The sequence below is a fragment of the Epargyreus clarus genome, unplaced genomic scaffold (assembly GCF_041222505.1).
Source record: "Epargyreus clarus isolate Ecla_fem2 unplaced genomic scaffold, WU_Ecla_fem_2.2 ptg000007l, whole genome shotgun sequence".
NCBI lineage: Eukaryota > Metazoa > Arthropoda > Insecta > Lepidoptera > Hesperiidae > Epargyreus > Epargyreus clarus.
The window spans coordinates 9,283,829-9,428,007 of record NW_027332215.1 but is presented as its reverse complement, the minus strand read 5'-3'; the positions used below and the strand labels follow the sequence as shown (position 1 = coordinate 9,428,007).

The 144,179-nt window shown below is 35.2% G+C and overlaps 2 protein-coding genes across 3 annotated transcripts; one reads left to right on the top strand and one right to left on the bottom strand.

The window, feature by feature from the left end:
• The first annotated feature begins 26,304 nt into the window (after positions 1 to 26,304).
• Positions 26,305 to 46,364, top strand: LOC140743350 (UDP-N-acetylglucosamine--peptide N-acetylglucosaminyltransferase 110 kDa subunit). 2 transcript variants are annotated; one of them, XM_073074524.1, is made up of 8 exons: positions 26,306 to 27,000; positions 37,820 to 38,214; positions 38,943 to 40,177; positions 40,263 to 40,554; positions 41,477 to 41,657; positions 43,859 to 43,963; positions 45,434 to 45,616; positions 46,155 to 46,364. In XM_073074524.1, the coding sequence occupies exons 1-7, from the start codon at positions 26,882 to 26,884 to the stop codon at positions 45,588 to 45,590; spliced, it is 2,484 nt and encodes an 827-aa protein (XP_072930625.1). In that variant the 5' UTR covers positions 26,306 to 26,881; the 3' UTR covers positions 45,591 to 45,616; positions 46,155 to 46,364. The 2 variants fall into 2 exon arrangements, with proteins under 2 accessions (XP_072930626.1, XP_072930625.1); XM_073074525.1 differs by lacking the exon at positions 43,859 to 43,963 and having other exon boundaries at positions 26,305 to 27,000.
• Positions 46,365 to 55,187: 8,823 nt separating this feature from the next.
• rdl1 (GABA-gated chlorine channel alpha subunit) lies at positions 55,188 to 143,978 on the bottom strand. The gene is made up of 11 exons (XM_073074522.1): positions 143,821 to 143,978; positions 83,028 to 83,131; positions 61,997 to 62,064; positions 59,826 to 60,052; positions 59,135 to 59,217; positions 57,804 to 57,941; positions 57,411 to 57,548; positions 56,800 to 57,084; positions 56,410 to 56,585; positions 56,193 to 56,324; positions 55,188 to 55,817 (listed from the first exon to the last, which is right to left on the bottom strand). Exons 1-11 carry the CDS (start codon positions 143,895 to 143,897, stop codon positions 55,653 to 55,655), a joined length of 1,593 nt encoding a protein of 530 aa, XP_072930623.1. The 5' UTR covers positions 143,898 to 143,978; the 3' UTR covers positions 55,188 to 55,652.
• Positions 143,979 to 144,179: the final 201 nt, after the last annotated feature.

Genomic DNA, 144,179 nt, shown 5'->3' with positions numbered 1-144,179 from the left:
TGTTTTTGTCGTAAAGTTATTGTTACCTTAGTACTTTACAACCTGGCTTTTGTTTTGGGTATCCCGTCATTATTTCTGAATTTAATTAATTATTTATAATAATTATAACAAAACCACCATTTAAATAGTATCTGGTTTTATAGATGTAAGTGACATGTCAAATTAAAAAAGAAGAAGTTGTCAATTTGATATGTGTAAAAGTGGATATATACGTATTATAATAATATAATAGTGGACTCCAATCTAAACGTTGAATAAATATATACTGATGAGAAGATTCCATTTTAATCCTGAATATGTTTCTGCGCTGTGCTGCTTACGATTTTGGATTGATTCTACCTTACTTGTTTACCCAGCTTATGTTTTATGGACTCTTGTGATTTTCGTGCGATCGCTGTGGATTGTGTTGACAAGGATTCAATATCATCAGGTTAAATATACATCAGTTAGTTGTATTAATCGTGAAATAATCGTTAATAATTTTAAACTAGAGAAGCTAATCTTTTTACATTTCTCTTCTTTTAGATAATTACAATAGCAAGACAAGGACATTCTTGGGATGACAAAATAATCAGTTATTATTGCAACTGTATCGCTGGGCAACGAACCGTACTCGTAGGTAGTTGCGCTCACATTATGACCATTGTTTGATGTTTGGGCTGAGCTCGTCACAGGATATTACAGAACCTGCTACATGATTGGATGAAAATATTGATAAGGGAAGATTTTGAAAATGAATAAATAATGTATCTAAGTGAAGAATAAGTAAAATATTATCAAATGTGTACTTGAAAGTTGTTTTATTTACACACTTAAATGTTTTAACTAAAATAAATTGGTATAGAAGTACATATTTTGGTATGTTTGTTTTAAGTCAAGATTTATGAAAGTAAATATAATTAATGTTTATCAAATATAGGCATTGTTTCTCAATACATACAATACAATATTTATATATCTACGCCCATTCGCGTAAAAAATATATTAAAAAGTATATAGTAAGTTTATTAGAATGACAGTTGACATTATTACGGTAATCATTACCGCCATGATGTTTTTCCACTGTTATGTTGCAAGTTTAAGTGTAAATTATTGTTTTTTAACAATTAAACGAACATGATTTAAAGAAAATGAACCCCTACGAATTGTTCTTTACAAGTTTTCTTAGTTTTTAGTATAGTGTACTAAAGGTGGCCGGGAGCCCATACATTTTGAAACATCTCCTTTAGTGCAACATTGATGGCTGTATGACTTGGATTATTTTTGTTTAAATAATAGCAGAATAAAAAAACGTCATGATGAATGCAGACATTTATGACATAATTATGTCAATCAAAAATATGAAAATGCTAAGGTGGCAGCGTTTCACCGAGGTTTCACCGGTGTATTTTAAAAGCGTTTTGTTTCAAGTTTTTCTTTGTTTTATAATATAGGAGTAGCCGACGAGCATACAGTCCACATGATGGTAAGTGGCTACTGCCGCCCATGGACATCTGTAATTAACAGAGGTCGGCCACAGAAGCGCCGCTCCCCTGAGGACTAAACTGGAACGTCTCAGATAAGTTTTTTTTAATAATATATGAGTAGCAGACGAGCATGCAGTCCACCTGTAGTAAGTGGCTACAGCCGTCCATGGACATCTGCAATCAAACCCAGATAGGATTACATATTCCTGAGGTCGGCCACAGATGCGCCGTTACCCCTGGACTAAACTGGACTAAGCTGGATCGCCTCGAAAAACCATGTTTCCCTTACCACACTTTTTGAACCAGAACACAGCGCTGCTGTTATGAGACAGAACTAGGTGTGGCGGTGGTGCCGCCGGAGTCGAACCACATAGGGTTCTACCACCTTAATTTAAACTATCCGTCCGATTTATTTAGTGTCAAAGAAAAAGTTAATCTATTTACAATATGCGCACCGAAAATGTATCTAATTAATTACTATTAATCCATTCATATAAAATTTACGTATCATCGTATGGTAGGTACATCAATATAGCTCTGACAACTAAGTATAGTATAGCCATATCTTTATGAATTGTATTCTCCAGGTTATACTGGTGTACTTATAGACTGTAATACTGTAAAGTTTCATTCAAATCCGATTAATATAAGGTACAAACATCCATCCATACTCACAAACTTTCGCCTTTATAATATTCGTTGGATATTATAAATGTTTTGACGCAGTGCAGTTTCAAAAACTTCACATATCCGATTAATCTAAGTTTTTGCTTACAGTGGGAAATTATAAAACGATCAAATAAAAAAAAAACTTAGCGACTGATAATGACATACTGTTTTAATAACTTGTGCGACTACATTACTAAGTGAGCGACTACATTACTAAGTGAGCGACTGGAAATATAAAGAGGCAACTTTAGTATTAAGATAGATTAGGTTTTTGTAATTGAATTGGTTAGGTTAGGTTGGAACATATAAGACAATATAAAACGAAGCGAGCAGGGCGCGACAGCGCCCAGCGAGCGGGTGGGCCCAATCTGTATGAATTCAGACCTTACCTTTATTCATGATCAATGACATGAGCACACAATATTCTACTTATTATAGTATTTTTCAAAGTGATTTTTGTATTCGAAACACTTCATTTAAAATAAAATGCTGCTCAGTATTAAAAAAAAAACATTTGCTAAATATTGAATAAAACGCAGGACGTAATGTTTACACTTAGAAAAATATTAGGTCGCTCAAATTAATGTTTGTAAGTTGCTGTTCTGTTGATTTCTCGTCACTCGCAGCCAGTTGCTCCCTTAGTAATACTATAACCAAAATTCATTATTTTTGTCATTCAAAACTTTTATTTGCAGTCACTCGTTTAAATACTACCCGTTTAGAATCCATCCGCAAATTTCATTTCCATCGTCAAAAAATACTTTGTTTGTGACAAAAAGCCCAGTGACAAATTTACAATTTAGCGACTATCACATTGTGTTTTACGGAAATTCGTTCCTGTATTGTATAGAATTGGTTATGTTAGGTAGAAACATAAAAGAAAATACAAAACTAATTGAGCAGGCCACACACATAATTCATTAATTGAATTCATAAATTTAATAGTTAATTTAACAATTGATAAAAATGTTATTTAATAGAATTAATTAGTAGCTCATTGGCAGCTTTACGGAATGTATCCCTCGGAGCTTTAGTAAATTAAAGAAGTCGTGGTGAATTCAACATTCACTGATAAATGACCCAAATCGACATGAAGATAATAATAAAGGTCATTCACCATCTTGTTGATTGGTAACAGACCCCAGATTAGCTTATAATGTACTGCGTTTCAGACATCTACAATAGCTTATACCTATATATACTTAAAATTTTTTTTTTGCAAATCAGACGCAATAATTTTATAAGTATGGCGGAGTTTAAATTCAAGAGTAAAAAGATACCAAGGATAAATTGCAAAAAAATTACAATCCCAAAAAATGGATCTAATATAAGTTATCCACCACAAGCATTTAAAGTGGTTCTGGTTCTGGATCAAAGGTAGCTTTGCTCTTCATAGGTCTTCTGACGAAAGGTAGATTTAATAATTTATTGTTAATTAATAAGTGACCACATCATCCTTGATATAGGATCTTAAACTGAATATACCATTCACGATACGCGAGCCCTTATAAAGCTGCGCTTTTTGCTAGTATGTTATATGAAGTCTAATATGCGCATACTTCAAGACCAATTTAAAAGTATTTTGATGTTTCTAACGTAATGATTTTGGTGAGTGTTGTACCGATGGAATACCTCACGTTGGCACAGAGGCGCTGCTTTGGTGGCTCTTGACCCAGTTCAGTAACCCACTTTAGGTGTAGTTTGAATCATTAAAAAATCATTAAACCAACCAGTTCATACGAGTCACGGTAAATCCCATGAGTCAGAGAGCACTGAATTATTTACTGTACACTGAAAAGTTGGTTGGTGTTAATATTGTTCATTCATGAACTATTATTCCTATATTATTATTATTCCTATATTATTCCTAGCTTTGTTAATATTGTTCATGAATGAACAAGGAATAATATTTACCGTAATTTTGTGTTATTGGTCACAAACTTAATATGGGATCTATAATAGAAATAATATAATGAATGATGTTTCTGTCCTCTTTTTCAATTCTACGAAACCCTGATAGATATATAGAGGAATTTTAAACGCGGCTATGTTCTGATTTGAAGGATTTTCTAAGAGAGATACTTCCGAGACTTTCGAACTAAATCTTAAAGTATGGTACGGAACTCCCTGATGGTTACAAATATCATGTTTGTTTGCTCACTTTCCACATGATAAATTTTAAGAAAATGTATACACTCAACTTAAACTTAAAGGACTATAACCACAGATTAATAAATAGTTAGGCTACAACTGCGGATACTGAAAGTTGCTTAATCTCCGGCCTTTAATTGGCTGTACCCTGCCACTCTACGTTATGTGCACGCTTTTATTATTACGCTAATTGTTTTTCTATTGTCACCTTTAAAATCTTTATACTTAATTATATCACTTATTATATGTATCAGACATATAAGTAATCAAACATTTTTCATTATTTTAACTATCACGTACAAAAAGAAATTATAATTGTGTAGCTGTTATTCTCGTCATTGTTCTATTGTGATATATTTACTAAATATTTTGTGTAAAAAGTTAGCTATTTCAAACGTGATATAAATATTGTTCCAGAATATCATGGAAAATTTCAGGAAGGTAACACTCGTCACCGCGGACGGACAAGACGAGAGGCGACGTTAATAGGCGACGTTCGCCGACATTAACTGTCGCTTGTATATTGCACATTTAACTCACCATTTCCTTACTTAAAAATTGGTTTTGCGAGTCGAACTTACACGGTGGATTCGATACCACCAAATGTTCATTATTTTTTTATTTTTAGTATTTGTAGTTATAGCGGCCACTAGTTTCTATCTATTACGGTTCAAAAGATAAAGTGACAGACGGACAGACGGACAGACAGCAGAGGATTAGTAACAGGGTTCCGTTATTTCCCTTTAGGTACAGAACCCTGGTTAAAATGGAATTATAACAGTTGAATAGTAACTGACAGACATAATGAAAGATAGTTATAATTATTTCGCAAAACACATTCGGTTACAAGATTGGGAACAATTTTCTCATCGCCGATATAATATGGATACGGTGCTCGAACAATCACGTACAGAGTTCTACAACGGAATGTATAATAGTACTACATAATAATAATAATAATATGCTTTATTGTACCCATAAAAGAACACACAAGGAAAATTATAATTTTAAAAATACAATAGGCGACCTTATCGCTAATCAGCGATCTCTTCCACGCAACCTACAGGGTGCGGAGTTAAAGTAACAAGAAATAGAATAAGAGGTAGGGTGCAAATAACAGTTGTAAGGAATAAAATACAAATTCTACATAGTTCTACTTTAACGCTGGTTTTATTACTTTCTCCTCTGGTGTGGTGAATGTCGGTGACAATTACTAGTACATCAAGTGGTAAATTTTATAAAAACATGCCCGAAAATATAGCTTCTATATAACCAGTCGTTTTTAACAACGATAAAACATAATTACGAAACATATCCATGAAGCATCTTTCCTCGACATTTCTACACAACCCACAAACAATAACTAGGTCAGCCATAATTATGATTCGGACGAGACGGATAATATTATGAAGCAAAACACGTATCAATTGCGCGATACCACGTTTATTTCCACCGGTAGTTTCCAATACTGTTGAAATTATATCTGAAATCCACATTACATTATACTACACATTTTCTACCCGGTGACAAGTAAATATTTCATTTTGAGCATGGATGCTGGCTCTTATTTTGGCGTCTTTGTGTGTTTGGTCGCGATATCCGATTAAATGCGCCTTTTGTACCAATTTTTATGGGATAATAAAGTTTTAAATAAATAAATAAATATCCAAAACGCGCCTTGTATTTATTACCACACAACACTTAAAATGCCTATATAGCGTTTAATTGCAGCAATTGGTTTCCGAAAAGCAGCTGAAACGTCATTCGCCGACTCTAGATGTAGCATATTGGCTGGAGCTCTTACAAATTTTACTACTTGAATACAGATTCTATTAATAGTATCAGGTATTTAGGTGGTATTAATTTCTCAATACTCACAGACATCTGACAAAAGGAGTACGGATGTATGTAACTCCAGTGAACCATATATGCAATGCTGATACCAATAAATAGCAAACGAGCTTGATAGTAAGTGATCAACGCTGCCCAAAGACATTTGTAATCAACTCCCATAGATTCAACCTCCTATCTAAAGGCACAATGCAATACCAAGTCTAAGAATAATCTAATATACCTAAGTAAATCTGACTTACCACACTCTTCAAACTGGAATTCAGCAACGCTTAATTGGTTTTTATCAGATGGTAGAACCCTTTGTAGTACGATTCCGGCGGCACCACCGCTACACCTATTTCTGCCTTATAGCGTATTTTTGGCTGACCTCGAATAGAAAAATCTAATCTTATATCTGGGATTGATTACAGATGTCCATGGGCGGCAGTAGTCACTTATCTTCAGATGAAATGCATGCTCGTTTGCTTCTCCTATATTGTAAAAAAACTGCTCAAGTGGAATTAGAAAAGGCGCTAATACCACCACGAAGAATTCTAGCACCTTTAGCAAGTAGATCCAGTAATAAATCGTTTGCATAATACTCGTGTGATCTGCATGAGATCTAGATACCGTAACGTCTAATCTGTAATAAACAATATCCGCCACATCCTGTAGAGCATATTTACGTGACGTTTTTATTTAATATTACGCATAAACCGCAAACAAAATAACTGGGTCAACCATATGATTCGCACGAGATGCACGAATTTATAAAGCTAAATACGTATCTAACGTGCAATATCACGTACATTTCGATTCTAAATAGAAAATGTGGTACGTTTCCTTAATCTCTATACAAAGACAAGTGTTTGTACAATATGCGGTCCTAGTTCAGCACTTTTAATCGAGGTAATTAATGTTGCTGAAAAGAACATGGAAAATTTTAAATTATCCAACAAATTTTCATGGTTCCTCAATACCTTTTCAGTTTATACTCAGATACGGTAGACCAACTATTTGATAATATTTTACAAAAAAGACAATGTATCAGCTTATTTGTACATACAGTTAACGAAAGGAGATGAAAAGGGGTGAATTTCTTAAAATGTATTCACCCCTTTTCAACTCCACGTCTGATATAACTTTGTAGTTACACAAGCTACCGGGCTATGAGAACTTCACGGCTGGTTATTACAATGTTAAGTGGCAATTCCAGCCCAATATTGGATTTACCAGATGGTTGGTCCTGTACGTGGCTCCTCGCCAACAATAAGTTTTAACACCTCTTTTAGTAAATCTGTGTTACCATATCATTCAAAGTACAACTCCCACATTTAGTAATACGTCACACGACGTGAGTATCAACATAAAGTTGTTTATTTATTTTGTTTATCCAACATACGAATGGAAAATGGAACTCGGACAGACTTGATGACACGGGCATGATCCAATTATGCATATTTAATTCGAAATTATAATTATTCAGCGGAATAAGCAGTTAATCACTACACCCAAGTCTAGGCCTTGGCAATGCTTCTTGAATTTAATTATAACTACTTACGTATCTGTCAAAATCGCATGAATGTTGGCAACTGAGTGAGACTGTACTACTGGTTTTAAAATAGACTGTAACATTGAGAATTTGTTTTGTCACGCTTGTTTGGTTTGGTCATTGTTGTGATTGAATTAAACTCGATTTCCTATACATTTCCTAGCGCTGTGACGTATACATGCTCTGTTTATATTATGAGGGTAATTCAATAACGAGTCCCTTTTATGGAGGTGTCACACTGCGGGTATTATTGACCATGTAAACCACAGTGGCAGTGACCAGGGTTTGATTCTCAACTAATCAGATATTCACAATACTTAAACTACAATACAATACAGCCCTAATAATCGTTTATATTCGAGGTATATCCTACTAGTATATTTATGTACAATGTGTTTACTACAATAGTACCTAAATAATTTTAATCATATTAGCGTCATCCCACTTTGTTTGTAAGTATATACTTAGGTATAAACCTGTCCTAATCATGGGACGATCCTAATCTATTCAATGAATTCATGTTCCATTCACCAGAATTCCGGAGGTGCCTATCTGCCATCGATTTGTCAACGTGAATGCGATGAGACAGTTAAATCGGAAACTGCTAACTGATTCTAATTGTACGCCTGATCGAACTAAACTCCGTAAATGGATGGCGTGTTAGACAAATCGTACAGCTTTGTACATTAGCGTGAGTAGTTTGTGACACTATTTTCTTTGGAAATACTTATTAACAAATAAATTATAGTTAAAAAACTAAAAGCTAAAAAGGTTTTATAGTTTTAATCTAATTAACAGTTTTAGTTTTGTTTTTTCTTTTAAGTTTTTTATTAATCGAGCTAAAAAGTAGATACTTTGTAATATAAAAATAAAATGATTGGCGAGAATTAATGTTACTGTCCTAAAAGCGTAGGGTGCTTTGTACGTTTTTTTAGTATTTCGGAATAAATCATGAAAATTGATATCTAGCATCCCACGTTTTATATATGCACAGCAGCGGTTAACTGTGCTGTCATTAAAAGTTACGTGTTGCCGCCAAAATCGAACCATGACGTAACTTTCTACGGCCTTAAGAATTTTAAAAAGCACGAAAATGTATATACCAACTGCCTCCTTAACCCTCCTCATTCTGAGAGATCTGTCCCCAAGAGCGAAACAGAAATGGGTTAATGACGACGCTGGAAATTATGAAAATGGCTACAATTATTTTTCATGATGTCTGAGAGAAATACTGGCTACAGGTAACTAGCATCTGTGTGAGTGAAATATGTCGGGCATTTATCAATGTACGAGTACGTTGTACAATTCTCTTGGAAATAAAGAATTGCACACTGTAAATATTTTATTAAGTTTATTTAGTTTACGTTTGTACAACAAACATTTATTTTAAATTACCTTTATTAATCTCAGTTGTCACGTGAAAAGTAATTGGTTTTAGTACAAGTGGGTTGTTTTACAATAAATTAGGTGTATTTTAAAAATTATTTAGTTTCACAAAAGTTGGTCAAGTAAGAGTCGGACTCGTGTAGAATATTAATATTACATGACTTTCATAAAGAACTTCGATGACGGTAAAACTAGAATTCGTGTAAGTAAGCTAGTAAAATAACAATTAGAAACCTTTACATTTAGATGAACGCGTGGGAAGGTGGCAGCGGTGGTCTTCTAATGTCTGTATCTAACAGCAAAGGTTCAAGCGAAACTATCAGATCAAAACACGTGACCTTTAAAGGTTATGGGTTAACCGAATTAACTATTGCACTTAAATGGGCTGCAGACGTATCTATATGTACGGAACCAATATCCAGAAAATTGTGCAGTTCGAATACGAGATACGTAATGCCGATTGCGAACTTACTGGTGAGCATGATTGGATTTTATCGTCCGGAACTCAATCAACAGGGACATATTAGTTTGAACACGAGATACGGAACAGGGAATGGGAAGTTACTGGTAAACGTTGTTTGATTTGATCGTAAGTACAGAAGTCAATCAATAGGACTATGTCTTTTTTTTGTTCATGAGGGGGAAACCTTCCAAAGGTACCCGGTGCCGTGGGAGCGACGCAGGGTTATGTGGGATTCTTACCGCACTAAAACCCACCGGTGGTCGTCCTCGGCGCTGCGTAGACGGCTTCGGGATCTCCAAAGGAACCCAATCGGAGTCCTCTTCCGGTCCTCGTCCGGGTCCGCTGGCCGGGCGGTTCGAGCTCCCACTCTTGCCACCTGTGACCCCAGAAGCCCCCTTTGAGTCCTATTCTGGTCCCGGAACTACAGGGACAAATAGGACTATGTCTAGTTCGAATAATAGACGCGAGATACGGATTGTGAACTATAATTAGAAAGCGTGATTGCATTTTATTATCCTCAATCTAATAAACACGAGACGATCCAGTTCAAATACCAGGTACGAGATATCGATAGCGAACTTATTGGTAAGCATGGTTGGATTTTATCGTATAAAAGCTAATAATCAAGATAATAACCAATTTAATATAATATTTGACTTTGAGCGCTGTAAGTATGGTTGAAGTTTATCTTGTTATTAACTGAAAGGTATATCTTTGAAGTTATAGAAATATATTTCTAAGCCCTTAAGCTCAACGAAAGACAAATTCCCTTTGATAAAAGATTCAACGAAAAAAGTATTTCACTCAACATATTAACTGCTTTCGGCCTAGTTCAATAACGTTGTCCCTAAAGTGTATAAAATACGTATAAACATTCAGCCTTTTACTTTAAGGGCCGGCTATAAAACTCGCAACGCTACCCAATATGTTTTGTCACATTATTTAATTTACGTACGTAGTAAATAAGTAATGAAAAGAATCGCGCATAAAGTGAATACAAGGACACGGTAGGGTACCGTGGGGAAATAAAATGAGTTTTTAAAGTTCACTTCTCTAGGCACGATGCAGGAAAATAAATTTGTTGAAGTTATGATTGATTATTTTTGCGCTTTGAAACGTACCGGTCAATATTGCCTATAAAAGGGTATCATCGTCGTTATCAACCTTTTACTGAACCGCTGGGAACTAGTCTATTCTTCTCATTATTCTTCTCTCAAAATGAGAACAATGACTACATAGTCCTTTGTGCTAGCCAAGTTGACTACGCATATATTTCAGATTTTTTAAAACATTAGATACATAATTAGATTTCATTGTGACGCTTTCCTTCCTCAACCAAGTGATAATTAATTTCTAATACATAAATTTGAAAAATAAAGGTACGTATTCGGGATTTGAGTCAATTGGGTTTCAACCAGTATAATCATCGATCTAACCATTACATAACATTCGGATAGATCGAGTATTAATAATGGGCGTTAATCAATGTTAAATCCGAGAACACTGAATCTCACTCATTATACACAGCGTACGGTAATAATTACTGTCTTAATTATTTCCGTGCGGATGCAAACGGATGTTTGTACACGTTTGTACACGAACCTCATTACTAGAGTAGAGAGTGATTAAACTCATCATTAAGTAATACATAGTAAAAGCATCTTGTTATGATCACGTTTAATACCATAAATGATTCATGCTATAATTGTATACCATGTATACTCTGCTAGTGCCCTGCAATATACGAGTACATTCATTTTTCTCGCTTCTCTCGGAATGTTATCGAAGAGATAATTGGATCAGATTGCGCCGTAATATTCTCTACCTGACAAGTTATTTTTTACAATGAGCGAAAGAGAAACCTCCTTTAGTTTGTATACGAAAGCGTGTAGCTTGTAAGTTCTAACATGATATATCCTTCAATTGATTATATCCTTCAATATTGTTTAGTGTATTTTGAGAAGGTGGTAGAACCCTTAGTGGTTCGACTTCGGTGGCACTACAGCCATACTTATTTAGGTTTGAAGGGTGTGGTAAGAGAGACATAACTTTCCGAGGCGTTTCAGCTTAGTCCTCAGGGGTAACGGCGCAGCTGTAGCGGAACTCAGGTAGGAATATCTAATCCTATCTGAGGTTGATCACATATGTTCATGGGCGGCAGTAGCCACTTACTATCAGGTGGACTGCATGCTCGTCTGCTACTACTATATTATAAAAATAAATTTTGAGTAATTTTGAAGTTCATTATCTTTTTAAGTTTCTGAAACTTAGTCTTGTGGAGTTTAAAATATAATGAAACTGTAAATGCAAATGCAAATAAATAAATCATTTGAATTTGAGTTGCAAATGCATTCTGTTTTACATTTTTGGGTATTCATAAAAAAAAAACCTTCCTCTGTTTCATACAAAGCGTCAGTAATCTGTCTGGTACAAGGTATGATAGTCAGCTGTCATTTGTTTTATCACAGATAAGATCACAGAGCTTATGAAGCTGGATGGCAGCCAATCATCGTCCAGTGATATGACATTGTGGCTTAAAATATCTAACATTTTATAAGAGAATGGCACAAGAATGTTGCGAAAAAATAACAAAGAAGTGTCTGGCGCTTAGGGCTCTTTCAATTTAAACGTTTCGTGTCGGACCGCTGCAGTGCCGAAGCGGTGCGTTTGTCGTACGTTTGTTTTCATACAAATTGCACGGTGCGGCAACAGTGCGGCGTCGGTACCGCGAACGCCCGACGACAGGACGGCAACGTCGCAAACTCCTAGTGTTCATTTCGCTATTGAGTAGTGCGGTGACTAGACTAGTAAGAGATAATTTCTTCGAATTTTCATGTTTATCATTTCCTTAAAATGGATGATATAAACGTAGAAGAGTTTATAAATGCGTCAATACGAAATCACCAAAATTACATGTTAACGAAAACATCGGTGATGCTCTTTTACTGGGGCGTCGTTTTTGTTTCCGTTTGATATTTTTCAACAAGAGCACTAACAGTTATGTTTCTTCGTCAGAGTCCATGGCTTACCTGCGGTTGAATAAATTTATAATATCACTAGCATACAAACGCACGGCAGTAAAATACGCTTTCAATTTTGGCGTTTGGTGTCGGACGGCTAACGTACTGCAGCGGCACGGAGCAGGTTGTAACCAGCGGCACGTTAAACGTGCGGCAGCGGTCCGACACGAAACGTCTAAATTGAAAGAGCCCTTATGGTTACATTTATTTAAATAATAAATGCACTTTACTTGTGTTTGTATAATTATGCAACTGTACTATTTTAAATTTAATTATCACTTGCTATAACGATGTAGAAAACCTACATACCTGATAGTTGTCTATAAAAAGGAAGTTATCAAAAGTCAGAGGCGACACGTGTCCAGCAGTGGAGAAAAAATGGGTAGACGACACCTACTTTTTGATTGATCGCACTATTACCTCTGCCTGTTATCTGGCAATGCCTGTAGCATACTCCACTACACTACTACTGCTGCAATGTATATTCTGAAAGTATTACTTTCAAAGTGTAAGTCTTTATCCTTCACGTTGTGTAATTCTCTCTCAGATATTAAGTTACGGCGTCGATCACCAAGTTTAGTGTCACCTCTCTGAACGTGAGGCGTATCTATAAATGGTTACAGTACAAAAATTCCATTTGTATCCTTACTTTATTATTTAGGAATTGTTTTAGTTTTGAAAGAAACGGCTAAGGCGGTCGAACCAGGGGGCTAGCCATGTTACAAACTTTGCATTCTATTCGTTAGCAAATGTCATTCTACATATACGATAAGTCTATGGTTAGCGATCAAATTTAATATCAATGAGCCGTCAAATACAATATCGTCTGGTTTCTACACCAGCCAAAATACCTACATGGTAATGATTGATTATTTAATAGTAATATTACAATATAACATCATAATATACATAAAAATATACCATATTTTATAGTACATGTATTTTATTAATTAAAACTATTTGCAAAAACTAAACTTAATAATGTGTCTATGACCGGTAACTATGGTGATTGGTCATTGTTTACAATGTTTATAGCGTTTATATTACTAATGACAGTAACAGCGATTGCATGTAATTTGTATAAAATTACCTACTTCAACTTAGGATACGTATGACCAAAAGAAAATATTTGGACGTCCAACTTCGTAAAATTTACTGGCTCATGGCACGAATGTCTCTCAGCAACAAACTTGACTACTACAAAGTCATACTAAAACCAAAATGGTCATATGGATCTAAGCTTTGGGGAACCGCATCCAACTCAAACTTGGACATCACACAACGCTTCCAATCGAAAATGCTTCGCATGATAGCTGATGCCGCAGAGACGAAATGGAAAGAGAAAGTGACAAATAAACTAAAATCATATACTCGTCATATAAAGACACCCCAATGAGCTTGCTAGTGAGTGTATGAAATCCACCTGCACTTTTAAGCTCATCAAAAGGAGAGCTACTCAGGATCTTCTTCCATCGTAGGAGCGGCTTCCAAGGAGGCAATAATTATATATGGGTATGCCACTGGGTGTATACTATACATGCCATGCCAACAAATTAAACCTCATAACCACCAGCTTTATGCCCAGACAGGGAGATTGCAGGGAAACAGGAGATAATAATGAAGAAAAGGATACGGATATTAATATTATATTTTTCTTTTAAGGTTTAAATAAATTGTTTAGTTAAGTTCTATCTTATCTATTATATTATATGTTCATATTAATTTAAAATAGAAAAACGGCTGTGCAATTCATTTCTATATTATTTTAGGATACACTAGTTATAGAGATTTTAAAGTATACATTTTCAAATAATCAAAAGATATTAAAGTCTTTAATGCAGTGATAGCGCGTAGTGAAGTGACAAACAGCTGATATCCTCCATTTTATTAGCGTTTACGTTTTCTACAGGGTCGGCGCGATCGCTCACTATGACATTTATCTTAGAATACGCTTCGCTAACAAATTTGACAAAAAATTCAAAAGATTGTCAAAGGTTGTCATTTGTATGGAAAAAAGCAATGACATGGGCACTATAGAATTGCTAGCGTTCTATTATATCGTGTAACTTGGCTACGACTTTTCTACTTCGCTATTTTGATCACGTGATCATTGATCAGATACAAAATAAAATATACTTTGTACTTAGTTTGAGTTATTACGCTTTAACAAAAATAACTGTTTTTGTTTTTGTTTTTGTTTATGTATTTCACATACATTTCCAATCAGTTCTGAGACAGTCCGCTAGGGGCGCTTTTTGGATATGTATGGGCAAATACGTAAACAAATACAAATACAGTCATTTTTGTAAAAACTCATACTGAGGGTACTTTTTGGTTGCCACGTCCGCATTTGATAAATCTTCTTGAAACATCTATTTAGATGTAAAAAGCCATAGATAATACAAAACTAAAAATATAACGTTACCAGTACAAAATAGTAATTATTTAATCTGATTTATGAAAACAAAAAAAAGCTTTTGATTAAATTTGGCCACATATTACCTATTTGGAATTTACCCAATGCTGATATAATCGTTATGCGGTTGGCATGCCGTTCAATTAGTTCCGACCATATTCGAATTTTCAGTTATTAGTAAACCGCACGTTGATCCACATATGAATAAAACAGATATAGTACTACAATTATATATTCCAATCCCCAAATTTTAGGATGGTCGGAAGTTCTGCAATACGCAAATTAATAGCCAACGGTGATCATTTATCAGACGAGGCTTATTCACTGTCTGTCGCTATTTAATAAATAAAATTGGTCGTAAAGTTCAAAATGAACTCATAGTGAAGAAATTTAAGAAATATAGGTATCTGTTTGTCAAACTTAACATAATCTATGTAAAAAAACATTATCAAAACTGCTCTATTAATCTAACTTTAACACTTCTTTGTTCCATTGATCGTCCTTGACCATTCATCCAATGTCACGTACAGAGAAAAATAACTTCTTAGATAGAAGTTATTTTTACCTCAGTATTATCAATATGAACCTACGCCTGCCATTCTATTCCTGACTGTCTACCTTAGTACTTTTAGCTGTTGTAATATATGAAAAGCTCACTCTTCCTAGCCAACAAAGCGGTCGGGAGCGTGGGAGAAGGGAGGAGCTATTGTGACGTTACAGTAAGCTTCAAAAAACACCTTCGTCAGACTAGACACGCGTAGACGTGTATTTGTGCTACGAGTATTTATAACATACATCTGTTTTAATCTTGATTAAGTGATTTTAGTTTCAGATTAGTCTTGGAAGATTATCTGCAAGGTAAAATCTGAAAAAGATATTAGATTTAGATGACTGTTCTGTATCTTGTTAATAATAACCAATCATAACCAGTTTTGTGTACTAACTTTCGATATATTGAATATCAAATTTACTTACGGCATTCGAGGATAAGCACACTTAAAATGAGATGAGATAGCTTAATAGGACGATTTCCATCAAACTACCATTGTCGTCATACTTCGAATTTGGATAACGCACTAAACCGGACTGTTTCAGAACATGCAAATTCCAACTTAGTCCAAAGACCCACATCTGTGGCCGGCATAATAAAGGTATGAAAAATAGATAGGTAGTAGTCGATTCTCAGACCTACTGAATATGCATATAAAATTTAGTGAAAATCGGCAAAGCCGTTTCGGAGGAGTACCGTAACTGTGACACGAGAATTTTATATATAAGACAACGAATATACTTTCAATAATACAGAAACGCCTTCGTAAAGTTGAATACGAGGATAGTTTATACTAAGTGCATATAAACCGACATGTAACCCATTTATCGAAAACACGTGCAGGCCTATACTGTCAAAACCATACATCGGCTCACACGTTATTGTACACTGGGCGGTTTAAGAAATACAAAGCATATACTGGATATATCTCTGGAGATATCGACCGACAACTATCACTCGATATTTTAACTATACTCTAGTTCTAGGAGCAATACGTAATGTATATTGTTATGGACGAAACAACATTGTTAGCATAAATCTCTTCTTGGAATTGGGTCCCAAGCCATATATTGTGTCCGAAACGTCTATTATAATTTAGTGGATATGTCTACAACGAAAACATTCAGTTATGTCTTATAATAATATTTAAACTCATTGACATTTATATCTTAAGAAGTTTTATTTATTATTTAGTTTATCAGTATTCTGCAGTCCGTCAGTCCGTACCTTTCGCGATAGTTTGAACTATGAAGTTGTGTACTCCAACTAAAGTCTTCAATCTTAAGTTATGACGTAATACTTTTCGCATCAATTTCAGTGCAAGCTAAAAGCTTTGATCCTAATTCAAAAGAATTTTCTCTAATTTGAAATGAAAGCCATTATGATCAAAGTCGCGTTTGTGAAACTTTAATGTTTAACAAAGCTGGGAACTTTTTTTCCTTTTGTCAGGAGCACGCGAGATTCCCCGTTTCAAATGCGGTGGTGGTGGGTGGTGGCATGCTCGTCTGCTACTCCTATATTATAAAAAAAATACTGATACGTGCATGAGGACACACGTAGACATAGGAAATGCCTTAGAAAACGTGTGTTGTTTTTCTTTCTTCAGGAGCACTCGAGATTTCCCGTTTCAAATGCTCGCGCAAACGAGACTCTACGAGTACATACCTACATGATTTTATTAAGAGAGCATAATTAAAGGGCTACTATCTTCATACTGAAACGGCACATGTAAACATAGAAAATGACCTATAAAACGTGTGTTCAGCGGAATCGGAATTAAAATGTTACAATTCGTTTAATTACACTGGTCAACACTGTTTTTGTCACATGAAGTTAGCGATGATTTTTTTTTATGTTGGCAACCCTTCATTAAAAAACAAATTTATTTCCTTCCAATCACATCCAGTTTTTTTGTGACACCTATAGATACATTTCTAGCCTATAGGCTATATATCCCTATAGGGATGGCGACTCTTTCTGAAAAATATCGATTCGAATCGAAGTGTACGAGTAATAAATCGATTCCAAAAAAATCGAGGCCCAAAAAATCGATTATAAGAAATCGATCTTTGATCTTTTCGGCGATCTTTTAAAAAGGGCGAAGATAGCGAAAACGTCATCACGACCAAGCAATCACTGTAATACGTATGCATCTGCAAAACATGTCTATAACACATTAAACCAACATCGAAAAGATCGATTTTCGATTTTATAGGATGGAAGATCGATTAAATGAATCGATCGATTACTGGAGATCGATTAAAATAATAGATTATTTTGGGCCAAAAGATCGATTCTTCGATTAATCGAGCTCAGATCGCTCTACTAACCTCAAAACGCGTTTTTTATAAGATAAACTTTATTTCGGCAACTGTATAACTACTGTACTTCACTAATTTACATTTTACATTGTTTTGGGGTGTAACATATCTTTAAAAATACACATGCTGCACTCTTATTTGGATTTCTTTCCCACAAACTGGGGTGCTATGAATGATGAACAAGCCAACAGGTTTCATCAGGACATTTCTTCGATAGAGAAGCGCTACCAAGGGAAATGGAGTCCACGAATGCAAAAAGATTATTGTTGGAATCTTAAAAGAGACCAACCAGATGCTAAATATTCTCGAAAATAACATTTATAAATTGTACATTTAACAATTACTTCTTTAAGTGTAGCAATTTTTTCTATACATATATGTACATACAAAGATATCAAATGTTCCTATATCACAATGATACCTGACGTGTCAATTTTTTTTCCTTGATGTATTATTGTTTGTAGGCCCTAGTATATTCAAAATTTGTCATAACTTTTCGTGCGACAAAAAATTTTTTTTTTTGTTTTGTTAGAAAAAAATTACACCCTCTATATTATTCCACTATCTAATAGTGTTGCTTATAAGGATCAAAATCTGGGAAGTAATCTTATGTGACAAAATAAAGGAAAAGGGAAATTTTAAAGAAAATACATATTTTTTCATACCTTGGCATACTAATCCTTAAGGATTATACATAACATATGACTTATGTATAATTCTTTAGGACTATACATAAGTGATAACATTGAAGAATTTGTTGGTTAATCAACTAATTCTTCGATGTTATGGCCATGACAAACGGCTTATGAGAAAGTAATAGGTAAGTAGTAAACGGCGGGAAATCATGTTCCCGCCGTTTTTAGGATTTACTTTTTAATAAAAATAGATAAGTGATTAATTAGTAAATTCTTAATTTTGTTGATGTTTACAACTTCGTTTCAAGGTTGAATACGATTTTCAATATCTGTTTGTTAAGTAATCACTCGGATTTGACTCGAAAAAGTCATTCTCGCAAATTGTCAACTTTATACCTGTATTAAACGAAACTCTATTATAATGTTACAATGGTACAATTTGAAAATCTATTACAATGGTCCTGAAAAAAACCTTAACTAAGTCGAACATAAAAATATAAATTCTTGGAGAACAAAACGTCCACTTTCGAATGATTTGAAATATTAGGCCAAAAAATTGTTAATACGCGAAATGTTTAAATTAATGAATGGCGGAAACTTAACTGCCAAAATTATATGAAAAAAATTGAATTTTCTTAAAAATGAGGCTTTTCCTGTACTTTGTCATTTATCATTACTTCCCAGAATTTGATCCTTATAAGCAACACTATGAGATGGTGGAATAATATAGAGGGTGTATTTTTTTTCAAAATAAACTCGTTCGATTCCCGGCTAGGGAAAAAGATATTTTAAAAAACTAATGATGCAGTTTTAGTTTTTATCAAAATCGGCATCGTAACTCCTTTCAGCATTTTTCGCTAATCCTCATAGTTTCGGATTTGGCCCTGAAGGCCCGTTTTAAAAATTCACCCTGTATATGAACATGCGTCATGAGTACGTTTTCGATTTTACATTTAGGGCAACATGTAAGTAAAAATTAATAATCGTTATTTATAATCAATTTACTCAATATTATGTTTCTTATTCTGATCATAAGATCGACTTTTGAGAATTTTTCAACGCTAGAAATTATCGATATTAGATCATTGGTAAAATTCGTAAAATAATTTAAACCTTTACAAGACCGTATTCATTTTTTTGATATTTATGGTTACTTTTCACATTATTTAATTTTAAAAAGGATTTCAATTTATAACATTTTTTTCCTTATAAATCTTAAAAATCTCATTAAAATTATATTATAAGACTTTTACAATAAGTACTCGTATAAAGTCAAACTTTCCTAATATGTATTTTAGTAACCCAATTCTAAAATCAATTACCAAGGATTAATTCTCCTACTTCCTTCGTCCGAATCTTCGAAAAAGTTTTCCGTAGATTCACAAAAGATAGGAAATATGTAGAAATTGGCCAAGTGCGAGTCGAACTCAGACAGGGTTCCGTGCGACGGGGTGATACTCCAGCGACTAAGGGTAAAAACTGGTAGTAGATCTACCGTACATGTCCTGGCTCCACCATCAGATGAGTTCCAAGTTATGACATTGTCTTTCAGATTACATATACATATGAAGTTTCACTTCAACACGACAGTTAAATGTAGGTAAAAATTTACTTGCAAAATTGTATTACTTTGTTTGCTAGTTAGTTACTTAGTTCGTTTTTTACAACTGAAGAAGGATATTTTTAAGTGTCTAACTAGTCAATGATGTAATTTATCGCGTAATCTATCGCGAATAATTAAAGTTGAGGAAAAAATAGAAAAAAGTACAATCTTAAGTACAATACTACTACAATAGGTCTATTTTTTCATGGTTCCTTTACATATTTTAACCAATGTACATTTCAGTATGGTAGACCAACTATCTGATAGTAACAGAAAAAATAAACACTGCATCATCAAATTTGTACACGCAGTTAACGAAAGGAAATGAAGAGGGTTGAATTTAAAAAAAATATATAAAACAATCGATAGTGCAAGAGCCGTGGCACTTTATTAAGGATTTTTTTTCTCTGAGCGGTCAGATCCCAAACTATGTTCTCCCTAAGTTTGTCGTGGTACTTAAAAACACTCTATATATAGCGACACCCATTTATTTTCAAACGTTTTTATTTTGTAAAAACTTCAAGTGCCAATATATTACGGTTCGAGAAATAGAGCCTCGTCAAAGACGCATAAACGGTGTAGGATACTGTTTTACCCTTTGGGTAGAGAACACTAAAATCTATATTAGATATTATTCTCGCTGACTTTCCTTTATATTACATAATTTGTAAAATTATGGACCTTAATCAGAGCTTCTAGTTCCTTACTCGGATATTGTAGTAATAAAGCTTCATTTAATATCAGTAATTAATATTAAATTGCTTGTAGCGAATGTTGAGTTTTAAGAATTATAATAAAATCCAGTCTGTCCAATAACATCGTTGAAATCAAATTAAGCATACGTACATACGTACAAATATATTTATTAACTGAAAGGTGGTAGAATAAGTAAAGTTTAAAGGTGGTAGCAATTTTATGATTTCACCGGAGTGACACCACTGCCTCACATATTTAGGAACCTGTGTTCTTATAGAGTTTGATATAGATGTTTATGGGCGGCAGTGACCACCTACCATCAGATGGACGGCATACGTGTTTGCCACTTTAATTTTATGTAATATCGAGCTGGTTAATTAATTGAATATTAATTGAAATATTTTTGTTTCAATTGGACGTCCACACACCTACACGGTATTAACGAAATGTTATTGTAACTTTTTTGATATTAGGAAAATAGTATAATCGGTTGGAAATAGGTCAGTGGAACGATCCGGGTCGAGTACCTTTATCATCTGTCAGAAGTAATAAAGGACTCTGTGTACATTTAGGAAATACGTTAGAAATACGGATTAATCTTCTTAATATCATTGTACGGAGTTTGGGTTAATCGGAAAAGGAGTCCATTAATTCTCTAGGGATATCGGTGCTTCTGTGCAGATAAATAAGTAGAATCAGAATTGTATGTCGTTGTGGTTGTGTGTATAATTTTAAATAACACATAAGTCTTGTATGATACCTACATACGAGTGACAATACTGATGACCGTCAGCGACTACCGCCAGGAGTCGCTAACGACAGGGCTGCGACGGTCGTCAGCCACCGCGGGAGTCTATCGCTGACTGTTCGGAAACAGTCGGCGTCTGTCCTTAGCGATTATCGCCGACCATCGGCGACTGTCGTCAACCGGGGTTGTCCCTCGTATATTAATGCAAGGGCTTTACTATTGGGTAAGGACTCACATAAATAGCAGTACCATTACTTAATTTAAAATAGGGCTGCCTCGCATCTGGCTGTCAAAACTTCCACCGCAGTAAACTCTGAGATCTCTTAAACAATTTGAATGCGGCTTCCGCTAAATGATGGAGAATGAGATCTAGCAAGGTTTGTGTCTATAATTTATATGACTTATTGTTTTGCTTTTTAAGTAAACACCTCATTTTTATTTCTTGGCCGTTGTAATTAGGTACTTATTTGCACTTAACTATAGGATTATGTATGTTTGTTGCTCTGGAGTTTCATTGACTTGACTAAACCAGGTAATGCATAGAAATTGCGCGGACATAGTTGTGGTTAACGGCTAGCGGAAAATGTGTTATTTGTACAGATTAATCTCGTTAATATGTAACTTATGTGCGAAGTTGTCGGTAATCCGAAATGGTGCCCTTAAATATTCGCTAGGGATAAAGGGTATAAATATATAGAAAATCCTTTGTCAAAATATTTGTGAGGTGAAATGGGTTTTTAAGTGTATTACGTAGTTATAATAATGTGTAAAATAAATAAATTCACGTGTAACTCGGAGGATCTATCAGTAAATAGAATTGTGGTAAATCACATGTGGCGCCGCCGCTACAGCATTTAACTTTAACAGGATTTACTATGTTTGTCGACGGTAAATGTGTTTTGGTTTGATAAGCCGGTGTTTGGATTCCAACCATTTCCTGTAATGTATTATTCGAGGTGGTGTTGTTTGTCGCACATAAATACGGCTAACGGTTGCATCGGGCGGCTCGTTATCTGATTGGTAAAATATTCGAGTAGTATCAAGATAAATTACATCTAATTTTTGTATTTGTTAGGTGCAAGTAGCGTGAAATCATTGTTAAGGTAAATAATTTTCTAAAGGCAGGTGATTTTCTACACTTGCGGTCTAAGTTAGTACGCCTCTCAAAAGTATCTCTTTCATCACAGCCGCAAATCGGTGTGGCGGTGTTGCCTCCGAAGTCGAACCACAAAGGTTTCTACCACCTTAAAAAATTGGCAAGACAATCCCTGAGTTAAAGTTTAAGGGATACTTATATAAATTACTCAGGATAAATTCTTCTAAGTACTCGAGGGTCCGTCTTCAATCTATTTCCAGACGAGTCCTACAGCTCTACTTGAGACTGTTTATTGAGTTTCGATGTTATTCCCATAAGACAAATATTTTGAAAACATGCCGCGTCTCAATATAGTTCGCGAAAACATAGAAAGTTTTGTCAAGAAAATAAGTTCTGCAAGAAATTGAGGATTTTAGATATAGTGAACCGAAAACTATATAGGTTGAATATTGTATCAGGGACCGATGTATCTATACTAAGGTTATAAAAATAGCAAAGAAATAACATTATTCATCATTATTATTATATCTGTTTACGTTATGGAATAAGAACAACCACGGTCGTCCAACTTTGATATTAAAAGTTTTTCGAATTTTAGCAACGCAAAGAACAAGCTAATACAAAGTTTTTGTTCTTGCCTTTACGAAGTTGTACATCGTGTTATTCTGTTTAAATTTATTTTTAATTACAAAGTGAACTGTTAAACATCTTTTATTTCATTATCTTCTCATAAAATGAATCAAAGGAGCTTTTCGGTCTTTAATTTTAGTCACAAAATGACTTTCGCATTAAATTGTTTCTTGAGGCTAATTCTTCGGCTAATTACACAAGTCTCTAGACATATATAAGGTAAGATTTTGTTCGTTCACTTAAATGAGTGCTTTGAGCTCCAGTACAAGGATTCAGATATGTCTTCGAATATGCCCAATTTCGTACATTTTATTGCTTTTTGAAATATCTAGTGCAGTAATTTATCGTAGGTTGGAATACCTACAGTTATTCTTGCAAATTTTTGTCTTTTGTAGTTTTGGGGACCGGAATAGGGCTACGGTATCCCCTGTCTGTCGTAAGAGGCGACTAAATGGGGACTTCCGGCGTTGCGGGTGACAAGAGTGGGAGCTCGAACCGCCAAGCCAGCAGCCCCGGGAGGTACGGCGGTATGTCGCATACCGCACCAGACGGTGTGGGGAACGCCAAGCCCACCTGGGCGGAGCCCGACGAAGCAACGCGCTAGGAGGACTCTGGTTGCGTTCCTTTGGAGATCCCGGAGCCCTCTATGCAGCGCCGAGGACGGCCACCGAGGGAATTTTAATACGGTAAGATTCCCACATAACCCTGCGTCGCTCCCACGGCAACGGGTACCTTTTGAAGCTTTTCCTCCTCGTAAACAAAAAAGGTATCCTAGCAAAAACCTGCATTCCTCAACCGCATTGGCGTGACGGAATATTTTATAGGATTCAGTTTAAGGAGGAGACCTGGGTGAAGAATTTGCACAGACAGGGTTGCATCTAATATTGCATGGAGATCGTCGTCCACAGTCAGATACACATCTGTTTCTGCTTATGACAGCAATGTCAAGCATTGACGTACTCCGGTTTGATAGATGTGCTAAGGTAGACATAACTATCCGAGTCATTCCAACTTACTATTGATACCATCCAGGTGGAAATCTCATCTTACCTGACGTTGATTATAGATGTCCATTAGCAGCAGTAGCCATTTATCACCTAGTAGATTGCATCTTCGTTTGCTATCTACATTATAAATACACATTTTAATATAAATATCCCCTCACCATAACTCCGCTGTTAAAAGGTAATTAGTTTCCTCGTCAGGTGTCCTGACCACCTGAGGAAGACAAGTATACTCGGAATGTATTGGGCACCTTGAATGGATGACATTTGTTTCAAGGTCTCATTAAATCGTTTACGTAAGAGGAAGCGGACCAGGTTACACAACGTTTAGGCCCACTAATCGTTTATTTAATTTTATTTTTAAAGAGATCTGCTTTCCTATCAAGTTACATGAGTTGAAGGTGGTAGAACCCTTTGTGCTTCGACTCCGGCAGAACCATTGCCACTCCTATTTCTGCTGCATAACACCAGTGTTAAGCGCTGCTGCGTTCTGGTTTGAAGGGTATGATAAAGGAGAGATACTTTTCCGAGGCGTTCCAGCTTAGTCCTCAGGGTTAAAGGCGTATCTGTGGCCGACCTCAGGTAGGAATATCTATTCGTATCTGGGGTTGAGTCCATATGTCATGGGCGGCAGTAGCCACTTACCTACAGGTGTAATGCATGCTCGTCTGCTACTTCTATATTATATTAAAAAAACATAATCACATACTTATGACTGTCTACGACTTTTTTATAGGAACATCTGTTAGAATATTCAATATTCCTGTCAGGGTCCTACGTATATTTTCCTTTTAAGTAGTTAAACAATAAGCAAATTCTTAACCCAAGCTCGCATGTTCGCAATATTTTCAAGAAATATAACATATTGCCTTAATATTGCATCTTGCTAAAATAGCTTATTTTTACAAGCGTTATTAAAACTTGCTATGTTCGCGTGTCTCACAGATCAAATCTTATAATGGATTCTTCAACTAATTTCACTTAAACGATTCTGCTAAAAGTTGTGTAACTTCGATGACAATGCAATTAGCGGTATTACATAGCGAATACCCGTAAAAGTTCGTATGGACTTTGTGAAATGAGAATTTTGTGAAATGTATAATCCAATTTACGAACTGTTTGTGGACCGAATTTCCTGAAAATCCATTCAACTTTTTTTCGTGAATAAGCAACATCCAAAGAGAATAAATTTATAATATTATTAATAGAATTATTACGTTGACCCGAATCCAAGCTACAGAAACTCCTTAAACACACGTCGTCGTGTTAGTCTTGAGGGATTTGTCTCGATAAGTATTATTTCTATAGTACGTAATAAAAGCGATTATATATTTTTTTAATTCTCCATTAAGTAAGTATTTATTAGATAGCGAAAGTTTACGATACGTAGAGACGACATACGTTGGCAACGTCACGCATTACTAGTGGGCACTTATTAACGTCTTAATGTGATTACACCTCATTATCGACTTTAGCATTCCTCCTTACCAATTAGGATATTACCGCTCATTGGGAAAGGTCGTAACTACGTACATATACATATACGTATGCATATTATAAGCAAATTTGACACGAATTAATTACTGCAGTTTAAACAGATTTAACAAAAACAAAGTAAGTTAAATAAATGCTTGTAACAAAATTCAGAAAAGATATTAATCACAGATATAATACCAATCCAATCAAATGGAACCACATTATACTTATATACGTCCGCTTAATCTTATTTCTCGATCAAAATATATAATGAATAGCTGCGACAGTTGCTGGCGCTGTAAGACATAACAAGTTTTGTTGCCTTTAAAAATCGTTATTTCTCAGTTTTTACAAACAAACAGTAAAATAACTCAATAAAAACGGTAAGTGGATATAAAAGTCAGGAAAACGTGTCGCAGGAAAAGTAGGAAAAAAGTTGTGCTCGCGAAGAGTTCCAGAGAGTCCCTATTTTCATAGTCTGGTAGTGCGGCACACGCACTGTGACTCTCGTGCAAGCAACCGTATTATATTAAAGTTTCGGGGAAGCGAACTCGAGTGGTACAGGACGGGCTTGTCAGCTTCCAGCGGGCTTACCCGGCCGCCGCAGTCGCGCCGAGCGCCCGTCGCGTCACCACGTCGCGCTTCGCTACAGCCCATTCAATCGATATTATCGTACCGTCGAACATACGCGTTTTTATCGCCCCGCGTAAACATTTTACGACAGTTTAAAAGTTTTATTACGACATATCACAATACGTCGGTGTACTACTCAACGTCCCCGTAGCCGTCCGGCGCGCCGGTGGGTGCGAAACCCGAAGTAAACAATGTCAAAAATCCCGCGCTAACTTGAACAGCTGTTTCCGGAGCGGCCGTTGCATTCATGACGCGCCCTAATATTTTTTGTTGACTGTTTATTTTAAGCGCAATATTTCGGTAAAAATAAATGTGTCTGCCGGACTGGACGATGTCGCGGTCGGTTAAGTAGATGGCGTGTGCGCATGGTGTCGGCGTCATTAATAGATCGCGTGAAATATGTCGGTAGTGCGGAGACGCATGCGAAGGTCGGGGCTTGCGTAGAGTCGCTCCGGGGAAGTTGGCAGCCGCGCGCGTGACGCGGCCGTGTCGCGCCGTCAGTCACAACCCGGGCCAGGGGACATGAGCGCGACATGGACTACCAATGCGTCGTCGTGTACACGGTCATCAACATCGCGCCCCCGCGGCTCTCGGCGCAGGCGGCGGACCTCAGCGACGGATGCATCGCCTGGTTCAAAAATAAAATCAAGAGGTCAGTATTTGTAATATTCTCAAAAAAATACATTAAAAATTACACATGTATACCTACACAGCTGTATTATTTTTATTTTATGGCCTTAAAATATTTAAATATAAATATACCAAATATTATAACAATTATCAGAAAATCGCACAATTAAACCACATTTTCATGATGAACATTCAATTTGGTGAGATCTAATCAAATACTTCAAAAATGGTTTTGTTTAAATTTAGTTCTAGGTATTAATTTTTAGTCTTTATTTTTTTACCTTTTTAATATTAAGAGAATCTTCTAGAATTTTGCTATCTTCAGCTGCAAAAAATAACACCAAGCGTGTCTTCGTGCTCATTTTAAATTGGCGATCATGTAATTGGTCAAATACAATAAAATACGTTTCAGAAATTAAAATTTATGTTTTTTTTTTAAAGAGTAAAATTGTTATTACTCATAGAAATGATAATGAATTGATTATTTGTAAAGATGAAAACAAAGTCCTCATACAATATATCTAAAAGTATTTATTAAACTTGGAAAGTATAAAAAACTCCTAAGAAGTAGGTGCAAGTAGTAAAAAATGAGGTTGAAATAAACTACAGTCTGACATCGTATGGCGAAAAAATCTCATAAAATACATGCACGAAAACACACATTTCAAGTCAATTCGTGGATCTAATTTAGATTTATGTAAAGAAACATTAAAAACTAGAGTCTCGATTGTTTATGCGTATTCATTGTCTTGCAGCTGGAAGATTTCCTTCCGAGAATATTCGAATAAAACAGCGTTCAATTCTTCCTGATACGAGCTGCAAATCAAAAATAACTGAGCTGATATTTTAAGAAAATGTTTTTGAGTTCGCTCAACGTTATGGAAATTATTTACGTTGATAGAATTATAATTTTGTTCATAAATCTGTTGAAATCAACGAATACATTGTAGTCGGTTTTTCGGTGTAAATGTAATGCTACAGCGATTTATATTCAAAATCACAGACAGGTCCGTGTTCAAATGATAGTATTTGTTTTAATTGTATTTAAGTTAATCCAAATGCTGAATTCAACTTATGTTTGCATAATTTAATTTTGTACTTGTCAGCATATAAAGCGAATTAATATGTAGTCGGTGAGCTCTGAATATTAACGGGCTGAGTCTACGAGATGTACGACTAATGGCTTTGAGATTAACGCAAACCTGAGGTTTATTTATTTTACGCAAGGAATAATATTTTAGGAAATTTCATTGGAGCGGAATTTGAAGGATAGTCGACAAACGAAAATAACTCCAGCCCTCTAGGCTTGAATTATAGGTTCGAATTCAACACCCATGATTCATCATGCGGTTTAAATATCAGGGACCTCTAATTTTTCAGTAATGTACGTATTTTAAAGGTAGTAGAAACCTTTGTAGTTAAACTCCGGCGGCACAACCGTCACACCTATTTCTGCCTCATAACAGCTTTGTTAAACGCCGCTGTGTTCTGGTTTGAAGGGTGGTTATAAGGGACACATACTTTTCCGAGGCGTTCCAGCTTAGTCCTCAGGGCTACCGGCGCATCGTTGGTAGGAATATCTTATCCTATCTTCGGTTGATTAGAGATGTCCATGGGCGGTAGCCACTTACTATCAGGTGGACTGCATGCTCGTCTGCTACTCCTATATTATTAAAAAAAATATATTAAATGAATTACTATAATGATGACGGGAAATATACTGAAATCTACACGCAGAATTCACGCATTCGCAATGCATTCTTTAAAGAATCCCTCCCATTCCGAGAAAAGCCCATTCCAGCAATACTTAGAACAATAATAGGTTCACGTCGATTTCTGTATTTCAAAGTTATATAACTTATCGGATTAGAAGAATAAGAACAGCGTAGACATCACGTAAATGTGTAAATAATGTACTTACCATATAACTGTGTACCATATAATTGTGTAAAGCTTTTATGTAAGAGTCAAACGAAAAAAATACTCCGTACGGTGCTGAAACCACAGTAATATTTAAACTCCACAATTTAAATAGCTAGCATATCTATTTCTTATTCTATGCTGAAGATACCTAAGTACATAAGGTATAATAAGGACACCCAGGATATAACTCTGAGACCATTGAATAGTAGAATTCCGAATCTGTTCGGAATCCATTACATAGTTAGACACTATCCACTTAGAATGAAATATAAGTATAACATAAACTGCAGTTTAAACGAACTTAGTAGTAGGTACTTCAGTCTGATTACAAAAATATTGTTGTATAAAAGTAAATCGGACATATTTAGGTATCACCAAATGTGAGGACTTTAAATACCAAACAATACCTGATGTGGGTTACAAATGTTACACCATTTCTAAAGACTTATTTGAAATGCCAAGTGTGTTCTCGTAACTATTTACTGTATCCCCCGAAGTAGGACACAGTATTCCTAACATGAATGTAAGAAAGACATCAGTGTCGCACACAGTTGTATCTCACAAATATACTGTACAATACTGTGCATGTAAATTGTGTTGTTTCCTTTATTTAAATTAATGGTAGATTTTGCCTCTGTTTGTTATAAGACAAGAAATAAATGAGCATTCAGTTCACCTGATGGTAAGTCCCTGCCGCCTATGATACCTAAAACCAATTTCATATGATCGCCCCATAATTATCAGTCAGTCGAGTTTCACTGTTCGGTCTAGAATGTTATTTAATTGTTTAAATAATTAACTACGTATTCACCCTTTACCATATAAAGTTCTTCACCTTTGGAGGTCCAAGTTCGTTCTCAGGATGCGCACATTTGATTTCAGTGTATCGACGATATATAAGTTTATTCTTCTTACTACCCTCTTCACATAATTTCTTGGATTTCTCCCGTCGGTATTTTCTTTAAATAATTATTCAATTCAAGTATTAATAGAACAAAGTTAGTAAACTTCAGGAAAGTCGAACGTGATCCTGAGGGATTGAGAAGTATATGAAAGGTTCTTTTAAAATTAATCAAAATTTAATTTGATTTCTTGTACGCTTTTCTTGCCAACCAATCTTAAATCAAAAACTTTTCCAATGCCATCCCACAGGACCCAATGTTCTGGATAAATTATATTGTAGACGTTATTTGCACTTCCACTGAATGTAATGAAGTTATGCGTCATATGGGAGTGAAGTAAACGTGTTCCGGGTGCTCTACCCGCGAATAAGCAGGATAAAATGTAGTCTTTGTTACTATTAAGGCTATTAAAAGGTGGCAGAACCATTAGTAATTTAACTCTGGAGTCATTGCCGCCATACCTTTAACTCACACAATTAATTATTCAGCGCTGCTGTTCTGGTTTGAAAGGTTGGGTAAGGGGGACATAATTATCCGAAGCGCTTCAACTTAGTCCTCAGGAGTAGCAAAGCACCTGTGACCAATCTCACGTTAAACTTTTATCCTATCTATCGTTAATGATAGATGTCTGTGGATGACAGGAGCTACTTACTTGTCAGGTAGACTGCAGGTTCATTTGCTACTTCTATATTATAAGAATACTAGCTGACCCGGCAAACGTTGTGTTGCCATATAAATAAAAAATGTTAAGGGTGAACAACCCTTATCACTTGTGTATGAAGGGGTATGAAAAGTAAATGGTAGCCGATTCTTAGACCTACTGAATATGCATATTAGAAAGTTGATATAGCATAGAGCCTCTGGAATTAAATGTAAGGTGCGGCCTCGCTACGACAGTTTCATTTTCCTTTTAGTTAAGCGTTCCGTTACAGGCAACCAACTAAAGAATATTTGTATAATTTTATTTAAATAATATTTTTACTACAACTTATATACTGACTTTAATGATTAACTTTTAATTAGTCATTAAATTTTTATGATAATAAGAAATATTCACGAAGTTTTTTAAATAAATACTCCATCATTGTTAGTTCAGCAATTTCCAAATTTACTTCACACAATAACCAAAATTGATAATGGGCAGCCGATAGATGGTCTATAAGTACCGACTTACTCAATTAAATTTCTCTCTGTCTATCCATCTGTATAATATCCATTATTGAATACTAACTTAGTACTTAGAAACTATTTAATATCTATCTGATAACTGTTAGCACTTTAGTTAGTAATCCAGCGATTTATGGTATAAAGTAAATGAAAGTTCGAGTGTGAAGTTTGATACATCCTCGCAAAAGTTAGGCAAAACATTTGCTTATTAGCATTCTGTGGATTTGTTCCACCCATAAGGTAGTTTAACCTTTAGCAGGAAATTGGTACAATTTATTTATTCAAAAAGGCTTAGCTTTACCTAATAATTCATCACAGTTCTCAGAAGTCAGTGTTAGACATATAAATGTTCTGGAAAGGACCATTTCTGTAGTAGCCTGTAGCTGTAGATAGGGAAATGTTAACCGCAGTAGATTATTAATTTGCTAAGGCGCTGTAGCCCCGTCTCCTTTATTGAATCGTCGTCTTAGTCGTCTCCTGCGAAATTCTCAGAAAAAAGACAGTGCGATAGGGTATTGCTTTGAGATATACGAATAGTGTCCATAGATAAAATCTTAGCATAACTTAAGTAAAAAACAAATACCAGTATCGAAATATTAAGTCTAAAATATTCATAGTTTGTCTACTATGTATGTTAAATATTTGTAAAACAAAGTAATCTTAGATTGATAATAATTAATATATTATTTTTTGGTCAGTGTCTCAGTGTGTGGTTAGAAACTGGTGCGATGAGTAGATACCTTAATTTAGCTTAGTTAGCTTTAAAGTGGAAAGCAAGTGGTGGAATGAATGGGTCTGGGCTGCTCGTCGCCAAATAAACTACACTACACCCATAAGCACACAACTTCTTTCAACACAATACAGTCAACAAATTCAGTTACAATAGTAAGAAAGAAACCAGTACAACCACAAAACCAACCACACCACAAACGCAGGGACTACGAAAGCGAAAGATAATCGCCTTACTTGTAGACGTCAAGAACCAACGCTTTATAGTAAATTAAATTCACACATTTTATAGTGACTTTCCAAATTAATCGGTTGAATTAGTACTTACATAGTATTTCTAACCCAAACGTACACACATTTCTCTAGCTTTAACTGGATTTTACTTTACTGTTTAGTACTTTATAGAAGCCCAAATATAGCAGTGCCTTTGTTGTAAACTAGAAATAAAATTTGCTCTATTTATCGAACTCTAGAAGTACTTCTTGTCGAGTACAAAAGAAGAAATTGTATCGTTTTATCAAGCAGCCTTTGTTTGAAGCCATGTGGGCAATATCACCAAACTCGTACCTACTTACGTTTGTACTCATATTTTTTACTACGCTTTTATTAACATGGCCTGTGTGCTTGTGTATTTTGAGTTTTCGACGTTTAGATTAATTTTAAATTTGGAACAATTAGGTGTCAAGATAGGACGATAATACACGATCTTAATAATTGTGTCTCATTACCACGCTATTATTAGGTTGACCTATATGTATATATGTCCGATTAATTTAAAATTTTGAATACTAATCAAGAACCGATGACAATACATGATTTTAAAGATTTTGCCCAATTCTTATTTTGTCTCATCAGGATTATCAAGATTAACGTTTTTCCTTGTACGATTTTAGCGTGGTTCTTAGTTTTTAAACTATAATTATTTTCCTTGACAGGATCGTCAGGATTAACGATTTTTTCTGTGCGATTTTATTTTTTTACTATAATTTATATTATTATTGCACTGCAATACATGATCTTAATTGCAGTTCAACTTAGTCATATAATCACTTTCGCCCATGAACAGATGTAATCAATTCTATACAGAACAGTGATTTTACCTCAAATCAATCACAGATACATTGCTTTCCCTGAGGAGTAAGACGGTTGCTGTTCCATACCATACGTTACCTACCAACGAAATGAAAGGACTGCTTCAAGCTAGAATTATTAATCTGTGATATCAAAACTTAGGCGTTCTTCCACCGTTCACGTACATCGCTACTTATCATCATTAAGCGAAGACACGATCCAATAACGAAATAGAACTATACGTAAATCCAAGAGCACATATCCCGTTGAGTAGATTGTAACAGATTTACAAAGTTAAGCGTAGTCGAGAACGGCTTGAAGTTTGATGAGTGACCGCTAATAGCTCAATTTAATGCATGCTTCCATGCTACATAATGTACTCTGTACGAGTACATTATGTAGCTTTTAAGATATGAAATCCATTGTTAGAAGCTTTACGAGCAGTATGGAAACATCTGAGTTTGGCCAGTAACATGACGTGTACCTTTATTTGCATTGGGGCAATATTGTTCAGTATATTTGAGGCCTTCCAAGCAATAGTTGTGGGAAGGATGCCCAGTAGTGGGATATTGAACCGAATAAGGATAGGTTTTCCTTTCAGAAGTATTAAATAATCGAATGCACTAATTGACAAAAATATCCCACATAACAGTACAACATTTCCATAATTTAATTATAATAAGTATTTAAAACGATATATAAAATCATTACTTTATTAATATTCCCGGTTCATTTTACGAGTTTTTCCTTTCCGATGTTTTAATACGATTCAACGGGCCGATCAACCGTTTTACATAATCAGAAATGCGATTGTTGTTGTCAGAATCATTAATTTGATTATATAGCTGCCATATGACGTTGTTTTCATACTCAATACGACATTTAACGATGAATTTATATTTTTTACTACAAACTTCGAACCAGAAACCTATGGACTGAATACCTACATTAAACCTACCTACACATTTTTTAAATAATAACTATGGGCCTAATTTTACTTCACGTTGGTCTTTCTGAACATACTACTCTGAAAATTACTTATATTCTCAATGTCTATAATTTTTTAATTCTATTCACAATTAAATTTACTCGACCCCAGCGGCACTACCGCACCACCGCCAAACTTATTTCTGCCCCATAACAGCAGTGTTAAACTCTGCTGTGTTCTTTTTGAAAGGTTGGGCACGGGAGACATACTTCTCCGAGGTATTCTAGCTTAGTCCTCAGGGGTGCGTATCCGTGGCCGACTTCAGGTCGGAATCTAATCTTAAATAGGGTAAAGGTATCCATGGGCATTAGTAGCCATTTACTAACGGGTGGACTGCGCGCTCGTTTGCTCCTGCTGTATTATATAACAAACTATTATAGCATAAAATTCCAATAATTAGTCTTTACAATGAAAAGCTTTATTCCAGGAACATACATATAACATATAATAGACATATATATGACAATTATTATAGAATGTATGACTAAAATTGATTCCAGGAACACTATGAAATTAATGTTTGATTATCAATTTATTAACCTCCATCCAGAGTGACCACATGCTATTAAATATTCAGAAGCCATTTTATCTTCAATAGCGATCAAATCCATTGCGATTTCGATTATTTATTTCATTGCACTGCAGACAGCTGAACGATAATGTAGCATTTGGATATAAATAAATCTTATATATTTTGAAATTACTGTTTATAAATTGCTATTACGCTAAATTTTGTACTCAATGTGAAGTGGTATGTATTACGATACCAGATTCTGAAGATCCTTTGTATATAAGAACGTTTGTAGGGTTCCGAACTCAAAGGGTATAAATACCTACTAAAAAAACATTACAAAATATAAAGTGTCAAATTTTGGTAGGTGGTAGATCCATTTGTGGTTTGACTCTGGCTACGCCACCATACCATGCTGTTTAAGTGGTACGTGTTAAGCAGCTGCAGTATTTTGGTTTAAAGGACGTGATAAAGGAGACATGCCTTTCCGTCTCAATGTAACTTAGTCATCAGGAATAGCGGCGTACCTGTGGCCAAGTAGAAATCCACTTACCACCAAGTGGACTGCATGCTCGTCTGCTACCACTATGTTATAAAATAAATAGAGTGTATGTACTTCCGAAAAGCGCATAACGCCGATCGACCTAAAATTTGGTAGTCTAACGTATTTTGACCTCCTGATCACGAATATCACAACGAAAATTGGCGCAAAAGCCATTTTGAATAAGGAAAAGGTAGGAGAACCTCTTTTCGTTCAGTGTGCATGATCGCGCATTCCTAGCCCATTTAGACAATTTTTTTAGCTTTCCCCAGAAAGGGTATTCATGATCAGAAGGTCAAAATAAGTTAGTTTATCAAATTTCAGATTGATCGGCGGTATGCGCTTTTCGGAAGTTTATCCCTTACTTTAATCATAACAACACACACACACTTAATTTGCGCACACTTAACACTATAGCAGACCATATCGACTTGTTCTGTTGCACACTTGGAGAGTTCACGAGGGTAGCCTTCCATGTAATTGAAAATTATTAATTAGTTTACTTGTATATATTATGTATATTGTATATTTTATATAATTTGGACGTCAATTATTGTTATTTTTAAGCTACACTAACGCATTAGGATTTTTTTCCTGTAATGTTAGATGTAAGTTGTGAATAAATAAATAAATAAATAAATAATAAATTCATTGTGATAACACATCACAGTTCTCCTCAGTGGTAAGCGTTGCATAAAGTTGGCATATTCTATTGTGCGCTTGGCCAGTATGGTGGAATATATCCTTTATTATCTTATTTTTATATTAAGATGAATTACGTAGCCTAGAACAGGAATATTTGAAAATATGTATTGTGATCATTCTAAAAGTATAATCATGCCTTTTAAAATTTAATACTTTTTTCTGTTTGCCAAATAAAGCGCATTTATGTTGGTTAAGCAAGCAAAGATACGGTTATATTTAATTCGCATATTTTCAAAAGACTGACCGAAAAAACAGAAACGTTGATTACAACGCCACCAGCGAATGGAAATTAACAAATTTCGGATTTTACCCGAGTCCAGTCAAAATCGTGTTATAATATTCGTAGCAATCCTATCTTCATAAGGGTTGTATGGTGAAATGTGCTTCTGTTTTTGTTGTAGACCCATCCAGTTTTCATGGTCCCTACTCAAAAAACATTGGTCATAGCTCTTGTATAATAATTTATAACAAATGAGATTTTTTCTAGAGTACTTCACTTTCAAAGATGACAGTTTTTAAATTAATTCCGTTTACGGTGTCAACTTTTCACAAGAAAATGAAGTAGGAGAAGCTGTTGATGTGAGCCTTAAGTATATTAAACAATTTAACTTTACCCCACGCGGATGTTTCGCGACACGTGTGGAGGAAGTATGCGGGGAAATATTAATTCTAAACTGTTCAGGGATGGAACCAATTTCAGAGTTGAAGATGTGTAGAGCGTTTTGTGAATCGTTTCAAAAAAATTAAACACACCATACCACGTAGTTACCGTGCTTAGGGACACCGTAAGTTATACGTGGCAGAATTTGATATTTTGAGGATCACTAGGCACTACAACTATAACAATTCATTAATTATTAATTATATAATTAGTGCATTTCTCATGTTTCAGTAAATATACAAAAATAATACCAAAGTAAACTTTTGAAGTTAACTATAAAACATTTTTGATAATTTTATTATTTAAGAAATGTATAAAATTCGCCACTTGGGATTCTTTCAAGCCATACTTATTTTAACGATTGCAAACTTGTTCGTGGCTTGAGCCCACTCGTTAATTTAATTCAATTGATGTAAGTTGCCGAAACGCTAAATAAACACAATTAAGCAAGAATGTAAGAGAAAAATAAATGTAAATTATGAAGTGAAACGCTTTGAGTCGCAGTTACTAAAATACCAAATTGTTTGTTTTGGCTGAACGAACTTCAGCGTATTATTTGTATGTATAACATTAAGTAAATGTTCGTTTTAATAATATATAATCCTAAAAATCTTTGAACTTTAGTTGGAGAAAATGTGTAACGGTTCTTTAACCACTCAATAACCCAAATCCCTTTTAAAATAAACTACGGTAGGTAATTTCTACAGATTAAATTTCCACTAAGTCCCGGAAAGCAATTCAGTCGGAGCTTTCAACGTTAAGTCGTAGCAATAAAAGGCTAGTGCCCTTAAAGATTTAAAATCGCTATAGGTTGCTATAGGCCCGCGTTACCCAACCTATGGTCCGCGGACCCCTGGGGGTCCGCGAGTATATGTAAGGGGGTCCGCGGTGTCATCTCCGGACCATACATAATTTGCTCATTAAATGCAAAACAGTCGCTAAACGAAAAATCAGCAAATCAGTTTTATTACAAAAACGTGTTGTAAGCACACGGTATTTTAAAAAATTAAAAAAAATGCATCCAATGATGCATAACCCTAATAATTAATCTAAAAAAAAAAAAAATACATAAATCGGTCTTTCAAATTATGTTTTGGCGGGGATTGTTTTTTTTTTCTGCACTTCATTTTATTGAGGGGTCGGTGAAAAAAAGGTTTGGAAACGCTGCTATAAGCAGTTGATACTTATTCTTTTTACTTTTTATGTACCTAGTCTAGGGGTTGTTAAATAATGTTGAGTTGAGTTCAAATGATTAAAATGTCTCTGTCTAGAGTCTAAAAGCGATATTTTTTTTTATGTTTGACTCTGGCGAGAAAGAACTAAAACACAGAGCTAGGAATTGGTGATAAGGACAGAAACCTTTCAGTCTTTATCATCAATGTATCAGACAGCTCAGCTTTATATTCGTCGCGTTCAGGCTCCCAGACTGCGAAACATCAATTGCAGAATTCTGCTCCAGTCATTTACGACTAATCTGTCAAGTTAAACAAGCAACAATAAATAATAGTCATAAACAAATCACCTAGCATACATCAAATAGTGTGACTGACATGAGTGAAGCCATTATCAAATCCACACGTTGAGCGATTTCAAAACAATGTTAAGCTAAACATCGATGCGAATAACGTTGTTTGTTGTTTCAGAGCGGTAGCAGTATATCTTCAATCACTGAAGCTAACGCCAAACAGTGGTGTCATACACGGTAATCTGGCATGTTTATACTACAAGCAGGGCTTCATTGACCTTGCAATAGACACATATAGACGAGCAATAGAATTGCAACCCAATTTTCCCGATGCATATTGTAACCTTGCGAATGCGCTCAAAGAAAAGGGATTGGTGGCTGAAGCCGAGGAATGCTACAACAAGGCTCTATGCCTATGTCCATCCCACGTTGACACACTCAATAACCTCGGCAATGTTAAAAGGGAACAAGGCAAAATTGATGAGGCCACCCGACTCTACGCAAGGGCCTTAGAAGTGTTCCCGAATTTCGCCGCAACTCACAGCAATTTGGCATCACTGTTGCAACAACAAGGTTAGTATTAATAGTCGTCGTGTTGAAGTAATAATATTTGTTTGCACTTGCATTATTTTTGAATGCACTTTGTAGATCAATAATAAACTATGTGGTCAAATTGCCAGTTACAATACGCGTTTGTTATAATTAGGAAAGTTTCACAGTTTGTTCGGGAATCACGTGTAAAAACATTGATATTTTGGTTGGTTTATGTGTTTGTGTAACTGAGTGCCTGTACTCGTCACACATTTCCACAGTGAGTTGTAAATTGTTAAATTGTAATATCGCGTCTATATGAAAAATCCTATTCTTTAGATTTGTAGTGTTGTCAAAATTGTTATAGTTTCTTTTACTTGCAATAATTATACGGTACAAGTAATATATTCAGTGGGGCAAATAAAATAAGTGAGACGATCATATTAATTATTTTCTATCGATTATTTTCAATGTCATTATAGTGTAATTATTAATAGCTGCATAAAACATACAAGTTTAGAAATGTACTTTACTGTTTTTGTTATAAATATAGATGATGTATAAAAAGGAATGCGATAACAATATTTAACGTTAATAATTATGTTAACTACTGGTACACGAAGTATGCGTGTACGTAAAAGTGAAAAATTACAATCAATTATTTCATACCTAAACATTCTCAATGTCAATGGGTAATAAGTGTGAATTATGATTCATAAAATAGCGTCCGTTTACGTCTGCTTAGTATTCTAGAGAAATTATGATTTCAGGTAAACTTCATGAAGCTTTGACGCACTACAGACAAGCTATAAATATACAGCCAAAATTTGCAGATGCTTATAGTAATATGGGGAATACTCTCAGAGAGTTACAAGACGTTACAGGTGCCCTTATATGCTTCAAGAAAGCAATAGAGGTGAATCCGACGTTTGCTGACGCGCATTGCAACCTGGCTAGTATTTACAAGGATATGGGCAACATTACAGAAGCAATAGAATCCTACAAGAACGCCTTGAATATCAAGCCTGATTTCCCAGATGCCTACTGTAATTTAGCACACTGTTTGCAAATTGTTTGTAACTGGGAAGATTATGAAGAGCGCATGGAAAAAATCGTTTCAATAATAGAAGATCAATTAAAAGTTGACAAGTTTTCATCAGTACACCCTCATCATTCCATTTTATATCCATTGTCAAATAGAGTCAGGAGAGAAATAGCAGCGAGACATGCGAACTTGTATATAGAAAAAATAAATATGTTAGGCACCGTTCAATTCCAAAAAGTGAGAGAATGTTATGGGCGACTCCGTATTGGTTATGTTAGTAGCGACTTTGGGAATCATCCGACATCACATCTGATGCAATCGATACCAGGATTGCATGATCGAACGAAAGTAGAGATTTTTTGTTATGCTCTTAACCCAGATGATGGAACAACATTCCGTAGTAAAATATACAATGAATCCGAACATTTTGTTGATTTATCAGCAATAACGAGCCATATTGAAGCAGCTCAAAGAATAAATGATGATGGCATTCATATATTAGTTAACATGAACGGTTATACTAAAGGCTCCAGAAATGAAATTTTTGCCCTAAAACCGTCGCCCATACAAGTAATGTGGTTGGGCTACCCTGGGACAAGTGGTGCAGACTACATAGATTATTTGATAACCGATGAAACATCAAGCCCACATTCAACATCGGCAGATTTTAGCGAAAAGTTTGCATACATGCCTTATACATATTTTATAGGGGATCATAAACAAATGTTTCCGCACTTAAAAATGCGGTACAGAGTTAGGACCAATATTAATGAGACTCTAGATGAATGCGTAGCATTGGTAAATGCTGCGGAGGATTGTGATATTGAAGGGGTATTTTGTGTGAGTAAAAAGAAAGAAGTGATTTCGTTTTGTAACTTAGAACCAATAGACGTAATTATAAGTGAAATATACATTCCTTACTATATAATTGAAAGGACAATAAATCCTAGGGAAATACAGGTAATTTATTATATTTTTCAATTTTCCAACTTTGATACTTCAATTTACTTCCAACTCAATAATAAACCTTGTTATTAATTTACAGGTATCTCTTAATGACGTAGCTATACACAATGGTTTATCAATTAATAGTAGTGATTCAAAAGTTGCTTCAGGGGAGGAAGTTTTCGACAATATAGTATTTACTTCAAGGAAACAATACGGTATACCTGACGATGCCGTAGTTTACTGTAACTTTAATCAGCTATACAAAGCTGACCCTAGAATAATGGAATCATGGGTAAACATATTGAAGATGGTACCAAACAGCGTTTTATGGCTTTTGAGTTTTCCTGTTGCCGGAGAGCCAAATATTCACAACTACGTCCAAAGTTTAGGTAAAATTCACCTAACTATAGTAGTTATTGTTTGAAATGCTGTCACACTTTGTCGTGCATACTAATAATTTATATTTTATTACGTTTATATTTGGTAAGTAATCTAGAAGACCTTCAGCAAAATAAGTTCTAGTAATCAATACATATGCAAGTCTACTTTTTGCATCCTTCAAAAATGGATAAAATAAAGTAAGAATAAAGTAAACAAAAAAAAACAAATGTAAAAGTAATGAAAATCATCACTAGAAATATATTCAAATCATTAAGCTATATCTAAACTCCCGTCTTATTAATAATTATAAACACATATACGAGCCATCACCTTTCCAGCCGATTGAACTGTCTTTGCCTCCTTCAGAGAACGTTCGCTGTGTGAAGTCCATGGTTTCGACTGTTCCTTGGTCTCTGGTGTGTACCAGTGAATCCAAGTTTAATCGACGCTCACGAAATGACGCAGAAACTCTTTCGAGTTGCGCCTAAACAGAGTCAAACACTGCTCTGAAGTGGTTTCACGGTTGCGTTTGTTGTCCGGAGTGAGCAAACGCGGCACTCATCTCGCCGTTAGCTTTCTCATGCCCAAAATTTCATGCAGGATATGACCCACGCGGTCTTTTGAGATGCCTACTATTTTTCCATTTTTCTAAAATCCGCAGACACGTCCGTTTTCACACGCGGTCCAAAACAAAAATACGAGTCCGAATCGTCTGAAATTTTGACACTAGCCGTCTACGATAATATTCTAGACGATAGTAAATAACTCTTTTTATACGGACGCCATCAGACGGTAAGGCTAAGTACTTATCGGACTGCCCAGGTATACCTACAATGTTCTACCTACCAAAGATCTATTTGCTAAAGTCTGCCTACAATAAATTGTTATTGTGTAGATTGTTTATTAATAACCGGCTTTAATATATTTTAGGACTGTCACCCGAGCGAGTGATATTTTCGAAGATAGCGTGTAAAGAGGAGCACGTGCGACGAGGTCAATTAGCGGATATTTGTTTGGACACGCCTCTGTGTAATGGCCACACCACTGCCATGGACGTACTGTGGGCAGGCACGCCTGTTGTCACGCTTCCTGGAGAAACTCTAGCTTCGAGGTAAAATCAACACTAATATATTTCACTACATTCATAAATACAGTTTGTACCTACAACAAAAAGGCCCATATTTCACTAATGAGACAAGAAGCATGTCAGTAAATCTACGAAAGGTCAATGTGATAGTGGTTTTACATATCTGTGACATGACATGGATATATCTTGCGATATGTAAGCAGTTAATATTTGAATAAAAACACAACTATTCATTATTGTGACAGATATTAAAAAAATAAATATATTATATGTAAAAATCTTTAATATTTTAATGTTAAATTAAATGAAACTATGTGGAGTTTCATACATAAAAAAAATTACAAAAAAGTACAACCAATTTCTATGTCACTACAAAGTAATAAATGTTGGCTTAGTATCTACATATGTCTGAAGTCGGCGCTCATATTAGACACGCTGTTTACATCGTTATCCAACGAAATATATTGAGCACCGACTTCAGAACTATGTACTAAACCAATATTTATTTCAATTATTTTTTACTTTGTAGTGACATAGAAGTCGGTTGTATTTTTTAGTTAAAATTTTTTTTTCACCCTTTTTAGTGATGACATACTAACTTTTACATGAATACAATATAAAATTGTATCAACGTGATCATGAATAACGGTAAGGTCTGAATTTACATTGATTGGAACCACCCAATGGCAGGGCGCTCCCGCGCCCTGCTCGCTTAGTTTTATATTGTCTTATATGTTCCAACCTAACCTAACTAAATAGTCAATGATGAACTGGCTTTGCAATTTCATTAGAACCTACACCAAATATCTTCAAACACAACTCAATTATTCCCATCGGTTGAGGAGTTACATATTTTGTCTCCAGAAACCACTCTGATCCTCGTCATAACCAACTTGTAGCAATTTTCCACACACGAAATTAAAGGCATTAAAATAGGTTCATAAACGGCGAAGTTATGCCTGTTATATTTACATGGGTTGAGGAGTTCCCCTCATTTTCTTCAGAACCCATAGATGGATCCTAACCATATTTAAGTGGGACCAACTTCCAGCTCGTCTCTACACAATAATAATTAAAATCCAGTAATCCAGTCCATTAACAGCGGAGTAATTCGTGTACATACATAAAAAAATATATACCGGCCGAATTGAAAACCACCTCCTTTTTGAAGTCGGTTAAAAACATATTTTTTCTCTATCTTGAAATCATAATATATTACAGAAAACTTGATATAACAGAGCAAACTGGAAAATAAAATAATAACTAGGCAATAAACGATTTCCAAGTAAGAGTAGGGCTTGCGTAAGGATTCCACAATAAAAAGAAACATTGTTGTTTTTGGCAAACACTTACGTAACGAAAATAATGTTGTATGGTTGTACGGAACACTGAGAGTGCGATTTTGACTCACACTTGATTGGTGTTTCCTGATACAGCAATATATTCGGAATAGCATCCTATTACCTTATTTGAGTAGACAGATTGGATTACTTACACCTATAATTGGATTAGTATGTGTTAATACGATACGGATACTGAATCTATTATATCGACGTTATTACTCTTGTGAGGTATTGTATGTAGTAGAATACGTTAATGCAAACATTTAATTTCTTACATTGCTCCATCCCAATTTCTTTGTAGAGTCTACGTTCACTGTAGAGTCCTATTTAAAACAAAAAAAATAAGACTAAGATATGTGTCAATATTTGCCAAAGATTTTTTATGATTCTCTATTTACCTTACGTAGAAACGTAAACGTAAACGTAATGATGATGACGTAAGAAACGTCATTATCATCCGTGATAAGTAATGTCATAAATTTTGGTAAAATTCTATAAGTACTTACTTTTAGGACCCTTTTCTATCACGCGTGATGCGTATTACTCGCATTCTATTGTTTTATCGCGTAAATTGGATACTGTAGCAGATTAAATCACACAAACATGTGGATGGGACACGCACACGCACTTAAATCTGTGTCATAGAAAAATGTCTTAAATTGCATACTAAACTTTATTTTAATCGCTGCAACAAAATAAATCATTTTTCGATATAATCGATTTTGCACTTAATAAAAAATATAGGCCATATATTTTAAGCGTCAAAATGAAAATAGTCTATGTAAGACTCGCGGTCTTCTTACTTCAATGAATCGCCTTGGATAGTTTAAAGTGAGAAAAGGTGGGTTTCGTGTTCTTTAACTTGCGTCTTAACTTTTCCAGAGTCGCCGCCTCACAACTAAAGGCTCTAAATTGCCCCGAACTTATTGCTGGGAGCAGGAAACACTACGAAGATATTGCAGTAGAGCTTGGTTCGAACGTAGCGTAGTAAGTTTTATTGCCTTGAATATTAAAATGTTGGTAAATCGAAATGTGATATCTGAGGATTTCGATTTTTATGCGTTTTAGCTATTGTTTCTTACTTCCTTTCATCGTTTGAAATGTTATGGTACGCAGATAAAACTTTTTATAGCTATTGAGCGCTAGGCTACTCTAAAAGCCGACCTCAAGTTTCTGAAGTGTACATTTGTATACACATTAATAGAATATCATACTATTAGTAAATAACATGAATACTTACTGAATATAAAAAAAACTGCATAAAATCTACATTTAAAATGACAAGATATGAAAGTTACGCGGTATGAACGTGGTCGTATTATAGGCCTTTTCCTATCAAGCATGTGCCATTCGCACGCGTATCTCATCCCTATGCGTGCCATCAGCATCCTACAGCATATTGCACGCGTGTTTAAACATGCGTGTTTGTGGGATGAGACATGCGTAAGAAGTAAAAGATCATTATCTAATGACCTTTTAAAATTACGTAATTATAATTCAATGATATATTAAGTTATATATCAATGTGTACATCGACATTAAAAATGAATTCATACATTAAAAATAACCAAGATCATGATACGTATTTAATAAGTTACGTTATTTTTCTAGACATTAATAAACATCCGAGGAATACTAAAGCCGTCTCTCACGCCCACACCGCTAGCTTGCGTTTTACTTATAATACTTAGTTTTTTCCAATAAATGCTACTGCTATTTATGAAACTGTTGGAAAACAACTCGCCGTCAATATAAATTTATTTTCTAAGCTTCACAATATTTCATAGCATAAATATTTCTTGTCCGGGAATTTTCTTACACCGTTAATAGTTAAAAGATATGAATTTAGGTTCTTATACTAGAAAAACAAGTGCGAATTTACGTTTCTTTGTTTTTTTATTGAACCTCGACTTAATGCAGTCTTATGAACATAAATTTTGTTCAAAATGAGAAAGAAAAGGCCATACTTTACCTTGCTGTTAACATCACGATCCTATCATATATACTCGTATCTTTAGTGGAAATGAATTCCACCACCTCGTACCTTCAGTCATGTGGTAGTAGATATCATTGACAGGGATATTATATATGTTTTCTTAGAACAATATCCTTCGCCACTTCAAGCAATTTATTATCAAATTAATAGATTGGTTACAAAGGTTAATATATTTATAATAATCAGGTGAAATAGATTCGAACGCGGTTCATCTCTATAAAGTCATACCACTAGACTATAACCCCACTTTATTTATGTTTATTTTATACTTATATGTATTATATGTTATTATAATGCGAGGCGATTGTTATCAAAAACTTGATGAATGGCGAAAGTTAATGGCGAAGTTGATTCAAATGTTGCCTCTATTGTTCCTCAGCGAGTTGCTACTGCATAAACTGTTTCGAGAGTATTTGAAAGTAAGTGTTGCTGGAATAAAAGAATTCTATTTTCATTTTCAGTCGAAAGTACATTCGTGCCAAGGTTTCGAGAGCTCGGTTGAATAGCACATTGTTTGACTGCGAACACTATGCCAAAGGGTTGGAGTCTCTATACAGCAAAATGTGGGACCTGCACCAGAGTGGGAAGACCCCGGAGCATATAAAGGCGTTCGAATAACTAAACCGGTTATAGTTTAATCTTAGGTAAATAACAAGTTTTAATTTCATTCACTTGTTCTATGAATGCGTTTTTTATAATATGACTTTGAAATTATTTTAGGTAGTTGTAGTACTTTCTATATCTCAATTTATCACATTCAGCGATCCAACAACGTTATAATGTTATAATTGATGTTGGATCGGTGACTGCAATTAAAATCTCCATTTAATTTTGGACAACACAGCGACATCTATTATTCTGTGTCGAGTATATTCTTGTAGAGGTTGTGGGAGATTTCACGATGTATTTAACTATATTTCTCAGAGTAATAATGAAATCATGGTCAACTTTTCATAATTATGACAATTAGAACTATATTATGACAATCATAACAGCTGTCCGTGGGTGGCAGCGGCCACTAATAATCTGGCATTTAATAAATGAAAAGTAGTGGGTTTATGTCATATCCCTAATGATAGACTTACGGTGGTCTTCTAAACGCTGATGGAAAAAATAATTGGACCCTACTAAAATAATTGTTTGTTGTTTTGTACTAATAAAAAATATCTTCCTTCTTTTCAGATGTAACAGCAATAATCGAAGCAGTATTATGTGTTGAAATGAAAATAAAACAGTAAATTTGCCATTTTGTAGTCCACATCTCCGTCCAGGGGCTGAGGAACGTGTGTCCATCAATTTAACATAATTAGATGCATGGTGTTAATTATATCATTATATGTATGTATGTAGATCTAACGATAATGTATATGTATGTGGTGATTAAAATTTGAATATTTTGGTGTTTTATTCCCGGTTTTCTGTTTGATATTTGACGATAAACGTCCGTTATTAATAATCAATCTTTCCATTTTTAACATACCAAAGATTGAACTTTTAATCTTTGGTAGTCAAAACATTGGTAAGATTGGTTATTCATTGGGCGATAGTGAAACTATTGTGTTACTTAAGAATATGTCCGGCAGAGTTAGGTCAGGTAGCAATAATTGTATTAAATAATATTAGGTTATTATTAACTAAAGATCTAGTAACTTCTTATTGTGTTGCGTAGGAGTATTTACCACTTGTATATAAAAGTGAACAAGTTGGAATAATCTCTTCAAATTCCAATTTACTTGTTAGGGGTGGAAAATTACAATCGACTTCACATTCGTGCTCTAGAGGGCACAACCGTCTGATTGTTATCATTACACAGTCGTTGTTAAACCCTACAGGGGGCTTAAAGGCAGTTTGAAATGTAAATATGACAAAGTTACTCCAATAATTAGTAGGTTAATTATTATTGACTCCAAAGTAGTCTTTGTTTCATTGGATAGATTATGCTTACCTATGGTAATATCAAGTTAGGTACACTAAAATCAACTATTTTGATTAATTTTTATTTAAATACTTCCATTAATTTCTGCCAAAGGTATAATTTATAAAAAAAACAATATTTATTTGAAAAATGATTTTTATTTATTACTTTTAGGTCATTCATATTTACTAAACTTATGGTGTTGTTAAAATTATTTTATAAAATAAACATATTCACGAAATATAAATATTCTCGATCACATTAAAATCTATTTTGCTAATATTTCGAAAAGTATTGCAAAAATATATAAGAAAAAATATTATAACTATTGTGGGTAAAATAATTGTACAATCGATACACTTACCTAGGTATACTCCGCGTGAAACAGCTAGTCCGCTCTGAATATAAAATTAATTGCGTCGCCATAACAAATTGTATGACTACAACTGCACGCAACAACTTCAGAGCGGACTAGCAGTTTGGTGCGGACTATAAATATAAAGCGTACAAGTCGTTCACAAGAGTGCGTCTACTTTACTAAGACATACTAAGAAAGTCTTAACTTTTAATTATTACTTATTTTAGTGTATCAAAAATTGTAGGTACTCGAGTATTATAAGATAATTGAGCGATTATCCATTAACAAATTAGTTTCGTTTTGTCGGCGAAGACAATAATATTGCATGTAAAACCCGGCATTGTGACAATGTATGAAAATCTCCCACAAGAATCGTACTATAACGTACTTTAAGAAACTTGTGCATTTATATCTATGCAACTGCTTAATTTACAAATGTGCTTACTCAGTTTTCTCTCATTAACAGACGAGATACTGGGTAATTTATTTCGTTGTTACCAGTGTCAAAATTTTTATCTCTGTTTGTATAAAAGTAAACCATAAAACACAGCCGTGTGCCTATAATTTAAAAAATTGTTGCGCTTATAGTTAGCTTATTGTCAATATTTGTATTAGCAGAATGCATAACGCTAGTATTGTTCGTGTATAGTCGGCGCACTCTCGTGAGGTTGACGTTAAAACTACATTACGTTTTAACATGGTAGACCCACATAAAAACAACCCACACAAGCACTGGTTTTCTTTCTTAAATAATTAACTTGTCTCCCTATTCTTTATTATTCTTTATTGTATTTTAACCTACATCCTCTAGCTTTTCTAAATATTTTAACCTACAAAATACACCTATTATTTGGATTTTGTTTCGATTGAGGTAAGTATTGTCCACGTAAAACTGCTAGTCCGCTCTGAATATAGAAATGAATCGCGTCGCCATAGTAAATTGTATGACTACTCCAGCTCGCAACAACTTCAGAGCGGACTATCAGTTGGCGGAGACTATAACGAATCAGTAACTATTCTGTTACTTTTCTAGTACGATCAGTTACGATCTTCTACGACGCACCCTTTAATATAAATAATATTACTTATTTGAGCCACAATTTTAAAATTGTAATATTGTGACTAAGTTTTTCGTCCTACATATTAATGTAAATAGAGTAGGTAATGTGCACTGAATTAGAGGATAACGTTTAGGCATTAGAGTGACATAAAAAGATTATCTTAGACAAGGTACTATAATTAGAAAGAAACAGTAGGATAGGATTACATTAGGTGAGGAATTTTATTAGATAGAGGTGATTATTTCGAAAGTAGATAGAAAGTGAGGCATTATTACAATTTATTAATACAATTGCATAAGAGAAGTGTTCGTAATATTAAATTAATATTCACGGGATGTCATTCCTAAGCCACAAATGCAACATGACGCGACGCAACACAAATGTAACGGAACAAAACAACGACACCCCTTACAGAGCGTTCAGACCAAAGGTATAGTCAGGCGCAAACTGTGTGCGGGCTGACTGCGCAGCATAAACGTGATACTCGCATCATTGCTAACAATATTACAATTAACAAGACAACGCGTAGGGCGTATTGTCGGTAATAAGCCGAGTAACGTTCGCTTACAGTTAACGGTTACGTTTGGTCTGAACACGCCCTTGCGGTGGCAATGCTCTGACGCGTACTATGTTCCTTTATGTTAGTCAGGACATCCCGTTAGTAGTTCTTAGTAAAAATAAGTTAAAGATTATTTAAAAGTCATAAGTCACGCGTCTTTTGATTTTGCAATAATTTTCTTAGTATTTTCAAACATTGAAACATTTATTTTAAAGGAAATCGTCACACAACTTTTTAAATTTGCAAGAGATCGAATTTGTAATTAACGAACGATGTTAAATAAATGTGGTTTATACTTAGGTATAGTTTAATAATAATTACATAATATATTAACATTGCTTTGTTTATATAGGTAGTTAGAAATAGTACAATAATCACCCCAGTAGTAACAACAGTAGACAAAGGTTGGTAAAGGTACATAGGTAAGTTATATAGGATGTTGGGGTTAGTGACATAAGTAATATAAGAACAACTTTAAATTAAAAGAAAGCTACAAATATTGGTATTTTATAAATGATAACATAACTAAAGTGATAACAAACATTTCGCAATCTCTTTCCTTTCTTGCACCTTATGGTTCTGAGTACAAATTCTATAAATGTCTTAAATTTCTATGACTAATTTCGAATAATTCGAACGAATTTCTTAAATTTTCAATAAAAATGTCATCAATAAACTTTTTCATACTAACTACTGAATTGATGTAAATTATATGGCAGAACGTAATGTGATCCTTATAATTGTTTTATAATTCACAAACATGAACAGAGATAACCCTAGAAAACCTATAATTGTTGTAATTGTATATATTTGATAATACTAATACACCAAAACTTTTCAGTCTTTTCGAATCTACAATATTTTAACTCTGATGTAATTTATATCTCTGAATTAATTGTGCACACAACACGCTCAATCATCCTTTCAAGCATAATTTATTTATCATTGATTGAGACTTTTAGCACAGCTATTATAATTAAATTACGACGTAGCATTTTTAACATGAATAATTATCACAAGATCGCTGCTGGGAGATGAAGACTTTTATCAACATAATCTAAAAGGCAGTTTTGCGTTCACTTCTATTTTCCACCACTCTCTACATCCTTTTCTAATTACTTTCAATATATTGTTCTCTGTGCGTTTAAACATTCAAGACTTTCTTATTTCGTATCCCTCAAAGTTCATTGTATTAACGATATTTATTTTCCGAATTTAGCCTTTTGTTACTATTATGTAACAGAAATATATATATTTAGATTCAACCACGATAATAAAAGGGGGAACCGCTTTGCGTGTACAAAATGCTTTAACCATTAACAAAATAACAATCATAATGACCACACTACTAATAACGTTTGAATATAACAATTAAATAACAAAATAATTTCTACGAAATTGATAGATAGATATTGAGCAAGAAATTAACAAGTCAAAGACTATAAACATTAATTGCACTAACAATAGACTATTAAACTTTAAATTGATTAACTAAAGATAAAATACTACACTAGGTGTACGTTTGTCGACGACGGTATGAGTTGTGATCTCTAGCGACCACGCTACTCCTATTAGATATTCAACTTGTGGTTTAATTATAGTACTTATTCCTATCAGGAGTGTTTTTTCGGATAAATTATCTAAAAAGTCTAAAGACAGTGACAGATTTCATCTAGCGTTTTACTTAGAAATACTCTTAGAATAAAATAGTGCACGGCTTCAGTTAATTACTATCGAATTATATTATTATTTCAAAGACTTGAATAGCCGAGTTCCTATGGTCATGTGATTCGATGGTCATTTAAGAAAGCCTGACAATGCTAATAATCAGACTGTGCCTATATATACTGCTTAGTACGTAGGCCTGCAATTTGTCGACCGACAGAATATTGACATTTAATTAACAACTGAATAAATTTACCAAAACACAACAATTTGATTAAAAAATATGTATGATTTATATACATATATATATATATATATATATATATATATATATATATATATATATATATTCGTTTCGTAAATGTTGTTAAAAATGTAATTAAAATGATGAATTCATCTACCTGACGAGGGATTAATGCCGGCACCGGTTTCTGGTTAAGCCGGCAACGTATCTTTATGATGTTCGGAGATATGATTCATTTTACAAATAATTTTACAATACACAAACACATAATTTTACAAATATTATTCGCAGAAAATTCCACGTGCGTTTTTAAGTGGTCAAGAATTTGCTTACACCTTCAGTCGAATTATTATATTAAACTCCACGCTATATTTTTTTTTTTTGATGTAACAGTAAAAAATCCTATTGAATCCTCCTTTAAGTATATCTTTGATATCTATAAATAGAATATTCGATAAACTAACGGACTATTTCTAGCGTTGCTACCTTTTTAGTTCCTTACTTACTTATCGATGTATAATCGGCATATCTCACATTGCTTAATCGTAATAAATGAAAATATGACAAAGATATTACTTTATATTTTTAGTTATATTTTCTCGTACTTTTGGTCTCTTATTTCCTGATTGATTGATCAGGAGGTGTAAAATAAAGCAAGCTTTTTTATTTCATTTTTATTTGTGCCACTAATTAATGATTCAATATAAAATTGGTGTTAATAGGTGCCATAATAATACCTGTATCTGGGTTTCGAAAACATTTCAGCTTAGTCACTTGCCTAACCTCTGTCGTATTTTATGTCTCCTCTACACAGTAGAAGTAAACTACAAACTTGAGCAAAATTCCGAGACGACGATGACTATGGGAGTGCCATATAATTTGCTTATTATTACAATAACTTTTTAATCTGTCAATTTTATTAGTCAAAACAAAATTATAACAACTAGATACAGTCATAAAATAAATCTATTAAAATCGCTCTTGATATTAAAATCTAACTTTTTAAACAAATATTTTCCTTACAAGTTTTGCGTACTTATTAATTTAAATCACATTTTCACGAATTTTATTTTTGTAACTTTGAGGTACTTATTGATTTTTAAGTTCCAAATGTAACTAACAACTTCACGAGTGACTCGCTATACTTGTATCTATTATGTGACTAAGTAAAAACTAAGTATTTTTATAAATGCAATATTTTAATGCATATTATAAAGACACTTTTAATACAATGGTTTACAATTAACGTATGTTTATCACATTACATGGTTATATATTTCGAATTAAAAGTATTAAAGCATTATTTTGTGTAATATCGTAGTGAAATAACTCATCGACTAATCTACAAAAAAATGAACTTATGTATCTACAGGGACCGTTAATTTGTATGCATTTAATTTTACGTGCATATTTAATTTAATAAAGGAAGGTCCGCAGTGTTAAATAATTTGTTATTAAAAATTAAATCTAAGAAGTAATCACCTTATAGCCATACTTAGGTACTAGTCACTAAACAAATACTTTAGAATTTCGTTTCGGAAAGGCGCGACCGTGGAGCCGCGCCGTTAACCTACGAGTACGTCTAAACTTTCTACCCCCGAATACATTACCTAAAATATATTTCTAAACTATAATTTAGAATGTATGAATGAATTGCAATTAAATGAAAATAGTGTTACACAGGGTATATAGTGCCATATAATCGAGTGCGGCTACACATTACTTTATACGCTTTATCTAAAATTTACAAAGTTTGTCCCTTTTTATTTATCCACCTATTTAATACATTAATCTATATCATTCACAATATTATCAAAGTTGATTTAATCATCCAAATTTCAATATATTTCAACAGGACCTTATGGCATTACCTTTTTCAACAATAACCGTGAAGCTTATTATCTTTTTTTCATTTTTCTGCTACAAATACATCATATACTCAACAAACACATCCAATATATTTATTAATATTGAGCTAAGTTCATTTAAGGCAATGGGCAAACTTCTCAATCTTTTGTATCCAGTTGTATTCCCAGTGTTTATGCCTATATTTGTAGCAGTAAAACAGTAGCAACAAACCATGTTGTAGTCATTTAGACATAGTATTTTATAGAGTTGTTTTTGGTTTGCAATATTACTGTTCACTATCCACTGTACGCTTTTGTTCAAATCATTTAATAATTTATAACAAAATTTATTTAATAATTTATGACAAAAGTATGTACTGATAAATGCTTTACACGAAAAAATGAAAAAAGTATTTCAATAATAGCATAAATCACAACTTCCAAATGACTGCAACACGTATCTCACGGGTTCCACAAGGCGATTAATTAATGTATATCAATAACATTAAATACAACAAGTAACCATATAATATGTTTATAAACAATAACGAAGAAATTTATTTTTCTTAAAAACTATATAAATGTTGGTATATTAAATTTTCAATTTCGTGTTTGCGGCATGATTGCGGCACTGTTTTAATGATATATAAGATAATCGAGGTTTTATGGGTTATCGTATAATACGTCTAATAATCGCTAAACCTTAAGGAACCCTCTATCAGATGGGAGTTCGCATATCTTGATCGTCGTAGCTGATGACAGGAGCCCTGCTTCTCAGATATTTGAGGGAATCCTGTTGTTATGGAGGCGAACTCAACCGACGACTCTCATATTCCCAAAGATTGAGGAATATGAGCTTCATTTCAATCGGCTCCCCACAATAACAGCACTGGTTCCAATGCTCAATTTATATATTAAGTAGAGCTTTATTAGGTAGTAGGGACTAGCGAGCAAACAAGCTAAGTCATCTAAATTGAACTAATTTAGGGAAGCGTTGCATGGTCTACTGTGCGGCTCTAATCTATAAAGAAATAGCAAATATTCTGAAAGATGAAAGGCTCACGACCCACATGACATCATTTCTCTTACCGATAATAAATTCAGTTCGATAGATTTATCAAGCAGTCTAAGGTAAAGTGCGCTTGAATCATCCCATCATTTTTTCTTCTAAATTATTTTACACAATTATTCAATGATGACAATGATTAAAAATCTACAAAACGATTCACTTGTAAAAGTCTGGATAAATTTAAACGCAATCATAAATTATGAGTATTCTCTAAGTGTAGTCAAAATATTAAATAATCAATTAAGCAACTAAGATTTTTTCGACATTTAAGCTTCTAAGTTTATAAATTTATTTTAAATCATATTATTAATTTTGCAATCAGCCTTAGAAACTTACAAAATATAACAAGATTCATTCATTATAGCGTGTAATTGTAGTCTAGATTTTTTGAACAAATGTGCGACATACTTATATGTAAATTGTTCAAAAATGTTTAATTTACGACACGCGCTCTACAGTTATGGTACGATCAAACAAGCTTACATGTCGAAATAGTCTACAATAAATGTAGCTTGATGATATTATTTACATTATATTTACTCGATTCATGATAGTCCTAACATACGCAGATAATGCCGCTGGTATTAAATAAGGACGAATAGGTGATATGGACAACGACATTGTCGATATTATGTAAAGTATTACCTGCGATCATGCTGGAGACTCTCACCTCCTAGACGAGAAAACGCGCATGCATGCAACTAAGAGGAATCGAGCAGTAACTGCTATAGTACTATGAATGGTTCCATAGCGAGTCGTGTGTGAAAATAATATAGTAGACATATACCTAATTAACGCAATGAATATCATCAAAAACTTTAACCAATTTTGCTGCTACTATTTTGTTTATTAAATATATCTTAATAATTAGTCATATGAACATTTACTTCAAAAATGAATAATAAGATTTAAACCTAGAAGATGTTTGGAAAAAAAATAACATGCATTCTCTGATGGAAAGCAGAATCAGTTGCTTATTTAGACATACAATATTGTTACCGTTACAATTATAACAAGACGAAGCTACAATAATAATTAAAATAAAATTCTTAGGTATAGAACTGGAATGATTTGCAACTACATTTAAAACAAAATTCCTATGTAAAGTTATATCACAACAATACAGAATTTGCAAACGATAAACTAATATCTAATTAATAACATATAAGTATAAGTTCTACTAAAACTAATTAATAATTCAAGCAGAAAAATTTGAGCATTAGATGTATAACTATATACCTTCCACTTATTTTGCCACTTATCAATAATAATTTGAAATAATTATGTTGCTTTCGTTGAATATAATTTCGCAAAACTGAATAATATGTATGTCATGCGGCAGTGATGAAGCACCTTTTTTATTTCCAATTGTTTTTCTAATTCTTCCAAGATTTTTTCACAGCTCTTGTCTTATTTAGTGAACTATAGTACAAATTATGATGATGTTTACACAATTTCACTAGACCACATAAATTTAATAAATCATATATCCACTATAATTGTTATTAATCATTATTAATATTTACATTATATAAAGCGTTGTTTACTGCACTGAAGTACTTATATCCAAGTCTTCTATGAAGTTGCTAAGTGGAACCATTTTAATTTATATTAAATACCCGCTGAAAAAAATCGACATCTAAACATCAAAAAATAAATCAGTCCGTGTATTTTTTACAACAGTCTAATCAAAGAAATATATCTTAAATTACTCATATCTTGTTACGTTTTTATTATATGTACAATTAAGTAACGTAGGTTATTATTTAAATATCTAATGTCTAAGCCCACATTACTATTTCTTAAAACTTCCAAAACTTTACTAAGTAATCCTATCGTGCCTACATTAAGAAATATGTTCGAATAGTGCTTCATTAACACGACTGTCAACGTGATGAATAGTATCAAATTATTATTATACCGATTTAAGTGGAAAAATAAGTGAAACTTGGAATACGCCCTCTATTTATCCTCTTCCAGAAGAACCAGATCGTCAGCCACGACGTCGGATACGTGGAGGTAAATGATCCAATACATGAGGTTAAAGCACACGAAGCAGACGGGGAACACGATGCGCGAGTACTTGTCGATGTCCGATGGAGTCATGCCAAGTAGCTTGCTTATATCCTGAAATTAAAATATATCTATACGTTATCTTTTATAAAAAAAACTAAGCAAGATTCAAACAGTCGCCTTACAATTCGCTAGCCATTTCATGTTCGATATTATAAGTTATTATGTTAATAAACTTGATCTAATACGTTGCATGGAGCCATAAAAGAAACCTTGACTGTAACACAGAACACAGAACCACATTTATCGGTTTAGTTGAGTACCTACTGGAAAGTTTCATCGCGTGCTTGTTCATAATGCTAAAGTTCACCCTAATCGGAAACAGTTCCCGGTTATAATTTTGCACAGCATAACTTTAAGCGCTAGCATAACAATTATTTACACGCTTACTTTCTACAAAGTAATATTCCGTGTTATACAATGGTTTACCTTGCCGGGATGCAAAATGTGAGGAGGCGGACCAGGATTCTCTTCTTCTGCACTTCTACCTCCATTAATGGTGTTCTCCAACGTACCGCCTTTTGAATGCACTTTAGGATCATGAACCTTAAATCGAACCTCCTGTAAATTTAAAATGAGTATACACTGAAATACCAGTTTTTATTTTGATAAAAGATGTTTAAAGTTAAACCAATTAAAATCTTACCGAAGGTCTGCCTGGTGGGCATCTACTTAGAGTGCCCATTTTAGAAAGCGTATGCGGATCTCCAACTGGTGGGCAATCAACGGGCATCTTTTTCTCCGATGCTATTTTCTGAATAGCCACGAATCTTTGTTTCCTCATTTGTATCCGTTTCGCCATATATCCCACCGTTGCGTACTCTGCAAAGACAGGTGAACGCTGTCGAGATTATAGGTCTTAAATATAGATGCGTCAGCGGTTCTTATACAACTGCAAATATATTTCGCATTTTCTTCGTCGCAACTCTATATCAGTATCATTCGCATGGGCAAACACATAGAAATTTTCGCTTTGCTTATAATTATGTTTAACTTATAAATAATCCAATACCAATATTTGAAAAGTTGGCGTTACCTAAAAGGCTGGCGAAGACCATCACGAAGCAAGTCCCCAGGTATACGTCAATGGACTTGACGTAAGATATCTTGGGTAGAGCCGCGTTCGTGGACGACATAAGCGTAGTCATAGTCAACACGGTGGTGACACCCAAAGCCACTCGGGCTGGTGTAGCATTTCGATTCAACCAGAATGATACCCATGATATGATTACGATCAAACCAGATGGAATGTAAATTTGAATGAGATAGTAACCCATAGAACGCACAAATTGAATTTCACATGCCAATCTTGAATAATTTCCTGTAAGAAGTTTAATCAGATGAATTAATCCGTGAAGTTATATTAGTATATTTAACAGAACATATTATTATTATTAAAGTTACATAGTTTCTTTCTTTAATAAAAGTATTCTTAGTGAACGTATTATTCTTTTTCTATCTTCTAGGTTAGGGTTAGTATTCTTGAACTCAAAATTACATATCTAGAACACACCACTCAGTGTTGTTAGTGCAAAGTACAAAAGCGGGACGTGAAAGAATCGTGACTGTTTTTGTCCAGTGTTTCACGTTTGTAGTGGTTTATTTTTATTTTTCTCGATTGTTACATTATTCCCCCGTTTTAAGTACCTGTTGTAAGGGAGATCTCCATGGCTCGCTGTCGATGGCCGAGCACCTTGAACTGCGGTAGCGACACCTCGCTCGAAACACCCACAGAGTTGGGCCCCTCGTTCCATTTGTATCGGATGTCCCGCATGGTGTAGCCGACTGTGCGCAGCGGATACATAAATAAAAGAACCCCAGGCCCATCGCAGTGGGTTTTCCGACTCGAGTCGTTATTCGGTCGGGGTCAGAGCGGGAAGTCGCGAACTCGGCTTCGCGCGTCTTGTCGTGCGATTGTCGTGTTGTGTTAGCGTGTGTGCTAGTGTCGCGATATCGATCTGCACACGGGCTGAGGGAGACGGGTTTTGGCGGAGCAATGGATGGATAATGCTAGGACAGCGGGCGTTGCGAATTTTTTACCTGTCGTCAACGTTACAACGGTCGCGCGTTGCCGGTGGCCGAGCACTCTGAACTGCGGCAGCTGCACTTCGTTGCTCATACCGACGCTCGCAAGGCCGTCTTTCCAATGGTACCGAATGTCTCTCATTGTGTACCCGACTCCGGAGACATGCCAAACACACAAAACGCTATCACTTACGCTGCGAAGCTTCGCGTATCCAACACGCGGCCGGGGCGGCGTCAGGATGGGACTCGAGGGCACATACGGCGAGACTCATCGAGCCGAGACGAGATCGTGCCATTTTAAGTGCATAGAGTCTCGGCTCGGCTCAATGCGGATGATAGAAAAATATAACTCTACTGATCTACCTACAGAAGTGAAAATAGGCAAACGGAACAATCTACGGTGCTTAATCGTACTTCGTAAAATAGATATATAATATAAAAAGGTAGAAGCATCGAAATACGGCATGCGTGTCGTCCAGTGCGGGTGTGCTGGTGATGAGCAAGCAGGTGAGGCGGTGGGAGCGAGTGAGGCGGCGGTGCAAGATGCGGTGCGGTGTGTGCATGCTAGCGGCGCGCGGGCGCACGTGGTGGGCCGACGCGTAGGCGAGCCGTCTGCGGCACGGCCCTCGGTGGTTGGCAGACCCCGCTGCCATCGCCGTACCCCGCCTCCTTCGGCCCGCTCAGCTATCGCAGCGTCGATGTCTCAATATCATTTCTCTCGCTTAATGCTCGTGAGGACAAAGGCTTACTATTTACGAGTCTGCCTTCTGCGGGTGCTGTATGCGAGAAGGAGACGTTCCAATTTATGAGAACACGAGGGAAATCACAGCACGTGTCGACGATTAAGTTGTACGCTTGTGCTCACAGGGTATCCCTGAGTAGCATCTGTGATACAAGAAAGTGGTCACAACACAATATAGGTAAGCCTAGTGATAAATTTGCACTGTGGTAGGGATCAAATCATGGTTGCTTTAGGTGAGCACACGTATATATTTTCAAAATACGATTATATTATTATTTTTCTATCATCATCGTAATATATTGCGTCTCGCTTCATGCGAGCCATCGTTCCGTAAGCTATTAATTTATAATCGAAGCAACGGACACACCATCGCCACATTTATATAAACATTATATATTTGCACGATACATATTATATAAGCGTGCCCTTTATAAAATATTTTCTTATATATTGATTATAAGTATAGCACATATAAACATTAGTAACATCGTGGGTATATCTGCAATAACATCAGAATCTGTAGCATAGGTGAATAAATTAAAAAACACATTGATTTTAGTCACATACTTAAAAATATTTTAAACATCATTAGCAGGATACTTACAACTTTCGATTTCTATATGGCATAGCTGCCGATCCATTGGAAAATACTGGAGATTCATGGGGCACGATGCCGTAATTGTTAACCTGAAAAGAAAAATATAAAATATTTTAACGACATTTAAAACAACGTATAATAATTTAAATACCTTAGAAGATTGTAAGAATTAAGTAATTTAAAATAAGACATAAATAAGGAATAATCACAGAAAGTAATTAATTTTTAATTAATCACACGGTCTATAAATACTAGCAACGTTTGAATACCATGCAAATTAATTAATCTTATTCTTTATTCATCAGCAATCCACTATTGCTCTACTTTTCCCGAATTTACTTCGAAATTGAGAAAAACGTCTGAGAATGAAATAAATTAGAAAGGCATTATCAACCCTGTTGTCGTAGAAACCACGGCTTTAAGACATTACGAAGAATTCTCAGGCATATTTACCGTCACGTAAAACCATTGATTAGCCATGTGAACAACTTCTAATACACATTTGACTGTGTCAAATTAGTGCATTTCTTCATTTTCATTTGGACCTCCTATGTCGGAAGCAAAATTTTAATAGATTCTATTGGGCTAATACTGCATTTTTCATTCCAGAATTGTTATGATATCTAAATTACCCGCAAGTGTAGTCAGAATCATAATCGTGCTTTTAAGTTATACAAATTTCATTTATCATATTTACCTAATACTTCTAGTGATAGATCCAGAATAATGAATGCGAATAAATTCGTTGCTAGTAGTTGCTATATGGAAATAAGATTGCTTTTCATTTACAAAAAATGTATCAGGCACCCATATGTTTTTTATAAATTCAGAGCCCACTGATAACGTTTCCACGCCAGGCCTCTTTTTGTATGCTAATCGCGGATCAGTCCAAAATTGTCGGAAGTAAAAGTCCAGTGTGAAATCCTGAAGAAAACAAAAAAAACAAACGTGTAAAACTTGATCGATCCTATTTTAAAATTAATCATTTTTGACAGAGAATAAAGATCAAGTTTATTAAAAACTTCTGCTAATAATAAAAAAAAATTGTCATGTCTTTATTGTAAAAATATATTTTCCAAAATCTTCTATTCTCTGTTGTAAATGACTTTATTCAATAGGATTTCATACAGTAATTGTTGAAGTATAAAACAAAGTACGATATGTATAGGAATACTAGACAAAATTAACTAACACTTGCATGCTTTGGTCAGTAACGGTTGAACACATGTGTTACATACACAGCGAGAGTAGTGTCAGTTTACTAAATAAGGTTAAACAGAACAAAAGCTCGGTGTAGACTGAAATGAACAATGACACATCGGTTAAATAAATATAGACACATAACTACATGTACAAGGTAAATTGAGCGAAGCGTAAAACAATAGAGAAACAATAAGTGCAGAGAGAGTGAGGTGAGATGAGACCCAACCAACGCGAGGTGATGCAGTATGATCAGGTATCGGGACGGGGCGAGGTGAGTGGGCTTGCACCCACGGCTCGATAAAGGCAATCCTCTTTTATTTAAAGCTAATAAGCTGGCACGTGTACAAATTGCCACCAGAATAAATTGGATCAGGTTTGTGGAACTAATTAACGTTCATTAATGATCTCGAATCACGATTTTTGCGACTTATTAAGTAACCTCCCCATAGCTATGGGCCACGTCTCATTGTGACCTTTCCAACCTTGATTTGGTTTCCACTTCGGGACCTCCACCCTAACGCCCTGCAGCTCGCACAGTTCACACTATGGAAGACCGGGTACACTCATTCACTTACTAATGTGATCTCTACTTTACACTAGAAAGAAAACACCGAGAAATGGATTTGAGTGATAAAAAAGCAAGGGCAAGGTTATGCCGGTGTTCCAAGTTACTGGAGAGCGTGGAAATTACGATTATATTGGCGGTATTTCAGTAGATACACAGATACGTACATACACACAAACTACAAAATGAGTCACGATAAGGATTGTACAGTCGTCGCAAGTCCATAGAATACAAACAATAACTTTTAATCAATTCATTACATAGGAATTCACATTTAACGCGATTAGATCTTGCGACAGTCTAGCAGTTTACACAAATGTAATGACAAAAAGGTGATACTCAGTGACGATATTTCAAACATTAGAAAAATTACCACGTGATTTGTTTACATCATCTGGATCCAATTAAATTAAATATCGTCACTTCATATCCACAACATAGCAGCTTCATCTTTGGAGTTACGAGTACTGCTGGACACACAAATTTTAGTTATACCGTGTTGCGTTTCTTATTACGTTATTTATATGAGTAAATTTAGAATGATGAATATTTTATAATGTATCGGATGTCACATAATAAGAAAGCAAGTGAACGGTCAAAGGGCGGTCTGCTCCACGAAACGCGGACATGCTCGCAGCCTCGTGTCTGGGGCTGCTCGGTCGCGGCGGCGCGCGGCCGGAGCGACCGAGACAAGCGTGAGCTGACAGTGGCGAGTACCATGAGCACTTCGGAGACGGAGCTGATAGAGAGCACATACATGGTGACGCCCACCTCCACTGGCGGACCTGCAATCAAGCCCAATCGTGAGTCGCGCGCGCGCCTCGCGCCGTGAAAACCAAACCAGAGGATGGTGACGTGCCCCATCGCCGGAGTGGGGACGAGGCGCGGGTGCGTGCGAAACGTCGCACAAGTTACGAAAAGATTAACGCCTCGAAACTCGCGATGCGATGGACGTTCGACCGTCGCATCGCTCCTACCAATATGCAATCGAACCGTGGACACGGGTGCTACAATGAACGGTAATGCTTGGTGATCATACTAAGGGACAATATCTTGCTATGTATGCGCTGTGTCTTTATATTGCTTTGAAAGTAAGATACCATTTTGACTTCAGACAGAGAGCTGATGGAGAGCACGTACATGGTAACCCCCACTTCCACGGGTGGCCCTGAAAACGATACAATACATAACACATGACAAGTGGCAGTTGACCTAGGCTCCTTGATGCTTAGTGTTAATCCCCTGATTTAACACTAGATGTACTTTGCATTTGACTAAAAACTATAGTTTAAATTATTCAATTTCAAAATATTATAACACACACTATGGTCACATTTTATTCGATATTATTGTTCTATAATGTATGAGATATAAACCTGGCGCCAGCCAACGACATAATTGCATTAGCTGTAACTAGATAAAATCATACATGTTTCGCAAATAGGTACACAAATTAATATTAAAGTGGCGTGTTATTATAAGACCTTTAACATTTTGATCTTTCGATGAACTAGACGACGTCGGCAGTATTATCGTTATGAGTAATACGAGCGTATAAATTTTTATGAGAGCAATTTGTTAAAGTAGGCTACAGTGTATTAAACATTAACTCTGAAAGCATTTACGTTAGAGAGCTATGCAGACATTTTGTTTACACATTACTTAAGGTAGATTACGTCTAACTTTTCAGCTTTCGAACTAGCTGCTATTAAACTTTACTAATAGTTGAGTAACTCACCGAAGCTTTAAGCTACGTGCACATTTCACTTTACAACTATGTAACTGAACCAGCTACATATTTAGCAAGAGCGAGCGGTCCCAATTTATAAACCTTTTTTACTTTTGATCGATAAAAGTAAAACATTAACGAAGTACTCCAGCTCTTGTTCCTGTAGTTCCGGGACTAGAGTAGGGCTACGGTATCCCCTGCCTGTCGTAAGAGGCGACTAAAAGGGGGCTTCCGGGCTTGACGGTGGCAAGAGTGGGAGCTCAAACCGTCCGTAGAGCAACCCCGAGAAGGACGGCGGCATGTGTGGTCGCATGCCTTCGTAAACACCAGATGTGAGGGAGGAGCGTAAAGTGCTCCCCCCAAGGCAGAGCCCGACGGGGCAACGCGCTAAGAGGGCTCCGGTTGCGTTCCTTTGGAGATCCCGGAGCCCTCTACGCAGCGCCGAGGACGGCCACCGGGGGGGTTTTAGTGCGGTAAGAATCCCACATAACCCTACATCACTCCACGACACCGAAGTATCTTTTGAATGTTTCCCCCTCGCAAACAAAAAGAAAAAAAAAGGTACTCCAGCTCTCGAACGGCTACCACCAATTAAAAATAGGTCAGAACTCATAATTGAAGGTCGCTGCGTTGCAAATCATCAGATTAATTTAAAAAATAATAACTTAAATTATCAAACATGTACAACTCTGCTGATGAGATATTTCTGAAAATATTCGTGACGAAATTACATAAAAATTGTAAAATCTATAAAACTCTAAATTACGGTATAGGAATTTGCACGCCAATTTATAGCGACATTGCCAAAAGGCAAAGCTCTTTGAGTAAAGATTTGTAAATAAAGTTTAAGTAAAAGACGTTGGATTAGATGTAGTATTAGAAATAAAAAATCATACGGGAGTCTCAAAATGATCACAAATGATTTAAATCCTGTCCAGTATTTAATTAAGGCAAATGTGATTTTGAATGAGGTTACGCATAGAATTCGACTGGCTCGGCCTGCGCTAAGAAAGTTGTAATTCATATAAATAAACAATTGTTCATCTAGAATATTTCAGTGCCTGAAGTCCAAGCAATTCAAACTACGCGATGCAATATTGCTTTGAAATCTACCCATACGTAACCTTTTATTTATTATCCTTGTGCTCAAAGACACTCAGTAGACTACAGACAAAGCTTTGTATTTCGCTACACAACAGAAAACGATCAAAACTATTCGAATTCATTGTTCATGCTTCATTCAATATAACAGCCTTTATATTTCTTAATATAAGAAATAGGTGTGATTTCTCTGGGAGATAAAGCAATATTCTGCAAAATGCGAGTGATATAATTGAAAACTGAATTCGAAATGACACTCCTGGATTTTCTCAGCCCTGTAACAACTTTGTTGAATTATATCCAACAGGTATCATTTTTGTGGTATTCGTGGTACCATTGTGTGCCACTGGAAAAGGTTTTCCGGATAACTCTATGTTTTATAAGGACGGAATAATTTAATAAGAGTATTTATATGACAAAGCCTTGAAATGTTAGCATAGTGTACACTAAATAAATCACGCTCTCAAATTCTGCAAAAACTTCTACGTCAGAAATAAATTGTATGGTTGGTGTGATAAATTGTTGCGAGTAAGTTTTCAATTCGGCCTTAACGAACCTAGCTTGTGCGGCGCACTTCGCTCGAGTTATCCATGTCCATTGTGCTTTTACCTTTCACTAATCTATTTTGTGCAACGCTTTCGATTGAAAACCTTTTGATTTGTTTTTGAAACTGCCAGTACAATTTTATATGAAGACAAAGTCAGTCGAGTTTGTCTTATTCTAAATTCACTTTCGAACTTACAATTGGAATGCCTTTTAGAAAAAATCATTTAGATATCGGTCTTTTTCCTCAATTCAAATATATTGCCTAAAGAATTGACAGTCGTTTATAATATGATATTTAGGATATGTCGTTTAGTTGCAATTATCATTAACATTTTTTTTTATTATTATTAACGAACTTAATTATCTATATATTTTAAAGTAACTTCTGTCTTATGTGTAATAATTTTGTGAGCTTTCTGTTTAATATACTTCATGTTACAGCATGTTTCTAAATCCATGCTGCAATATACAACCTCAATGTTGGCGACGACGACTTTGCTACGCCATAATATAGGAAATGCTTTCCAAATGGCATACAATGCGACTTGTTAGATAACATCCCAACGCGGTATGCCTTTTTGAATAGGATCATTTCCTTTGAAACTAGCGCGCCGGAGTCATCAAAGATGTGTCGTTGTAACATTTCTCCTTCTTAGCCTTCTTTGAAAATCCTCATTTCTATCTTTTGTCTTGGTTTGGGTCTATGAACTCATTACTCATCTTTTTTTTCGAACTCATTGGGTACTTACTAAAGTTTACGTAATATCATTTATTTTCAATTAATATTTATTTTGAATATCATACTTTTTCAAATTGTCCGCTATTACTTTTAGATGTGGATATCTATTAGCTTTTATATTATAAATAGTTCTTACCTTCCTGTTGTGCCAGCTAATCTACAATGCTTTGTTATTGCCAATTAACCTAATTAATGTCAAACATAGTAGCCGCAATGCAGATAAATTTATGCCTATAATGCATCATGATTTAAAACCTAAGTTAATCTTTAACCATTAACTTCAATAAAAATAAATCTTTAAGCTACTATACTAGAAGACAAAAAGTAAATAATGATATTTTAAAGCGTACCGTCGTCATATATCTATTATTATTCCATTGCAAATCTTATGATAACTGTAAAGAATATTTTCTTAATTTTTGTTACAAGCATTAATTTATATTTACAATTTGATGCATACATACATTTATAATTGATGCATTAATTATAATATCTTCAAAAAAATATTATTAGTGCTTACGCCCACATTAATTACTGGCTGGTGACGGTAGGTTAGTCATACAATTGTCCTTTTAGCTCTTGACCAATAGTGTTTCCTGCATGTCGTAAGAGGTGGGTTACAGGGGGTTCTCGGGATTGTGGGCGGCAAGAGCGGGTGATCGAACCGTTCCACTAGCACCCCCGGTAAGGAGGTCAGCATGTGTAGCGTACCTTCGTAAATACCTGAAGATGCCGATTGAGAATAATTCTCTCCAAGGCAGAGCCCGAGAGGCCTCGCATCTGTTGGACTCCGGTGCGTTCCGTTGAAGAATCCCGAGTCTTCCAAAGAATGTGGAAAGATTTAACATAATTTTCGCTTAAATCAAACTAGAGACGTAAAAGTACTTGTTAGACGTAAAAGTCATATACTGTGACCGCTACGGTTCAAGAGTTATTAAAACAATAAATAAAACCGTACAAAACATGAAAGGATATTAATTACAATTATATAGGTGCGTACCTAAATTTCTCATTTCCATTTAAACTTTTTAAACTTTTCGCCTTTTATATTTATTACTTGAAAGCGAAATGGTACGCTTTATACCGCACCGAGCCCTCTCAGCTCATTTGCATTTGCAGTTCTGCAAATTCCGCAAACCGATTTTATTTTATCCGGGTTCACACTTTCCTTTGCACAATTTACACTTTTTAATTCTTTATTTTTCGTTACTCTTATAACAATGTTAACTATTTTCTACTTTTACTAATTTATTGTCCAGAAAATATGCATAGCATTTTGTTATGCTTCATCGTTCGATGAGAGTCTTTTAGAAATATTTTAGGTATTTGGGAAACTCCAAAACTTTCTAAGCATTTTTATTGCTTGTTACCAATTAAATATGAGAACATAAAAAGAAGTAGAAAATTATATTGAAAGAATAGTACTCTTTCAATATAATTTCCTCTGTATTTCAAACGCCGTCATCATGATTATGTACAGATTAGTCATATACAAACATATTTTAATATTTTTTCAATATTCTGGCAGGTATTGGTTGTGTATCCTTGGTTATAGGAGATATTTTTTGTCTGCCATGACATGCATGAGACATGGTCTATGCCTGCAGACGTAGCTATACGAATCCTAGAACCGTTACGATATGCTAAAGTATAATTTCGCAATGCACAAATTGGCAATGATTTGATATTCTGCAAATCGTATTTCGTGTACAGCTGACGTCCTACTTAAATGATTCCTAGAACCGTTACGATATGCTAAAGCATAATTTAGCGTTGCAAAAATTGGCAATACACAAAATGATTTGATATTCTGCAAACCGTATTTCGTATCCCGCAGATGTACCTAAATGATTTCTAGAACGGTAACAATAATATATGTTTCCTAATATAATTTAGCGAAGCACAAATTGGCAATACCTGCACAAAATGATTTGATATTCTGGAAACTGTATTTCGCGTTGGAATTATTTCGAAGTTTCTACAATATTGGTCACAATTTTCACTAATGAACTCGGCTTATGGATGCTCTAACGCCACCCGGATCGAATTGGATTGTACCTATATTTGTTTTATGGTCAACTGTGCTGTACACGGGATTATCTCCGCTATGACAAATATTATTCAATGCATTATAAAATAAACACTGCTGGAAATATTAGGTTTATTATTTTACATAAAAAACTTGTTAATATAATTGTCATATGTAAAATCTACGTGTTATCGACAATATAAATCCCGTGTCACATTTTTCGCATTTTCCGTCTCGCATTTTCCTGTATTGTAAAAAATATACAAAAGTTGCTGCTATCGGTGCTCAAACGTGTGGAGCCTAGCGTTTGAGCGCTTATTTTGTTTATAGTATCAGGATCTACCGTGGAAGATTGAAAATGTAATCGTATTAACTAATACATATAATTAAAAAAGACTAAAAAATACGCTTATACGATAAAATCAACTAAAAAGTAGAAAGAAAAATCAATCTAGGAATCAATTCTTCTCAGTCGTTTCGCTCTTGTCAGAGCGGTCGTGGTCATCATGTGTTGTGTGTGGGGGCTGATGTCACTCGCCTCACGACATTTCGCCATTTCACTCTACTGGTGGCCATTCTAGAGCACTCGTGTACAGGGCCACCTACAGCTGATTTCACTTGATCTGTCCATCGCGTGGGTGATCGTCCGCGAGATCTGGTTCCTTCCACTCCGCCCTGCACGACAAGCCGTTCAATGGAGTCATTATTTCGTCTTGTAATATGCCCAAAGAATTTGAGTATACGAGTTTGTACTAGTGTAGATAGACGCTGTTTGATCCCGAGTTCTTGGAGGATGGAGACATTTGTGCGAAACTCGGTCCATGAAACTCCAAGCATTCTTCGCCAACACCACATTTCTAGGGCGTCTATCTTTTTCTTTTCCAATTCTCGTAATGTCCATGTCTCAGAGGCGTACAAAAATATGGGAAAGACTAAAGTTCGTATCAGCCGGGTTTTAGTGGCTTTGGTGATATTTCTATTACGCCATATCTTCTTAAGTTTGTCCATTGCAGTCCTTGTTATTGTCATCCGACGCTTGATCTCATCTATGCAGCCGCCATTATTAGAAATTAACGCCCCAAGATATATGTACGTCCGGACTACAGAACAGTTCGCAATTTCTGTTATTTGCGGGGAGTTATTGGTAGCACGATCTATTGTCATAATTTTGGTCTTATTGCGATTTATTGCTAACCCAAACTCAAGGCTGACACGTTCCATTTTAAAGAGTAATTCCTCCAATTTGTCTGGACTTGTAGCAAATAAGGTGGTGTCATCTGCATACCGCAAATTGGCGATTCTGTACCCACCAATTGTAACACCGTCGCTCCATTTTTCCAAAGTAATGCGCATGACTAGCTCGGTGTAGCAATTGAATAGCAGCGGTGATGTGATACATCCTTGGCGGACTCCTGTACTGGGATGGAAGTCCTTGGATAGTACATTGTCTGTTCGTACTGAGGCTGTTCCTGTTTCATATAGACTTCGCAAAAGGTGTACCAAGTGCTTCGGGGTACCCATATCTAGTAGCGTCCTCCACAACATGGGCCACTTCACCAAATCGAACGCTTTTGAGAAGTCAACAAAGCAAATATATGTTGGTTTATTGAATTCTCGAGCTTTTTCGATGATTTGGCGAACAATAAGAATTTGCTCGCGAGTACCTTTTCCTTTCATAAAACCGGCTTGCTCTGGCGAGATTTCCTTAGAAAGGTAGGCTTTCAAACGTTCGTTGAGAATATGTAGCATGATTTTGCTTGCATGTGTTATAAGGGCTATTAGACGGTAATTGCTACATTTCTTGGTCGAACCTTTTTTATGCAGAGGTGTAAATATGGTGTGAGTCCACTCTAGCGGCCACAGTCCTGTTCGCCAAATCCTATTGCAGATCGTGTGAAAAATAACGGTGCCCTTTTCACCTAGAGCCCTAATTGTCTCAATGGGGATCGCATCTGTGCCGGTAGCCTTCCCATTCTTTAAATGTTTGATGGCAGCTCTGATCTCGGACATAAGAATGTCTGGTTCCAGTTCAGCATTACAAGGTTCCGTTGATGTAAAAATATTAGATTGCGGATCATAGAACAGGGATTGACAGTAGGTTCTCCAGACATCAGATATTCGATCTAGTTCTGTTACCATACGATTTTCACTGTCTTCAATAGCCCAGGTTCTAGTGGATAGGGATTTTGTAATAGATCTAATTTTGTGATAGAGGTCCCGAGATTCATGTTTACCACTATGCACTTCGATCTCGTCGCATATTTTATGGAAGTAGGCGTTGTGATCTCGTCTCATATTTGCTTGAATTTGCGCCGACACCTTATTTAGATCCCTAATATTCGCCCCGTTAATTAAGGAATCAATTAAGGAACAGTTAATTTAATTTTCAGTATTTGTTGTTATAGCGGCTACCATTATGCAATCTCTGTAAAAATTTCAAGTGTGCATCTATTGCGGTTTAAGAGATATAGCCCTGTGACACAAACAGACAATGGAGGGTTCTGATTTACCCTTTGAGTATTGAATCCTAAATCCATTGTAGGTAAGTTTCAGAACATTTGAGTTATCGGGAAATAACATTATTATTTGCAAAACTAAAAAAACCCGCTATGGCAGTTATTGACACTAAAATGAACTTTCTCGAACACAGCCTCGAAAATCGTTAATCCTGATGATGTTGATAAGGACAATGGAACCAAATTATTAAAATCGTGTATTGTCATTGTTTCTTGATAATTCTTTAACATTTTGAATTAAATTTTACGTTCAAAGTGGACAAAAATCGGGTTCAAAGATTCCGTCACATATATACATAGATATAACCCAAGCTAATAAAAGCGTGTTAAAAATGTGGTTTAAAAAGTCACTGCAGATCGCCAACTGAGTAGCCTATTTCCTCTCATTGTGAAGAACAATACTCTGCCACTTTTGTTGTCGAATTGTTAAGTTATTTTGTTTATTTCAAAGAGTAAGTTCTCAGTTTAAAAAAATATTTTTAAATAATTTACTCACAACTTTCCTAGCAATAAAATTTCCATAGAAACATTTCTTTGTTTACGTAGATCTAAAATGCCATCATAGTTCCTAATGTACGTTAGCGAACGTATACATTAATTGTATGTATTGATGTATTGTCTATTAATCAATTAGCATAACAATATCTACGAGCATCAGTATGAGCATCAAGACCATTACGCTGATTGTTATCGATCAAATTAAATTAAATAGCTCTATAATAATTATATATATATACGCAAAGAAAAAGCCGGTTCTCACACGATTTCTGTGTGACATCTGTGTGTTTACCTAATGGTTGCACAACTTTTAAGCTATTGTCGACATTGTACTGAGAAAAAAAAATCAAAGAGTATAGAAATTATTTAAAGAAAGAAGACAAGGATCTCCTCTAAGAATGTACAGATTGGTAAACCACTTAATGTGGGATGTAGACTTTACATAGCTTTGAGCACATTTTTAAGGATGACTGCAATTGTTTTTCTGAATGCTGGACACTTATCTCACTACGGCTTGGATGATCCTGAAGTATACTCATCACGTAGTTCGAACGCGGTTTGTAAAAGTGGTATATCACACAATTTAAAAAATAATAGTTTTTTTATAATATAGGAATAGCAGACGAGCATACATTCCACCTGATGGCCGCCCATGGACATCTGTAATCAACCCCAGATAGGATTAGATATTCCTACCTGAGGTCGGCCACAGATGCGCCGCTGCCCCTGAGGACTAAGCTGAAACGCCTCGGAAAAGTCTTGTCTTCCTTACCACACCCTTTAAACGGGAACACAGCAGCGCTTAACACTGCTGTTATTAGGCAGAAATAGGTGGGGCGGTGGTGCCGCCGGAGTCACTTCGTCTTCTCTCTTCGTCTTAAAGAAAACGTCTTAAAGAGAAGTGATAGAAAATTTTCATATTGTATTAATCTATTAAAAATCACCGGCACAGAAAAGTACCTACTACTTTCCTACTACAATAGTGTTAGGACAACACAAATGAATAAAGAAAAAGGGTAGGTACGAGGAATACGAATTTTTTACACAATTTATAAATTGACAAATTGTGGCGAAACGAAGCCACAATCAGCGTTTAAATGGTAAATTACGACTGATTGTGCAAATAAAATAACGAAGCCAAACATGAAATCCGATTGCAAAATTTCCAACAAAACGTAAAGTTTCAACGTAAAGTACAAGTTTGATTCGCGTGCAAAGTTCCGTAGCTTTTTAATATGAAGGTAGCTTGTCGAAAAGTTGATATACAAACTTATTTTCGTTTTGTTTTCAATATAATCAATAAAAATGTAGGTAACCAAGTCTTTTCTTTTAATGTACCTATATACTTTACGGCTTTCGTAGACTAGTTATTCTTAGGATCGACGATTCCCGTTTTGGCGATTTGCTGCGTTTAGTCGCGGTATCGAAAATGTGATTTTTACCTACTGCCTAATGCCTTTTTGTCTTTCGTAGCTGAAACGAGCTTTCAAAAACAACTACGACCGGCATAATAGTGCGACTTGTAGATCAAGACACCTCATATCTTAAAATCTGTTAAGGCGTTTGCCCAGCAGGACATGAGAAATACAAAGAATGAGAGATATAAATATAAATATGCATAGACTCAAAAACATTACTCTCCATAGGTATAAAATGGATGGTTGTAATATAATACTTTCCAAGTTATTTTTCAAGATTTAAGGACACAAACATACGGAAACTAAATTTGTATAATTTATTGTAAAGGGATAACAGTTTTCTTATAATGCTTTAAAAATTTCAATGATTAGATGTATTTCGTGGCAATAAGAAGTCAGTTTTAGTATTAAAGACATTGTAATAGGTATAGGTAGTTTATTTTTCCGGTTCTGAATGCCATTTTTCCGTTCGCTTATTTACAAGCGGAATCCTAAACTAATGTTTATTTTGACGAGTAAAATTCCCGTTATTCTGTAGTGTTTTTATGGAACATGAGTAACGGGTCCAGTTCAATTGTATTTGTATAAAAATCAGATAACGTTTGAATTTTCAGAGCGCAGCGTTGGTTTAAGGTTTCGTTCGAACGTTCACTTATCGAAAGCGCCGGTAAAATGTTTGATATAAAACCAACAATTTTGGCTATAAACTGTCTCTGCCTTACTGCAACTGACGGGGCTAAAACGTATATTTTTATCCGTCTGCAAAATTTTTACTTGTAGATATTACTCACTCCTAATATTTTTATATTTTTATGATGTTGTTATAAACTCTTATTAAACTTGAAATGTATTTTACGTCGGGTCAAGTCTTGCAAGTTAAATTTAATTACTTCAGTATCCGGTTAAGTTTAATTTTGCATGCTTATGTAAATCGGAGTACAATGGAGTTTTAATATGATACGGAGTAGGTCTGGTAATGGAGTTGTAAGTCAGTAGTAATAAGAATGTTTTTAAATGCTTGTGCGGAAATAAAATTTGAATTTACCCTAAATTGTGTAACTTACGAGCTACAACCGTTTCAACAGCACAGTATTAACCAGAATACACTTAACATTGGTATTATTTAGCAGGCTTCTTATTATAAAATAAGAAAAAGGGCATTTTATGTGTTCGCATCTAATCAAAATTTCTGAATAACACTTGACGTCTAGCGAACTTATTCACGGATAACTTTGAAGATTCAGAAAAAATATCCCAGGGAAGAAAAGCAGTAAGCAATAGACGGAAAATTGCATTTCGAGTACTTCCAACGAATAAAGATAAAGTTAATGCGGTTTCCGGTACAACTTTCTGTGGTCAGTGGTCCACTGTAGCGGGAGTTGTTAGTTCTACCCCTAACTCATATAATGAACTTGAAGATCAACAATTAAGCAATAAAATCCTAGTTTACAGTTTTAACGTACTTATTATCAAATGTGATATTCGCCTTATATTTTACATATCTGTTATAATGTCATGTTATGAACGTGATATTAATAAGCTTTTGTGAATGAAGCATCAAAATGAATATTACAGAATATGCTACCAATTAAGCGCAAACTTATAGAGATTTTCAACATTATAACACATTTATAATATACTAGCAGAACCCGCTGCTTCGACCGTGTAAAAAATATGACATGACATACAAATAACTGTAATTGTAAATTTGTACCTTTAACAATTTTATAGACAAGTAATTAATTAAAAAAATCAAAAACCCGACTGCACCAAAAAGGCTGAAGTAGAATTTCCAAAAGCAGTGAAATAGGCATTTCATTATTTTTATCCAGAAAGCCAAATACAAAGTTTCATAGTAGGTGTCTGCTTCAAAAACAAAAGAAGTTCAAACAATATTATCCTATTTTATCCTCGTAATGTTCATTTACGCTATATAAAGAACCTATGTGTAAAATTCCAGCACGCTTAAGTACAGCGGTTTCGCTTTGCGTTGATCTCTGGCACAGCAACTCTCTCATTTAGTCAGTCATCTCGATGTGTATATACGAGTATATATGTACTAGCTGACCCGGCAAACGTTGTGTTGCCATATAAATAAAAAAAATGTTAAGGATGAACAACAACAACAAGTGATAAGCACTTAGGTGTAAAAAAAAGATAGTGGCCGATTCTCAGACCTACTGAATATGTATATAAAATCTGGTGAAAATCGGTGAAGCCGTTTCGGAGGACTACGGTAACTAACACGAGAATTTTATATATAAGATATATTATATAATGTATGTGTAATCTCCTCTTAATTTCCTTTATTTTGACACCCTACTCGATAGGTTTGGTTAACTTTTTTAAAACGTGTTACTAATTTGCGAAAAAAATCACCATTTACGGTCTATAAAATATATAACTTCAGTAAATCAAAGTTTCGGTCATTATTTTACCTCGTTAGATTTATATTCGTTAGATATATAGATTATACTCGTTAGATAGCATTTCATTATTTTTATCCAACAAGCCTGATACAACATGTCATAGTGTTTGCTTCAAAATTGACGATTGTTCAAATGAACTTTTAACCCTTATTTTACCCTCTACGGGGTTGATTTTTCGGAGGGGGATAAATATGTGCGTCCTTGTTCCTATCCAGAAAGCCAAATACAAAATTTTATAGTAGTTGCTTCAAAATTAAAGGATTTCAAAAAGACTGTTTTCCCCTATTTTACCCTCTTAAGGGTAGAATTTCCAAAAGGCCTTTCTTAATACTTGTTCAAGCTATAGAGAGAACCTGTGTGCAAAATTTCAGAACTGTAAGGTCCTTGGTTTAGGCTGTACGTTGATTTCTGAAAAATGAAAAAGTCATTTAGTTAGTCAGTCAGTCAGTCACCTTACTGTTTTATATATATACAAATATGTTTTTATAATCTCCGTTTAATTTCCTTCCATTTGATACCCTACTCGATAGGTTCAGTTAACTTTTTTTTTTAAATGTGTTACTATTTCGCGCCAAAAATCCGCCATTTTGATTTTTTTTTTACTAACACCTATCTAAGGACACTCGGGTCATTGAGACAAATATAATGACACTTTAACTGTTGAAATTCATCCAGCCGTTTGTTTGATCGGATCAAATAAAGAAAGACAAACATACAAGATACGCGCGAAAAACATAACCCTTCCTTGGCAGTCGGGTAATAAAGTAACATTAATAATTTAATTAATAAAAGTTTTTATACATTAAATATTAATACTTCTTTTATCGTCACTGCGTACCTAAACTGGTCAAACTTTCTTCAGAAACATATACTAATTAGTGGACTCTAATTAGTGGACTGTAATGAAACTTCCTTTAAATATAAGTTCCATGTAAGATACAATAATTATTATTTACACTATTCCATAGGAACCGTCTATGTTATTCTTTGACCCATAAAGTGCCAACCATTATGCTTAAATCATAACGATCCCTTGGTATGTGAAAAACAAAACACAAACGTATACTTGGGAACCGTATGGCATCGGATTGGTGCCAACCGTATGGCAAATTATTAACGCACTAAAACCAGAGGGGGTTTTAGTGCGTTAAACACACTTTGGTTTTTAGCTTAAGGCATGCAGCGTCACATAGAGTGGTTCTTTCCAGGGTCGCTGGCTGGGCGGTTAGAGCTCCCATTCTTGCTGCCCGCAACCCCCGAAGTCCCTATTTAGTCTCTTACGACAGGCAGGGGATACTGTAGCCCTGTTCTAGCCCAACATTTTTATCCAAGGTCTGTGTCTACCACATCACCACGTATAACCACAATTATACCCCACGGCAGGGACAGAATGTCGGCAAGCAGTGTATCCATAGTGCTTTCGATGTAGTGAAGGTGGTCCATGTAAATAAAGTTACGCATTATCATATATGAAATTTGCACCCGTCCAAATTGTCGTGTAGTTTTGCTTAGGTGTGAATAGACGCTATCTGAAATTTAACTGACTAACATTGAACCTAAAAAAATCCCGTATAATACTTATAACACTTATTTTTTCTCCTTAGTGGAAACATTTAAAAAACATTCCTATGTACTCATGTATCAATAAATATTTCATCAGTATATTTCTGAAAGCTAATGTTCCTCACCAGCGGTCGGCAATCCGTGACCCATGGGTGGCGTGTGGCCCGCGGGTCTGCGCGTTACTAAAAAACCGCTGTTCTGTACTTCAGCACGCGCATTACATTCCCATGTTAAAAAATATGTTACGACGGCCCGTGGAATATCGCCCTACGTGAATCCCTTCTGCACTCTGTTATTTTTTCCAAACACGCCAACAGAAGTATAAGTTCAATAACGATTTAAAAAAAAAGTTGAGTAGTTAAAAATGCTAAAGCAGGTGTCTAAACAGAAAGGCATCGCACACACCCTTTTAAGACGGCTAGTCTTAAGGGTTGATCTAAAAAAACAGTGACTCAGATGCTTCATTGTGTTTAATGATAATTTTCATAGTGCTTCCTTCCAAATTAACGGATTATAAACAACGTTCCACCCCCTATTAAACGACCTTAAGGGTTGATTTTCCAAAAACAGTGAAAAAGGTGTCCTATTATTTTCAATTAGAAAGCAGAATACCAAATTCACAGACTTTGCTTCAAAATCTATGAACTTCTAAACGAAGTTACTACCCCTATATTACCCTGTTAAGGGTAGATTTTACATAAATGGTGTTAAGAAAGTTCTATTATTTCCTCCCGGAAAGCCAAATGCAAGTTTTAACAGTCCCTGCTTCCAGATTAACGGAGTTTGAAATAAAATTCCAATCCCCATTTAACGACCTTAAGGGATAATTGTCCAAAAATAATGAAAAGTGTTTAATTATTTTCTACGAAAAGCCAAATACCGATCGTCATAGAGATTACATCAAAACTGGGAAACTTGCATAAAACTTACATCAAAACTGGGGCAAACTTACACCCCTTATTTAATCCACATAAGGGTTGATTTTCCATAAACGGTAGAATTAAAGTTCCATTATATCTAATCTGTAAGGCAATGGCTGATATTCGTAATACTGGCCAACAAATGGCAAATTTTAAAATAAACTGTCACCCCCACATTTAACGACCTTAAGGGATGATTTTCCAAAAACAATGAAATAGGTGTTTAATTATTTTCTACCGAAACGCCAAATACCGATTTTCATAAAGATTATATCAAAACTTGGGGACTTTAATACAAACTTACAACCCTTATTTAACCCACATAAGGGTTGATTTTCCATAAGCGGTCGAATTAAGGTTCCATTATATTTAACCTTACTGGTTAGATATAATGGAACCTTAATTCTGGTTAGATATAATGGAACCTTAATTCAACACAATGGCTAACTTTTATAGTGCTGGATTTCAAATTAGGGTCACCTTCAGGGTTGATTTTGGAAAAACTCGTACATTACATTTTTATTATTTTAAATCAGGAAGCTAAATATGATTTTTCAACGAGTTTGCTTTAAAATTTACAGACTTTTATACTAACTTTTAACCCCTATTTAACCCCCTTAACGGTTGAATATCAAAAAATCCGTTCTTAGTTCTTACATTATAAAATATGTAGCTAAATTCTAAATTTCATGATTCTAGCTTCAGTAGTTTAGGCAAAACCTTGAATAATACTTTTTGAACGTGAGTATCTTTTCGCTTTTATATACAGGGTGAATTTTTCAAAGAGAATTAGATCCTTATAAGCAACACTATAAGATAGTAGAATAATATACAGGGTGCATTTTTTTTTAAATGAACTCGTTCGATTCCCGGTTAGGGTAAAGGATATTTAAAAAAAAAGTAATGATGCCGTTTTAGTTTTTATCAAAATGGGCCTCGTAACTACTTTCAGCATTTTCGCTAATCCTTATAGTTTTTTTTTTAAATATCCATCTTGTATATAGAAGATACTAGTAGGCGTCTTATTCCATTTAGATTCGTTATTCATTCCTTAATCCGTTAATCGGGAGAACTTCTGAATATAAGTTAAATAACTCATTCATATCTGTCAAAACTAATATTTTGGACTTTCGCTTATAATGTAAACAGTATAGAAATAGTTTCCTATAAATTTAAGTTGCAATCCTTACGAATAAAGTCATCGCTACTTACCTGTAAAGAATAAAACGAAACGCAGAAAATGTAATATAGATATTATATAGGTATACGAGTATGTCTGCAGAAAGCCGCGAGCGTTCTTAATAAATCTCATTTTTATCGGGAAAGTGGCAAGTCCCAGGGCATTAATCTTAAACTGACATCCAAGCGCAACTGCGAAATTGCTAGTTGCAACTGGAAATTCTTTTCTTCCTATTTCCTGAATAAACTCGTTTCACCGTTCAAGAATGCTATTTTAGTAACAAGAAGGATGTTATGGACCTACTGTAGTGAAGTTCAAAAGTTCACAAGTAATAAAATGTGTAAGCGCTTTTATTTTAAGTATCTATCATGAGTGAAAGATTATACGTAATACAATATTAAAATATAGCAGGTTTGACCCAATATAATTATACAATAGCAATGCAAAATAATAAAATTTACATAAATTAACAAGTGAATAAAAATAGAGAATATTCTTCCCCTTCATCTCATAAAATAATTTATCATTCAAAGCTAGACATCGTACTAATAGTTTAGCGATTCTCTGCCATTATTCCTAGCCCATTATTGGAAAAGTAAGGGATCAATGTCCTTTATTACATCATCAAGTACCGCTTGCTACGAAATAGTCTCACACGAAGTTTTTTCTCACTTATACTTCAAATGAGCAATGTTAATTACTTCACAAGGTAACCATTTCTATTTATAAATACGCAACGAAACTTAACTAACTTTTTAATTTTAATTACTTACTCAGCAGACAGGAACCCAGACGGCGAGATATTTTAAATTACAATACCTGAGACGCGACGAAGCCAAGTTACGAAATAAAATTTCACGGAAATAGCACCACAGGAAAAGGCAGCGTAACATTTACGCCTTCTTGGAGCTCGAATGTACATATTTTAAATGTGAAAAGCTTTTTAAATGATCCTTTTACTTGGCGATGCTCAGAAGTCCAACTTTTATATTATCAGAAGTGCAATTTTATTTTCTGTATGGTACACTTCAAAAGAAAATATATGAAAGACATAGTTATTTTTACTAAATCTTTCAAAAACATACTAAGCCGCTTTTCATCGTAAAAACTACACGAACAGGGTTCTAAGCTCTTCCTGCTGAGGTGTAATGTCTAAATATTGAATTGAGATATTTATTAAAGTCAATTTTATTTTCGTATTTCTGTGGTATTCATAAACATGAAAGGCGGTGAAGGCAGCATGATTCGACGGAGGAGGTACAATTGTCGTAGCTATTTTTAGCGTTTAGCAGCTCTTTAAAACGTTAATGGCGTGGTAAGGTGCTAGGTGGCTTATTGATAAGGCGACTACTTTAGTCCACAGGGGTGCCAACATATCTGTGATCCGCTTCAGGTAGAAGCCTTGTCTACACTAATATTATAAAGAGGAAAACTTTGTTGGTTTGTTTGGTTGTAATGAATAGGCTCAAAAACTACTGGACCGATTTGAAAAATTCTTTCACCATTCGAAAGCTACATTATCCACGAGTAACATAGGCTATATTTTATATGAAATATATTTGATAAATAGATCTTGAGGCGGTACAAGGTTTGCCGGGTCAGCTATTCTATATAAAGTTACTTCGAGAGGGTGGCAATAATGGTGGACTGTTTGAGTCTTGTCTAGTTTTACAACTTAGTTTATGGGTGAGCTACCCAGTAGTTTGCAATGCTTCTTAGATCACACCTGCTTTATTAGGTTTTGACTCTATTGACTACAAATTCTATTCAGTGGCCACGTATATCAGATAAATTGCATGCACGTTCGTTATATCCACTAAAAACACTATTCATACGACAACAGCTTGTTAGGCTTAAAATCCTCTTCACAAATCAACTCCTCCAATTTTAACGCTGCAAATATCAGAAATAAAAATAGTGACGGGAAACTGCAAGTACTCTTCAGTTTAACTAGGATGCAGTTGGCGCTCTGTAGTTTGTCGCAGTTCCACGTTGCATTCTGTCTGCACTTTATTTCTTGATTTTCCTTCGTTAAGCTTCGTTTCGAGTTTTATATTTTGTCTTTAGAACCATAAAACGGGCAGCTTATCTCATCTAAGTTTGTATTGCTAATTAGTTAGAGTTTAGATCATAATTAATTTAATTAAAAAATCAAAAACCCGACTGCACTAAAAAGGTTGAAGTAGAAGTTCCAAAATTGGGGAAATAGGCGTTTCATTATTTTTATCCAGAAAGACAAATACAAAGTTTCATAGTAGGTATCCGCTTCAAAATTAGGAGATGTATTCAATATTATTCTATTTCATCCTCGTAGTGCTCATTTATGCTATATAAATAACCTATAAGTAAAATTCCAACACTCTAATGTTTTCCTTTGTGTTGATCTCTGACACAGCAACACTACTCATTTAGTCAGACAGTCATCTCGATGGTATCTTCGTTATATGGGCATCTTGACTATATATGTATAAGTATATATATAATGTATGTGTAATTTCCTTTTGATTTCCTATATTTTGATACCCTTTTACGATGGGCTTGGTTAACTTTTTTTAAAACGTGTTACTATATCGCGAAAAAATCTACCACTTCAGTAATTCAAAGTTCCAGCCATTATTTTACCTCGTTAGGGGTAGAATTTGATTATTTTTATCCAGCAAGTCAAATACGGAGATTCATAGTGTTTGCTTCAAAATTGACGGTTGTTCAAATTAACTTTGAATCCCTTTTATACCCTCTACGGGGTTGGTTTTTCGGAAGGTGATAAATAGATGTGTTCTTGCTATCCAGAGAGCCAAATACTAAATTTTATAGTAGTTGCTTCAAAATTAAAGGATTTCAAAAAACTGACATCCCCTATTCTACCCTCTTAGGGGCAGAATTTCCAAAAGGACTTTCTTAGTACTTATGTACGCTATATAGACCACCTATGTGCAAAATTTCAGAACTCTAAGGTCCGCGGTTACAGCTGTATGTTGATTTCTTAATAAAAAAAGAATTAGTCATTTAGTTCATCAGTCAGTCAGTCACCTTGCTGTTTTATATGTAAACAAATATGTTTTTATAATCTCCGTTTAATTAACTGTTGAAATTCATCCAGCCATTTGTTAGATCCGATCGAATAAAGAAAGACGAACATACAAGATACGCGCGAAAAATATAACCCTTCCTTAGCAGCCGGGTAAAAATGTATTACAAATTATTGCCTATGAAGATTATTCTTACTTATAAAAGCATTCAGATAGAAGTGTATTCACATATTTGCTAGTTTAATGAATAATATTGCAGTATTGCGCTACATTTTGTTCGTTTAATTTAAATCATATCAGTGTTATTTAACAGAAAATCACGTTAAATGTTAGTAGTATAGACGCTGATATTTTCGGCCATCATTTAATATTTATTAAAGTCCGTCGATGCCATGATAGCCGGTACGGAATACAGAGGGGAGTGAGGGCAAACATCATCGCATTTAAATTAATATTGCAGAGCTAACCGAGCTAGGAGACAATCAGCGCCATAATTATTCACACCGGAATCTATCAATAAATGTGTTTTGGAAATGATCTAATTACAGTTAATTTGTCTAAATAAATTAGTGTTTATGAAATCAGTTAATTTCCTGTATATTCTACCAAAAATAAATGTGTATCAGCTGATCGAAGATAACACCATTTATTATGTCCCAATGCTGGACACAGAGTGGATTTTGGATTTGTGAGGTTCCGCTGGGTTATTTTTATACTAAAGAAGTAGTAAACGTGAATGCAGTCCACCTGATATTAAGTGGCTACTGTCGCCCAAGGACCTCTGTAATCAACCCTATATAAGATTAGAATCTTGAGGTCGGCTAGAGACTCGTTGCTACACTTGTGGTCTCGGCTGAAACGCGTCGAAAAATTACGTTCCTTACCTATACGAGTATATCCTTCAAACCAGAACACAGCAGCGTTTAACACTAGTGTTATAAGGCAGAAATAGTTGTGCCGTGGTACCAACGGAGTCGGAACACAAATGGTTCTATCAGCCTACCTTCAGAACTTTCCTTTGCTTTTATCTTTCATTAAATTTTGATGTCATGAATATTATGAATAAGTTTCAAACACGAAACGTTGCATTTTCGCGAATAAAGTTCTAAATAACTAAATGACTATTGTATGATTTTAGGTCGCTGATTCTTATCCGAAATGTAATTTTGAACTCTTGTGCATTAGTGATAACAATGCAGGTGGAAAAGTATATAAAAGCCGTGGAGTGGTGCCGTCTGCCTTTCTTGGTGATCGGTCAACCGTGATGCAACACACACTCACTCGCGTTCTTCGAATAGGTTCTCCCAAGTCCTTCCGCAAAAAAATGAGAGAGTTAAGACTGTCCGATTTATGTGTGTAGTCGTTGACAGAAACGTCATTTAGGGATATAAGTAAAAAAGTTAGAATCCGAAGCACGAGCAACAAACATTTAGTTAATGGGTCAAAATAAAGCATTTCCTCACCCCATAACTTTCCCATCGGCCTCCTTTTATTTTTTTGACGTTTTTTTTCCATGCTCACTTGTAGTGGACCTACAAGATTTGATGAAAATATTTGACCGAGTACCAGGAGCGTTAGTTTTCGCCACATCATCCCTTAATCTATTATAAAGGGGTATTCTTTTGTTTACCATCCCATATGTCCCTTATAATGAATAAAGCCATACCATTTTTAATCTCTTTTAATATAACGCTTTAATGAATGTTTTCAATTTATCAAGTTATTTATTAACATAATCAATTAAGGTTATTAAAACCAATACAAGTAATCGGTTCATTAGCTTTTAATAAACGGTTTTATGTAAAAGTATGGTCATTCAAAGGCTTAAATATTATTTAGTTTATAATCCACGCAAATATTCGGATATATTCTATGAAAAATATCTCGTCCCATTTTTTACGAAAGAAAAATTAAATGTGTAATTTTTAAAATATGATATTCACAATTGCGGGAAGTTTGTAAAATAAAATTCACTTTGTTATATTTACGCACATGGTTTATAAACAGTAACAAAAAAGTCTCCCGGTTTAGATATTGCGTATTTTGGTCGTAAGTCGTATGTCGTATTTCGTATTTGTTTATAGTGTACCTATAAACAAATACCATAACCACACCACATCGCAGAAAACGGGCAACCAGTGGTTATGTGATAGCATCACTGCAGTCTTGGGTCTTACGTTCTTGCCATAATAACAAAATCGCTTCTTAGCGAAAGTGGCCAGCCTCAAGTGCAGTGTCGTTTGTAGTTCGCTCGTTCACACTTTTTTACAAATTTGTACTACCCTCTCAGTTACCGTTGTAGTGCAGTTGTTGTAGTATAGGTGAAAAAGTAAGACTTTTTAATGACTTCTAAAAATTTAGAAGCTTAATTTGTTTAGAATCGATAACTTACACTTGCTATATAAATTAATAAATGACTTCTGACGAAACTCACCTCCATAATTGGGTCTTACTCTTTTGTCATAACTTATACTAAATGAGTCCAAAATTGCTGATATATTGACGTCTCCGAACATCCCACCTCCTCCTCCAGCGCTTCTGTAAATAAAAAAAAATGTTCTTTTTTCAATCAAATTATTTTATTTATCGACAAATATTTTTAAAGGCAGACTCTTCATACTCGTATCTTGCTTTATAGCATTGCTATAATCTGCTCTAGAGAGTGGTAAGGAAATTTAAAGTTAAACTGTAGGAACGCAATTGCGGCAGACTTGAAAATGTGTTTAAATTTTGTGACAGATGTCCATGAGTATTCGGATTATTCGAAATATTTTATGCGCATCTTATGTGAAGGTTATTTTTGTACGAACATTATTACAAATATTATGAACATCGTTATCCTGTTGTTAATTACCGCCACAGGATATTAGAAAATGTTTTCGGATCATAATAATAGAATTAATTAGGTTCTTTCTTTAGCAAAAATGTTCTAATAATAATAAATGAAAAATACAAGTATTTGATACTTATTAATAAAAGTAAATAACAATATCGTAGTTTTTTTATTCGGAAAGTTACCCGCTATCAAATCAAATGTCATAGATTTAAATTTCAAATTAATAAATTTTGCTCGACAAATTACAGAAATGTTCCAAATAGGAACATTACAGAACTGTATTTCATAGAACCTCCAAGCTAACTGTTCTAACAATGGCGCTTAAATTCTATAACGATGGAATATTATCTAAGACGCCGCAAGCAATTCAAATATCTCTGTAAGCGATGTTTGCAACGAAGGACAAGGCTTGTCTAACGTTCGAAGATAATCATTTATTTTAAATTGTAATATCAAACGAGCATGCAGTCCACCTGATGGCAAGTTGCTATTGAAAAAATATATTCTACAGATAAAATTAGATTCTTGTTTGAGTTTGGCAATATATTTTTTTTTGGGTCCAGACAACAAAAAGGGTTGCCCTGGAAGAGGAAGGCGGTAATGCGGCAATGATCATGCACTACTACCAACGACAGTTGCGTGGTAGTGTGGGACTCCTCAAGGGATGCCCCACCCACTAAACACCCCCTTGCTGGCTTTAGTCCTCGGGGACTTCTAGACCTTCATCGGATGGGGCAATAGATGCGTCGCTACTCCTAAAGACGAAGTTGCTATTAGGTACGGGCAAAACGGTGGTGCTTCGGGATCCGAACTCAGACTGATCTAATTACTCTTATTATACATACTTCCATTATCCTTGTTAATCCCCATGGATTAACAAGGACCTAAGAAAGACCATTCCTACGGTTAATACTTCTTAGGCTTTTTCCTAGCTTGAAAGTGTTTAGGTGTGCGGAAAAGATGCTGGAGCATTTTATTCGCCGCATAATTTTATTCGCCGATAGAACCAAATCAAATGACATTCTCAAATTAGACATGCTTGCTTGGAATTAGAACTTCTAAAGTGAGGAGTTTATACCACAGAGCTATCGTTGTTTAATGCTAATCACGTGTTAAATTGAATCAAGAACTATCTTGATATCAGCTAACTAGTTCTTGTCATCTTGAAGATGAAACCATAAATAGCATCGATTATGATCGTAAAACCCTTAATGGTTACCACCACATCCACACTTTTTTATACCTCTACATTATAACAGTACACGCTACTATCTACAATAATTAAAAAAACGATGTCCATAGCTCTATTGGTTTATACTTCGTTTCCTATAACTAATAATGTTCCTCTACATTTCATCTTAAATGGAATTACATAGAAGGTGCTATCAGGAATTTACAGATACAGACACAGTACGAGACTTCAAACAATATGACAACTTATATTGCTTCCCAACCAGCCCCACAGCCTTTTGAAATCCAGTACTAGATATATGCCGCCATATTCGGTATTTGCCACCCGTTTTCAATGGTGTCCTCCTGTCTCCATTAGGCTATTGATCCAACTTGAAGGATATAGACCTAAGCTTCTATGCCTAAAGATGGTGGCTATTCAATACCCTTTATTCCTTAACGGTTACGGAGGCTTAAACATATTTCTATATCAAAAAATAATAAATGAATAACACCATTATGCCAAATTACTTAATTGAAATCGAATTTATTAAACGTAACAATAATTACGAAACATTGAACCAAATAATGGCAGTAAATAACTAGGAGATATTAAATTTCACATCTTGACACCTACTAATTGCTGATAAATGAAAATAATAGCCGTGAATATAATAACGGTAACTTGACACCTATTAATTTACTGATGAGCGAAATGATGGGCATTATTCAATTACGATAGCAGATTGATGTGGAATTTTAGTTAAAGTAACTGTATAGAGGCTTTGTATCAAATTCAATTACGCAAGCGAATGGCCGGATTTCTTATAATGCTTAACTAATTACTAAGTAAGTATGAATATTAAAGTGTTGATTGCATAAATTAGTACTTCCGATTTTTTTTAATAAGGAGCATATACTTTTATAACAGTAAAAGTAAATAGATTTTGCTATCATAAAAAGTAGACGCGTAGATGTTTTCTTCGACAAAGTGCTGTGGTATACAAACCGACTGTCGTCAGTGACTACCAGCTATTGCTTGTATATTAGCTCCCTAAGCTGCAACGTCCCGTACAAGTTTATCTCACTATATATCATTGATAAATGACAATAATAGTCATATAATTTGTAAGCAGGTCATCAGCACCAAGAAATTACGAGTTCGTCCTACCTTCTAAAATATTACATCACAAATACATGACTACCCTAAATTGTAATTCAAATCTAAAGTTTTGTCTGAATTCAATAATACAAATAAAATAATAACTTTAACATCCTATGTTTTAGTTTTATTAAATAATTCCCATCAGGTGTAAAATATTCTGTGCAGTAGATTAAATTCTACCGATTCGATTCCGATTTTATTCTATAGATTAATAATGACAGGCTTTTGCTCGTAGTGGAAATTTCTAAGAGCGAAAATAATTGTCTGACGGAACGACTTCCTATAGGATTATTATGAATACCATAATCTTCCGTTCTCATCGCAATAAATCCGTTAAGGAATTCGATCTGACTGCATTCAGCATCTTGACGACAGAAAATGTCATTAGGTTTTAAATAAAGTTATAGAAATCTTTTGTTCGAGTTTAAAGTTTTTGAGCAAGTGTGAGCAAGCAATCAAATTGTTTAGAGAAAATACCTCTAAACAATTTGATTTGCTTTGGATATTACGGCTATATGAAATATATCCATCACATTACAAGCTATTATAAGCATCCATGATTACCTATATTAATAGCGTATTGGAAATTAAGTCTAATCCGAATTTTCGAACTAGAAGGGAGGTAAAAGGAGTGATAGTTCTTGTCAGCGACAATTGCTGGCGACCACTAGCGATTTCTGGCGATAGTCGGCGACATCGGTGATGATCGTTTGCTGTCGCCGCTTGATGGTCGAGGGTGGTCGTAGGTTTTTTTTTATATAATATAGGAGTAGTAGACGAGCATGCAGTCCACCTGATGGTAAGTAGCTACTACCGCCCATCGACACATGTAATCATCCCCAGATAGGATTAGATATACCTACCTGAGATCGGTCACAGATTCACCGCTATCCCTGAGGACTAAGCTGGAACGCCTCGAAAAAGTATGTCTCCCTTACCACACCCTTCAAACCAGAACACCGCAGTGTTTAACACTGCTGTTATGAGGCAGAAATAGGTGTGGCGGTGGTGCCGTCGGAGTCGAACTACAAAGGGTTCTACCACCTTTAAATTATGGTTGCTGATAACTGACGGCAACGTTCAGTAGCAGTTACTGATCGCTGGAGACACGCGGCGAAATTCGATGACTGTCGTCGACCGTCAGGCCTTGTCAGCAACAGACGTAAATAGGCTATCGCTCATGAATTAGTTCCCTTAGTGAGCTAGTAAACGTATGCTAGTTCGTATTAGATTGGAGCGACAGTTTTGACTGTGACAATGCATGTGTCGGATGCATATTGGCTTATTTGACCATTCCGTTCACATGAGAACGTTCTATTGTGAATTAGCGCTATCTGTGAAATAATCAAACGCTCATACTTTTATATACATCGTAGACATGTTAACCGTTATTAACTAGAATGAAATTTGGGCATATAGAAGTAGAACACATTATACATAAATTGTGTTATAGGTTAATATCTGTATGCGTAATTTTTAATGTAATATTTTTTATATAGTATGGGAGTAGCAGACGAGCTTGCAGTCCACCTAATGGTAAGTGGCTACTGCTGCCCAAGTACACCTGTAGTCAACCCCAGATAGGGTTAGGTATTCCTACCTGGAGTCGGCCACAGGTGCGCAGCTACCTCGAGGACTAAGCTGGAACGCCTCGGAAAAGTATGTCTCCCTTACACCCTCCAAACCAGAACACATCAATGGTCAATACTGCTGTTATGAGGCAGACATAAGTGTGGCGGTGATGCCGCCGCAGTCGAACCACAAAGGATTTAAGCACCGTCAAAAATAATATACAAATAATATACAAATTACGCATATACATATTAACCGCGCAACTTAATACACAGGGGCTGCTGATAAAGAGTATCTCCTACGAGATAAAGATGTGGACCAATGTGTGCGTGTGTGTTTCTCCTGTACCAGATAACACTATACATGAAAGTATAATAGAAGAATAGCACGCTTATATAGATTTCTATAAATTGCACTTAGAATATTTTGTTAAAATTTCATGTTCAGAATTCACCGATTATTTTTCGAGTTTTGCGTGCACAAATACAGAAGCAAAATTTTTAACTTATGGAAAGTTCGGACAAATAAACGTCCCAGTAAACCAACCTGTTTGCAAAAAATCTAAAATAACCGAGTGGTCGAAATTTTGCTTTTGTAGTCGAAATTTTGGAAGTAGAATTGTATTTTTCACGTGACATATTTCGAGTGGAATGTTCACGTATTCGTGTCTAAAACAATATGATATATGTTTTTATGCAATATACGTGAAAAAAGAAAAAAGAGCATGAATTGGTTTGGTTTTAATACTTTTTTTCCGGGTATACACGTCATGGAAAATTTGATATTTATAACAATGTTTTAAAAACATTTTAGTCTGCAGTTACACAAGAATTGGACAATGCTTGGACAAAGCTTTCCTTCGCCGTTACTCAGTACTACTTAGCTTTAGCCAGCACTTTCGTCCGTATATGTATTCTTTACTTATAATATAAAAAAAATCTTTATTGTTCTAATCCGATTGTTATATTAAATCATACAATATGAATAAGGATAAGTACAGATTCTGATATGTTAAGTGCATTCGCCCACACAGAACCTTTTAACCCGAACCACTTAAAATGGGACTTTAATATACTCTTACATTTAAACTTATATTTCTTGCACTTGTTGGAAAAAAGATAATTGTTTAATCTCATATCGTCGCCAGATGATGATATTTATAACAGTTTCTTTGAATGGAGATAATTAATAACTTCATAATCATGAACTTCATAAAAAAAATTACGCGAAATATGTAATTTAGTTAACTACTCGTATATATAACATTATGTCACATAAAATAAAGTTCTAACCCTTAAGTAGGTCATAATATATTATGACGCCTGTTAGCTATGGTTTGAAATAATGGCGTTCTTAGTTCCTACTCGAGAATTAAGGCGTGTTCCGCTAAACCATTGTGGCTTAATCGATTGACTGCTACATTCGCCTACATGGATACCAGCCAAAAACGAAATGAAACCGTGGTAAAAATGGTCCAAGGTTTCTCATACAAACGTGGGTTTTCACAGTACGATTACACAAGACCTTGTGGTACTCGCGTTATGTTACAATGTTACGATTTTCTTTATATTTTTCGTATCATTTTTTAAACTTTCGTATTATGTCGTATGTGGGATTTATATGAATTCGCAGTTATTATATAAGAATGTGTGGAATCCATCAATATTTTTAGAGGAATGGCACCTTTTTCAGCTGTCTAAAAATAGTCAGTGTAAGGGCGTAGCTGACGCACCGCGCAGGGCAGGCCCTGAGAGTGTGGCGGGTGCGAAAATTTCGTCCTTACAATTTCGGCGTAAGGCTCGAAATCTGTAACACGAAATTTCGAGTTCCCTTCACTCTTTTAACATCACGCGATCCCTTCACGTGGGTAGAGGATGGAAGATGCATTAACGTTTTTAATATGGGCCTTTCATTTGTATTATTAAAACAGGAGTCGGGCATCGTAGAATAAAAATAACGCTTTCATGGCCTCTGCATTGCGTGCGTTACATCAGATGGATGCTGCTAATGTCAGATATTATTGATCGACCCGCTCTCGAATGCCTACATCGAACAAGCTTAATCTTACCGCCGCCATTATTTTCAAAAGCTTGATACATAAAATGTATCAAGCTTTTGAAAATAATGTCTAACCTTTGATAAATATGTAATAGCTGATGGTACTTCAAAATTAAAGATTTTGTTACAGATGTTCTTTATAATTATAGTGAATAGGTATGTTGGTAAGTGGTTATATAACGATGGATTACTTATTACGTAATAGTATGGTGGCGTACGCAGTGCGTTTAACCGCATTTGGTTTTTTATTCAGTTTCCATGGGCGAGCGATAAAACTAATGCCAAAAGACACGCTGTTCGCTGAAAGTCCATCATCATCAACCCTTTACTGTCCCACTGCTGCGCATGGGTCTCCTCTCAGAATGAGAAGGATTAGGCCTTAGTCCACCGCGCTGAATTGGTAGACTTCACATACCTTTGAAAACTTTTTCTTTTTTTAAGAATTCTCAGATATGCAGGTTTCCTCACGATGTTTTCATTCGCCGTTTAAGCAAATGATAATTAACTTCTAATACGCACATAACTTTGAAAATTCAGAGGTGCGTGCCTGATATTTGAACCTCCGACCTCTCGATCAAGAGGCCGCGTTTCTTAACCATTAGGCTATCACTGCTGAAAGTCCACGATGATACTGAAATAAAATTAAGTCAAAAGCCGGCCGCAGTGCGTGTTCGTCTGTGTTATTGTGTTTTCAGCTATTTTAAAAAGAAAAGCTTGAAGTACTAAATAGAAAAGGTACTGAACTATTTTGCTTTGAAACAAGTCGTAGAATAACAATATACATTAAGAACATTTATATAATGACTTGAATTTTTTACTAATTAGAGCTAAATCATGCAAAACGCATTCCTTGTCGGAGAAATGGAATTTTGTAGTTGTACTTATGTGTTTAGATTATTATTTATTTTAAAATTGAAAAGATTTGTATACATTATGGCTTTACTTTTATCTTAAATATAATGGACGCATATGAATTTGGCCCTCATGGGTAATAACGAGTCTTTGATCTTTGATATTTAATAATAGCAGTTTTACATTTTAGGCGTTGTCATCTTTGGGCTTAAATGATCTAGTAAGGGAGATAATCCGAGGTTTAACAACATACTTCTTAGGAGTTGAAACGCATCTGTGACCAACGCCGAGTAGGATTGAATTAAATTTAATTAATGTAATTTATATAAGTGTAATAACTTATAATATATGAATATAAAAGCACGTTTCGTAAACATGCAAGAAGTACGAAGCAAAGTTTAGTGCGCTGTAGTTAAGCCGAAGTAGGTTTACCCTTTATTTTAAGTCGAGGCTTTAACCCTTCCACGAACCAACCTAGTCGTAGACAGATGTATAACTTACACAAGTAAGGGTTGTAATTTAAAAAGACGATCTATTCCCCTCTCACTCCCTCTTTATAATGCGCGAGTGAAATATATATACAAAGATCGACATTTTGGAATACGATATTTATTGGGACAAGTTGTATTTATAAGTGGACGCCAAGTAAGTAAAACCAGTTAAACGTTTGTTCACTGCCCCTTTGATGCGCGCGCAACATGAAACCTCTATTTCTTGATCCTTACAACCCCAAATTCGAATGAAAATTTTAAGAAGAATATCTGTTACTGGCAACAAAAATCGACAAAGAAGACAGAGTGTAATGGATGTAGCGTTTTTGGCGTTTTGTACTCGTTGGTAAAAGTTTTGAAATTCCTTTGTTTGAAATGGTGTTGTTGAAATATAGATTTTGGAATCCGCACTTTTATACCTGCACTAAAACCCTCCGTGGCTGTCATCGGTGCTACGTAGAGGACTCCAAGATCTCCAAAGGAACGTATTACTATACAATATATTAAAATATTTTTCATATATTTGCTCCGCGAACATTTGCAATTAATTCATTCACTAAAATATTTTTGGCGTTGTCGTGAAAAAGGAATGAATTTTATACAATTTATTCATTCAACGCTCAATTTAAGCGGCAATTTTCGATGAAATTGTCAGCCTTTAGTTCCGCCGTGTGAATACAAAGGTGTGCTTGCTTTACACTTGTATTTATAAAGCTACGTAGTAATTTACTTAACTTATAAACTTTTAATACCGTTCCAGCGCCCCATATAATTATGCATCGCATCGGGTTAATATTGTATTTTATCGGACTAGACTAACCTAGATAGATAGTATTCTAGGAAATAATTACAGCTTTAGTCCATGATACTATCACTATAGCAAGTTTTAATGCTATTTTTATATTAAAAATCGTTTGATAAATTATGAATACGGCTAAATGACCCGAAATACCATTAGCACCTTCGAGTTCTACAGTTTCAAGATTTATCTAATTACTCATCAAGCTGTTATCAGGCTGATAGTGATGGAGAGTCCAAAACTAGCATACTAGGATACTACAATAATTATAGTTCAAAAAACTAAAAACACGCTTTTATGATAAAATCAACTAAAAAGTAGAAACTAATTTTCAATCTAAGAATCAATTAAGGAACAGTAAATAGTATAATTGTGGAAAAAGTGTGGGGTGCTTTTCGAACCTGATAAATGGAGCACCCCACACTTTTTCCACAATTATACTATTTACTGTTCCTTAATTGATTCTTAGATTGAAAATTATTTTCTACTTTTTAGTTGATTTTATCATAAAAGCGTGTTTTTAGTTTTTTGAACTATAATTATTTATTAATTTTTAGTATTTCTCGTTATAGCGACCACCATTATTCATCGTTTGTAAAAAATTCAATTGTCTATCTAGTACGATTTAAGAGATAAAGCCCAACGACAGACGAACAGACCGCAGAGGGTTTCGTTTTAACCTTTGAGTACGGAATCCTAAAAATCATTCTACAAGAGCGCATTATAGATATGTTTCAGAACATTTGAGTTATAGGGAAATAACATTATTATTTTCTAAACTAAAAATCACGATATAAAAGTTACGCCTATTGAAACTAAATAGCAATAATTATTATTTGCATTCTAAAGTTGCGATGAACTTTGCTGAAGGTGTTTGAAAAATCTCGCCTCGAAAATCGTTAATCCAGAGGATGTTGATAAGGACAATGGTACAAAACTATTAATGTTTAAAATATTGAATTGTCATCGGTCCTTAATAAGTATGCCAAATTTCGAGTTAATCCGACGTTTTGAAGGGGGTTAAAATCATGTTCAAAGATTCCGTTACATACTAACATACATACGTCTGAAGCTAATAAAAGCGTGTTAAAAACACATAAATGGTAGGAAAAGTAATACAAATGCAAATAAATAAATGAAGGCAGCCGTATTTGAGCGCAAACATAAAGTGTAAAGTAACAGCTTTCATTTACGTTTTTGCTTAAAATAGAAATTCCATACATCGTAGTGCAGCGCCTCTGCAAATGTACTTAATTACGAAAGCGGAGACCAAGTGGAGAGCAATAATAAAGAAGCGACAACGTAGATTTAATCAAATGGACGCGGTTTACGCTCGTTGCGTTTTTCCGATGTTTGCAATGTTTTATTTTGCAAACGAGTGCAGTGCGCCTGATGTTAAGTGATTACTGCAGCTTTGTGTAAGTAATATTTTTTCACATGATGACAACCCCATTTTTAAGCACATTTACTAGACGAACATCCAGTCCGCCTAATGGTAAGTGCTTACTGCTGCCCGTGGACATCTATAATCAACCCCAAATACTAACTGAGGTCGGCTTCGGATACACCGGTACCACTGAGGACTAAGCTGGAATGCTTTGGAAAATAATATCTGGCTTACCACACCCTTCAAACCAACACACAACTTACGCAGAGCTTATCTCTGTTAGCTGTTATTTGTCTGGATCTAAACTAGAATTGGAAAAACTTGTCTATACAATAAACTCTATAGTTTATTTATAAATAAAAGACAACCTTATTATTCCCTTGCCGCATGAAACCAGAACATGACCATCAAAAACATCGCATGTCACCAAATCGAATGGAAGGATTTCCATCAAATATTTAGCTATAGGTGCAGCAAAGCACCGTATAAAACACTACTAAAACACAACAGTATTAAGCACTGCTGTGTTCTAGATTGAAGCATGTGACAAGGTCGAAATAGTTACCCGAGGCATTTCAATAGTCCTGAAGGAGAGCAACGCATCTGTGCTGACTTCAGGTAAAACTCTAATCTAATCTGGAGATGATTACAGTTGTGTATGGGTGCAAGTTGCCACATCCCATTAAACGGACTGCACGCTGTTTTGCTACTCCTATATTATAAAATAGATTTCGTTCTACACGCTACTTCTATAAAGTCTTAAAAGTTAACCCATCTATCACAAACCATAAAAAGTTTCAACTTTAACCTACACTTCATTTAATATATTTTTCCCAGTTACCACGCACGCTCGTATCTCACTACACAATTAAAAGGAAAAACTTCATTTAAAACCGGACAAACAAAGAATTGTTCTGTCGTAATTAAATTCATCCGGACAAATGGGGTGACTTTACTATATTTTATTTTGCATCCTGCAGTCTCGATGTTCTTTTTATCCACCTGTTACTTTATGGATATCGGATAATATTTCCCTATTCAATGGAATTTTCTTGTATTCCGATTACATTTTGCATTGCGAACGTAAAGGATGAAACGGTTTGCAATTCTCCGACTTAATCGAGTGTATTCAAAGGGCTTATACGTTCAATATAAAGTTAAGTAAATAAAAATATTAATGAAATTTGCTTTACTCGTGTAATTTGTTTGGTCAATACTTTACGTAACAATTAACGTTAGTGAATAATGTAACTTATTGTTGATTGAATGCTTGAATAGTTTGAAGGTGGTAGAACCCTTTGTGATTCGACTCCGGCAGCACCACCGCCACACCTATTTCTGTCTCATAACAGCAGTGTTAAGCGCTGCTGTGTTCTGGTTTGAAGGGTGTGGTAAGGGAGATATACTTTTCCGAGGCGTTCCAGCTCAGTCCTCAGGGGTAGCGGTGTATCTGTGGCCGACCTTAGATAGGAATATAATACTATCTGGGGTTGGTTACAGATGTTCATGGGCGGCAGTAGTCACTTACCATCAGGTGGACTGCATGCTCGTGTGCTACTCCTATAGTATAAAAACTTCTAAGGTTACATTTCATAATCGCAAGGTGTGGAACTTTTCTTTAGACTTTTTTATTAAGTATTGAAGTTGCAAACGAGCATGCAATCCTCCGGATGGTAAGCGTCGCACCGCCCCTAGACATCAATTATCAACTCCAAGCATCCAACGGTCATTTATAGATGCGTGACCCCTAAGACATAAATTACGTCATCCTTATCAAACCAAATATACTTGTGATAGTAACATGTCTGTAGCAGGGTGGTCTTTAAAAAAATCAAATTTTACTGTAGAAACATTGCCTATTGATATTGCCTATTGATAATATTTCGGTTTTAAGTCTATCTATTAGCGACTTTGTCCGGGCCGGTCTACTTTATATCAAACTAGTGGTGCCCGCGGCTTCGCCCGCATTTTAAAGATATAATATGACATACATAAAACAGAAAATTCGTACTTTCATTGGAATGACAGTGGTGCCATCTGTCGAAATTTAGTCTTACCAACTCCCAAACCTTCGTGGGCTCTTGGACAACAACTCTGCAAAAGATAATCACTTGATCAAATGCATAGTTTCCGATTCTATAAAATGTATATAGACAAATATTCATTTTTATATAAATAGATAGATGATCAACTAATGGATAAGTAAAGTAACTGTAGGTAAAATCGAAAATCGAATTTCAATCTTCTGGGTTGAAAGATCGATTCACTGAATCGATCCATTACTGGAGTGCGTTCTGGTGGGATTTCCGAGATAAAAACTATCCTATGTCCTTTCTCGGGTCTCAGACTATCTTTGTACAAAATTCCATTCAAATCGGTTCAGTGGTATAGCCGTGAAGAAAAGACAGACAGACAGAGTTAATTCCACATTTATAATATTAGTAAGGATTAGTAAGGAAGTAAGGATTTGCTGACGGATACATAAATTCAGTGCTTGTTTGATCCTGATAACCTTTTTTTTCACTATCCTCGAAAAAATATCGAAGATAGAACGATTCTTAGGGCCTCGATTTTTTGTGAATCGATTTATTGCACTTCGATTCGAATTGATTCAAACATCGATCTTTTTCGGTAAGAATTGCCACCCCTATTATAATCCCAATAAATCTATATAAACAAATATAATGTTGCAACATTTCATTAAACTCATGGTTATTTAGAGTATGCCAAAAGACCCACAAACGTAGGTAGAATCCATTACCGGAGACCGATTAAAGAAATCGACTTTTTTGGTCAAAAAGATCACTTCTCTGATTAATAGATCTAAGATCGCTATCCCTAGTTCCTGTGGGATTTCTGGGATAAAAACTATCCTATGTCCATTCTAGGTTCTCAGACTACCTTTGTACAGAATTTCATGAAAATCGGTTCAGTGGTTTAGGCGTGAAGAAGAGACATAGAGACAGACAGACAGACAGAGTTACTTTCGCATTTATACTATTAGTAAGGATTAGTAAGGATATCGATTAAAATAATCGACTTTTTGGTCCAAAAGATCGATTCTCCGATTAATCGATCTTAGATCGCCATCCCTAATTCCCGTGGGATTTCCGGGATAAAAACTATCCTATGTCCGTTCTCGGGTCTTAGACTATCTTTGTACAAAATTTCATTAAAATCGGTTCAGTGGTTTAGGCGAGAAGAAAAGACATAGAGACAGACAGACAGACAGAGTTACTTTCGCATTTATAATATTAGTAAGGATTAGTAAGGATATCGATTAAAATAATCGACTTTTTGGTCCAAAAGATCGATTCTCCGATTAATCGATCTTAGATCGCCATCCCTAATTCCCGTGGGATTTCCGGGATAAAAACTATCCTATGTCCGTTCTCGGGTCTCAGACTATCTTTGTACAAAATTTCATTAAAATCGGTTCAGTGGTTTAGGCGTGAAGAAAAGACAACCAGACAGACAGACAGACAGACAGACAGAGTTACTTTCGGATTTATAATATTAGTAAGGATTATTCTATTGTCATTTATATTTTCTATTGTTATCATTATTTATCTTATAATTGTAGAAGGTATATCTAATAGAAATATGAGAAAATAATAAATGAATGCGAAGATAACTAGAACATCCTCATCATCTCAACTCTACTTACTCTACATGTTTGAGATTATGTAACAATTAAGCCGTTCGATTCTCTCTACAAAGCGAGCTCCATAATACGCTAGTCACTAATTATCCTTGCATATCTCTGAATATAATTCTAGTATCATGATTAATGATGGAATGTTAGAACGTTAAATACTTGTAATTTTATGTGACAGGCTGTTCCTCACTTTTTTTACGTTTTTGTATTTGTTTACGTATTTCCCATACATTTCCAATTAATTCAGATATAGTCCGCTAGGGACGCTAATTGGACATGTATTGGTAATGTATGACTGGGAAAATACGTAAACAAATACAAAAACTGTATTTTTTGTAAAAACGTAAAAATTCATACTAAGGGTACTGAAGTAATTGATAGAAGATAGAACAAAAGTTTTGACGATCGTGTAATGAAATGCATGTAAGGATGGTGGTTGAATTGCATAATAATAGGATCGACCATCTTACTTCTTAGGAATTGTAGTCCTATATATAAGAAGGAAGGAAATATAAGAAGTTAGTTACGATTTTCCATGGAATGTAGTGACAACCACAAGATGGACCGTGTCGAAAAGCAAGGCCATGTATAGAGATCTTATACAATTAAATCAAAAAACTTAAGATTTGTAACGGCAATAAGTCGCGTTTATGCATTATCAAAAATCTAATGAACTTAATTTATTTTTATATTTATTATAGTCTAATGAGTTGTTGTGAAGCGTACGTAGCGCATTTAAATTCCAAGTAAGCATGCTTCCTATGCTACTCGTACCTACTTAGTCTATTACTATGTCTTCCCGTCTCCACGTACACATACTTACACAGACAAATCCACTTAAAATGTCTCCAGACGTGACAGCGTCTCTGCTATTTGAATTTGAAAATAAAATATTAAAATCGCTTCTTAGAGGCTTCTTAAACAGTGTTTTCGTAGTAAGCTATCCCAACATTTTATAAATGCGAATGGGAGTTTGTTTGTTTATTTTTATGTTCGTTCTGTTTGCTGTACTTTGAAACCTTAACTATATAACCGATTGACATGATTCTTAACGCACGTTGTCAGTGGTCAGAAAAGGACATAGGGTGACTTTTATCCCAGAAAGGTACCGTGCCGAAGGAATAGATAGGCCTATGACCGCGAGCGAAACCGCTGGTAAAAGTTAGTGTTATATAGTTACTATCTATGTGAAGCGATTGGGTATAGCAATTTTGCCTATCGTAATTGGGTTTTATATACATAATATAAGGAAGCTTGGCAAAATATTGAATTAAACAGCAGTAGTATAACATAAGCATGTGTATACTTGTAAAATGTAGAATTCGATTTTCTATTAAAATGGGAATGGAATAATAAGGACATAAGATGTAACGAAGGATACTTTACAGCCACAAAGTATTCGACTTCCAAATTTATTTGAGACATATTATACGGAAAGGTCAGTGACACTTGTAAATATTATTATTAGATAAAACCAGCCGACCCTGCAAATGCTGTGTTGCCATATAAATAAAAAAATGTTAAGGGTGAACAACCCTTATCACTTAGGGGTATGAAAAATAGATAGTAGCCGATTCCCAGACCTACTGAATACTGGATGCATATAAAATTTTGTGAAAATCGATAAAGCCGTTTCGGAGGAGTACGGTAACTAACACTGTGACACGAGAATTTTATATAGAAGATGTAGCAAGTATACTTCGTAAACTAAATGTTTACTGAAACAATAGCTGTACATTTTATTACTTTTATAACAAAGTCAAATATATATTTTTCTCGGTTAGGTGCGGCTTACAGATTCTCATAATGTCGCTCGTAAACTTGCTAGTATGAAACAGCTGCAATATTTTTGTATAAAAAATTATATATTGCATCGCGACACCCCACCTTTCCTTGGGTTTCATAAACTTAAGGATAGACCGAGGCTTCTTGAATAAAAGTATCGTATAATCGTATATACTTATACTATGTGAGCTCTTCATAAGGAAAGGAAAGGTATATTCCTACAATATTTTCGTGCACACTAAAAATCTCGTACAAAAATATATTTAAGTAACTTAATTATTACAGAATTAAGAATTTTCATTTCATTTCATTTCATTTAACATAATAATTACATCACTCTGACCCACAAATTATCAAATTTAGCTTGTATATTATAATAATCAAATCAATTTATAGTATTCAACATCATCATCATCAACCCATTATTGTCCCACTGCTGGGAACGGGTCTCTTCTCAGAATGTGAAAGATTAGGCTATAATCTACCGCGCTGGCCAAGTGCGTAATGGTAGGCTTCACATATCTTTGAGATTTTTTTTAATCCTTCAAGGTGTGCAGGATCCTCACAATGTTTTCCTTCACCGTTAAGCAAGTGATAATAAATTTCTAATACGCACATAACTTTGAAAAATAAGAGGTGCGTGCCTGGGATTTGAACCTCGGACCTCTCGTTCGACCGACCGTGTTTCTTAACCATTAGGCTATCACTGCTTTTAAATGTATAGTAATTTATAGTATTACTTTCGAATAATAAATCATATTGCATACAAAATGGTCAAAATGTTCAAACTAAAATATTAGTGAGAAAGCGGGCTAACATTCGAGGTTGGTCGTAATAATAGTGGTAGCGGCGAGGCGACGGTAATAACAGATGACAGTCATCAGTTACGGCGAGGTGTGGCACCCATACATCAGAGAAGGCGACCTTTCCCCTCTAATCATAGCCTAAACGTGCAAAGCTTCTTGTTCAAATTGTTTGATTTAATGGATCGATTTAACTTTAACGTCTATAGATCTTTAAGAATTTTTATATTTAGATTTAATACTAAATTTCTAAGCTCTTGTTGTGTTACGCGATATCAAACCGATACTAGTCTTAATTTTTACTATCATTTTGTAAGAAAAAAGACAAAAATCCCGACGAACTTAACTTATGTCACTCGCAAAATTTCTGTCGAATCTAACGACATCTCATAAAAAGTTTTAGCAAAGCCGTTTGAGTTGCAGGAAGAGCGATAAATGAGACTTATTTAAACTGACATGACTTACAGACATACAACCAAAAAACATTTTTATAATATACGATAAGCAGTCCATCTGATGGTAAGTGGCTACTGCCGCCCATGGACATATGTAATCAACTCCAAATAGGATTATATATTCCTACCTGAGGTTGGCCACAGATGCGCCGCTACCCCTAAGCACTAAGGTGGAACGCCTCGGAGAAGTATGTCTCCAAAACTGGTGCACAAGGATGTAATTTTAAGAAACCACACGCATGCTAATTACTCGTAATTAAATAAAAAAATCATTTTGAGCTAAATTGATACTTACGAAACTAAATATATTGAAGAGATGATTAGCGTAAACCTATTATGATGGTGCAAAATATAAAATTATCATTAAAATAGTATCAATACTACAACGGATATAGGTACAAAATCCGTTGGTTACACGATTCATGTCATGTTTATTCAAAACCTCAACATCAATAAATTATAAAGCAACATAACCATGTTACAGATTAAATTGCAAATCCAGGTTTACTATCGATATAAAACAAGAACAAAATATGAAATGCCAACAAACGCCACAATTCAAAACTGTTTACAAAAGGCTTTCATTTTAATGCGTATGTGAGATTGTGATGCAGCGTTATTACAGAACAGAAATGAGAATAAAAATATATTCAGTTGAAATTGATAAGCTCTCTTTATGTATTTGAAACAGTACTATGGAGAAAATCTTTCTTTGTCTATTATTTTTCTTAGTCCTGATTCTACTTTTTGTATTGAAAGGTTTAGCTTTCAAGCTGAATAAATATAAGTTGGTACACTGATAGTATTGAAAGACCTAAATAAGTATTTCACAAGGTAGACTTGGCTACCATTGTGCCACGAGTGTTTCTTAGTGTCTGCAAAACATTTCGAGTATTTAATTGTGGGAGTAAGAATCGAGGCTTTTTATAGCAGTGTGATGTATCACTGCTACTCGTATAATAATACCATCCGATAATAAAGTACATTTTTCTATCAAATAACGGTACGGTCAAATTCAAGTAGTATTAAGGCACATTTCGCTAAAAAAAGATCGTCTGAGTCAAACAATCTGTGAAATGTGTATATAACAGCGAAAAAGAAACGCCGGCGACATCATACGTATTTGTGGGCGCATAAGTCGAAAAAGCCTCCATTCAACTTTCCGTCCGGGCCTCCGACGACCTTAGTCCGTCACTGAGTCACACCTCTCTATGAACATTTGTAACTAACAATATCGCGGACGTCACAACTGCGACATAACTGCTCTTATTTACATACAGACACGTAGTTTCTGAATGCACTTCCCGCGCTCCACATAACAAATGCGCAACGTGCAGACAATGCAAATGTTATGTGTGTGTATATAGGCGTGTGTTTTTATTCTTCCCGTTGCAGGTTTTATTTGCGGAGCTAAATTGCGGAGTAGGAAGATATAGAAGGAAAATGAGCACATCTGAATTTGAATGTCTATATTTTTTAGTGGATCAGATTTATATTAAATATAGTATTAGTATGGAGAACGCCTACAGTTTAATGAAAAGTTACTCTTATAATTTAGTTAATAAGTTAAACTATCACAATTATATCTATTATCAACCATCGGACTTACTCGTATATAACAACAGTAAGACGTTTCATGTTTTACGTAAATAACAATCAATGACATTGCACCATTTACAGAGTATATTATTGTCTTTTTTTAAAGCTTTTATATTATGTATCACGTGTGAAAATTCAAAGTTAAACTGAATAAATTTACTCTTTTTGTTCTTTGCTCTTAGTAAATGTCGATCACTGCCAAAATGTACTTAAATTACGAGTAATTCATGAAATCAAATATATTCCATTTCCAGTAAATTTTGTTGGTGGTATAAAGGTGTTTGTAAGCTTGATTGACTATGCTCAGAAAATATTTCACTTTGTATAAAATTCATTAAATTTTCTGTTGGAAAAATTGAAATACATCCGGTGCAGGTGTGTAGTTGAAACTTGCAATTAATTTAAGCGATATTGTAAAGCGTCGCTTTCCAAACGGTAATTAAATTGAGAATGCCTCGAATAAAAATGTTACAGTTACAAAAGGTTATTTCGAATCTGTAGTTTTTTTTATAATATAAGAGTAGCAGATGAGCATGCAGTCCGGATGGTAAGTGGCTACTGCCGCCCGTGGACATCTGTAATCAACCCCAGATAGGATTAGACATTACTACCTGAGGCCGGCCGTTACCGCTGAGGACTAAGCGGGAACGCTTCGGAAAAGTATGTCTCCCTTACCACACCCAAAACAGAATACAGCAGTGCTTAACACTGCTGTTTTAGGCAGAAATTTGTGTGGCGGTGGTGCCGCCGGAGTCGAACCACAAAGGGTTCTACCACCTTCTAAAGTAGTACCTTCTGTAGTTAAACGAACACTGTTTTAAAGCAAAATATAACTTTAAATGGATGAGATTGCAACGGTTCAATCGAATCAACTGAACCAAAGCAAGCCTCTGGCATAATTAACGGTAGCCACGGAGGCGGAACGATCTATTTTACGGAAGCTAGTATTGTTTGAATGGAATATACTGACATATCGGCAGGAAATCCAATTACTGCTTGCAACAGGAGCCGTAACGATTGGCAGGTGCATGAAAAGCTGGATATTTCAGTTGAGCGTGCACACGTAAGTTGAAACTGACAGTCCTGAATTGGTTAGATTGAATTTCGCAAAGGTAGCTTGTTGCATTTCGCTGTTATGATTTTCGGTTCTGCAATTTAGTACACAATGTTAATTTAACAAATCAAATTGTAGAGTCAGTAAGTTTAGAATATTATGATTTACTTTAGTAAAATACTTTTGGTAAGAAATTAAGACAACAACTGTAAAAGGTGTAAAGACACTTCACAGAAATAATAAAAACCATAATAATAATAAAAACATATATACGGTAGAATTAGGAAACCTCCTCCTTTTATGAAGTCGGTTAAAAATAATAATCTTTAATATCGGCATTTTATTGAAATATACGTTTTTAACTGAAATGAAATATGTTTATTTTGTATATGCCTGCGAAACATATAAAATAGAATGATCATTTTTTACACTTGATTTTTATGTATACTGAGCTGGTTTACTTGATTTTAATAGGGCCGTATCAAAAACCTTTTAAACAAATTTATGTTGAAATATTTTAATAATACTTCATACTTATATATGTGCTTAACATAGTTTATCCGATTTTTTGATAAAGCTTAACGGAAATTCGTTGAATCGAATTCGATAAATATTGTGAGCGAGAATGGGTTAATACGATTTATAACATATAATATTTAAATGAGGCAGAACAAGTTATTTAAAACCCTTTGTTGTCCATTATATTTTCAGTACTTAATATTTTAATAGCTATAGTAAATTGTTAAAGGCTGAGACCGCACTGCGATTAAACGCACGCGTTTAACCGCAAGACTGAAACCGCTAAAATATAAAACATATTGCTTTCTATACAAGTGCACGCACTAGTGACTTTTTCAGTCGACTGATTTATTGTTACATTTTGACCGCGGCTTGTTTAAAGCGCGGTTTTTTGTCTCCCATAGTAATTGTATGGTGGGGCATTGATATAAACTAAAGATATGTTACTAGTGGGTAAAACATGAAATATACAAAATACACCAATTGGAGTGAATCGACTCCAGCCGCTCTCGCGGCGGCGTAGTAACTGACACGTATGTATGTCACTGTATACGTTTAACGTCATTATTTTAGTCTTCTAAGCCTCAAAATGCCTTCTTGGGCAATGCTTAAATGTACAAATTATGCAAAAAAATACCCAAGATTCATGGAATCACATTTCACAAGTAAATGAGGAGAAATCATTATATCTTGATTGTTTTTCGTGCTTGGTCCGCTATAATTACGTAACTGACAAAATAGAGATAACGTATTCCTTCCACAAGTAGTAATAGAGAAGCAAAATTTACGTACATATTTACGTATGAATGAATGAGTTACTTTCGGGTAAGCAAAAAGAAAAACGTGTATTTGTGTGTTTAGTGTAACACTTATTTGTGTTGTTTTGTGGGCAGGTAACATATCTATAGTTTTAAATATCATTGGTTTTTTATTCAGTCTCTAACCCCACAACACGTGCTGTTCGCCTGAAATCTATGATGAGACTGAAATAAAATTAAGCCAAAAGAAAACCGCAGTGCGTGTTCGTATGCGTTTTGGCGTTTTCAGCTTTTTTTATTCAGTCTGCGTTTAATCGCAGTGCGGTCTCAGCCAAACTCATTGTAAAACTTCAAGTATTTGTCTAATATGCAGTTCAAGAAAAAAACCCTGTTACAGATCGATAGAAAGCGGATGTATCGACCTTAGATATAGAATGTCAAAGATATCCAATGTTAGATTGAATTCATGACGTAAATGAGGTAAAATAAGTGTTATAAGTGTTATACGGGATTTTTTTAGGTTCGATGTTAGAACCGTGAAATTTCAGATAGCGTCTATTCACACCAAAGCACAACTACACGACAACGTGGACGGGTGCAAATTTCATATATGATAATGCGTAATTTTATTTACATGGACCACCTTCACTACGTCGCAACCACTTTGGATACAATGCTTGCCGACATTTTGTCCATGCCGTGGGGTATAGTTGTGGTTATACGTGGGTGGTGATGTGGTAGACCCATAGACGTTGGATAAAAATGTTGGGCTAGAACAGGGCTACAGTATCCCCTGCCTGTCGTTTGAGACTAAAGGAGGACTTCAGGGGTTGCGGGCAGCAAGAATGGAAGCTCTAACCGCCCAGCCAGCGAGCCTGCAAAGAACCACTGTATGTGAGGCCGCATGCTTTAAGCTAAACACCAAAAGTTGTGAGAGGGGGTGTTAGTGCGTTAATAATTTGCCATACGGTTGGCACCAATTCGTTGCCATTCGGTTCCCACGTATACGTTTGTGTTTTGTTTTTCACATACCAAGGGATCATTATGATTTTTGCATAATGGTTAGGTATTTTATGGGTCAAAGAATAACATGGACGGTTCCTATGGAATAGTGTAAATAATAATTATTGTATCTTACAAGAAACGTTATAACGTTATTGAAGTATCATGACAGTCCATTAATTAGACTTTTAGTATATGTTTCTGAAGAAAGCTGGACCACTTTAGGTACACAGTGACGAAAAAAGGAGTATTAATATTAAATAATTTGGAAAATCGAAAAGTGAACGCCTCACACGCGTTTTATTTTGTAAGCAGAAAATTGTGAGATAAAAAAATATCACTAATGTACTAACTGATGTGCCACAACGTCAGTACACATCCTTAAATACTACTATTAACCAACGATTTCACTATTTAACAAGGCATAATGACTACAATAAGTATTTCTTAGTTATTTGTCATTTTTTTATAGATTTATTTTTATATCCGACATTTAGATTTTTTAATTTTTAAGCGGGAAGTAAAAACAAAATACTCAATCTCTTGCAGGAATAAAAGGTTTCCATATTACCAACACGCGATACTCGAAAAAAGGAAAAACGACGGGACGCGAGTAAAACGATATTCTATCAGGAGATTTGAATAATATCTTTTAAACCATTCAGAGTCTGATAACACCAAACAATAGGGTACATCTTAAGACTAAATGGAACCATTTAAAAATTCAACTCATTTTATTGCGCATGTCTTTCTTAATCGATGTAATATCCAGACACACAGACCAACGGACAGCATGATTTTTTTTATTTTTCATTTTTTCACAACAAATATTAAAAAAACAAAGTTAGATCATATTTCAAGTTCTTAGTTGTGAAAACGTCTGTTTTTTATGACTATTTCATTCCATTCCGGATATTTTGACAATTTCATGTTGTGAATTTGTCCGAGTTGGGTATTTCGAGAGTAAAGTTTGCCCACATGTTTGCGCGTTGTGAGGCGTGCAATTTTACAATTACAGTTATTTGTGTCATATCATATTTTTTTTGCGGGCGAAGCCGCGGGTTCTGCTGGTTCAAGAATAAATTGACAACACATGACTTTTCTCCTTCTCTCTTGTAGATTGTTTATATGGGTTCACAAATCTCTTTCTCATGCTCTTTTGGTCGCTACGCTAAAGTAGCGAAAAAATGGTAAGTCTAGAATATAAGAGGTCTTACAGTTTTTTGGGCGCGGAACCCTAAAACTATATAGCTTTAAAAATTTATCATGAAATTTCGTTTATTACGTTCACGGTGCAATGACTATAGTAAAAATATTTTAAGCTTATTTCTTTAACATTGTTGAAAATATGAATTTTAAATACGAATACTTTTGTAAAATTTTACTGGGTATTTCATATTATGTGAATTGGTCGCATTTTATTTCAGCAGTAATAAAATTGCTTTAAATATTTAAATTCATGATGAAATATTCTTCAACCCATTTTACCCTACACCTACTATTCTATATAGTTTAATGGGAAATTAACGAAAAATCTATATGCAAAACTTGATATTTATTTAAGTTGTTCCTGCTTTGCGTAGATATCGGTTAATTTGTAAACATACTCTTTGTTTGTGCATGTAAAGGAATATCTTATACGCGAGTCGCCGCGAGCGAAACAAGAAACAAACTTCCAACTTCACCTTCTTGAAAGGAACATGAAGTTTAAGTTTGATAATTAACTTGTTAAAGAACACTGCACGTCACGTTAGCGTACGTTATATATGAGTAACTAGTAAACTGGGAAACTCTTCACTATCATAACAAATTAAACATTGTCTTATTGAATAAGGATGCGAAGTTGTGAACGTACAAAGTTCGTAGCAAAAGTTAGTTTATACGTAGAAATCTTGAGTTGTTTCATATTATGAAGCAATGTATTTATGGATGGAGATACGCTAACTAGGCATTAAATTTAAAAAAGTTACTCTAAGTTTCGCTTGTAAATGCACGAGAGAAAAGGTAAAGTTAGGTCTTAAATTGAGTTTCTTCTTCTATAAGTATGCAAGTAAATCGACGGTCCCTACGTATAAAGCGACATGTCAAACGCAGGTTTACAGGAGAGTGTAGTTAATGTTCAAACCACTCTAGAAATAATTCTCTATACAATTTTAAGAATATTTTTTTTATAATGTTGTTATAGCTTTCGAAACTTTGTACTAGTATTTTTAAATATTGATTTATTTTTTATATTTACCAGAAAAACTGACAGATGACTGTTTCTACGTGAAAAGGAAAATAAAGTATGCCAGACAAGTCTGAGATACAACTTTATACGTAGGAAACATGAAAAAGGTGTTAATATCTTACTCAGATTTTACATTGATACAGATCTTACTTTTGTAGCTTAGAAAAACAATATATTTTTTTTGTGTTCTTACTTACTATTTATATCGGAAAATATGATTTTTAGACGTGATGTTAAGTTAGACATGACCGCGTTCATGCCGAGTGGCGCGCTTTTTAAAACATCGTACAAAGCGATAAGTAGGAGATATCCGCATTTACGACACCTTTTTCCTGTAAATGTTATACTTGTTCTCTTATACGAATGGTAAAGCTAGTAAAATACATCATATTTAAAGAAAAATCTTATATAGGCATACGCGTATGGACAATCCAAAGCCGTATATGCAATAAAAAAAATTGCAATTTTTGACATGTCACTTTATACGTAGGGACCGTCGAAATACAATCTTTTTAATCTAAATATAACATATAACAATAAAATATAACTGACTTCGCATGATCGCATCACATGTGCACCGCAACCCCTGGAGACTAGGCTGGGATGCCTCCGAAAATTATATCTCCCTTAAACTCCCTTAAACACATTCTTAAAACCAGAAAATAGCAGCACTCAACACGGCTGTTACTAGGCAGAAATATGTGTGGCGATGATGCCGCCGCACGTATTACTTTTTTTTACTCCAGATTTATAAAAAAAGCAATCGATATCAGCTTTGATACAAAATAATAACATTACATTGAATCGAATATTAAATTGTTTACATTAAGGCAAAGTACTGATTGAGGTAGTCATATTAAAAGTTAAAAATAAAACCTCAACATTAGGATGCAAAACACCAACAATTCAAAACGCTCTACTGCAAATAATTCGAACCGCACTTAATCCCGCAGCGTGTCATAAGTGGAAACCGCACCGTAATTATATCGGAACCACACAATATTGCATTCGGGCGAAGCGATTATCTCGCTTACCTTTGTAATTCAAAGGGGTTAAATTGAGCACTGCGTTCCCAGTGGCTATTATTCAATTACTGCACAGTTGATATGGTGCAACACTATTTTTGTAAAATAAACTTCGGTATTAGAATATTACGCATTACAATTCACTTTGGATTGAACTTATGCAATGCTATTTATATTGTAACTGGAAAGACTAACGCGCTAAGGCAAGGCTAAGCGCAAGTCTAAGGCTAAGTTCTTTAAGGTTTCTCTTGCCAACAAATTAAAAACTGAAAAGGCTACGGCCTGAGTTATCCTGTCGTATCCTCGCTCCTTCGTTTCGTTATTTCGTCGCTTATTTAATTATTCTCGTTACGGCTTCCACTCGCGTCTCCGTCGGCATTTCGAAGGAGAAAATATATTTTGCAAAATACATTCCCCATCTCGTTATTCACGTTTAAAATTATTTTTCAAGTAATAAAAAACGACTTCGAACTGCGAACCGATCTTAGTTCGACTTTATTTATCTTTTCTTTTTCTTCCAATACAAAGGCAGACACAATAATGGCAGTATTTTCATTCAATCTAATGTTTTTTTAACAGTATTGAAAATGTTCGTAGAGTTTGTATTGTTATTGTTATATTGGACGAGCCTTGTATTTAAACTAAGTTAGATTTATTTTTCTCGTCAATGACTGATTAAACAAAATATTTATTGTGATTGAACCCGGCTCTATTAGAAGTAGGTCTCTTCTTACATGGGGAACTTTTGTAACTATAGTTCCATTTTAATTGACCAATTAGTGTTTCCGTATTTTTCTCCTTAACAGCGATGTGGATATTTAGATTTTTTTATAGTGGTACGCAACAATAAAGCAGACGTGCTGCCTGATGGAAAGTACTCAACGTCGCATATGGGCACTCGCAACACCGGAGGTGTCACTAATGCATCGCCAGCTTTGAAAGAACTCTTTTATACCTTTTTTGAGCATGATATCATAGCGCTGGAATACGTCAGGAGGAAGCTCCGTCCACATATTACTCAGTCGAAACGCAAACTAAAATGTGGAAATTGAATTGTAAGTTTTAGATTTGAATATAAACTTCACCATAGCACCCGTCGATATAAGCTTGAATTGCATCGTGGTACAGTTTGAGCATAGCATCGGTCGGTACACAGTAAGCAGAGGTGTTCGATGCGAGCATTTGTCTATTATTGGATTACGAACAAAATCGCCTCGGATACGTAATAGGCAATCCTCCTCGGATTGTCGGCAATTCACAAATAAATTACAGTCCGTTATATGTCCACAAATGATCAGCAAAAAAAGTTGGATCAGCAAAGCAGAATTACTCCAGGCTTTCCCGAACATGGAAACAGAACTGTTGCCGTTAATGAAATATAAATATTTAGCCAAATCCAAACTTGCACACGGAGGTATCCACAAAATTTCAATTATGTTTTCTTATGTTTAGTATTTGTTATCATAGTAGGCATTGTACGTAGTATAAGTAAATGAATTATGATATATTGACTATCTATCTATTACGGTTCAATAGATAAAGCGAATACCGCTGGAAAATCGCGGTTTTTGCACGGACCCCTATTATATTGAGATTAATTCTTATTTTTAATATTATTTGTAATAGCGGTCACCGTTATAAATAATCTGTAAAAACACCAAGTTTCTATTTATTGCGGTTCAAGAGATAGAGCCCTCTGATAGACAGACAGATGGGGTTCCGTTATTACGTTATTCCGTTTCTACCTAATAATAACAGTGTTAGGCGCTGCTGTGTTCCGGTTTGAAGGGTGTGGTAAGGAAGACAGAGGCGTTCCAGCTTAGTCATCAGGGGTAGCGGCGCGTCTGTGGCCGACTTCAGGTAGGAACATCTAATCCTATCTGGGGTTGATTACAGATTTCCATGGGCGGCAGTAGCCACTTACCATCAGGTGGACTGCATGCTCGTCTGCTACTCCTGTATTATAAAAAAACCCCTTGGGTACAGGACCCTACATATTAACGAATGCATGAACGCAAACAATTCGATATAAAAGTCAACAAATAAACGCCAACGATGACGGTGGGATCTCTTTTCCCGTTTATCGGCTGACACCAGAGAGTGATTGACGAGCTTCGAACCTATTTTTAATAAACGTAGCTGAATTTGCTGGCGAGCGAAGTCTAAAATTTTGCAATCACTAAAATAAAAATAATGATGGAATGTGAACGTTTTGAAGTGAAAACTTCTTTAGCGGCGTTGTGCACTGTTTGTGATTGTTAAAAAATGTTAAACTCGCGTCAGGATCGTGGCTTGATCGAAAATTCGGAAGACATCAAATCACAGTAAACTTATTAGAAGTCTATGATCCAAAACGACAAATCACTCAATATTGCAATGTTAAGCGAACAAACTTATATTTTAGTTGGTACAAATATTTTCAATTTGGGTCAGTTGTACTGTCATAAGTCTATATTTTATTTGCATTACTGTATATGTGAACAGGATCCAAAAAAATGGTCAAGTGCAAGTCAAACCCGCACCTGGTTACGTACAACCATAATTTTCATTATTTTTTTAATTTCTAGTATTAATTATTATAGTAGCAATTAAATTACACACATTGTGAAAGTTTGAACTGTCTACCTATAATGGTTTAAAAGTTAGTTGGAAAAATATTGAATAGTAGTTTTTGATGTGAAACATCTATAGCCGCACGTAAAACCGATTTCTGGCGTGGCGACGCATGCCGTGGCGATGCGTCGCCACGCTGTACGATGGTATATATGTACAGTCTATATGCAGTAGTGTGTACGGTGTGGCGACGCGTCGCCATGCGCAATAACTATTACCGAAGTCACTTATTAAACGAATTAAGTAGTCACGATTTGAAATAAATTCGTAAATTTTTTTATTTAATGAAAATAAATGTTTATTCAATAAATAGTCATCGTTATCTGGAAAAAAATCGTAATATTTTATTTTATCATTATGACATATTTAGTTCCTATCACAATATGTTCTTTTCTGCATATTACTTTTACAAAATAATGTCGATGTTTCACATCTGCCAGGCGTCCCGTGACGGCTCACATTTTTTGTATGAGGACCGGTTTTTGTATTCATCTTTTCTTTATTTTTAGTATTTGTTGTTATAGCGGCCACTGTTACGCATCCTTTGTAAATTTCAAGTGTCTATCTATTACGGTTCCAGAGATAGACCCCTGTGACAGCTATACAGACGGACAGACGAACAGACAGCGAAGTATTATTAATAGGGTTCGGTTTTTACTCGTTGGGTACGGAACCCTAAAAATGTATTTTATAGATACAACGATATTTAGCTATTTGCTGTTCCTAATTGCTTTCAAATGTTCCGCATGCTGAGTCGTTATGAAACATAATGGGAATTTCAGTACTGTGCCAGAAAGCCAATTAACAAACCTGACAGTATAGTGGAAATTAGTCCGTTCGAGACGGAGAATAGTTTACACGGAGCTTCATAAATACAGAGAGCATGACAAAGTGAACACAATATTCATTTGTTTGCTAAATAATATCTTGGCCTAGTAGTTAGCAGTTTGGTCTAACAATACAGGGGTATCAGTGTGAATTTAAGCTTCACAGTACCAGGTTTACAGGTTATGTATATTATAGTTGGTTTAAATAGAAAAGTAAAATATGAGGAGACCGCTTACAAGTCTCTGAATACCGATTAAGGGTTCGTACACAAAACTGCGATGCGACGCGATGCGAATTCGCAACGCAGAAAATTGCGACACGAATTGCTGCGATGCGATATCGTGCGGCATAGCGTCTCCCAGGGTGACCATTCTTTCGACAACCGTCAACCGTACGGAACGTATATTGAAAATTAGGTCGTGATATGGATCGTAAAAAGAAGTGTGCACTTTTGTTATTGCTTAAGAGATACAGGAAAGAGTAACAAAGAAAATTTTGGGTTCATCCATTTATCATATATAATTTATTTTATATTTAGTTTCCCAAAGAACACGGCGCTCCTCAATCAGGAATATAAAAAAGTCAACGACGTACTTTGTAATTTTACTCTAAAGTATACGTCTTCCCACACAACACATATAGGTCTGTACGTCTTCCCCACACGCTGTCCCAGAACGAACTAAAAATGGCGTCAACAAGTGTGACGAAACATCGCAGGAATGTGCGATGCGAATTAATTCGCAAGTTCTTGCGATGCGTCGAGGGAGCTCGCAGATTTTTACGATGCGACGTCGCATCGCAGTTTTGTGTACGAGCACTAAACAAGTGTACTTATATATTTGTTATCTTCGCGACATATCGCACGTGTAAATTTATCTTAATTCCGACATTCAAAATTTGTCTCTTTCAATCAGTTTTTCTATGTATTATGGCACCTTTTTCCTTCTTAAGAATACTTAGTAATCTCTTCTACATCAATGTAAAAGAAATAAGACTTATTATGATCACAAACACATAGTTTGCACCACATCAAAGCCATTTGTTATGCATTAGTAATCTACATCTCCATCTCAATTATGTTTAGAAATTCAGAATTCTGAGTACCTACAGATGCCGCATGCCACCTAATGCCTGGCCATTGTTCGGTTCAATTTGCAATTTGCACACCCATTGTCTGTAGCAACTGTATTTGACTGCTCGTTTGATATTCAAGCATTCATCATTACCTCTGTTGCTCCGGGCATTGGATAAGCTCCTACTATTTATTGATCTTCGTTCCACATTCAGATACAGGGATTGCAGACATAAATCCTGCTTTATGGAAATTTACGCGTCGGATCAGTCGTGTACACTAAGAGGATACGTTAATAATAGGTACGTTGATACCATTCGTGGGAATTTGCTATCCTCTTTAACCCAACTTCCCAAATAGATACACATTATGCATACGCGACGAATAGATAAGGACTTTTCATTATTATTTTTATGAATGTCCATTATCCGGCGAATATTTCGCGGTGCCGCGACCGACATAGTCGACATAGTCTAAACGTCATCGTATTCAGCTACTTTCATCGGCCAGTTTTTTTGGAAATTCGTCTCAAAATATATATATAGGAGGTTAAAGTTTAAGGAATGTATAATATTTTCGCTCTCCCTTTAAATACTCAACTTTCCTTTAAAATAAATGTCTATTTATTTCGTAGTGAACTATCAGATTTTTTTAAGGTTGTAGAACCCTTTGTCGTTAGACTCCGTTGGCACCAACGGCACACCTATTTCTGCCTAATCACAGCAGTGTTAAGCACTGCGAGGCACATAAGACACTTGCACAAGCAAGACATCATTTTCCGAGGCGTTCCAGCTTAGTCCAGCGTCGCATCATTGGCCGACCTCAGGTAGGAATATGTAATCCTATCTGGGGTTAATGACAAATATCCATGGGTGGCAGTAGTCACTTACGATCAGGGGGACTGCGTGCTTGTCTGTTACTCTTATATTAAAAAAAGCTGCTAGCCTGTTACGTCAAGTTTGTAGATTATATAAATCAACTGAAATTACCTTTAACGCGATAACGCCTAAACCTTTCTCGGGATTATCTTTGTCTATCGGTGAAGACTGCAGATAAATCCATTCGATACTCTGCATCATCAGCTCAGAATGAGTAGGATCACGTTCCTAATTTTTCCATTGCCCTCATTCACTCTCACCCCACTTACAACATCGTTCTCTCTCTCTTCTTGTAAAAAAAAATCAATGATCTTCCACGTAAGTTTACGACACGTGCTGCAGCGTCGTCGAGCTAATTCACATGTTCTACAGTTAAATAAGTATTTCACAACAATAAATATAATACCGAGTATGTTGATTTACGAAACAGTCTATCAAAGAAGTTGAATAACGTTTCGTTATGGTTAGGTTCTACTAAATCCACTGAAAGTCATATTTAGTGCGCTCCACCATTAATTGATTCCGCAAAATGCTATAGACCGAAAGTCGTATAAACTATACATCCAAATGACATGGTATAAAGGCCAAATTTTATAAATACATTAAATGCTTGATGTTTATTTACATAAAAATCGAAATAGTTTATTTCGGAATGAGTTAATCATAATGTTATTATAATTATCAAACCTATTGAAATATCACCTTGGAGTTCTTTAGAGGGTATGTATTAATTAATAAATGAATGAAAAAACATTATTTTTGATTCGTGGACTTATCAAGGTTCGACATCCAAAAAGTTTATCTAATTTGTGAGCGCCACTGTGTTATACAGGATATTTTACCAATAAAACCCTCTTAGTATTCTCCCTTGGCATTATGAGAACTCTGTGATTTTTGATGGAAAGCATACGGAGTCCCCTGAGTGCAAGAGATTATGGTTCTCCTTGCACAGGTTTGCAATCATCACACACCTTCAGGTGTTTACAATCACGTGATAAGATTCTAGATTCGGAACCCAGACACCTATCGCTGATTATTCATAGTTATGGGCCTATCAAAATCGATCATCAATTGGTATAACGGCAATAGAACACATCTTGGGGAAACTTACATGCTTGAGAGTTGTAAAAAAAATCAACGAAGTGTGAAGTATGTTGACCAGCGCGGTGCACTATCGCCTAAAATCATCTTCCTTCTCAAAAGAGACCCCTGCCGAGCAGTTGACGATACCCTCGTATAAAGTATGGTGCGGCTCAAGTACGCACGAGACCATCGTACGATGTGCTTACGATTCATACAGTACTCAATTTTTTTGCCTTCCCGGAACCCCTCCACTAACACTCAAACTTTATAGTATGGTATTAAAGTTCAAATTTTAAGTATTTTTACGAATCTTTTGTATGGGAATATAGAAAAGTGTTCTTTTTAGACTATTTCAGGCAATTTTTTTTCCGTAAGTACCATCCTCGTACTTCAAGGAATGTTATAGAAAAATCATAAAATGTTTTTTAGTCGCTGATAAAGTAAATGATTATTTAACAATAGACAAAATATGTATTTCCAAAAACCATATCTCTAGTTGAAATTGATTTAACACTATAGCAAAATGTTCAGAATCCAAGTCAATAGTATTGTTTAAACTCAAGCATTTTGACATAGCCTCAGTAGCACAACGGTAGAACGCCGGGCAGTAGTGTCGGGAGGCGCTGGTTCGATTCCAGCCTGCGGCCTAATAACTGAATAGGTTTTTTCTTTAAATTTGCCTAAAAATATATATTTCTATTTATAAAGCAACTAGCACGAAAGTCGCGAATAATCTTTCATTTTTGGTTGGTATTTTCATTGCATTTCCCATATGTTCATTTCAGTGTTTAAAAAAAAAGAAGATATAGGAGTGGGTTTCAATCAGTTAGAATGTATAAATTAAAATTTTTGGATTTGCTGACTAATATTAGTTTATTATAAATAAAAATAAATTAAATATTAACTTTATATTACAGTTAATTTAAAGTTCACTTAAAGGTACAGTTCACTACTTAACATTTTTAAAGTCATAAATAAAAATAATCTTTTTTAATCTATCACGCATAAGTAAAAAGCAATATGAGTGAAGCAAAAAATAAATAATTACTTCTAAACTTATGAGGTAAGTTTAAACTGATTACGACACGCGAGAACGATGTAAAAAAATTAATGTTATTCCTTGTATTTTTAAAATAGGTCAGTTGGCCATGAAATCCATTACATGTAGTACCTAAAGCTAGAATAAACGTTTTCATTATTTAACTAAAGTTGGCATAATTGTATGAATGCAGTAATTATATAGCAATTTGAATTAAATAGACACGGTTTGTAATAAATTACAGACGGTTATATTCCGTAAAAATGGGTACATCTTTAAAATACAAACATGCATGCATGTAACATAATAATAATAATAATTGGCCAAGTGCGATTCGAACTCGCAACTGGAGGGATCCGCACCATGAAAGTTTCATTATTTTTTTATTTCTATCATCAGTTATTTATCACAGCAGTTATAGGAATAAATGCATTGTAAAAAAAATAATTGTACGTAATACGGCTCAATAAATAAAGCGAAAAACGCCGAAAATGACAGTTTCTTGTATGCACATATGTTTATTTTTTGCATTTCTTGTTATAAGTAGTGGCCATCGTTATACATACTCTGTAAGTGTCTATCTAATACGGTTCAAAATATAGAGCCCTGTAACTGACAGAAGACAGCGTAGGCTTAGTAGTAGGGTTCCTGTTTTACCCTTTGGATATGAAACTCTAAAAACAGATAATCACTTATTTTAATGTGTAGACTATTAGCTTTATTATGGCCTACAATAGTAGTTTAATATTCCTCCCGAATGTTGCCCCAATAAGGATTGGTGGAGCAAAGTATGAGATTAGACAACTCATGTCGGTTGTTTTCAAATTTTTATACGATTTTATGACGTAAAAAGATTTAGTACCCTTACTATGAGTTTTCAAAACATCCCACAATTTTACGTTACGTTTACTCAATCCATTATTTTATTCCGTTTGCTTAGTAGACTGAGTAAACGTAAGTAAGTGCTCAAATCTCTTTGTCTACCTCACATGTTCGCAAAAAAGAGAGATAAAACATAAAGCGCCCTTTTGTCAATGTAGACATTTAAATCAAATCAAAATCAAATCATTTTTTTTTATTCAAAATAGGTTCTTTACAGAGCACTTTTTGAATGTCAAACTACCACCACTTCACAAGGTGTTTCGTTATGAAGAAGAAGCGGCGAAAGAAACTCCATAACACACATCTTTTAAAAAATGGATTTTACAATGTTAAACTTAACCTAATGGTACATGTGGAGCTGGAACTACTTCAGACCACACCGTTTAATGTTTAATGTTACGTAACTGACGCTATAGTCCTGATACAATCCGCTAGGGGCGCTGATTTGCGCAGTCATATTTGTCAAAACGTAAAAACTCATGGTAACGGTACTGATGATAAGAACTGGGATCGATGGTTATCCTTCGAAGTACAGGAGCACGCATGAAATTTGTATTAAAAAAAATATATTTTATTTATAATTTAGCAATAATGCTACTTCTGTTTCATGCTATTTATACCATTAAATTATAAATTACAATAACAAAACAATACAAATTCAAACAAGCAGGAATGTCGGGTCCTCAAAATATTGTGAGATGGGAAGTGTAAAATGCAATTAAGTTATAAAAATCCCGTCTTTGAACTCAACAAAAGAAAAAAAGGAATGAACATGAAAATGGGGCGTCAGTTCAAAAATTTGATCTTTTATTTAAAAAACCAAATGGCGTACGTACAGTGTAATACTCTGTGTATAATAACTGTCGATATTTTTTTGTCGCATCCGTGTTGGTTGCGGATAGTTGCGAAGTTTTATTCTAACTTCGTAGCGCGGATTTCCATAACGTTACGTCTGATACTGTTTAAACTTCTATTCGCTTCAGAGTCCATTCAAATGGAAGCCGGTGTACGATAGATAACTGAATATAGGGATTGCGTCAAACCCACTATCCCTATGCATTTGTCACATGCACTTCTGTGTCTATTCGCATTTGAGAGTATAGGCTTACTTGAGTAAACTGAGAAAACAAAGGATTAATTTCTTATTTTAAACTTAATATAAAACATATTAAATGCTTCATTTTACCTAGATGTCGCCTTAAGAGAAATCATCCTTTAGTAATAAGTTTCTTCCTTTTTACATTGAGCCAGGCGTGCGATAAGGCATTACACTCCTTGATAATTTTATTATCAAGTAATATTATATAAAAAAAAAAACAAAACCCGACAGCTCTAAAATGACCGAAGCAGTATTTCCAAAAACGGAAAAAGGCGTTTCATTATTGTTATCCAGGTTAGCAAAAATATAATGCAATAGTTTTTGTTTCAAAATCGAGAGTTTTCTAAACAATCTGTCAACCCCAATTTTTTCAGATAGGTGCGATCCGTATTTTTTTATTTGGAAAACTAATTACAGAACGGAAATTCAAATTAACATTTTATATTGTCAAAAATAATTATACGCAATATATTAATGATTTTGTACCAAAGTAAAAATTATGTATAAAAATATTTATGTAAAGTTTAAGAACAGTGTAATGTTTTCGTAGCAAAGTACTACTGGGGTTTTAATTATATTTTAAAATGCCCGTATTTTATTAAGCACGGCAATGTTACCGCCAATTTTTGGATAACCACAAACACGCAATCAACTAGACTATGAATCAGTCGATTACCCCAATTTAAGCTTATTTGCGTTATGAAATGAGGTTCGAATGTTAAATTTACATACTGCGAACGGATTATGCACGAGGCTTATAACCATAAAATGTAATCAAGCGATAATGGATATTTAATATTCTATAATTAACATTACCTGGTTAATTGCAACTGTCCATCATAGTAATAATGCCCCAATATATGAAAGTCAACTTATAATTATAATATCTTAGGAAAACAATAGGTTTTGCCCAAATTGTTCTATATTTTTTACTAATTTTACAGGTTTTACGGGAAACGTTGTATTTATTAAGAACTTCTCACTACGTCGGAGTACTTGAAAGTGAAAAAAATAAGTCTATGCTTGTAGCACATACGTAGCTGCGTAGCAGCATAGACTAGCAGTCTACGCGGCAGTTACGCGCAGTTAAGTGCTACGGTGTTTGTAATGTAGCCGATATCTACTTCTATCTATACGTTTGTTAAGCGGATGTCTTAAAATTAAATTTAAATACAACATAATGAATTAACTTCTCAAAAGAAAGAGGTTATGCATTCATCGCGTATATATATGTATTTATTATTATATGTCCACCCACCGATCGACTTGTTTCAAACGGAATTTTATGCGGCTTGTTTCACAGGAGGTCCCAGTGCGTAAATTTAGAAATCTTTGGTGGGTTTCCCAGACATTCGGATAGACATGATTTCTTTTATAATTTAATAACTGATAAAATAAGTGATTGAAAGAGTGTTTCGTTGCGGTACTTTCCTACTTTTCCGTGACCAGTATGGTCTGATTATTGGATCTTGGAGTTATGGGGTGAAACTTTTCGTCAATGTTTTTATATTATATAAATTATGATAACTAAACTTCTGCCCACCTAATTGTAATTAAATTTGGAATAACGCTTGTAGAGTAACATGACATGATGGAAAATTTGACCTTTAACTTCTCAATCCTCATAATACAAAAGGGCCTCAAGAATGACGTTTAGCTTTATGCAGGAAGAAAATATTTTTTCTTTTATTATTTGTTAAAGATTTGTCTAGGGTATTATTAATTCGTCTTTATAGACGGATTAATAATACCCGATGGAAGCGCTAACATCCGCTGACGATGACTGATAGTTGAATGTTATCATTCAACTATCAGTCATCGTCAGCCTTCCGTCAGCCTTTAAGAGTCCACTGCTGGACATAGACCTCTCCTAATCTGCGCTACGTCGATCGGTCTTAAGCCGTCTGAATTCAGCGGTTGCCCGCCGTCCTCTTTAGGTCATCTTATTCAGTCCAGGGTAGGGTTTCTGATTTCCCGGCTTTTTTTTCATCTCGGCCCACGGGAATTCCCGACCACATTTTCCCGGGAATTCTCGGGAACTCGAGAAATTTACAAAACGTTATGGATTTTATGTCTTTAACCTTTCTAACTCTTATTTTGGGCATCGCCCACTTCTTGGTACTGCTACACTATACTACACTAATCTGCTATACGAATTCGTGGAAAGACGTACTGATTAATGGCCGAACCATGACAAATGTTTTATCCATTATCCATAAGGAGGCCTTAACGATTGCTAACAAAGTGCTACAACACCTGAGATCATTCAAATATCATGTGCTACATAGCGCGCATGAAATTTATTCACTACAGGTCATCTATACTCGTATAGTAGTAGGCTGAAAAGTATAATCGTGCTGTTATCTAAACTTAACGGTGCTAGGCTTTTCAGCATGCAAGATCAACTGTAGGTACATCGTGATTTTAATCTGTGTATAAAGAGCCGCCCTAGTGTTAGTCCAAGTACATAGTACACAACCAAAGCTTAAATGCAATCCATCGACAGTAGTCATACATGGAACATAATGTATTGTCATATCGCCCAAATTGTTTATCGCAACGCAAAAATGTGTCCAAGCTGATGGACTGAAAAAATCTTCGCGTGGCGATCCAATGGCGAATGCACACAGTCCACCTGATGGTAAGTGGTTACTGCCGCCCATGGACAACTGTAATCAATCCCAGATAGGATGGAATTCCTACTTCAGGCAACAGACACACCGTTACTCCTGACGACTGAGTTTGAACGCCTTGAAAATGTTTGTTTCCCTTGCCACACCCTTTAAACCGGAACAAAGCAGCGTTTAATACTTCCGTTATTAGGTAGAACTAGGTGTCGTCCCTGTAGTACCGGGACCAGAATAGGGCTACGGTATCCTCTGCCTGTCGTAAGAGGCGACTTAAAGGGGTTGTGGGCGGCAAGAGTGGGAGCTCAAACCGTCCAGCAAGCGACCCCGGGAAGGACAGCGGTTTGTGTGGTCGCATATCGCTGTAATCACCAGGGGGTGTGAGAGGAGCATAAATTGCTCCCCCCAGGGCAGAGCCCGATAGAAGGGCATCGCGTTAGGAGAACTCCGGTTGTGTTCCGTTGGAGATCCCGGAGTTCTCCACCAAACGCTGAGGACGGCCACCGAGGGGGTTTTAGTGCGGCAAAAAATCCCCCACTCCCATGTCGTTGGGTACCTTTTGAAGGTTTCCCCCTCGTCAACAAAAAAAAAAAAAAAGAAGTTGAACTAGGTGTGGCGGTGGTGCCGCTGGAGTCGAACCACACTGGATTTTACGATCTTCAAAACGTAAGTGACATTTACAATGCCTCACAACGGACAAGTCTTAAAATCAACAGGGAGAAGGCGAAAAACATGCCTACGACTTTATGTCACACCCGTATAGGTAGTTGTTGTGCGGGTTACTCGAAGAATCTCAGCTAGTTTACGTTCGGAATATTATGGAATGCTTTCTTATCCCAAATTCTTCATTTCCTAAAATTGAAAGTATTCGAGCCAGTGATGACTTATGACACCCAGATATGTTCATTTACTTAGAAGCTTCAAAGCCGAAAACTCGTAGTAGCGTAGGCGTAGCTTAGCCAGCTGAAGTGGCGTTGACCAGCCACATCACACGAAAGGGCCGACCAATAATCAATGGGGAAAATGGTTTTCTAGTCATGACATTTAGATAAAAGGAACAAAGATGAGAACCATTTTGGACTTAAAAATTGGAGAACCTTTAGGAGTCACCCTAAGTAGAAGACGTATGTCTGGCAGTGGACCCGTCAATGCTGATAGATGGGTGGAAAGATTGTCTCCCCCTCCAAAGACTTTAAAAATAATTAATAAACAGAAAATAAATGCTATTTATATGATTATGCGAGTGATAAGAAACTCTGCCTCTCAATCGAGGGCTCCAAGCTTAAAATCACAGGCACCCCAGGCATGCAGATGCACAGCGGATCCGTAACAAAATAATGTTCCAGTTTTAATTTTTATAATAATAAAAGATAAACTAAGTATAAATCGGATGGGATTTAATATGAAAAACCTGGGCTGCAGCGTCCTTTTTACCTAAAGGGTAAAAACGGAACCCTATTAATAAGCCTCCGCTGTCTGTCCGTCCGTCAGAGGGCTCTATCTCCAGAACGATAATAGATAGACACTTGAAAATTTTACAGAGTATGAATAATGGTGGCCGCTATAAAAACAAATACTAAAAATAAAATATAAAAAATAAAAGAAACCGCTATTTTTCGATGTTTTTCACTTTATCTATTGAACCGTAATAGGTAGACTGTTCAAATGTTAACAATGCATATACTTCGATAGCTGCAATAATAACTAATACTAAAAAAAATTAAATGAAAATTGCGGTGGTACGAAAGTCACTTGGTGTGAGTTCGACTTTCACTTGGCCAATTTTATTAATATAATAAGCCACCTATGTCCAGCAGTGATCCTTAAGAGGATGGATGGAATAAGAGACCATTTAGTGCCTCCTTTGTATTTCTTATATTGACATGATTCTTAATTTCTTAAACATATTTTATTTCTGTCAGCTTGTAGCCACTACCAATACAATACTAAGCACAAATTAGTAGCGACAACTCAATCAGAGTTGTCGGTATTAATTTGTGCTTAAATTACATATTCTTACGCGACAGGGTCTATTCGACATTGTAAATATGTTTTGATTGAGTATCGCATGTTAAAATCATAATAAATGTTAAAATTTATGAGTATCTACGATTTTTAAGATTTTTATGACCTTTGAAATTTCCCGAGTTCCCGGGATCCCGGCCCATTTTCCCCGTCCCGACTCATCGTGTTTTTCCCGGGAATTCCCGATCCGGGAATTCCCGACCAGAAACCCTAGTCCAGGGTCAGGTTCATCATATTCTGGTCGGGGGGCGTCCTGTACTTCTTTTGTCGAGATGTGGTCTCCATTCGAGGACCTTCCTACCGCAATGCCGAGCCCATTGCCACTTCAGCTTACTACTTTTGAGAGCTATGTCAGTAACTTTCGTTCTCCTATAGATTTATTCGTTACGGATTATGTCGCGATTAATATAATTGATATATCAATATTTATTGTTAGAGATTTGACTAACAATAAATATAAATGGAATCATGAATATCACAGTATTAATTATTGACCGTGAAAGTTTAGGCTATTTAGAGTGATTCACAAAATATAATATATATAATATAAGTAAGTTAATGCCGACAAATTTGCACTCTAACAAATAAACAAACAGTATAAATAAGTAGAGCAAACAGTATAAATAAGTAGAGCAAACAGAATAATATCAAAACGATTGCAATATAAAAAGACATCAAGACGACCTTAGAACTAAGTAGGTATTCTAACAAGTCGACAAGGAAAGAAACGGTACAATAACCTCATCAATAATTCGATACAAACAATCCATAATTGGAAACAACCTTAAACGGCTAACATTGATCTTGTGTCAGTTACAACGGACAATCAATGAATTTTATTATTTACGATATCGTACTACAGACTAATTCGGGCGCTATGCGTCGAGTTCATCTACACGACCTTCGGCAAAATGGAGACTTCATCGTTGAAAATAGCATCACTTTCACTATTTGTTGTTTTGACGGGACGCAGAGACTGAAATTGAAAGCGAAAGGGAAGCCCTTGATATTGCTTTATAAATTTATATAATTCTTGATATTTTGCGGCGCGTCGGCCAGTCTGTTTAGAAAATGGAAAGTCTGTGAACTTTCGCTTTATTTGTCTGGTTTAATATTTATTGCAGTGTTGTGAACTTTTGTTGTAATTGTAATGGAGTGAATTTAATAGTTGTATTGCAACTATAGTCATTTTATTTTGCTATTTTGTTTATGTTGGGGATTGGATATGATTCGGACCTTTATGTCTATTTGTCTGCCTGTCTGTCTGTCAGTCTGTCAGTCTATCTGTCTGTCTGCCTGTCTGTCTGTCTGTCTGTTTGCCTACCTGCCTGCCTACCTCCCTATCTGTCTGTCTAGCTGTCTGTCTGTTTACCTGCCTGTCTGCCTGTCTGTCTGTCTAGCTGTCTTTCTGTTTGTGTAGCTGCACCTATTTTAGAAGGATTAAATTTATGTGTGGCGTTCCGATGTTGTCCTTAGGGCTAGCAACGCATCTTTGGAAGACCTCAGATAGACTCTAATCCTATCTGGAACTGATAACGGATGTTCTGATGAGGCAGTGAGACTAAGACTGAGACAGTTGACTGAAAAAATAGATGTGATCAAATTACTTTTATGTAATGTATGTTACCTTTAGTCGAAACGCGAGCACTGCCCCACGCCATTTTTAGCGGTTGTCTGTAGTAGAATAACGAAGAATCGTTTCGAATGAGCTAATCATTGACGATGAGACGACGAGATGTAAACCTAGTCTATCAATGTCCGCAATAGATCATCGACTTATATATTTGCTTCAGATCTTTCCATTTCCATACGTTGAAGTAATACGTATAGTCTACTTAGCTCCCCGCCCATTGGTTACTATTGTTTAAGCAACTGCTCTTTAGCAATTAAGTGGTGCTTAAAGCGATCGTCAAAAGATGCTCGATGACTCTTTGATATGAAACATATACGAGTACCACTCGTCGGTTGCTCAAACATCAAATTGGACGCCGAAACGGCAACGAGTTAAACAACTGGTCAGTAGCTTAAGCGATAAAGTGGTCTACGCGATTATCGCTCCAGTGATAGTAACCAATTTCGGACGGCCACTTAATAATAAATGTTTACACATTTTTTTCCGGCACAAAACAGAAATGCTAGTTAACTGGAAATTCGAATTTAATTCTGTATTTACGGCGCACCAAATATTAATTTCACATTCATTAAAACTACTTTCAAATTTCCGACGGAGCTTAGGTGTAAAATACTGGAAAGTGAATTTATATGGAAAGTTTAAAATATCTTGAACATCCAGTGGGAAAGTGAAAATGAGAGTTTTAGTTAGCGAAGCCGCGACGCGTCTATTTACATCCATCGGTGCATGCACAAACTCGATTTTGCTCAACTTTATGTTGAATGAAAGCGTCAGATTGAGGTTTTGGTACGAAAATTTGAAACCACGTGCATTTTGAAAATGTTTATGTTTGATTCGAAATGCGTATGAGTAGTACAATCAGTTATTGTACAAATGACCACGGTGCACGGTTCATATGGTGGGTAAAGTTCGGCTAGTCACGTTTAAGTGTAATTTACGAGTATATTACACAAGTCATCAGAAGATATCGCTAGTAATATTTAGTTCGCAGTGCTTTATGGAAGGACTCCATTAAGTTATTATTTACAAAAAAAATGTACGTCAGAAAAGTTGAACAGTCTCATCGGAAAAAGAAAAAATATGAAATCTATTTTATCTCTCCTTCTATTTGCTTTGATAGTTACACAATGTCATTAACATCATTGATATGCATATACTCGTAATAAAAGCGAGCAAAGGGTTAGAGTTCGTTAAGAACTTTGTAGTACTTTCCAGTACTGGGTTTGTGTCAAAGTCAACCCATTACTGTCACACTGCTGGGCACTGGCTCCGCTGGGGTCAGTTCCCTACAAGCCTTCAACACATTTGTTTATAGTCGACAATCGCAAATGATAACATAAAAAAAACTGCTGGGCACGGGTCTCCTCTCAGAGTTAGAACAATTAGGCCATAGTCCACCGCGCTGGCCAACTACATATTGATAGACTTCCAATACCTTTGAGAACTTTTTTAAGATCTCTTAGGTTTCCTCATGATGTGGTGTGATTGTGATTAAGTTACAAGATACAACTTGCTTTAACGGGGATGGAATTAGGCTATTACTGCTTGATCACTGGGTTTTTGTGCTAGTAACAAACCCTCTCACTACCACAGATAATAGGAGAATATGAAAAAAGCAAATATCAATGTAACTAATGGTAAAACATTCCAGTTATTCTAATTTAATTCCAATTGACCGTGGTTCATTCCTGCACGAATCGCGTAGTCTTAAGTGTGATTTCGCGTGTTCTCCTAACCACTCGCGTGCCTCGCCTCTGATATATCTAGGGTCTTGACTACAGTTTGTGTTTCAAGAACATAATAAAATATTTATCCCGATATTTTTTCCTCTCGCAATACATGGCACGCTTGTCGTTAAATCGTCGGGAAATATTGCGACTGAATGTAACTTACTGCTTCATGCATTCAATTTAAGTTTTGAAGTAAGTAAGTTTTATTGATACGGATTATACACCTGTATTGTGATACGGATATATCGGTTGACGTATTTTTTTTTAACATGGTCTAAAATAAAATTTGACTGTGATGTAATAGAAATAGATTACAAGTAAAAATATCATTAAGAATATATTTTATCTAAACCTTGAAAAAAACCTTAAGTAGCGAATAAGAAACTAGTAAGGTTATAGAAAGAAATCTAAATATTGATTACTTTTCTTCAAAATATAGTACATGGTGTCAAGATGGTTGACTGGTTTGTGAATCGACTCCGGAGGCATATCTTTTTCTGAATAATAATAGCAGTGTTCAGCGCTGCGTTTTACTTTTGCTACTGTGTTGAAAGGTTTGGTAAGGAAGACGTACTTATCCGAAGCGTTTCTTCCTATGTAGTCCTCAGGGGTAGCATCATATTTGCGGTTGGTTTGATTACAGATATTCATAAACAGCAACAACCAATTACCATCAGGCGAACAGCATTATTGTTTCATATATCATTATTAAAAATAACACAATAAAATTCGAATACTAAAACGTTGACAACCCTACACGAACCGTATATAATCGACCTGTGCATGATTGTAGCAGACCTTTAACAAAAGGCAAAAACCAGCCGAATCGGAATGCTTTTTCTACTTGGATACGCTTTTGAAATTGCATGTACAGTGAAATAGTTCGCTGATATTTCTCCTGCTTTTGTACTAGCGGCAGTATACACGCGATATCCGCATAATATGCTTACGTGAATCGCTTTGCTTCTTGGGCATGTAAGGTGATCCAATACCTAGCAATTTTACCTTTATAAAGCAAATAGGCTGTTAAAGTACGGACATATTTTAAAAAGTAATTTAACTTAAAAGTAGAGCTATAACTTCGTACATAAGTCGCATGTGAAAGCCGGAAGAGACAAATTAGAAGTATAGCACTTCTATTTGAAGTACCGTGCACTTTGCACTTTCGCCATTTGTCTCACTCGCTACACTAAACCAAATGTAACGACATTTGTAAAATTCATTCGGGGCGCTTATTTGTAGCCCTGCTAAAGTTGTACAATACCGCGTACATACATACCTACAAAATCCATGCATTTTATGTTATTTGGTTGGAATGTCAAAAAGTAATATTAGGGCCCAATACAACATATATATAGTATTAACCTAAAAATCTAAATAACACGCCAGAATATAGTACCAATGTGTACTCTAAAAGCTGCCTATCTACGGACAATTGTTTGTTGTTGTTATTTCATAGTTTTTAACTTTGTACCTTATATATAAATCAATATAAAAACATAACAGTATGTAAATCATTAATATTTATTTTTATGCGTGTTTAAGAATAATACTTTTTCTTGCTTTAACGTCAAATGACTTATTCCAATACAATTCATCGCGACCATTTTACATTATTCGTGCTCTATCCTGTCCATTTATGTAGATTTTCAGTTTTTCCATGCATTCGGGATTTTCAATTATTAAAATTCACCCATTCGCGCTATAAAATTCGTTGGCCTGGAAAATAACTGGCGGGTTATTTGCTCGACACTCAATGACCTGAGTCAACTACTGAATTTTATAGAAGTTGCGTTAAAATTAAATAATTGAAGCTTTTTATGCTCAAAGCCTCACGTAGGATTTTGTGTTCTGGGTGCCATGGACATACCCAAAAATCTAGTCCCAGAACAGAAATCTAAATTCAACATTTAGATATCTGCATGGCCGGCAATCGACCCCTTAAACCATCTAAGCATAGTCAGCATTTAGTAAGGTACCGACAAACTATTCCCGCTTTTCAACGGAAACTTCGGTAGTCCACAGGTGCAACGTTAAATATCGCCGTTTAGTATGAGCGCTTGTAAGCCGCTCACGAAAGTTTCCAGTTACAAATTGAATTCACTCTAGGTCAAAATATAAACTCGGGCTGTTGCAATTTTCCGCACTTTGACTTTCCAACTTATATTAAACAAATTTAGTTGAACCACGCACATTCATGTGGCGCGTCAAAGTGGAGTTAACATTTAAGCAATTAATTATTATGTCTCTGGGTTTTTCCTGGCTTTATTTTATATTTGTACGTAATATAATATTTATTTGATTCGTAATTTGCTTCATACAATGGCTTTTTGTATGCAATATTTACATTATTAATAAATTGTTTAGTTATATAAAATGTATAGCACCTATTACATTTATTTGCGGTGTTATAATAAAACTATGTTTAAAGAATTTATTCTCAAAAAAGACAATGTCACTTAAAACTCCATTTTTTTTGCATAGGGCTCCTACATGCATGTCGAATATGGTTTGTATTTTTATGAATTCGCAGACCTTGCATGCTGTATTCCCACACTATTTTTTCTAAACAGTCTAAAATGTCTAACTGTAACCCTTATATTATGTAGAGCTATATTAATAACATATAGTACTATAGAACTTAAAGCATAATTATACTATGTTATTTAACGTTGCCCGGTCGAGTTGGCAATAACAAGAGAAACTCCATTAAGCCTTAAGGCTTGCGCTATAAATTTTACTAACAGGACCAAAATACATGACAAGAAATTTAATGTTATAAAACCGGTAGAACACTGACAAGTTGACGTCATCGGAAATTAAATACTTGCACGGTATTGACGGGTGTCTAGCATATAACCTCGTTAGGGTTAATGGTGTCGCTTCCTGGTTTTGAGCGAAAACTAAATTATCTTAGGTACCCTTAGATACGAGTAGTATACCATCGTAGTGACGTTGAAATTAATTGAAAAGTCGCAAAATACAACAACCTTAAATTGATGTTTAACTTTATATTTCCAATATATTGCTTATACAGTTTCCTTAAAATAGAAGTTGGTTATCGTAGATATTTGAACAATTACAAAATAAAAAAAAATGGATATAAATCCGATGCTTATATGATTTCTTGATGTGAATGACAATATCGTATTATCTTATATGGTACAAAAATATATAACCTAATAATATGGTTGTGTCGCCGTCATTTCTAACCTAAGTGAGCCTAATAAAAAGTAATAATAATAATAATAATAATATTCTTTATTGTACCCAATATAGTAAACAAAAATAAAAACATACAATTTAGGACGATACAAAAGGCGGCCTTATCGCTAACACAGCGATTTCTTCCAGGCAACCTTAGGGTGAGGAGTAAAAGAGGGGATGAATTAAAAGAATAGGTAGGGTGCAAATAAATTTTAATTTAAATACTACTTAATACATAAAATCAAGTGTAAATTTAAGATAACCATAATAAATTAATAAACATACTTAATATAAATATTTATATATAATTATAAACAAATAATAAACGAAAGGGGAAGAAACTATAGATTAAAATTAAAAACAAAGATAACACAGTTTAAAAAGATTGAAAGCAAGAGCACAAATTTAGGAAGGAAAAACAGTTAGAGTTTAAGGTAATGAGATTTGACAAGATTTTTGAAGGAGTATAAGGATTGGGAGTAACGAATAGAAACAGGGAGGGAGTTCCAAAGACGGATAGCGGATACAGTGAAGGATTTTTTGTAAAAGGAAGTTGAGTGAGAAGGAGTATAGAGAGCAAGATTTTCTGAGGAGCGCAGGGATCGGTCATGGGACAAGTGGAAAAACTGGAAGCGTTGTTTAAGGTAAGGAGGGGCAGTTGGATTAAATAGTAAGCAATAGAGAAGAGATAGAATGTGAGCATTCCGGCGAAGGCGAATTGGGAGCCACTTGAGTTTAGCACGATATTCTGAAACATGGTCATACTTTCTTAGGCCAAATATGAACCGTATACATAAGTTTTGGAGACGCTCAAGCTTATTTAATTGCTCCTCGGTAATGTCCGGATAACACACATCAGCATAGTCAAGTATTGGTAGCAAGAGAGACTGTGCAAGCGTAATTTTAGTTGGAATGGGTAAAACATTTTTTAGCCTTCGTAGTAAGCTCACTGCAGCAAAGAGTTTCCTACTGACCTCTGAGATCTGAGGTATCCATGAAAGGTGTTGGTCCATGTAGATACCCAAATTCTTTACCTTATTACTATAAGGAATATGCACATCATCCAATACAATTGGTGGTAAGTTGTGCCAATCAATCCTAGAGGTCAGACGTGAACTCCCTACAATGATTGCCTGAGACTTAGTAGCATTCAATTTTAAGCCAAAGGCTTTGCTCCAGGTCGAGATGCAATCCAGATCAGCATTTGCAATCTTGATGGCGTTGGGTAAGTTGTTTAGGCACGCATGATTGTAGATTTGCAAATCATCTGCATATAGATGGCAGAGAGAAGTGAGATGAAGACTAATAGAATTTATGAAAATAGTAAATAGGAGAGGAGACAACACGCCACCTTGTGGTACACCGGCGACAGTATTCAACCAGTAGGAAAATTTGTCATCAATTTGAACCCGCTGCCGGCGTCCGTACAAGTAACTATGAAACCAGTCAATAGCCGTCGGAGATATGTAGAGAGAACGCAAGACCCCCAAGAGGATATCGAAATCAACAGCGTTGAACGCATTGCTGAAATCTAACAGCCACAACACTGTCAGCTGTTGATTTTCCATCACCATGCGTATGTCATCAGTGATTTTTAGCAATGCAGTAGCCGTGCTATGACCTGGACGGAAACCGGATTGTAAAGGATTAAGTAGGGCATTAGCGGAGAGAAAAGAGCTAAGCTGTTGATGGATAAGGCGCTCAAGGACTTTAGATAGGAAAGGAAGTATAGATATGGGTCTAAAATCGCCAAGGTCAGAGGGATTGGACTTTTTGGGTAAAGGGATGACGTGGGCATCTTTCCAGGTCGAAGGGAAGGAGTTTTTACGGACGGAATTATTTAGAATGGACGTAATGGAAGGGAGAAGTATGTCAAGGAGAGGAATGATCATTTTCAAAAAGTGACGATTTAAATCGTTTAGGTCGAGATTGTGTGGGAGAGATTTTTTTGGTGTTTTCCCAATTCCTAAAGTTTTTAAAAATTTCCAGACCCTACTAGGGTCTTCATTTTGAACAGACTTATGGATATGGCGTCGTTGTAGATCTCTACACATCATATTGCACCGATTTCTTGCGGATTTGTACCGCTCAAGATTACTTTCGCTGGAATCTATCTTGTACCTCGATTTGGCAGAATTTTTCTTATTTATTAAAGCCCTCAAGTCGTCTGTGAGCCAAGGAGCTGGTGGATGTCGTATGCGGACTGGGCGAACAGGGGCGTGCAAGTCATAAAGTTGTACTAGCAAGGAGTTAAAGAGTGTACCTGTTCGTCAACAGTGCTTACACTCTCAATGACTCCCCAATCAATATTAGCAGCATCATGTCGAAGCTTTGCAACATCCATTCCACTGAAATTACGCTGAAGGAGAATCTTTGACTTAGCTTTAGGAGGACGAATTTTGTAAGACATATAGAGAAGGTCGTGATATGAAAAACCTTCAGCAGCACACTGGCCATATTTTGCAACATGATCCAGTGATGATACGATAATTAAATAGAGCAGAGATGGGTCACAATTTGGAAAAAAGTTTGTTGCACTTAGTGGCAATATATTAAGATTAGCCGCATTAACTACGGACTGTAGTTTGTGTGATCTGACATCCTGCTTGAGTAGACAAGTATTAAAATCACCCATAATAATTGTATGGTCAAAAAGTGGACAATGATCTTCAAGCAGTTTGTCTAGGCAGGAAAAGTAATCGACGGTAAGAGACGGGCTGTAGAAAACGCCGAGAAGTAGTTTGGCATTAGAGAGATGAATTTCCAGAAAGAGATGTTCAGATTCGTTCCCGGAAGTGTCCTGCGGAGATATGCTTATAATCGAAAAGGGAATATGGGAACGAAGATAGATTGCAACTCCCCCACCGCCCCGAACAGTGCGATCGTTGCGGATTAGGTGAAATCCAGGAAGAGAATATGCCGTAGAAGGGAGACATGGCTTAAGCCACGATTCCGAAATGAGAATAGCATGAATATGTGTGCTATCGAATGATGACAACAAATCGGGGTAATGTGCGGGAATGCTCTGTGCATTTATATGGACAATGTTAAAATTTTTCAGTACATCTGAGAAATAGGAATCTAGAGTTACGTTTAAAGGAGGGATACTTTCAAAACTGTCATTACTACTCAATCCAACTGTGGCTGAAGAGAAGGATAAATTGTGCTCGTTACTATCATCAAATTGCATATTATGGTAATTCAATATATAAACCGGTATTTAACCAAGAATATAAATTACATAAACTAAGTATAAATATATATATTATATATATATATATATATATATATATATATAAACTAGTGACTTTAACTCCTACCCGCCAGCATGTTGGAAGAAATAAAATGATACACCGAAATAACACAGACACAAGGCGTAACAAGAAAAATAAAAAAGACAAGAACTAAAAATTAACAGAAAAATGAAACTAAACAAAATAAAATTAATTATAAAAATCACTACAGCAATACGAGATTATTTAAACAATTTAAAAGAAAAAGATATGCATTGTTACTTTAAACAATAATCAGTAACTTTGTCGTATGACTAACTTGTCTTACCGAAACATAGTCTGGTAACACAAGGTGATTGTCTATGCACTATGAAGTTTGTCAAATGTCAACTTTATTGTAATTTGACTTTGACGTGATTGTCAGTGAGTGCTGTAAATAACTGTTACTTATATTAAAAATAAGAAAGACAATCAAATAATAGGGTAAACAGCAATTATAAATGAATACCGCCAAGTCTATCGTATTTAACTTATAAACATAAATACAGCTATAGTGACTCAAAACAAACATGAAAACACCAAAACGCTACAGACAGACCACAACAGAGATTAAGCGTAAAAAAGAAGCCAAAAGAACATAGTATAAAAGGAGTACATAAAATAACTTACAAGCTAGCGACATTTACTTATTCTTTTGTATTCGCTTGGTGCGAGTAGTATCCCTGCCGTCGGGTCTGCTCGCGCTTGGAGCAGGCTGCACGGACGATGAAGATGCCGCTGGCTTACTGGGAATAGCATCTAGCTCCGCCAAGCTTTCCACCTGGTGGTGTGAGTCATCTGGAGCCAGCACATGGACAACACCATCACGGGTCCAGTACTTGGTGATGCCGAAGATCTGCCTAGCCCGCATGAAAACAGTGTGGCGACTCTTCGTGAGGAACTCCGATTGTGTAAAGCCTGTGCCTTTCAGTTTACTTTTGGCAAACCAGACTTTGTCCCTCATCGAGACCTCCCTGAACTTCACTAGCAAGGGTCTAGGTCTGCTTTCTGAGGGACGTCCCAAGCGGTGACGCCTGCTTATACTGTTTGAAGAAAAATCAGGAACCTTCAGCTTGCTGGTGAGAAGATTCGTCACGATGGTGGTTTCAGCCTCTCCCTTTTCTTCCGGTACACCGTGTAGGAGTACCATCTTGCGCCGGCTTCGCATATCCATGCGTTCCAGTTGCCGAGCAACAAATTCGATTTGCTTCTGCACGGTGTCCAACGCAGACAGCACAAAGAGTCGAAAAGAAGCAAAGTCAGTTGCAAGAGCTGTTGTGGATGGTGTGGTGGAACTTTGCTGCAGCTGCTTTTGGAACTCGTCCATTTTGCATGTGAATAGTTCTGACATGGCCGTTAGTGAGCCTTGTAGAGAGTCCATAGTTCTGTGTATTTTGCAGTGAGTTTGACGTAACAGTGAGATTTAATGTGGAATTAGTGCTGGCTGGTAGGGAGGATGTCACAGATATATCAAGGACATTAAATTGTAAGTTAACTTATTTTTATTGTATTAAAATGTTAAGACCTCAAAAAAACTTGTGTTCACTTAATGACACCTACCCTCCGAAAAAAAAAAGTACAGATGTCTTAGCAAGTTATCACTTTGTGTTATATTATACAATTTAGAATATTGTGTCGTTAGAGTTACGTCCAAATATCTTGCACAGATTTACTGACATAAAATTTCCTGTAATTTGTATTTTACTAGTATTAGCATAATGATGCCCACGTAAATAAACCAAGTAATATATCAGGCGAAATGTAGGCGTTGTACATTGTGTGCGTCACATACATCCAACTTAGTTTTGGCTACACACCAGAAATACTATTACATAATTTCCTGTATCGATGACGATATATTTGGCCTTCCTCCGAACGAATTATTGGAGCGCGTTACGATAAAAACGATTAAAATACTATGTTATTATTATCTTAGGCTTAATGATACGACGACATATGTATAATTGTATATGTATATGATGTCCTTGTGTGCTCATGACACTAATAATGCAGGAAATTAATGTTGGTAGCAACATTATTAGTTGGTAATTATAACGGTTATTACTTATTGAAAAAATAAAGAAAATAATAGGAAATTCATTTGAGAAAACCTTTTAAGATCCCAAAATTAATACTTCAGCCTGTAAAAGTGAAGTACTCAATATTAGACATAATATGTTCCGCTATATTTAGTTAGCATCACAAATTATGTCTACACCAATTATAAACGAAATGAAAGCTCACTTCCATTGTCAAAACAAAGAAATGTTATATAAATAACACGACAACAGAATGAATGGAACGCGAGAAAATACACCTCTTTGTTAAGCATATGTGATACGTAGAACAAATATTTACGAATAACGAAGGACGGGCATACAATTTAGGGGGTGGTTAGGAGGATGAGGGAAGCTACCCGATCCGGGACAAGTAGGATAGCGCTATCTAATGAAACAGCGCTATCTTCTGTCTCTTTCGTTTCTCATGACGTCGACGGGCGGTTTAAATTGTGTCGGTAAAACGGGTTCCCCAAGCTGTTCGTACAACGAATCTGACTGTTTCGTGCGAATGATGGAACATTATTTAAAAACTAAACCAATAAAAGTTTATAAACAAAATCTTGAAAGAAGTGCATTATAATTCTTGTAAGAAAAAGTTTAGGAATTAGGAAAATGAAAAATAATAAGAGTTATTTAAAGAATTTATACTCAATTAAAAACAGAAAAAAATACTTGTGAAATTCTTAAAGAACACATTTATCAATTTAGATAAATTGTATCATGTATCATTACAGTAGGTAATTATTTATACTTCTCTATCACAGAATCTTCATATTTAAATCTAAACTAAAACGAAAAACCGCTTAAAACTCGTTAAAAATATTTTCCTAGTAAGAATATATCACAGAAGTAGCAAATAAGCATCCAACATTGGTATCTGGTACTTAGTATTAATTATTATGTATGATCAATACAAGTGTTCCATCCTACATTATGCATACACTGATAATACAGAATACAGATAAATAATAAATAATATCGCATTTACACTAAACCGTTTCTCCTTAGGAATAAAAACATATCTGGCATATGCTTCAGGTGATAACTTTCTAATTTATACATTTACTTGAGTTTATTGGCGACAACGACCACTTATCATAAACTAGACTACACTCGTGTTACTTTAAACCTCTAAAGAAAATAACCACGAACCACGCTTAAATTGCAGCTTTAATGCAAACTGCTAAAGCGGCAGCGCCTCTGCACTTAGTATTATCAAATAAGAAGTAACGAAAGCCAATAAAACTATAAATCCAATTCTCTTTAATATGTACACTCCCGTCCGGCGTGTAAGCTCATAAAATCCCGCTTAGCTTATAAAACATGCAAACCTAGTTAAATAAACACGTTGAAAGTTCTGCTAAAAGCATTTGCATCGTGGGATGTGCCAGACCGGGAACGAGGTAAGAGAAGCGAGAAGCACGGCGCTCGGAGTGTGTTGAACCTATTATGGGTCATGGCAGTACCCCGGCATTGAATTATACGTCAAAACTCAACTGGGTATGATTTCCGGCCAGATATCTACGTGATTAATTTATACTTCTTTTCTTCAATATATTTGTGTGTTTGAGTAAGTGTGTTGTGTGTTCGTGGCACCTACGACACAGGAAGTCTTAGTAACTAGAAAAGAAAGCGTCTACGAAAGCGTTTTTGGTTACATTGCATTTTTTAGCTTGACACGTTCATTCATGAGTAAAAAAACATGAAATGCACAAGTTGTAACAATACTCAAGTATAAAATAAAGTCGAGTGCATTGTTGGAACTTTATAATGGAAAAGTCGGGGCAACTCATTAAAAATGCGCTTTAAAAGCATTCACAGAATTAACATTTCAGATTTTTTTATAACCGTACGCTTCCATTAACGCATCTCAATACATCTAAAACATTAATATTTCTCTAACGTAATTCCATCAGACGAAGCTAACAGTCAAAAGTACAAAATGCAACGCCAAACGACGCCGGACGAGAGCGCTAGCGTGCTCTATAAACTTGACTTATTGAAACGTGCCCTATATAAAGCGGTCGATATAAGAATAACAGTTCGGATGCTTGTTTATAAACAACCGTAGCGTTCGATGCTCCATGCCACGTGCACTAGTGTGGAGTGCGCTTGCCTTATACGGCTCCCCTCATTGGTCGGTGCATTTCCCGCGCTTCGAACAACGTGCACTGAAAACTTTGGCCGAACGAACTCCGAAGCGTATCGGAAGCGGACTCAATACGAATAGTGTAGGTCGTGGTTTTCTAAAGATTTTATTAAATTTGTGTTAAAATGTATAGTAGCTTAATTTTATTGTTATAATGTTATATCAAGACACTGTTTTTGATTACGAATTATGTCATGTTGATCTATAAATTATATTATTATTTCTAATTTTCACAAACATTTTTACTTCAATAATTTTAAAATATTTTCTCGTATACATAATTATGTTTTTACTTTTGTTACGATATTTTAAATTTTGTTTCATTGAACAATGCTTCGTAATAATTAAACGTAAGAAGGTGTATTTCAATATTTTGATACAATAGAAAGTAATAAACAAATAATATTTTTGCTAAATATTAAACACTATCCCTTTAAATTATTAATATAATATCAAACACTACCCCTATGTCAAACTAAATTCAAGTCTGTGAGGTCGTAACTATACTCCCTCGCCGGCTGAAAGTCGGCTTGAAAAAGGGTGCAAATACTTTTCACGTTCTATCAGGAAAACTATTCGTCGCGGAGAAAATTTGTAAGTATTATCTCTCTTTAGGTTCTAATAGTGATTCGCGCGTTCTTAAGGATGACACTGGTACTATGAACGTTATAGCTAAACACTTTTTCTCGAAACAGTAATTAATGAGTTACACAACGGTATTACGAAATTTTCACAAAAATTCACCTTAGTCTGATCACCTAACAGGACAACCAAATGTTGCATGATAGACTCGTAAAGACTCGTCTAGCGATTGTGGCATACCTAAGCCTATCAGAAAGTTCCCCTGCCTGTCACTGTTCTTAATAAGCAACACAACATTTTCATATCAAAAATAACAACCCTTTAATTGTCTTAAACATCTTCACGGTTCAATAGCAGTTTAATAAAAAAAACTATGCTTGAAAGTTAATTTTAAGTCCATAAAGCATAACCCCAAAAGCCTACAAAACATAAACACATATATTTTAAGGTCTATAGACAGACTTAGACAGCCGATTATTTATTTTGTTCACTCTATTAAGTGTCCACTTGGTTAAGTGTCTTGAAAACTTCACTAACATGCTAGCCCTATTAGCTAATGTGCCATCGCTTTGACCTAACAACTTTACTCTAGACTAGACTAATGAATTTTCTCAATTAGTCTCGTGTAGCGCAAAACACGTACACTTAAGTCCACACTAGTATCTAGTGTGGACTTAAGTGTACGTGTTTCGCTATAGCTTATCAAGCTATAGCAAGTTTAGTAAAACGGTTTTGTCGCCCATTTAACATCATAAATGGCCAGCTATGTCACTTAAACTACGAGCGTGGTGAAACATAAGTTTTAATCCTATTACAATACTGCCATTTTGGAGACAAAATTTGTGCATAGAAAAACATTATTCTGTAATGCAAGTTCAGAAAATTTATACTGTAGTTAAAAAAGCGTGTTTTTTAGTAGGTTAGTAATTTAATTTTGTTGGTTCAGTTGGTTGAATTATTTCAATCGGGGTGGTGTCACTGCTCCACCTATTTTTAGGGTTCAATTCTTGCCTTTAGTGGAAGTGTGTGAATGTCGGCTGACTTAAAGCGACATTCATGTCTACGCGGTTACAACGCATTCGTGGTTGGCTACAATTAGAACCCTTGTTCTGTTGGGATTTATTATAGATGTCCAGTTGAGGTAGAGACGACTTATCATCAGGCTGCCTGCAAAATAAGTTATCATTAAGAAAATATTTACACGATTTACATTTCTCATTTTCAATACATTTTCCATATTCGCTTTGAACGAAACAAATTGATGAACGTTCGTTAAATTCATAATTCATAGCAGTATTTACTTCTAAAATCACGGATGGGAAATGTATTGACTTAATTCAGAGCTTAACGGGTTTTCCCAGGGATCAACGGAAGTCGCTTACAGGAACAAAGGATCGGCTTTTATATTAGTCTAATTTTCCCATTGTACGTTTAATACCTACGAATAGCAAAAATAGCTTTCGAATATATTTCGTATAGTTTCTAATGTAATTATTTAAAAGTTGTTTTTGTTATTTCGAATATAATATGAATTAAGGAACAATTTTTATTATTATAGTTCAACATACGTGCGAAAAAAAATATATCTTATATAAAAATGAGATAGTAAAATCATAGGCGCATGCTTTTTATGTGCTCGAGATATATTAACAGTTTTTATAGTACTTCCTCCTTTTTCGACGTCAGTTTAAAGATTGACTTTTTTTTAATAAAGTTAGAAAGACTGTATGACACAATAGAAAAAGGGTTCAAAATATATTATAAATTGGCTCTATGTCCCTGGGTACTAAACGGTTTTAATTATATAATGCAATCAAGTGGGGTCGCTCGGTACGGTTAAGTGCGCGTGTATATTATATGAGCTCAACTTCCTAAGCCCTTCTCGCCCATGTATAATATTCAGTCGATAAACTGTTTCACTTTGTATATGAGCTTTGAAAACATATCTCAAAGTGTTGATTTTGGTCCAAGTTATGATCTGTTGGATTCTTAGCTCGAACCCTAATTGTTACAACGAATCAAAGTTTTACAGAGAAATCAGCTAGAACTTGGTTGACGAAAAAATCAAAGTGAACATCATGATTTCCATGGCTCTGGCATCTTTGGTCCGGTGTATCTACATATCAATTTTTTCTTGGGAAATTTAAAGTAAATTTTAAGTTCGAAGTTTGCTCCGATGAGAGTTATTTTTAAGCAATATTTTATTTAGGTAAACATAATATTTACCTCAATTTAATTTTGTAATTTAGTGAAGGACTAAAAACATGTAATTTGTTGTGTTAAAAAATGTATGTTAAACATTTTCCACTTACGGGTAAAAATTACGGGTTACGGATTAAAATTATATGAACTGATTCCAGGTCCCAAGGTGGTAAATGGTTTTAATTATAGAATGCAATCAACGGGTCGCTCGCGGTACAGTTAAACGTACGCTCTGATAAATTACCACAATTCCAGTTAAGGAACTATTTTAAATTAATATTAGCACACCGAAATAATTACTGGCATTTTTTTTTAAGTATACGCCCGTATTTTATGTTTGGTAACCTAACGTAATAATAATGTACATGTACAATTACGTATATTGGTAGCAACCCTTACTGTTTCAGAGCCCAACAGTTTTCTCTACAATTAGGAGAGGCCAACAACACCACACTGCTCCAGCGTGTGTTGATTCACTGTTCAATCAAGTACATAATGCCTTTAACAAGATATAACGACTGCTATCCAATTAGTATTAGCGTTCTGGTTTCTAGCAATCTTTTACTGTGGCGGTGGTACCGCCAGAATAGTTCGACTTCGGCGGCACATCCTACACACCTTCTGCCTAATTTCTGCCTAATAACAGCAGTGTTAAGCGCTGTTGTGTTCTGGTTTGAAGGGAGATATACTTTTCCGAAGCATTCCAGCTTAGTCCTGAGGGGTACCGGCGCATCTATGGCCGACATCAGGAATCTAGTCTTATCCGGGGTTGATTACAGATATCCAAGGGCGACAGGCCAATTACCATCAGATGGACTGCATGTTCGTCCGCTACTCCTATATTATAAAAAACCGCAATGTTACATTTGGTCCCCATGTATAATTGATAAGAGAAAGAAATTCTAAAGAAACTAATTTCAGTGCAGATCCAAAAAGAAGCAAAAAGAAGAATAGCTAGTCCTTTAAAAATTAAAATAATGTAGAATAGAAATGTGAAAATGTTAAAAGATTTTCTATATTTTTCGACCATAGCGCGTGTAATTACAGAATTACTTTGCCTTTCACAAATAACGGTAATGGTAAAGCCTACGCTTTTCATAGTAAAGCTTTTGTATTTTTCTTTTTGACCTGTTATCAGGTCGGATCTTTTGTTTATCCTAACCTGTTTTCGCATAAAAGTTATTAGTACTACATAATAAATGTTCCTTAGTTATTTTAATTCAATAAGTCTGAGTAAATCTTTTTTCTTTTTTAAATATTGCTTAAATAATGTTTAGGGCTTAATGGATTTTATTACGTAAAGCCCATTTAAAGTACTTATCTATAATAACGAAACCATGTTTGGGCAGGTTACATAGTAAAAATTATAATGGGCATTAATCTTCTACCTGCTTTTTAATTGTGAAAGTTTACATTACATTATATACACTCAAAAGTTACCTTCTTCCTGCAACTCCCTCCCTTAAACTAATAAGTAAAATTTTTAATTCTAGTGCACGTATGGGAAATTCACGTTATTCTTAAAGAAACTAAACTATCTTTGGTTTGTTTTAGTACAGAAACTAAACAATCTTTTAATTTACTTAAGTTCTTAGGAACTATTATAATTAATCTGATAGATGTGAACTTGACGGCGCTTCAACTTTCTTACACTAACAAAACTTTCCGATTATATGCAATTCTGATGGCGTCTAAAAACACGAGTCTAAATAATACCTAAATAGCTTCGCAGCCATCGCACACCTTCATTTAGCTGATATTTTCTAAAAAAAATAAAACCAACAAGCCCGCTGAACTATTTCAATATTTACCGCGTCCATATATGCGCCTGTTAGTCCAATTCCGGATTACATTTTATTTACACTTTTGGATTTTACGGCTTAGACAGTTTAACTGTGATTTGTTTTCAGCGGACGTATAAAATTCGTGAAATTTTTAAACAAGTTCCGCTGTGGGAAAAGTCGCTGCAGTACCAACATCCCACAGACCAACTTTGGGGCTAACGAACGTATCGCACAAATTTGATCTGGCTGGTTTTGTTCGAAAAAGTTTGTAAAGCAAATTGCTCTACGTGAGAACGATGTTTCAAAACAATCGGATTGTGGGCGGATTGTGAAAATCAATTGCGTATAAATCAACGTGTTAATGGACGTTCATTTTGAACTTGAATGAGGGGTAAATAGACACCAGTCAGTTTAATTTCTCGGAACTACCAACATCCGATTTAATGGTTTATCCACTGTTTATCGTCTGGTTACTGCTGTTTGTATTAGGATTAATTCGTGGACTGGCTGTATTTCTAATTTTCTAGAATGTGTTTATTAATAATTATATTTTGGGATGATTTTCAATTATCCGTCATTAAATTTACAAAAGGATTAAAACAGCATTATTTACACGACATAAACCCCAAATTATTTCACGTGCAATTAAAAAAATACGTGGTGGGATTAAAGGGGCTAAAGAACACCCATGTTTTTTCGTCGACGTTGAAGTTGGTTTTGGAAGTTATTTGCAGCAATTAAATGCTACACCCTGCACATGCTTGAGTACCAATTGCGAATTTGGAAACTTTTCGCGCATGATGCACCAAATGGGCATCAATAACGAAATTCAGCATGAATACAGTCTGTTAAACGCGCATTTTGATACTGCGACCAAAAGCAGCTAGTAACGCGATTCGCCAATGCTAACAGAAGCTAGTCTGCTGGGACCGTAAGTCAATTAATTGCGTCATGAATTGCTAATAAGCTATTACAAAGACATAAAATTGGCAGACATCGTCAAAAATATAACAATACTTCAATGTAAACGACGATGACGAAAAAAACATACTCGTAAGGTAAGTTTCATTTATATTATATTGAAATAGGCAGTTAGTACGGAGTCCACCTGATGGTAAGTGGCTGATGGATATCAGTAATCAACCCCAGATAGATATGCTTCCTTCAACTTTGGCAACAGATGCGTTGCTACACCTCCTCCTACCATTTAAATCTGAACACAGCAGTGCTTACTATTGCTGGAATTAGGCAGGGAGAGCTTTGGCGATGGTGCCTCCGGAATACATCCATAGATTATATTAATCCTAAAACCTTCGACAGTGTATCGTTGTGACAAGAAAAGTCTCGCTATTTCAAATGGTGCCCAAATGACATGGTTGAACTCAATTCCAAAAAGAAGTTTCCTAACTTTCTTTTCTTCTCTTTATCCGTTTTGAATTGCTAAATAGTGTTTTGTGATGTTAATGAAAAATAAAGAGAGACCTAGCGTATGACCTCGGAAGACACCTAGCATAATAAGACATTTTGTCATTCTTTTGTAAACCTGGCGTCATTAGCAACTTTAAGTAGTAGAAGTTACTACTTAAACGTGAAGATGTCGTTCAGCTCATTTCCCAAAAAATATTATTATCATGTTCTTTATTTACATCTTTAAGAAAATTAAACAATAAACAAAATTTCTTGGTCAATACTTGCATATATACCTTTGGGATTAGATTATAATTATTAATATTTCTTTATTTTTGTCTTTTTCATTCTGTTTAAAAACGCCTACTTCAAGAATTCTAAGAATACTTTTCAATGCAACGACAACATAACATGCTATTATTATTTATGAAACATAATAGACAGTTAAAAGGCCTTCAGTTTAGCATGCGACACGTGTCCTTCTCGTATAAATAGGCTTCTCGTAATAATAGCATAAATAAAGAATGAACAGTTTACTTTGTACTACCACTTATCTTTTTCTATTATGTTTGTTAATCGATTTTCGATTGCAGCTATTTAAGAGCTAGTTTTTATGATAAATAATAAAGGTTATGGTTGTATGAATTGTGACCACTGGACGGACTCTACTTAATTTTAGTGGTTCGTGTAAAAGGGCATCGTGAAGGTCGTTTTTAATCCCGCGTTGCATAAATTGACTAATAACCAGTTTGATTCTAAGATGTGTGCACTACTTATAACTTAATAATGAACTATATTTTTTAAATTACGATTATCTTATGAATAATATAATCCAATGGGTTTAAAAATTTGTTCATGCAGAGTTTTTTAACGAATTTTAATAAAATATATATTATATACTTCAATAGATGAATGAAAAATGACGCAAAAATACCAAGGCATTCATTCAAGGCCTCATGATAATCGCTCCCTTTGAAAAATGCTGAATACCTACTAAAGTTGAAAGATCTTCCTACTTGTACATTCATTACGTGATCCTGGTTTTCTACACCTTAGGCGTCTCGAGAAATTTATCATCGAAAATCTTCTTGTTCTTTATATTATTTTCAAATGAACGAAACATATTTAACCGTGTCCTTAAAAATATATATAGTGAGCGATGTATCATACCGAAGGATTCACGTTATCACCAAAAATGATCGTTGGTAGCGACGAAAGCACTTGTCTGAATCTTTCCCAAATCGATGAGTTCGTTTACGCAAAGAGAACGTTTACGCAAGACACTGTGTATTGTTTGGTAGATTCTGCGCTAAGAATAAAATATTCTTCACGAGTGTTTTAGTCAAAATTTAATAGTATTAATAAAATATGTTAATAAATAATAATCATTATTAACATGACAATACATGTATGAGATTTAAAAATAATTTGACTGTATAAAATAATTCCAGGACAATGCAAACAAAAAAAATAATTAAACAATAAAAAAATAATAGTTTTGCTTAAATTGAATATTTTCCTTAATATGTACAATTCAACCTTTAATGTGTCGAAAATAAGTAAAGATAAATTCGCAAGATATTATAAGTTAGATGCAAAGTTCCATCACTAAAGTTTCAAAATAAAAATGAAGATTAAGCCTAAGAAATAAAAAAAAAATTGAGCCTTATAAAATATTCTTAACTTTTTAATATTTATTTTTTCGCGAGTCTTGGGGCCTTTTCAGCATTAATTGTCTGGTTTAAGCCAAAAAAAAAAATAAAAAAAAAAAATAAAAAAAAATAAAAAAAAAAAATAAAAAGAAAATAAAAAAAGGAAAAAATATTTATATACTTACGCAACATGGTTTGTATGCGGTAGAAGTGTAGCTGCTAGAACGAGGAGCAGCTGGGAGCTGCTTGGACGAACGGACATTTCGTAAAATACGATCGCATTAGGCACAGGGACTTGCCCTATTTTGACGACCGCACGCCTGCACGGTGAATGTCGCACGGAACACCGCGGCAGACTGGCAGTGCTTGGTAGGGGCCCATTCCTCCCAGTAGCACCAAGCCACCCACCGAGCTAGGGAGTTACTATCGATCGGCACGTGTGACCCGGACAGCGCTTGTCGCTATCGACCCTCATGCCGCCGCGGCCGATGCGACGCGTACTCAACTCCTAATTACAAGGCGAACCCCCTCCTATTAAAACTTC

Bases quoted from the DNA above. Each gene is read 5' to 3' on its own strand.
- LOC140743350 (XM_073074524.1), top strand. From the start codon at position 26,882: ATGGACTACCAATGCGTCGTCGTGTACACGGTCATCAACATCGCGCCC. The intron at 27,001-37,819 runs GTCAGTATTTGT...TTGTTGTTTCAG, and splicing joins TTCAAAAATAAAATCAAGAG to AGCGGTAGCAGTATATCTTC. The intron at 40,178-40,262 runs GTAATTTATTAT...ATTAATTTACAG, and splicing joins TAAATCCTAGGGAAATACAG to GTATCTCTTAATGACGTAGC.
- rdl1 (XM_073074522.1), bottom strand. From the start codon at position 143,897: ATGTCCGTTCGTCCAAGCAGCTCCCAGCTGCTCCTCGTTCTAGCAGCT. The intron at 60,053-61,996 runs GTATCTTACTTT...TGTTTTCTTCAG, and splicing joins CTCTGTCTGAAGTCAAAATG to GATTTCACACTGGACTTTTA. The intron at 57,549-57,803 runs GTAAAAAATTCG...CGCTGCGCACAG, and splicing joins CGTTGTAACGTTGACGACAG to TCGGCTACACCATGCGGGAC.